The sequence below is a fragment of the Bombus affinis genome, unplaced genomic scaffold (assembly GCF_024516045.1).
Source record: "Bombus affinis isolate iyBomAffi1 unplaced genomic scaffold, iyBomAffi1.2 ctg00000219.1, whole genome shotgun sequence".
NCBI lineage: Eukaryota > Metazoa > Arthropoda > Insecta > Hymenoptera > Apidae > Bombus > Bombus affinis.
In genome coordinates, this window is record NW_026108920.1 from 1 (window position 1) to 144,179 (window position 144,179).

Here is a 144,179-nt window from a genome sequence, read left to right on the forward strand (position 1 = left end):
TTATCCGGACTTTAACAAAACCTTTACCCTAACCACCGACGCAAGTAACGAAGGACTAGGAGCAATACTGTCACAAGACGGTCATCCTTGCTGTTACATTTCAAGGACACTAAACCCACCCGAACGAAACTATACCACGACAGAAAAGGAACTCTTGGCCATCGTATGGGCCGTGAAAAGACTTAGGCAATACTTGTTAGGACGACGCTTCATTATTCGAACCGACCACCAAGCCCTTAAGTGGCTACACAATTGCAAAGACCCCTCTAGTCGACTGATTCGTTGGAGACTTAGACTCGAAGAATACAACTATGAAATCGAATACACAAAGGGTAAGGATAATACAGCTGCAGACGCCTTATCTAGGGTTCACGCGGTAACTCGCAACGAAATAGTTAATCTCGACCTATTAATTGACCACACTAATTCATTCAACGAATGGAAAAACAACAACGAAAACCCGAAACTCTTAGAAATTAAACCGAATGATCAAACATTTTACCAATTAACTCGAAACGATTTAGGAGAATACGACGAGACACTTTGGATCAGAAAACTTTACAAAATTCTTAAAAATACAACAAAAATCGGCATAGGAAATAACGATTTCACTGAATTAGAGAAAACACAGATTAAACTCATGCTAATATATTTCAACGACACATACAAGGAAATTACTTATGCGCCCAACCCCATCTTAAAACTAGACGAAAGCGAAATACTACAAGCAATAAAGGAAAACCATAACGACACCGTAGGACATTTAGGGATACAGAAAACGTATCAACGGATTAAGGATAAGTTCAAAATCCCCGGCCTTTTTGAAAGAGTAGAAAACTTCGTGAAGACATGCGACACATGTCAAAAGGAGAAACTAACACGTATCAGACCCAAAGAGTCCCCACAGATCTCAGACACACCACTTCACCCTAACGACAAAATCGCTATGGACATCATAGGACCGATGACGAAAACCAAACGCGGAAATCAATATATACTTTCAATTCACGACGAACTTACGAAATATCTGATCCTTGTTCCCCTTAAAACGCAACGAACTGAATCTATAATTAACGCGCTCATTGAGCACTATATTTACATATTTTCGGCACCAAAGACGATTCTGACAGATCAAGGACAAAATTTTGTTAGCGATTTAATGACGAAATTTGAAGAGGCCTTTAAAATTAAACACGTCAAAACAACTTCATTTCACCCACAGAGTAACGGATCCCTCGAAAGAACACATGCCTCGGTTAAAGATTTAATTCGTACTGCGTTACACGACAATGACAAAGAATGGGACGAAGTACTTAATTTCATTTGTTTAGGATACAACACTGCAAAACACGAAGGAACAGGATTCTCCCCCTTCGAATTGACTTTTGGGCGAAAAGCGAACCTACCTTCCGCAATATCCAAATTCCCCACATTTACCTATGACGATATGTACTCACTTTGGCAAAAACAGTTAAATAAATATTGGGAAACAGCTCACAAAACACTTATTCAAAATAAGCAACGCTACAAGCGAGACCAAGAAAGAAAGATTGTTAAAACTCAGACCGTGTTTAGGAAAGGAGACTTTGTTTTAATTCACAATGACCATAAAAGAGATAAGTTGGACATTGAATGGTTAGGACCCTATAGAATCAATGATGTGAAAACTCCTTACTACATTATATCTATCGACAATATTAAGAAAAAGATACATGGTAACCGATTGAAAACGTACTTTTTCCAGGATAATGCTGACCCTAGCACTAGTAACAATACCCTTGGTTAGTTGTCTTAAATTCACAGGATAGGAATTACGATTTATAAACAAATCCAACCAATTCTACTACGATCTTAGAGGACCAAGATCAATCTAAACTGGGGGGTATGTCACGACCGGCATACTTCAAATCCGATGGACCGATGATGGAGATAGAGATGTGGCGGCCTTGGCGACAATGTATATCGCCGAAGTGCCTAATGAGTCATCTGTATCCTAACGGTCCTTCCACCGAACGTCCTAGAAGTGTGACAACGGTCACGTACGCCTACAGGGTAGTGGGGATATTAAGGGATGACAAACAAAGAAGAAACAGATGTTACCGAAAGTAAAATTGTAAGAGCTGCAGTCTTGGAAAGTCACGGCTGGAGCTCAGAACAAAATCGCAGTCAGTGTAAATTCAGAAATAAATTCTCTCGTTTTTTTTGTTATCTTAATTTTTTCTTTTCGTTCGAGCCTCCTGCTTTTTATTTTACGTGACACTCGCAAGCGCGAGGAAAATTGATACATATGAAAAAAAACAATGGCTACAAGATATCAAACTGCACAATCCATTCAGCGCACTGCCAGAAGAGGCAGCAACGGACCCAACGGAAAGTCCGACAAACCGTACACCCAAACCACCACCGATATACGTAGACGCAAAAATAATTGACCCCCTCATCGAACTACTAAACAACTTCGCAGGGAAAGACAACTATATCATCAAACAGATAAAAATAGACCAGGTTAAAGTGCAAACCAACACCCCAGAAACATTCAGAAAAATTACAAGATCACTAAAGGAAAAAAATGCAGCATATCACACTTTTCAGCTCAAAACCGACAAAAGCTACAAAGCAGTAATCAGGGGACTACACCCAAAAACAAATACTGGAAAAATAAGTGAAGAACTGGCAAAAATCGGACACCAGGTAAGGTCAATAAATAACATAAACAAATACGATACCAAACAACCACTACCGCTATTCCTAGTTGAACTAGAACCTAAAAACAACAATAAGGAAGTATACGATATAGAAAAATTACTAAACACAATAGTAAAAGTGGAGCCACCCAGACATAAAAAAGAAATCCCACAATGCATAAGATGCCAACAATACGGACACACCAAAAACTATTGTAATAGAACCCCGGCATGCGTTAAATGCGCAAAACATCATCTCACGACACACTGCCCATCCACGGGAAAAATTGAGGAGGTTAAATGCTACAACTGTAACGGAAATCACCCAGCCAGCTATAAAGGATGTGAAGTAAGAAAACAATTACAACGTAAACTGTTCCCGCCCCTACGAAGCAGAACAATCACTAACACACAAGCCCAACAGGACAGCACAAATCCTGAAATAATTCCAAGTACAGAGCAAGCAACAAACACCAAACCTATCAGCACCAACACCATTGGTGGTCTAAGCTATGCTCAAATAACCAGCCAATCAACACATAAACACAACCAATACCACAGCAATAGTAATAACGACACTGCAGAAATCAAAGAACTGCTCAAACAATCCATAAAGAACACCGAAATGCTAACCAGAATGATAAGCGAACAAAACGCAGTACTCAGACAGCAAACCCAACAAATCACAGTCATGCTACAACTAATTACAAACGTGCTAAGCAAAAAATAAAAACGGACACTCTAAAAATAGCAGCCTGGATCTCAAACGGCCTACAACAACGGGCCCTCGAAATTAAAACATTCATATACAGTAACAATATAGACATACTACTTGTCTCAGAAACACACTTCACTACAAAAAGCTACTTGAAAATACCATACTACACCATATATGATACCAAACACCCCTCAGGAAAAGCTCACGGAGGGACAGCAGTGATAGTCAGAAACGATATCAAACATTATCTACACAGCCAAGTTAACAAAGAATATCTACAAGCAACCACTGTTACAGTTCAAACTAGCAGCAACTACTTCCAGTTGTCAGCAGTATATGTGCCTCCGCGACACAAAATAACAACACAAATGTGGGAAGAATACTTCCAGGACCTAGGGGACAAGTACATCGCCGCGGGAGACTACAACTCAAAGCACACGCTTTGGGGGTCAAGAAACATTACACCTCGAGGTAGAACACTGGAAAAATACATTAGAAATAATAACCTCAATATATTATCCACAGGAACACCGACACATTGGCCGACTGACCTGAACAAAAAACCAGATCTTCTGGACTTTGCAGTTACAAGGGGACTAAACACAAATAAACTAAAAATAACACCCAACCTCGAGCTCAGCTCCGATCATACACCCATAATAATTGAATGCAGAAGCAAACCAATTCACTATAGCAAACCAGAAACACTATGCAACAAAACCACCAAATGGCAAACTTTCAAAGAAATAATAGAAAGCAAAATAAACTGCAACATCCCGTTAAAAACTCCTGAACACATAGAACAGGCAGTAGCAACATTGACAGCAACTATTCAGGAAGCAGCAAGGACAACTACTACTCCCGAACCAACCAGCAGACAAACAATAACAATCCCGCAAGAAATACTCGACAAAATCAAAGAAAAAAGAAAAGCAAAAGCAAAATGGCAAAAATACAGAACCCGAGAAAACAAAAAACACTTAAACAAACTTGCAAAGGAAATAAAAAACAAAATAAAGGAGCACAACGATAACGAATTCGCAAAGTTCATAGGGACACTCTCCACACACGAGAACACCAACTACTCACTATGGAAAGCCACGAAAAAAATAAGGAAGCCAATAATACCCGTCCCGGCAATCAGAAAAGCAGATAACACATGGGCAAGAAGCAACGAAGAACAAGCAGAAGAATTCTCCAACCACCTCTGCAACACATTCACACCACACATTATCAACAACAGCAACCTCAAAAGTCATACGGAGGAGGATCCACAAACCACTACTACCACAGCCGATAAGGAATACACCATACCTAAAACATCGGCACAAGAAATTAGAAACATAATTGATAAAACAAAAAACAACAAAGCGCCAGGAATCGACCTAATCAATGGTAAAATCTTGAAAAACCTTCCGCCAAAAGCAATAAGACTAATTACAATAATATTCAATGCAATTCTAAGAATTCAATACTTCCCCAAACCATGGAAATTAGCACAAATCAAAATGTTACATAAACCAGGCAAAGACCCGCACCAAACTGCATCTTACAGACCAATATCACTGCTCCCAGTATTTTCCAAAATACTGGAAAAGATAATATACGACCGCATAAAACCAATAATAGAGACAAAAAAACTAATACCGGATCACCAATTTGGTTTCAGAAACAAACACTCCACGATAGAGCAAATGCACAGGCTTATAAACGAAATAATAGTAGCACTAGAAAACAAGGAATACTGCACAACCCTCTTTATAGACATAGAGAAAGCATTCGATAAAATTAACCATGAAAGTCTACTACAAACAATTAGGAAACAATTCCCGGAGCAAATACACCACTTAATAAAATCCTACCTAAGCAGCAGAACCTTCGTAATAAAAATCAAGGACACACATTCTCCTATAAATCCTACCTAAGCAGCAGAACCTTCGTAATAAAAATCAAGGACACACATTCTCAAGTTAAAGACATCAAGGCCGGGGTACCACAAGGAAGCGTCCTAGGCCCAATACTATACACATTATACACGGCGAACATACCAACAACTACCAACAGCACAGTATTGACATTCGCGGACGACACAGCTATACTAGTCAGGCATACTAACCCAGAAACGGCAGTCAAAATACTACAAGAACATATCGTAAAAATAGAAAATTGGCTACAAGAAAAACAATTAAAAGCAAACCCCAATAAATGCAACCATATTACATTCACGCTTTAAAAAGATACCACCAAACATCCTATTGAACGGTACGCATATAACGCAAACAAAGCATGTCAAATACCTAGGACTCCACTTAGATCAAAAACTTACCTGGAAACTACACATCAAATCAATAGTAGAAAAAATACAGAAAACAAGGAGACAAATGTATTGGCTAACAAGCCGAAAATCCAAACTAAGCACAGAAAATAAAGTAAAAATATATAAAACGATCATAAAACCAATCTGGACGTACGGAATACCATTATGGGGGACGGCAGCAATGAGCCATATAAACAAAATAGAGGTAATACAGGCTAAAATCCTCAGAACAATAGTAAACGGACCTTGGTACATCAGAAACGAAGATATACGAAGGGACCTGGGAATGCCAACGGTCAAGGAAGAAATCAGCAGATACTCCGAGAAATACAAATCAAGAATAGCAACACACATAAACCGGCTAGCTGCGGAAACATACAAAATCACAAATATGGACAGAAGACTAAAAAGGAAGCACCCAGCAGACCTTATAAAGGACATAACCTAACAAACACGAGGATGGTACCCCGCTGGGGGTAGCCACCAACATGCTAATGTAACCGCTAAAAAATTCCACCAAATGTCCAAATTGGACAAATAGTGAATTTAAAAAAATAAATAAAAAAAAAAAAATCACGAAACAGAATTGCCAGTACGTCATTTCTGTGCTCCCGTCCTCGTAAAAACGGTTTCACACGTTAAGAAAAAACGAATAGGCGGTGAAGAAAGAAAAAAGCAGACAGAGAGCGCTTTTAAAAAGCTGACGAAGCGTGTGTCACGTAAAATAAAAGGAAATTTAAAAGAAAGAAGAAAACTTTATTTTTCCTTCGTTTATACACTTATAAGACACTTCTGAGCTCTAGCCGTGACCGTACGAGACTGAGTCTCTTACAATCTTTTTACTTTCGGTGACATCTGTTCCCTCATTATCCCCACTACCCTGTAGGCGTACGTGACCGTTGCTACGCTTCTAGAACATTTGGTGGAAGGACCGTTAGTCCATAAATGAATCCTCAGGTACTCCGGCAATATACATTGTCGCCAAGGTCGCCATGTGTTTCCCTCATCGGTCCATCGGGTTCGAAGTATGCCAACCGGGACACCATCCTGCCCGCGGTGTGTGTGTGTGTGTCCTGGTCTCTGATGTGATTTACGTTACACGTGCGTTGCCACAACGAGACACACGGTGCTATTTGTCGTTTTAAATTGCGCCGCAACTTGTTTTTGAGATCTTTGCTAGAGACATGTGAAAACACGTTGGAAGTATATTTCTTGTTTTTGTGGAATTTAGCTGGAAAATGAAAAATAACGTAAAACATGTACTTACGACTTACAGGGTAATTGAATGTATACACTGTAATAACCAGCGATTTAAGGCTTTAAAAGATCGAAAGAAAAGAAAAGAAGAAAGATAATATGTTGTGGCAGTCTAACTCGATCTAAGGAAATAGAGAGGGAGGGGGGGTGGGGGCAAAGCTTGTTAATCTGGAAAGAATACAAGCATCAATTTCAAGCACTTACAGGGAATCAAGCGGGCTTGTTATGGTCGTAAGGTGGACAATTATCCCGTGTTAGGTTCAATCAGCTTAGTCCTACACAAAATTGATCCAATCATGCGAAAACAAATGTATTCTGATTTTTGTCGCAGATATTTCTGGTCTACGCACTCCAGTGCCAGCACAACTGATATTGAAACGCCTGATTTTCCCATATTCTACAGCGACAACATTACCTGATTTTTTACAACCATGAAGGACTCGAAAATACTTGCAATCTTCATCTGTTTGCAAATTATTTTCGTCACTTTCGTCCCGTCAGGGGCTGGTAAGTTGATACTGATTAATTATACCATCGAAATTCTATATAATGGCTACAAAAAATATTTGCATCATCACCCTCATTTCCTAACGAAGCGCGTTTTTTTACCAAGTTTTATATTTCATTTCATAGTATCAAATCTCTGTAGTTACACGAAATTATTAAATGATAGGAAACTTGATATACACGAATTTAATTAATTAATAAGTTACCGTTAATTAATAAGTACACCGTTAACGCTTGCATGCTGGTCGTTAAAGCACATGCTGCTTATTGCGAATATTGTACACAGCGATTCATTTAACTCGCCTTGAATTAGTTTTAGAAAGACAAACATGGACAGGGATAATTTTTGTCACGAGCCGTTTAATTTATTCGTTCATTAGAACGAATTAATTTACACCTGCTGAGATCGCGATTGATGTGACAAATTCGAAATCTTGTTCCATATAAATATTTTTAAACAACCACGTCGTAAGCTTTGTATATTTTTTAATCGCAACGAAACTGTTCAGAGAAATGCCGAAATTATTAATTAGAAAAGGAGATTTCTACGCATCGTTGTAAAACTGTCAGGGAAAATATTCGTGAAACAGTTACGTTGTTACAAGTTCTACGAGAAGAAATATTGAAAATCACGTTCCACTTATTCAGTTGCACGTGTAAAAGGTATCTTGCGTTCGCGCAAAAAATCTCTGAAGGATACATGCTTTATAATAATTGGAGTGTCGAAGTTGTTACGCGGATCGGCGTACACGTACCTTTTAATGAAACTAGGTTACCCATTCGTTATTCGTTCCTAATTTTCAGCTTCACGATTTTTACGCAATAAAATTTTATACACCTGTTCGGTTTATAAATGATTCAATTCAAATTTAACAGAATTAAAGTTGAAATAATCATTTGTACTTCATTAAAAGGTTCTTTCAGCATCTCGTTTTAATATTTTTATTGGTAATATTTTGTTGATCGTTATATTTAAATGGAGTTTTTCAAAGGAGAGACATTTTAAGGTAGGAAATGGACATACATTTATAATAAGAATTCAGAAGAAAGAATATTTCATACAGAAAGAAATATTCCGTATGTATAAATAACTACGCTATGAATTTTATATGTATCGGATATTCCTTCTGGTTAATGTATCTGATGTTTTTTCACGCGAGATAGCGTATATTTGCATCTATATGTCTCTTCGTTTCTCAGTAGTAAAACTTAGCATTCCTGCGGCTGATAAGTAGTTACGCACTGACAACGAGAAACATAAAATGAGTAAGAAGCATGAGACATTCTATAGGAAAAATAAAGTTGTTTTTATCTTTCATTGCATATTCGTCAGAATATTGTTAATAAATATTTAAGTTAAGATTTCAGTTGAAATAAATACATAGGATACATAGGATACATTTATTTATATATGTATCTATGAACGCATTTGACATAAAATTTTGATAACGACTAAAATTATATATTCTGATATTAAATTAATTTAATGAGAATAAAAAACTAATTTTTTTAAACAAGATTTTGTATAAAGTTATATTTATTAGGAAAAGTTCGTTCATCCCTTTATAATATGATAGGATTAGACTCATTGCTGTGCAAATCATTTCATGGAATAGTATATGTGTGCGTGTGTGTTCTACGTTTTTATTATAAAAATGCTAAATGTACTAGGAGACGTTTTTAAAAATTCATACATTTTTCTTCATCAAACATATCAATCGTTATATTGAAAAGTTAATTATCTTTTATTTGTTTCGAGCTGCACATTGATTGAGACATTCGTGTTGGTTATAATTGCGAATTTAACGCAACGAAGTTGTTTGAATCCCTTGCAAGCATGTAAATATATCGTCGAATTAATAGGTCAATTACTTGAGGTTGGAATTGAAAGAAAGGGAAAGGTGGAGGAGAAGTCTTGCGTTTGAACGCGGGACACTTTTAAAGCCCATAGTTCGCTGAAATTGCCAGAGAATTCAATTAAATGGCAAATTAAACCATTGAACTGAATCTGTTTCTAATCGCGAGCTTAGAAGTACTATCCTTTGAATTTTTATATCAGTCAACTTTCTTTTTGTACGTACGGTAACGAATACAATTCATAAATTAATGAAGTATGTAATTGGATGAAAGTTCTTCTTCCTGGATTCAGTTTAGACTAAGAAAAATTATATAATAACGAAATTATCAACTTAAAATTGATAGAGTGTATAGTTTATTTTTTTTTTTTTTGCGCGAGGAGGGGAAATGCTGTTACGCATACCCAGTGATCCGCATCACTGGGTTATGTGGGACTCGGGCGGATGTTGTTGCCATACCCACTAAAAACCCCTCCTCCTTTTTCCTTTGCTTCGAGGACAGACAACCCCGGTAAAACCTGTCGCCAGTCATCAGGGTTGTCCTTTCATGCCCCGTTGTATCTTCTTCTTCGGGCAGTTATTCTGTATATTCTGTATTGCTCTCGTCATCTTCTCAGCTAGTTCAGAATACTGGGCTGATCTCCTTCTGTGGTTCTTTGTTGTCTTGTATCTCTGCCTTCACTGCTCCGCGTAGTTGTTGTTGCTCTCGTTCTCCTCCTTGCCTCCTTCAAGGCCTTCGCTGTCACCCTCCTGTGAGACATGACGGTCTTGCGAAATTGCCTGAATTTATCTCAGCTCTCGTTCTTGGCGGTCATCGTGGCGATCAGATTGTCCACGTCTATGTTCTCACCAAGAGCGTTCTCCAGCTCAATCCTTCTGTCCGTTCACTTCGGGCACGTGAAGTCGGGAACGTCAACCGTTTCCAGTGCAAATTCAATTTTGAATCGCAATTTCCATGTTTGCGTGGCAAAAGCGTAAAATCGATAACGCACGCAAACATGTCTTCTTTGCTAATGGCGTATTATAAATATAAATATTTGAATAAATATTGCGAATTTCATATTGCTAAAAGATTTATACTATTTGTTCGTAAATAATCGTCGGATCTATATTTAAGTGGAAACTGCTGCATTAGATCTCTTTTCTTACTTAAAATTATTTGGATTGGTAACTTGGATGTAACATGTAATTTATTCTTCCTTTATAAATAGTGTACAGAAGATACCAATTCAGAGAAATGGAAGGAAAGTCTAAAAGCAAAGAAAATCTACAGGAAGATAAAACGTTCGAGCCTTGCCAGGCTATATAAGATGCTAAGTAATCTTCCTAGTCCTGCAGTTCTTTCTATTTTGATCAATAATTATTGGTATATGTTAGGAATGCAATTAGAATTTTTGTCCTCAAGCAAAGTATAATTTCAATTTTGTATGTAAACCAAAATATTAAATATCAAATAACCATCAAATAAAATTATATTGTATGGACTACTGTTTCTTTAAATATTTGAATATTTGGTAAATATTGTTTATTTAAATATTTTAAATTGCATGAAAAAAAATGATGCAAATAGATCATAGGGCATTTTAACTAAAGAGACCAATATCTATTTAACAGTGATTAAATCGTCACCGTTTAACGCTCCATCTCTTTTATTAACTGTGCCTTGTTAAACTACAGAGGATTACAGAGGATGCGTTTTTTTGATAAATAAACGTTCTGACAAATACGGCAGCGAAATCAGATATGTAGATTCTTACAACAGCAGTTATATTGTATGAATTCCGTTTTTCAGAAGCTTTATTTGTGAAACGACAATTCGCCAGAGTACGGATTCACTGTAGTTATAGCTGTAGGATCTCTATCTAGTTGACAGATCTGCTTTACGTAAAGAATTCCTGTCTCTTGTTCTACTTTATCGCGATTCTCTCCTCACCTTATACGCTTTGTCGAGGAAAGTAATATCGCTACATATCTCGGCTCCGGTTACAATAATTAGTTTCCGCCTAAACTGCTAGAACCACGTAGCACGCACTCTACTCTCGTTTATTAAATATTCAGGCCATCTGATCGCATGCGACGAGTTTTATGTTAATCCCGACCAATTACAATATCTTTCTCTCGTTTACAAGGGACGACGAGACTGGCAGTTGCGTGCTTTCCAAAGCAAAAGCCGCGATATCTGCATGATAACCTAACCTCAACCGATTTTGTTGTACTATTCTTAAGTGGACTTCGTTTGTACCACTTTCGTAACAAAAATAGAATATCTAGAACACAGCATTCCGTTATGCGATATTGTCAATTTCTAACATCTGAAACATCAGAGATAATTTTTTCCCTACAGTTGTAAATTTGTGTGAAAAATTACGAACGTAAAGGTGTTTGGCGCATGTACAGTTCCCCCTCCCCCTCCCCCTCCAACCTTCATTTGCGTAGACATGCTAGAAAGATCCACTTTTCCACGGTGAAACTGTGTGTATTGTAATTTCATTTTGACAATGGTCCAACATCCTACTATGCATAAATTTAATATCAATATAAGCAGGTTTTATGCCAAGTATTACATCTAACGTATAAGCACAAACCCTGGTTTTAAATACCTTATAGTAACACCGAAAAGATTATTCAGTTGGATGTCTGGCTCAACATCAATATTTTACTTAGAAGATAATACGTCGAGAGCATGTTGGTGGATGGAATGGGAGATGAATGAAGGCTTACTTCTGTAAAATACGTAAAATGGTAGTCGGAATGAATTTTGGCGCTTGGGGACAGAAAAAAAGCTGACTGATACTGTCATACACCTGAATTTATAAAATTTTGAAAATCGATGTAACCTTTGAACTTTATCGTATTCTGTTTCATAGCACAAATTATTGTTCCCGAAATGTACGTTTAGTGTTATAATATATTTGACCAATGGTTCTCAAATACTAGTTTTGCTAAAGCAATGGTGGAATTGGAGCAATTCTTTCTTCTTTTATTCTTTGAATGACTTGGATTTTCGAGTAGTCTAGTGACGATTGATCCGTACAATTAATCGATTTCTTCTTATTACAGAGCTGCAAGAGATTCCGCGTTGGACGCCGATGTTGCGAGTTCGAATGCCTGGATGAGGTTAGCACTGAATATTGGTCCGGATCTGATGTGGTTATCGTCGATGGTTCACCTAAACTTGAAAAACATAGTGTATTGTGGACGCTGAGCTTAGTGATGGCAATTGTAATATTTTAATTTCTCAATAAAGATTCCGATGGCGCCGTTGACAAAATTCGTACCTTATAAACGTCGACGATTAGCTTCAGCCACCGGGAAAAGAAGTAGTGTACAATGTAGTGTGTTAACGAAGAATCATTTGTAACTGAATAATTATACCTCGAGAAGATTATACCTGAGTAATTATATTTATTCTTATTTTCTTCCCCTTTATTTCATTTGAATAGATTTTTGTATTCAAAGAGCGAGGTATGATTATTTCAGACGGGTTAATTTGTTTTTATATATGTCAAAAGAATGAAAGGAGATGACGATGAATCGGTGACAGGTAGAAAATTGTAATCTGTTGTATTTCCATGGTACTGTATACTTGATTATATTTTGTTCAATATTATTCATATTCTATCATGTAATTTGGGAATATACATACATATACATATATGAAAATATAGTGGTATACTTATCCCCTAATCTTTGTGATTTCTATGAAAATTTTATGATTCATTGTCACTTGTATGAAGGATGGAAATATAAAAAATTGATAAAATTATTAATAATATTTACAAAGAAAAAGTGAGCTGTTGGATATACAGGGTGGTTGGTAACTGGTAAAAAAAAGAAGTCGAAAATACACAAATTTTTCATTTGAGGCTTTGTTTTCGAGAAAATCGACTTTGAATTTTCGCTCGGTACGCGTGCACTTTATCACGTTTCGTTATAACGGATTTTATTGTAGATTGTGTTTCGATTGACGTTATGTTGATAAACCGTTCCAATATGTTGCACGCGTTGCACGCATACCGATCAAAAATTCAAAGTCGATTTTCTCGAAAATAAAGTCTCAGACGAAAAATGTTTATTCTATATTTTCGACTTCTTTTTTCGAGTAGAATCACCAATTTTCCGCTTGTACTATCAATTACCAACCAGCCTGTATGACAAAATTCTATTTTAAACACCAAATTCGCCACGATTGGCTATTTTGTTTACGAAATTAAACGAATTTAATAAATGAAATGGCAAGGAAGGAACTACAAGTGACCGTCAAACTATTTTTATGCTTGAAAAGTAATTCGCAAAGTAATATAAAATAATACTACTGATTTGTGTCTCTTTCAGAATTTTTTCTTAATCTCTTGTTTTTTTTCCTTCAAATTTATTATTTATTATTTATTAGGTGTCACGAAAACCGATTAAATATTAAATATCTTAAATATAGATTGAAATGAAAGCTTGTCAGTTCTCGTTCAATTGTCACTTCAAAGTTGTTAGTTCAAAGGTTCTCGTACATCATAAAGCAAGGGACCAAATCTTTAACTTATTACAAATTAAACCTTTTATTGTAATTACGAAAATTATGAAAGTACCAAGCGAAACAAGTAGGGAACATGAACTGCTCAACGAACCAAAGAACGGCTCAGTGACAAAATTAATACAGTAAGGATCGCAAATATTACAACATTACACTCTTACATCACATAATAGTTCTCTGTACAAAAGATATATAGCGAACCGACTTTTCACAACGATAAGAATCAACAGAACCAATTAAGACCAGGCGAAACTCTCATAAGACAACAATATCAGAGGGATCAAATCAGCGATTTTAATCTATGTTACAAATTATAGTTATCAAGAATAATTGCTCTTTTCACGAAAATTATGCTGATGACACACTCACAATGCATTTTATATTTGGTAATCGGATGTGCTCGTGGCCATCAGGAGTATAAAGACGACGTTTTTAGAAAATGACAGTGCTGTCGGGTTTTAAAAGCTTTTATTTTTTTATTCATCATTACGAAGATTGTGATGGAAGAACGTAATGGGGTAAAATCTGACGATTCCTTAATGAAGAATGCTTAAAGAGATTCTATAGAAAACGGTGATCGTTTCGTTGGGTAGTTCATTCGAATTTTGATCAGGATTATTGAGATAGAAGGGTCGAGAGCTTGGTGGAATATCAACTTTGACGCTTCAACGCTTCATCTCTTTTCAAGCTCACCAGTCACGAACCATGGTTCACTGAATATATCTTTTTGGAAAATCCTTTTTGGATTTTCGTACGAGAAACATGGTATGTTTGACAAGGGATTTTCTTTTGAGGCAATTTAGAGTGACAAAAAGGTCTTTCTGTTAGGTAGCTTGTCGATAAAAATGTTTTATTAATAACGTAAATGGAACGAGTAGTTACGAATTTAAATAGAATATGACCAAATGGAATATATATCTTCTCTTCGACTTTCATAAGCTGAAAGCCCCGTATCTAAATTTTATCTTATTTATTTGAAGCAAAAAGTATGTTCTTTTATCTTCTTTTAGTTGTAACATTCACTATACTATGCTTTGTTTATATGCTAAAGCTCATATTTTATGAGTTAAGGAATAAATTAGATATGGGGAGACTATATTGTTAGATTGTTAAATGTAACTAAATTGAACTCATAGTTTATTAAAAACTGTGGGATAAATACGTATAAATGTTGTAGTCGTTGTAATCTATTATTGTGCTATTATAGGTATACGTGTGTACTATAGAAGGACCACCCTATTAGATACTGACAGCTTTCTTCTAACTTAATCTTTCCATAGAATCTTATAATCTTTTTCCTCTCATTGTCTCCGAATAAGAAGTGTGTAATAAATGTTCGAATTTCGGTGTGTTGAGAAAGCTGCTCGGTTAAGTTTCTGACTACAGAAATGGTCTTTTTGTATCAGAAAGAACGAAAATAAATGTTCGGCAACGAGTTTTTTTTTTTAAGATTTTTATTTTTACGTATCAAGTATAGGGAAGAAGTAGTGATCTCTCTTTTATCGATGAAATCATGTTAGGCGGACGTAGTAAATGGCTTCTGCAGTATCACGGAACTATTCGTATTACTCGATTAACTGAGTTCCCCTGAGTCAGTGGTTCTCAATTCTTGAAGCGTTTATTTATCGATTAGGGAATAGTTCTAAATCTTTTTCGACTTTCTGCAAAGAATTCTCAAACTGAATATTTAAGACAGCATTTAATGAATTCAAATTGAAACACCTTATTTTATTACGTAATATTAAAATAACATACTACAAGGAATGTAAGTAATTTGGTATTTCTCTATGCCAATTTCCTTAAAATTTGCATAAAATTTAAATGTATCTTTTGTTACTAATCTAAAAATTATTACTGTTTCCAATAATATAAGAAATAATACCTTAAAAATCGCTCAATAAATACGCAAAATACTTTGAAGGTAACCGAGCCAAATAAATAAATAAATAAATAAAAAACAAATAAATAAATTTAATAGTAAACACGTAGGTGAAACACTTGCTGAAATTTGCATCACTCGACACGAGCGAACCGTTCGGAAGGAAAACGTGTTTAGCCCCCAAGGCGGTGGAATTGGGATCACTTAATTAACTCCGTTTGAATCTATCTTGAATTAATTCTCGTTTAACGACCTGTGCGTATTCAACATCATAATATTTCCGACCATATCGTTCCCAGAAGATGAAACAGCACGATAAAACAGATGTGAATACCTATCACGAGCGAAACAGAAATGCGAAGATCCTTTGGAACGACAATAATAAAATTGCATGCATAGGAACCATGGATGGAACACAAGACAAAGGTGTAGATGGTATTATAAGCTTTGAAACGAGCGTATAGGACGAGAGAAATTGATCAAAAAATTGAGTTGAGCCCATTGAAGTTAGGAAGAACATACTTTGATGTTTTGTTTAAAGGAGAGATATTGAGCTGTGCAAAAATTGTATAGGTTCTCTGAAGGTAAATAAGATTTTGTTGCTGAGTAAATAAACGAGATTTCAAGTTTCTCTTGAATATTGGAAATTTAAAGGTTTTGATGGTATTTTATCGTTATATTACTTCCAAATTTTAAAGGACCAAATCACATGGCTGATATTTTTAAAGTCTTTCTATATCTTTGAGAAAGTAAGATAAGGTTGATAGATAGTCGTTGTTGGTACTTAACCGAGTATGGTCATATAGTCGATTAAATGAAATTTCTATTATTTCAGATATATATCGTCAAATATATATGTCGGATTAGGGTCAGGATTATGGAGAGGGGCGTTTGATGAATTCTCATTACAATTAGCCATTGCCGTGATACAATAAAGAGTTTACTAGCACAGGCTTATCAACAAGATTAGGCACTCGTAGCACTAGTGATAATGATCTTAGGTTCGAAACGAATCCGCGGTCACGGGATGATAAACGTATGTTCTCGCACAGTTCAAGTCTAACTCTTTGTTAACTAGATGTGAGGTATTCACTGGTTGTAAGGTGGTACTGTCACTCGTCGATGAGATCGTACGAAAGAATGAATCTCCGTCTCGATGATGCCGTCGAGGAAAACTATAATGGGTGTGTCTAAGGACATGAGATCCCCGGATTCGTCAACGAAAGCTTTCGTTCCAAAGGTGAGGGAAATTAGCGCTGTTGTTAATTTGTCGATTTCCATATCGGCGTTTTGAAAGAGATGCTGGTCGCCCTTGAGGGGAGGTTGTTGACGGGGGGCATCGTTCGTGGAAGATAGGTTTCTCCTATCTTCCCGTAGTTGCAACAAAGTCTATTTGAAGGACTTCGCTTGACTAAATCTTAAGATCTATAGCGGGTCCTCACGTTAGCTAAACATACACCACAAAGGCATGCCGACACCCGGCGATCATCTTACCTGGAGGACAAAATCTGCGTGTGGCAGGCCGCGGGATAGAAACTATTGAAGTATTTACTGCCACGTGTCGCTACGACTATTTCTTTTAAGGAGAGGTATAGAGTTACTGTGTGCCTTTGTTAGATAAAACGTTCATCTCTTTGACCGCGGCTACGTTCGGCGATTGATTGTCGCCTCGAGCCCAAGCTCATGATCATAAATCTCGAATAATCGGAGCGGCATTTGTTTAATCTAAGTTACAACGTTACGGTATTCCCGCGAATCCAAGGAGGGGTTCCGGTGTTCTTTCATCTCCGACATAAATTATATATCAATGTTAATTCTTATCTGTGTTGGCGTAGTGAATAAACACATTGATGTTCGGTGTTTCAATTATCAGAATTATAATCGATGTTAAATGTATAGAGTGTCAAAAAATTATTTGTTGTAGCTGTGGAAGATGGAGATCTGTTAGAGAAAATGGATCATGAAATTGATCTTGAGTATAATTTTCAGGCAAAATTTTTTATTGCATCATAAAGTACTTATCACGAGAAACGAAAGTTTCAGAAAACCCCTGAATCGTAAATGATTCGTTCTTTTGAAAAAAGCTGTTTAAAATTTCTTATACTAATCCTTATACTAATTGTGTATACTAATTGTATTTAGTATATTATGTTATAAAGAATGGTTAATATAAGTATCAAAACAAATAGACAACAATTAATTAGATAACATCGTAATCCAGAATGATAAGCGAACAAAACGCAGTACTCAGACAGCAAACCCAACAAATCACAGTCATGCTACAACTAATTACAAACGTGCTAAGCAAAGAATAAAAAACGGACACTCTACAAATAGCAGCCTGGAACTCAAACGGCCTACAACAACGGGCCCTCGAAATTAAAACATTCATATACAGTAACAATATAGACATACTACTTGTCTCAGAAACACACTTCACTACAAACAGCTACTTGAAAATACCATACTACACCATATATGATACCAATCACCCCTCAGGAAAAGCTCACGGAGGGACAGCAGTGATAGTCAGAAACGATATCAAACATTATCTACACAGCCAAGTTAACAAAGAATATTTACAAGGAACTACTGTTACAGTTCAAACTAGCAGCAACTATTTCCAGTTGTCAGCAGTATATGTGCCTCCGCGACACAAAATAACATCACAAATGTGGGACAGTTCCGCCTGGGCAGGCGACCTAAACGGACGTGCGAAACAGTGCTCCAGTGAAAGTGCGGCAAGAGAGAAGAGAAAGGGACAAAGTTAACGCCAAAAATAGACAAAACGTGGAATCATGCAGATTCCACCAATAAAAATAATTAACTCCGGTGAAACATTTTTCATAAATAAAGCTACAGACTCTACATATGTAGAGAAAAATGATGATATTATGGAAACAACACAATCCGACGGGGAGCAAAACATACCAATACACCAGGAAGAAAGCTGGACGGTGGCAACCTCCAGCAAAAAACGGAAGGTAACCACGCTCGTGTCACGACCGGCATACTTCAAATCCGATGGACCGATGATGGAGATAGAGATGTGGCGGCCTTGGCGACAATGTATATCGCCGAAGTGCCTAATGAGTCATCTGTATCCTAACGGTCCTTCCACCGAACGTCCTAGAAGTGTGACAACGGTCACGTACGCCTACAGGGTAGTGGGGATATTAAGGGATGACAAACAAAGAAGAAACAGATGTTACCGAAAGTAAAATTGTAAGAGCTGCAGTCTTGGAAAGTCACGGCTGGAGCTCAGAACAAAATCGCAGTCAGTGTAAATTCAGAAATAAATTCTCTCGTTTTTTTTGTTATCTTAATTTTTTCTTTTCGTTCGAGCCTCCTGCTTTTTATTTTACGTGACATTTTTGGCGATCCTGCCAGGATAGTGAAAAGTGTTTGTTCGGAAACCAAAAGACATTCATCATCTACGGAAGATAGAATTATTTGGGACTACGGTCATCCGCAACAACGAAGTAACTATCACGAACCGAGTGAAGTGACAAAGGAAGGTAAACTGGATTCCTTCGTACGTTACCGTGAAAGAAAATCTAGCTTCAGTAGGCAAGACTCATCTTCGCCCGAAAGCAGGAAGATGTCTAAGACAAACGAATCTCAAACTTCTACCTCAACGGATCCAACGTTGCGAACAATATTGGATAGCATTCAAAAACAGCAAGAGAGTATTGCCCGTTTACAAGAGGATATATTACGTTTGTCTATGCAAAGTGACGAAACAAATAGATACTGGGTAACAGAATTCGGAAGTCTTGGGAGAACCGTCGCAGAGCTACGGACTGGGTTCGGATCCCTTGCGACCGATGATTCTGGTTCCATCATTACTGAAGGCAACGAAAGTGAATCGACGGCGATTAATCGCACCGGGAGTACGGTTAGGGCACGCGAACCGACCGGGTTAACGATTCCAGGCATCCCACCTGCGCACATCGACACCGAACAACCCGAGGTTGAAGAAAGAGGCTATTTTCCACCCGCTTTTTCCACTCTGCGAGTTAAGGATGCAATACGTTGTATTCCAATGCTCAACGGAGACGATGATGTAGGTGTGGAAGAATTTATCAAAGAAGTGAGCAGTATGAAAGATCGTTGCATGGAGCAAGATTTATTGCTAAAAGCAATAAAGGTAGAAAAAATAGTAGGAAAAGCAGCTCAAAGTATCCGCAACATCCCCATTGAGTGCTACAGTGATCTGTACAACGCACTGAGGAACAATGTGGCAGCTCAAGTGACTTCGGAAGAATATCGGGAACAATTAAAAGAGTTGAGACAGGGACGAGAAGAATCAGTGCAGAGTTTTAATATTCGGTTCAGAAGAATACTCAACCGTTTACTGTACGCAGTAACCAACGAGTACCCACAACCACTTCTACGCAAGCTAATGATCGAAGAAACTACAAAGAAGATTGTCCGTGTGTACCTAAAGGGACTCAGGTGCGACATAGGCCGAACATTATTAATCATTGAACCCGTGAATCTTGAAGAAGCTGAAAAGAAAGCAGCCGACTTAGAACGCTATTCACGAGAAGAACGGCAAGCCAATTGGTCAAGTAGTCGCTTGCCTTCCGCTAGTAATCGCCTCAACAATCAATCAATGCAGGTAAGACGATCTAATACACTATCTAGATCGCCTAACGCACTAGTAGCTCAGAAACCTACCACATTTGACCGAGTAGAGAATAGGCCACCCGCTGAACGCGCGCAAATGAAGTGTTTCAAATGCGGAAAGCTGGGACACATGGCCAACAAATGCCAAAATTTTCTACAACCGAGCCAATACGACCGACCACCCGCAAGAATTCAAGCAGTCCAAGAAAGGGACGAAACACGAGAAGTAACATCGAACCAGAGTATAGACGAACCGCGCGAAACATACGAGTCAACATCACCACAGGAAGATTACTCACAATACCTTTGTCAACCCGAACCACAGAGCGAGTATTTCTGGTCGACACAGGAGCAGGGATAAACCTAGTGAAACGTAACAAAACTGTCAACGCGATACAAATAGGGCCTAGACAAAAATTTTCTATGGGACGAGACAAATACGAAACGAACGAATACGTAACGAAACGAATTTTTGGACAAGACCACATCTTTCACATAGTACCGGATAACTTCCCAATCATCGAAGACGGAATCATTGGGCTACCATGTTTAGAGAAGTATAACTATTCAATATCCAATGACAGAATCCGACTAAATGACAAAACCATTTTATTTCAGAAACCAATACAATTAACTCCTGGAGAAAACAGAGTTCAAACAATCTATCTGGAAGGCAAACCAACTAAAGTATGTTTTATCAACACTGGTGAGCAAAACATTGAAATTTCTAATAATATTCAAAATTCCCATGATGTTTCCAACGTATCAAAACTAAAAAGCCTAGTGAGAACAGATCACATTGAAAAGCCAATCCGCGAATCCATAGAAAAGATTATTCTCCACTACGTTGACATCTTTAATTTAGAAACCGACCTTTTGCCCTGTACTAATTTAACCCAGCACACAATTTCATTAACCAAAGATAAAATCATTAACACACGATCGTATAGACCACCGGAATGTCATCGAGACGAAATTTCGCGACAAATAGGAGACATGTTAAAGAAAAATATTATAGAAGAATCAGATTCCCCTTATAACTCTCCGGTATGGGTAGTTCCGAAAAAATTAGACGCCTCAGGAAAACAGAAATGGAGGATAGTCATTGATTTTAGGAAAATAAATGAACTCACGGAACAAGACGCTTATCCTTTACCTGACATAGACGACATTTTGACACAACTAGGAAACGCGAAGTTCTTTTCGGCGCTTGATTTATCCTCAGGATTTCATCAAATTCCAATGAACGAGAAATCCAAAAAATATACCGCTTTTTCGACACCGCAAGGCCACTTTCAGTTCAATCGAATGCCATTCGGTCTTAAAAACGCACCCGCTACTTTTCAAAGATTAATGGACAGAGCCTTAACTGGACTTGTAGGAAAATATTGCCTTGTTTATTTGGACGACATAGTGATATTCGGAAAAACAATTCAAGAACATAATGAAAACCTCGCGATAGTATTTCAGAGGCTCAGAGAATTAGGACTTAAATTGCAACCGGATAAGTGCGAATTCGTAAAACCGGAACTAGAATACTTAGGCCACGTAGTTTCAGCCGAAGGAGTTAAACCAAACTCCAAGAAATTAGACGCTGTAAAAAACTTTCGATTACCCCGCAATGCCACGGACGTTAAATCATTCTTAGGTTTAGCAGGTTATTACCGCAAATTTATTCGGAATTTTTCTAAAATCGCGAAAAGCCTTACAGACTTAACAAAAAAGGACACACCATTCCATTGGACTGACAAACACCAGACTAGCTTTGATACTTTAAAGGACAAACTCTGTAATTCCCCAATACTAGCTTATCCGGACTTTAACAAAACCTTTACCCTAACCACCGACGCAAGTAACGAAGGACTAGGAGCAATACTGTCACAAGACGGTCATCCTTGCTGTTACATTTCAAGGACACTAAACCCACCCGAACGAAACTATACCACGACAGAAAAGGAACTCTTGGCCATCGTATGGGCCGTGAAAAGACTTAGGCAATACTTGTTAGGACGACGCTTCATTATTCGAACCGACCACCAAGCCCTTAAGTGGCTACACAATTGCAAAGACCCCTCTAGTCGACTGATTCGTTGGAGACTTAGACTCGAAGAATACAACTATGAAATCGAATACACAAAGGGTAAGGATAATACAGCTGCAGACGCCTTATCTAGGGTTCACGCGGTAACTCGCAACGAAATAGTTAATCTCGACCTATTAATTGACCACACTAATTCATTCAACGAATGGAAAAACAACAACGAAAACCCGAAACTCTTAGAAATTAAACCGAATGATCAAACATTTTACCAATTAACTCGAAACGATTTAGGAGAATACGACGAGACACTTTGGATCAGAAAACTTTACAAAATTCTTAAAAATACAACAAAAATCGGCATAGGAAATAACGATTTCACTGAATTAGAGAAAACACAGATTAAACTCATGCTAATATATTTCAACGACACATACAAGGAAATTACTTATGCGCCCAACCCCATCTTAAAACTAGACGAAAGCGAAATACTACAAGCAATAAAGGAAAACCATAACGACACCGTAGGACATTTAGGGATACAGAAAACGTATCAACGGATTAAGGATAAGTTCAAAATCCCCGGCCTTTTTGAAAGAGTAGAAAACTTCGTGAAGACATGCGACACATGTCAAAAGGAGAAACTAACACGTATCAGACCCAAAGAGTCCCCACAGATCTCAGACACACCACTTCACCCTAACGACAAAATCGCTATGGACATCATAGGACCGATGACGAAAACCAAACGCGGAAATCAATATATACTTTCAATTCACGACGAACTTACGAAATATCTGATCCTTGTTCCCCTTAAAACGCAACGAACTGAATCTATAATTAACGCGCTCATTGAGCACTATATTTACATATTTTCGGCACCAAAGACGATTCTGACAGATCAAGGACAAAATTTTGTTAGCGATTTAATGACGAAATTTGAAGAGGCCTTTAAAATTAAACACGTCAAAACAACTTCATTTCACCCACAGAGTAACGGATCCCTCGAAAGAACACATGCCTCGGTTAAAGATTTAATTCGTACTGCGTTACACGACAATGACAAAGAATGGGACGAAGTACTTAATTTCATTTGTTTAGGATACAACACTGCAAAACACGAAGGAACAGGATTCTCCCCCTTCGAATTGACTTTTGGGCGAAAAGCGAACCTACCTTCCGCAATATCCAAATTCCCCACATTTACCTATGACGATATGTACTCACTTTGGCAAAAACAGTTAAATAAATATTGGGAAACAGCTCACAAAACACTTATTCAAAATAAGCAACGCTACAAGCGAGACCAAGAAAGAAAGATTGTTAAAACTCAGACCGTGTTTAGGAAAGGAGACTTTGTTTTAATTCACAATGACCATAAAAGAGATAAGTTGGACATTGAATGGTTAGGACCCTATAGAATCAATGATGTGAAAACTCCTTACTACATTATATCTATCGACAATATTAAGAAAAAGATACATGGTAACCGATTGAAAACGTACTTTTTCCAGGATAATGCTGACCCTAGCACTAGTAACAATACCCTTGGTTAGTTGTCTTAAATTCACAGGATAGGAATTACGATTTATAAACAAATCCAACCAATTCTACTACGATCTTAGAGGACCAAGATCAATCTAAACTGGGGGGTATGTCACGACCGGCATACTTCAAATCCGATGGACCGATGATGGAGATAGAGATGTGGCGGCCTTGGCGACAATGTATATCGCCGAAGTGCCTAATGAGTCATCTGTATCCTAACGGTCCTTCCACCGAACGTCCTAGAAGTGTGACAACGGTCACGTACGCCTACAGGGTAGTGGGGATATTAAGGGATGACAAACAAAGAAGAAACAGATGTTACCGAAAGTAAAATTGTAAGAGCTGCAGTCTTGGAAAGTCACGGCTGGAGCTCAGAACAAAATCGCAGTCAGTGTAAATTCAGAAATAAATTCTCTCGTTTTTTTTGTTATCTTAATTTTTTCTTTTCGTTCGAGCCTCCTGCTTTTTATTTTACGTGACACTCGCAAGCGCGAGGAAAATTGATACATATGAAAAAAAACAATGGCTACAAGATATCAAACTGCACAATCCATTCAGCGCACTGCCAGAAGAGGCAGCAACGGACCCAACGGAAAGTCCGACAAACCGTACACCCAAACCACCACCGATATACGTAGACGCAAAAATAATTGACCCCCTCATCGAACTACTAAACAACTTCGCAGGGAAAGACAACTATATCATCAAACAGATAAAAATAGACCAGGTTAAAGTGCAAACCAACACCCCAGAAACATTCAGAAAAATTACAAGATCACTAAAGGAAAAAAATGCAGCATATCACACTTTTCAGCTCAAAACCGACAAAAGCTACAAAGCAGTAATCAGGGGACTACACCCAAAAACAAATACTGGAAAAATAAGTGAAGAACTGGCAAAAATCGGACACCAGGTAAGGTCAATAAATAACATAAACAAATACGATACCAAACAACCACTACCGCTATTCCTAGTTGAACTAGAACCTAAAAACAACAATAAGGAAGTATACGATATAGAAAAATTACTAAACACAATAGTAAAAGTGGAGCCACCCAGACATAAAAAAGAAATCCCACAATGCATAAGATGCCAACAATACGGACACACCAAAAACTATTGTAATAGAACCCCGGCATGCGTTAAATGCGCAAAACATCATCTCACGACACACTGCCCATCCACGGGAAAAATTGAGGAGGTTAAATGCTACAACTGTAACGGAAATCACCCAGCCAGCTATAAAGGATGTGAAGTAAGAAAACAATTACAACGTAAACTGTTCCCGCCCCTACGAAGCAGAACAATCACTAACACACAAGCCCAACAGGACAGCACAAATCCTGAAATAATTCCAAGTACAGAGCAAGCAACAAACACCAAACCTATCAGCACCAACACCATTGGTGGTCTAAGCTATGCTCAAATAACCAGCCAATCAACACATAAACACAACCAATACCACAGCAATAGTAATAACGACACTGCAGAAATCAAAGAACTGCTCAAACAATCCATAAAGAACACCGAAATGCTAACCAGAATGATAAGCGAACAAAACGCAGTACTCAGACAGCAAACCCAACAAATCACAGTCATGCTACAACTAATTACAAACGTGCTAAGCAAAAAATAAAAACGGACACTCTAAAAATAGCAGCCTGGATCTCAAACGGCCTACAACAACGGGCCCTCGAAATTAAAACATTCATATACAGTAACAATATAGACATACTACTTGTCTCAGAAACACACTTCACTACAAAAAGCTACTTGAAAATACCATACTACACCATATATGATACCAAACACCCCTCAGGAAAAGCTCACGGAGGGACAGCAGTGATAGTCAGAAACGATATCAAACATTATCTACACAGCCAAGTTAACAAAGAATATCTACAAGCAACCACTGTTACAGTTCAAACTAGCAGCAACTACTTCCAGTTGTCAGCAGTATATGTGCCTCCGCGACACAAAATAACAACACAAATGTGGGAAGAATACTTCCAGGACCTAGGGGACAAGTACATCGCCGCGGGAGACTACAACTCAAAGCACACGCTTTGGGGGTCAAGAAACATTACACCTCGAGGTAGAACACTGGAAAAATACATTAGAAATAATAACCTCAATATATTATCCACAGGAACACCGACACATTGGCCGACTGACCTGAACAAAAAACCAGATCTTCTGGACTTTGCAGTTACAAGGGGACTAAACACAAATAAACTAAAAATAACACCCAACCTCGAGCTCAGCTCCGATCATACACCCATAATAATTGAATGCAGAAGCAAACCAATTCACTATAGCAAACCAGAAACACTATGCAACAAAACCACCAAATGGCAAACTTTCAAAGAAATAATAGAAAGCAAAATAAACTGCAACATCCCGTTAAAAACTCCTGAACACATAGAACAGGCAGTAGCAACATTGACAGCAACTATTCAGGAAGCAGCAAGGACAACTACTACTCCCGAACCAACCAGCAGACAAACAATAACAATCCCGCAAGAAATACTCGACAAAATCAAAGAAAAAAGAAAAGCAAAAGCAAAATGGCAAAAATACAGAACCCGAGAAAACAAAAAACACTTAAACAAACTTGCAAAGGAAATAAAAAACAAAATAAAGGAGCACAACGATAACGAATTCGCAAAGTTCATAGGGACACTCTCCACACACGAGAACACCAACTACTCACTATGGAAAGCCACGAAAAAAATAAGGAAGCCAATAATACCCGTCCCGGCAATCAGAAAAGCAGATAACACATGGGCAAGAAGCAACGAAGAACAAGCAGAAGAATTCTCCAACCACCTCTGCAACACATTCACACCACACATTATCAACAACAGCAACCTCAAAAGTCATACGGAGGAGGATCCACAAACCACTACTACCACAGCCGATAAGGAATACACCATACCTAAAACATCGGCACAAGAAATTAGAAACATAATTGATAAAACAAAAAACAACAAAGCGCCAGGAATCGACCTAATCAATGGTAAAATCTTGAAAAACCTTCCGCCAAAAGCAATAAGACTAATTACAATAATATTCAATGCAATTCTAAGAATTCAATACTTCCCCAAACCATGGAAATTAGCACAAATCAAAATGTTACATAAACCAGGCAAAGACCCGCACCAAACTGCATCTTACAGACCAATATCACTGCTCCCAGTATTTTCCAAAATACTGGAAAAGATAATATACGACCGCATAAAACCAATAATAGAGACAAAAAAACTAATACCGGATCACCAATTTGGTTTCAGAAACAAACACTCCACGATAGAGCAAATGCACAGGCTTATAAACGAAATAATAGTAGCACTAGAAAACAAGGAATACTGCACAACCCTCTTTATAGACATAGAGAAAGCATTCGATAAAATTAACCATGAAAGTCTACTACAAACAATTAGGAAACAATTCCCGGAGCAAATACACCACTTAATAAAATCCTACCTAAGCAGCAGAACCTTCGTAATAAAAATCAAGGACACACATTCTCCTATAAATCCTACCTAAGCAGCAGAACCTTCGTAATAAAAATCAAGGACACACATTCTCAAGTTAAAGACATCAAGGCCGGGGTACCACAAGGAAGCGTCCTAGGCCCAATACTATACACATTATACACGGCGAACATACCAACAACTACCAACAGCACAGTATTGACATTCGCGGACGACACAGCTATACTAGTCAGGCATACTAACCCAGAAACGGCAGTCAAAATACTACAAGAACATATCGTAAAAATAGAAAATTGGCTACAAGAAAAACAATTAAAAGCAAACCCCAATAAATGCAACCATATTACATTCACGCTTTAAAAAGATACCACCAAACATCCTATTGAACGGTACGCATATAACGCAAACAAAGCATGTCAAATACCTAGGACTCCACTTAGATCAAAAACTTACCTGGAAACTACACATCAAATCAATAGTAGAAAAAATACAGAAAACAAGGAGACAAATGTATTGGCTAACAAGCCGAAAATCCAAACTAAGCACAGAAAATAAAGTAAAAATATATAAAACGATCATAAAACCAATCTGGACGTACGGAATACCATTATGGGGGACGGCAGCAATGAGCCATATAAACAAAATAGAGGTAATACAGGCTAAAATCCTCAGAACAATAGTAAACGGACCTTGGTACATCAGAAACGAAGATATACGAAGGGACCTGGGAATGCCAACGGTCAAGGAAGAAATCAGCAGATACTCCGAGAAATACAAATCAAGAATAGCAACACACATAAACCGGCTAGCTGCGGAAACATACAAAATCACAAATATGGACAGAAGACTAAAAAGGAAGCACCCAGCAGACCTTATAAAGGACATAACCTAACAAACACGAGGATGGTACCCCGCTGGGGGTAGCCACCAACATGCTAATGTAACCGCTAAAAAATTCCACCAAATGTCCAAATTGGACAAATAGTGAATTTAAAAAAATAAATAAAAAAAAAAAAATCACGAAACAGAATTGCCAGTACGTCATTTCTGTGCTCCCGTCCTCGTAAAAACGGTTTCACACGTTAAGAAAAAACGAATAGGCGGTGAAGAAAGAAAAAAGCAGACAGAGAGCGCTTTTAAAAAGCTGACGAAGCGTGTGTCACGTAAAATAAAAGGAAATTTAAAAGAAAGAAGAAAACTTTATTTTTCCTTCGTTTATACACTTATAAGACACTTCTGAGCTCTAGCCGTGACCGTACGAGACTGAGTCTCTTACAATCTTTTTACTTTCGGTGACATCTGTTCCCTCATTATCCCCACTACCCTGTAGGCGTACGTGACCGTTGCTACGCTTCTAGAACATTTGGTGGAAGGACCGTTAGTCCATAAATGAATCCTCAGGTACTCCGGCAATATACATTGTCGCCAAGGTCGCCATGTGTTTCCCTCATCGGTCCATCGGGTTCGAAGTATGCCAACCGGGACACCATCCTGCCCGCGGTGTGTGTGTGTGTGTCCTGGTCTCTGATGTGATTTACGTTACACGTGCGTTGCCACAACGAGACACACGGTGCTATTTGTCGTTTTAAATTGCGCCGCAACTTGTTTTTGAGATCTTTGCTAGAGACATGTGAAAACACGTTGGAAGTATATTTCTTGTTTTTGTGGAATTTAGCTGGAAAATGAAAAATAACGTAAAACATGTACTTACGACTTACAGGGTAATTGAATGTATACACTGTAATAACCAGCGATTTAAGGCTTTAAAAGATCGAAAGAAAAGAAAAGAAGAAAGATAATATGTTGTGGCAGTCTAACTCGATCTAAGGAAATAGAGAGGGAGGGGGGGTGGGGGCAAAGCTTGTTAATCTGGAAAGAATACAAGCATCAATTTCAAGCACTTACAGGGAATCAAGCGGGCTTGTTAAGGTCGTAAGGTGGACAATTATCCCGTGTTAGGTTCAATCAGCTTAGTCCTACACAAAATTGATCCAATCATGCGAAAACAAATGTATTCTGATTTTTGTCGCAGATATTTCTGGTCTACGCACTCCAGTGCCCGCACAACTGATATTGAAACGCCTGATTTTCCCATATTCTACAGCGACAACATTACCTGATTTTTTACAACCATGAAGGACTCGAAAATACTTGCAATCTTCATCTGTTTGCAAATTATTTTCGTCACTTTCGTCCCGTCAGGAGCTGGTAAGTTGATACTGATTAATTATACCATCGAAATTCTATATAATGGCTACAAAAAATATTTGCATCATCACCCTCATTTCCTATCGAAGCGCGTTTTTTTACCAAGTTTTATATTTCATTTCATAGTATCAAATCTCTGTAGTTACACGAAAGTATTAAATGATAGGAAACTTGATATACACGAATTTAATTAATTAATAAGTTACCGTTAATTAATAAGTACACCGTTAACGCTTGCATGCTGGTCGTTAAAGCACATGCTGCGCGAATATTGTACACAGCGATTCATTTAACTCGCCTTGAATTAGTTTTAGAAAGACAAACATGGACAGGGATAATTTTTGTCACGAGCCGTTTAATTTATTCGTTCATTAGAACGAATTAATTTACACCTGCTGAGATCGCGATTGATGTGACAAATTCGAAATCTTGTTCCATATAAATATTTTTAAACAACCACGTCGTAAGCTTTGTATATTTTTTAATCGCAACGAAACTGTTCAGAGAAATGCCGAAATTATTAATTAGAAAAGGAGATTTCTACGCATCGTTGTAAAACTGTCAGGGAAAATATTCGTGAAACAGTTACGTTGTTACAAGTTCTACGAGAAGAAATATTGAAAATCACGTTCCACTTATTCAGTTGCACGTGTAAAAGGTATCTTGCGTTCGCGCAAAAAATCTCTGAAGGATACATGCTTTATAATAATTGGAGTGTCGAAGTTGTTACGCGGATCGGCGTACACGTACCTTTTAATGAAACTAGGTTACCCATTCGTTATTCGTTCCTAATTTTCAGCTTCACGATTTTTACGCAATAAAATTTTATACACCTGTTCGGTTTATAAATGATTCAATTCAAATTTAACAGAATTAAAGTTGAAATAATCATTTGTACTTCATTAAAAGGTTCTTTCAGCATCTCGTTTTAATATTTTTATTGGTAATATTTTGTTGATCGTTATATTTAAATGGAGTTTTTCAAAGGAGAGACATTTTAAGGTAGGAAATGGACATACATTTATAATAAGAATTCAGAAGAAAGAATATTTCATACAGAAAGAAATATTCCGTATGTATAAATAACTACGCTATGAATTTTATATGTATCGGATATTCCTTCTGGTTAATGTATCTGATGTTTTTTCACGCGAGATAGCGTATATTTGCATCTATATGTCTCTTCGTTTCTCAGTAGTAAAACTTAGCATTCCTGCGGCTGATAAGTAGTTACGCACTGACAACGAGAAACATAAAATGAGTAAGAAGCATGAGACATTCTATAGGAAAAATAAAGTTGTTTTTATCTTTCATTGCATATTCGTCAGAATATTGTTAATAAATATTTAAGTTAAGATTTCAGTTGAAATAAATACATAGGATACATAGGATACATTTATTTATATATGTATCTATGAACGCATTTGACATAAAATTTTGATAACGACTAAAATTATATATTCTGATATTAAATTAATTTAATGAAAATAAAAAACTAATTTTTTTAAACAAGATTTTGTATAAAGTTATATTTATTAGGAAAAGTTCGTTCATCCCTTTATAATATGATAGGATTAGACTCATTGCTCTGCAAATCATTTCATGGAATAGTATATGTGTGCGTGTATGTTCTAAGTTTTTATTATAAAAATGCTAAATGTACTAGGAGACGTTTTTAAAAATTCATAGATTTTTCTTCATCAAACATATCAATCGTTATATTGAAAAGTTAATTATCTTTTATTTGTTTCGAGCTGCACATTGATTGAGACATTCCTGTTGGTTATAATTGCGAATTTAACGCAACGAAGTTGTTTGAATCCCTTGCAAGCATGTAAATATATCGTCGAATTAATTGGTCAATTACTTGAGGTTGGAATTGAAAGAAAGGGAAAGGTGGAGGAGAAGTCTTGCGTTTGAATGCGGGACACTTTTAAAGCCCACAGTTCGCTGAAATTGCCAGAGAATTCAATTAAATGGCAAATTAAACCATTGAACTGAATCTGTTTCCAATCGCGAGCTTAGAAATTCTATCCTTTGAATTTTTATATCAGTCAACTTTCTTTTTGTACGTACGGTAACGAATATAATTCATGAATTAATGAAGTATGTAATTGGATGAAAGTTCTTCTTCCTGGATTCAGTTTAGACTAAGAAAAATTATATAATAACGAAATTATCAACTTAAAATTGATAGAGTGTGATAGTTTATTTTTTTTTTTTTTTTTTTTTTTGCGTGAGGAGGGGAAAATGCTGTTACGCATACCCAGTGATCCGCATCACTGGGTTATGTGGGACTCGGGCGGATGTTGTTGCCATACCCACTAAAAACCCCTCCTCCTTTTTCCTTTGCTTCGAGGACAGACAACCCCGGTAAAACCTGTCGGCAGTCATCAGGGTTGTCCTTTCATGCCCCGTTGTATCTTCTTCTTCAGGCAGTTATTCTGTATATTCTGTATTGCTCTCGTCATCTTCTCAGCTAGTTCAGAATACTGGGCTGATCTCCTTCTGTGGTTCTTTGTTGTCTTGTATCTCTGCCTTCACTGCTCCGCGTAGTTGTTGTTGCTCTCGTTCTCCTCCTTGCTTCCTTCAAGGCCTTCGCTGTCACCCTCCTGTGAGGCATGACGGTCTTGCGAAATTACCTGAATTTATCTCAGCTCTCGTTCTTGGCGGTCACCGTGGCGATCAGATTGTCCACGTCTATGTTCTCGCCAAGAGCGTTCTCCAGCTCAATCCTTCTGTACGTTCACTTCGGGCACGTGAAGAGGGCGTGCTCTGCATCGTCGTTAGGGTCTTCACAGTCGAGACAGTTGCTGTCGATGCTCTTGCCAATCCTCTTCCTATAGACCCCAAAACTCCTGTAGAGGTGGCCGTGTGTTCGTTATATATTTATTGGACGTGCGTGATAGTTGTAGTAGTTGGGCCTGGTCCGCTGTAATTGTCACTGGGGGCTGTAGATGTCGCTGCCGTCGTCCGACACTAGTTAGTGCCGAGTGGTGGTATTTGGCTTGTCGAGTGCCGCCACAGTACCCCTTACCAGTGATAGCGTTAGAATCTTAGTGTAATAAACCGTCCAATTGTCCAATTGTTGTCCAATTCGTGCGGATGTTGCTCGAAGTCTTCAATGTGGCGGTGGATACCTGTCAGTACGGTGCGGGCGTTCCGCGTACGGTCGTAGGCCTCTGTTCCATTTTTTAGTATGACGTGCTAGTGGTAATGCCCATGAACTTTTGCGACGGCCACATCACTCCTGGCTTGGTCGGTCATCGTTTCGTACCCAGTCACCTGCATGCGTGAGTCGGCGGTGAGGGGTCGAGTTTTTGTTGAAGGAAGGGCCGTTCCGTGTTCGTCGTAGCGGTAGGGTCCAGCTTGCCACAGGTCTAGATTCGCGATGATGGAAGTTCTCAGTAATGCTATCACGGTCAGACCTCAGTTTTGCTGTCGATCACGTCGGGGTCACCAATGTAGAGGTGGCCGTGTGTGCGTGATATATTTATTGGACGTGCGTGATAGTTGTAGTAGTTGGGCCTGGTCCGCTGTAATTGTCACTGGGAGCTGTAGATGTCGCTGCCGTCGTCCGACACTAGTTAGTGTCGAGTGCCGCCACACTCCCATGCCCGGTTAACAGCTGCATGGTGTGATGATCGATGTCCATCTTCTTTTTGGTAAATAGCAGCGCACTCGGTATTAATTTCCTTGCGCCTCCAGTTCCTCCTTCAGCTCGTTGCCGTCATCCGCGCCGATCCTGGTCTTATGGATCTTGTTCCAGTCGTAAGTCTCTCCGAGCATCTTTATCTTTATGTAGATCGGGAGATTCCCGGTCAACACGCAAAGTGCCGCGTGGGAGACGGTACAGTATGCCGTCGTTGTTATGCACAGGGCCGTTCGTTGTGCCCGTTTCTGCTTCTTCCTGTTCTTATCGGTATTCGCTAAGCTAATTCTTCTTTCTGAACCCATACTGCCTCCGATGGAACGGGTCCGTTCCGATGCATCTCTCGATGATCTTCTTAAAGCATTTTTCCCAGATCTTGCTCATGGCTGGGAGTATGCTTATCGGCCGATACGCGTTAGGGAGACTGGGATCCTTTCCCGGCTACCTTAGCAGTATTACTCTGGCCGTCTTCCAGCAGTCTGTTTCCAGCTTGCTTCCAGCTCCTGCTTCCAGCAGTCCAGGAGTCTTCCATCGACTCCTGCAGCCATCTTGGTGTTCATTCTTCCGGCGCCATCGTCGACATCGCCTTCGCCGATGACGACGCTGAAGCTGATGTCTTCTTCTTCTTCGGTCTCTGCCTCTTCGCGGCCCTCATAATGGGAGGATCCGTGTCCCATGGTGAATAGCCTCTGTAGGACTGCTTTCACCATGTCGATCGGCATGTCGTTGGTTGGTTTCTTGGTTTTGCATCTCTTCATGACTGTGCGATAGAGTTTGCCTTCTTGCTTTTCTGTATGGATGGAAACGCGTTCGAAAAGTAGAACGGAGTAATTAGCGATGCACGATCCCAGGCTGGTGAATATTTTTCCATCGGGAGAAGTCAGGTCGAGCGATACAAGATTTATATGCTCGTTCTGCCAGTTATTTCAAGGTCTGTGACGCGATAGAAAATGAACATAAATGAATAATAAATGTATTACAGCCATAAAGATTGCTTGATGTACGCCACCGTTTTTCCCCTATTTCTCCGATACAATTTTCCTTTTTTTTTTCTTTGCCAAACACTTTACTAATCGGTACGTATTCGAATTATCCTCAATTATTCTCGGTTGTTTCCGTTTCCTTTGGATTTACATAAGTACTCGTTTGATGTACGTGCAGAGTGAGATAATAACTATTAACAGCTATAAAATAAGAAGCGAAAATACGTTGAAACTCGACATCTAGATTCGCGAGACTTTGCAGAGCTTCGAAACTCTCGTGTTTCAAACCTAATAAAAAGTTGTAGAGGGAGAATTACATTGCGAGATCTGTTAAGGAAAATCGTATCGTTGTAATAGGATTATTTCAGCGAGGGAAATTCCGTGTTGCGTGTAACGCGTTGCAAAGCCATGAGCTTTCTTTCGGGTTAATATACATAATCGCCTTATCGAACTTTCCATCTAAACCGTTGCGCTCACACGTGAATTTTGCATTTCAATCTTCTTACTTGCAGTCCAATCCAGTTTAGTGTGACTAAGCTAAATGTTTCAGCCCTTCCAGGTAGAGTATGTATTATAGAGAGACGTACAACTCTACGAAGGGGAGATCAATAAATTGGGTTATCTTTAAATCACTGACAATTATTTCATCGACACGATTTCACCGACAGCGAATCCACCGGCAATGTCTATCAAAGTTTATTTACCGATACACCGAGTGAAATCACCCACAATCATTTCACCAATATTCTCCTTTGTCGATAATTATCATGCTTGCCACTACATGTTATCGTTGATTATATGTCTTTATTTACACATTCGTTTACGCGCATAACGAGATAAACGAAGAAACGAAAATGATATGTTGTTATGATGTATGTATGTTATGATATGTATGTTATGAAATGATATGTATGTTATGATGTTAAATTACTAATTAACACGAGTTATATATCTACCTACATGAGAGCTTCTAAATATCAATTATATTTCATGAAAGCACACAAGCTATTTTGCTATACACAAATAGAATTATAAGGAAATGTTACGTTCTAATGATTTAACGAAATCTATTCCTCTGTACATTTGACATTTCTGTATTATTACTTGTGTACTTTCTGCTCTTGTTTACGTCATCGGAAGTAAAAATACGTTAAGCGAATCAGCTAATCTATTTGAGCGATTCAATGGCTCGGTCTTCTCTTATGCGACTACCAAGCAGAAGATAAGTTCTTCGTTATATAACATTTTATAACATCCAAATTAACTTTTTTTTCTTTTTCTTTTTCTTTTTTTTCCCTTTTTCTATTTCTTTTTTTTCCTTTCTTTTTTTCTTTTCTTTCCCTTTTTCTTTTTCTTTTTTTTCCTTTCTTTTTTTCTTTTTTTTCCCTTTTTCTTTTTTTTTCCTTTCTCTTTTTCTTTTTTTTCCTTTTTCTTTTTTTTTACGTGCAGGACACCAAGCCACTTTGGGGGGGGGGGGAAGTGGCGTGGTAGTGAACATCCAAATTAACTGGGGCACTAATTAGCTGAAGCTTCTAGTCAAACCAGGTATCGGTCTTTGTACGCAAAGGCATTCATTACAATCGTTTATAGTTTGAAGAAACACCGTTACAAATTCGTGATATAAGAGAAAGCGATTCAAAACTCGGATTCATTTGTTGGAACGACGCCGTGGGCAAAAGTACATAATGGAAAACTTTCTTCCAAGACCAATTGATAGCGCTGACGTAATTAAAATGTGACGATATTGCCAGCGACGTTTCTCCAAATAGACGACTAACTTATTTAGGAATTGCCGCAACACGATTGCCGCTGGTAATACGGTTAGTAATCACTTTATTGAATTTTCGCTTGACGTGACATCGTCGAGTTCCTAGAGAGATTCTTCTCCCTTGTAAAACTATGTTTCTGCAACGACTGTATTTGTTGAATTACCGTTCGTGAACAAGTCCTTCTCTTTATTACGTGTAATAGATTCTTCTTTTTAAGTTTTAAATTACATTGGTAATTTTCTATAATTTATTACTCGAATATGGTAATTTGTTCTTAAAAAGTTTGCTTTTTCTACAATTATTTTACTACAAAACCCATCAAAAACATGATGTATGTATATATACCCTCAAATATTATCGGTTTATTCTCAAGCTATAGTTCAATTTCGGAAATTGCCAATTAAAATCATAAAAAAAAACACAGAAAGTTCGTTAAAATATGCGATTTTCCAATCAAGATATAGAATTTATTCGAGTAATATAGATTACAGTAGCGATGGTGACGGCAACGATGAATGGACTGATTCTTCGTGCGAAAATAAATTGGAAGCGCAGAACGATGCATTGTTTCAGGAAATATCGATTTTCAAGCATGGTTTTAAAGTACGTGTGCGCGTGTCTAGGTTTGTTAATTAATGCCGCTCCCAGGTTTTCAATATATAAATGTGACACCTACATATCTTTAAGCTTAAAACAATTGGACTAACAATTTCATTAAATTTAAATCAATATTTATCTTTTTAAACGCAACAATATTTTTAATGACAACTTCACATGTAAATCAAGTGCATACATATTCGATCGTTCTTGAAAACCTGATTCTCTGCGAAGAGAAAAAATCCTTGAATAAAGATTTGATCTACGTTTTATATGCTACGTTTTACATCCACCTCTTTTCAGATATACCCCTCTATTTAAAATCATAGATCGTCACACTCTATAGGTATTTCCCTGAAAAGTTAATGTCGTTTTGTATAAAAGCCAATTCAAAGGGGAAGGAAATTCTGCGAAAAATTCTTTCAGATTTCCCTATGTTTGAGCTCGAATCAAAGCAATCTTGTATAATAGGATAGGATGATAGGATGATTCTGTATTATTCCTTGTGTACTTTCTGTTCCTGTTATTTACAATAGGATGATTATGCGTTTAACTTCTCATAGAATCTCTCTGATTCCGTATGATATCATCAGTGTTTTTGAAATATGTTATTGATGTCGTAACGTCAACCGTTTCCAGTGCAAATTCAATTTTGAATCGCAATTTCCATGTTTGCGTGGCAAAAGCGTAAAATCGATAACGCACGCAAACATGTCTTCTTTGCTAATGGCGTACTATAAATATAAATATTTGAATAAATATTGCGAATTTCATATTGCTAAAAGATTTATACTATTCGTTCGTAAATAATCGTCGGATCTATATTTAAGTTGAAACTGTTGCATTAGATCTCTTTTCTTACTTAAAATTATTTGGATTGGTAACTTGGATGTAACATGTAATTTGTTCTTCCTTTATAAATAGTGTACAGAAGATACCAATTCAAAGAAATGGAAGGAAAGTCTAAAAGCAAAGAAAATCTACAGGAAGATAAAACGTTCGAGCCTTGCCAGGCTATATAGGATGTTAAGTAATTTCATTTTGACAATGGTCCAACATCATACTATGCACAAATTTAATATTAATATAAGCAGGTTTCATGCCATGTATTACATGTAACGTATAAGCACAAGCCCTGGTTTTAAATGCCTTATAGTAACACCGAAAAGATTATTCAGTTGGATGTCTGACTCAACATCAATATTTTACTTAGAAGATAATACGTCGAGAGCATGTTGGTGGGTGGAATGGGAGATGAATGAAGGCTTACTTCTGTAAAATACGTAAAATGGTAGTCGGAATGAATTTTGGCGCTTGGGGACAGAAAAAGAGCTGACTGATACTGTCATACACCTGAATTTATAAAATTTTGAAAATCGATGTAACCTTTGAACTTTATCGTATTCTGTTTCATAGCACAAATTATTGTTCCCGAAATGTACGTTTAGTGTTATAATATATTTGACCAATGGTTCTCAAATACTAGTTTTGCTAAAGCAATGGTGGAATTGGAGCAATTCTTTCTTCTTTTATTCTTTGAATGACCTGGATTTTCGAGTAGTCTAGTGACGCTTGATCCGTACAATTAATCGATTTCTTTTTATTACACAAGTGCAAGAGATTCCGCGTTGGACGCCGATGTTGCGAGTTCGAATGCCTGGATGAGGTTGGCACTGAGTATTGGTCCGGATCTGATGTGGTTATCGTCGATGGTTCACCTAAACTTGAAAAACATAGTGTATTGTGGACGCTGAGCTTAGTGATGGCAATTGTAATATTTTAATTTCTTTTATTCTATATTTTCGACTTCTTTTTTCGAGTAGAATCATCAATTTTCCGCTTGTACTATCAATTACCAACCAGCCTGTATGACAAAATTCTATTTTAAACACCAAACTCGCCACGAGTGGCTATTTTGTTTACGAAATTAAACGAATTTAATAAATGAAATGGCAAGGAAGGAACTACAAGTGACCGTCAAACTATTTTTATGCTTGAAAAGTAATTCGCAAAGTAATATAAAATAATACTACTGATTTGTGTCAGAATTTTTCAGAATTTTTTCTTAATCTCTTGTTTTTTCCCTTCAAATTTATTATTTATTATTTATTCGGTGCTTTTTCCCTTCAAATTTATTATTTATTATTTATTCGGTGTCACGAAAACCGATTAAATATTAAATATCTTAAATATAGATTGAAATGAAAGCTTGTCAGTTCTCGTTCAGTTGTCACTTCAAAGTTGTTAGTTCAAAGGTTCTCGTACATCATAAAGCAAGGGATCAAATCTTTAACTTATTACAAATTAAATCTTTTATTGTAATTGCGAAACTTATGAAAGTACCAAGGGAAACAAGTAGGGAACATGAACTGCTCAACGAACCAAAGAACGGCTCAGTGACAAAATTAATAAAGTAAGGATCACAAATATTACAACATTACACTCTTACATCACATAATAGTTCTCTGTACAAAAGATATATAGCGAATCGACTTTTCACAACGATAAGAATCAACAGAACCAATTAAGACCAGGCGAAACTCTCATAAGACAACAATATCAGAGGGATCAAATCAGCGATTTTAATCTATGTTACAAATTATAGTTATCAAGAATAATTGCTCTTTTCACGAAAATTATGCTGATGACACACTCACAATGCATTTTATATTTGGTAGTCGGATGTGCTCGTGGCCATCAGGAGTATAAAGACGACGTTTTTAGAAAATGACAGCGCTGTCGGGTTTTAAAAGCTTTTATTTTTTTATTCATCATTACGAAGATTGTGATGGAAGAACGTAATGGGGTAAAATCTGACGATTCCTTAATGAAGAATGCTTAAAGAGATTCTATAGAAAACGGTGATCGTTTCGTTGGGTAGTTCATTCGAATTTTGATCAGGATTATTGAGATAGAAGGGTCGAGAGCTTGGTGGAATATCAACTTTGACGCTTCAACGCTTCATCTCTTTTCAAGCTCACCAGTCACGAATCATGGTTCACTGAATATATCTTTTTGGAAAATCTTTTTTGGATTTTCGTACGAGAAACATGGTATGTTTGACAAGGGATTTTCTTTTGAGGTAATTTAGAGTGACAAAAAGGTCTTTCTGTTAGGTAGCTTGTCGATAAAAATGTTTTATTAATAACGTAAATGGAACGAGTAGTTACGAATGTAAATAGAATATGACCAAATGGAATATATATCTTCTCTTCGACTTTCATAAGCTGAAAGCCCCGTATCTAAATTTTATCTTAATTATTTGAAGCAAAAAGTATGTTTTCTGAAACTTTCGTTTCTCGTGATGAGTACTTTATGATGCAATAAAAAATTTTGTCTGAAAATTATACTCAAGATCAATTTCATGATCCGTTTTCTCTATCAGATCTCCATCTTCCACTTCTATAACAAATAATTTTTTGACACTCTATACATTTAACATCGATTATAATTCTGATAATTGAAACACCGAACATCAATGTGTTTATTCACTACGCCAACACAGATAACAATTAACATTGATATATAATATATATTTGACGATATATATCTGAAAGAATAGAAATTTCATTTAATCGACTATATGACCATACTCGGTTAAGTACCAACAACGACTATCTATCAACCTTATCTTACTTCCTCAAAGATATAGAAAGACTTTAAAAATTTCAGCCATGTGATTTGGTCCTTTAAAATTTAGAAGTAATATAACGATAAAATACCATCAAAACCTTTAAATTTCCAATATTCAAGAGAAACTTGAAATCTCGTTTATTTACTCAGCAACAAAATCTTATTTACCTTCAGAGAACCTATACAATTTTTGCACAGCTCAATATCTCTCCTTTAAACAAAACATCAAAGTATGTTGTTCCTAACTTCAAAGGGCTCAACTCAATTTTTTGATCAATTTCTCTCGTCCTATACGCTCGTTTCAAAGCTTATAATACCATCTACACCTTTGCCTTATGTTCCATCCATGGTTCCTATGCATGCAATTTTATTATTATCGTTCCAAAGGACCTTCGCATTTCTGTTTCGCTCGTGATAGGTATTCACATCTGTTTTACCGTGCTGTTTCATCTTCTGGGAACGATATGGTCGGAAATGATATGATGTTGAATACGCACAGGTCGTTAAACGAGAATTAATTCAAGATAGATTCAAACGGAGTTAATTAAGTGATCCCAATTCCACCGCCTTGGGGGCTGAACGCGTTTTCCTTCCGAACGGTTCGCTCGTGTCGAGTGATGCAAATTTCAGCAAGTGTTTCACCTACGTGTTTACTATTAAATTTATTTCTTATCTATCTATATCTTATCTTATGAGAGTTTCGCCTGGTCTTAATTGGTTCTGTTGATTCTTATCGTTGTGAAAAGTCGATTCGCTATATATCTTTTGTATAGAGAACTATTATGTGATGTAAGAGTGTAATGTTGTAATATTTGCGATCCTTACTGTATTAATTTTGTCACTGAGCCGTTCTTTGGTTCGTTGAGCAGTTCATGTTCCCTACTTGTTTCCCTTGGTACTTTCATAATTTTCGTAATTACAATAAAAGATTTAATTTGTAATAAGTTAAAGATTTGATCCCTTGCTTTATGATGTACCAGAACCTTTGAACTAACAACTTTGAAGTGACAACTGAACGAGAACTGACAAGCTTTCATTTCAATCTATATTTAAGATATTTAATATTTAATCGGTTTTCGTGACACCGAATAAATAATAAATAATAAATTTGAAGGGAAAAAAACAAGAGTTTAAGAAAAAATTCTGAAAGAGACACAAATCAGTAGTATTATTTTATATTACTTTGCGAATTACTTTTCAAGCAGAAAAATAGTTTGACGGTCACTTGTAGTTCCTTCCTTGCCATTTCATTTATTAAATTCGTTTAATTTCGTAAACAAAATAGCCACTCGTGGCGAGTTTGGAGTTTAAAATAGAATTTTGTCATACAGGCTGGTTGGTAATTGATAGTACAGGCGGAAAATTGGTGATTCTACTCGAAAAAAGAAGTCGAAAATATAGAATAAAAAAAATTAAAATATTACAATTGCCATCACTAAGCTCAGCGTCCACAATACACTATGTTTTTCAAGTTTAGGTGAATCATCGACGATAACCACATTAGATTCGGACCAATACTCAGTGCCAACCTCATCCAGGCATTCGAACTCGCAACATCGGCGTCCAACGCGGAATCTCTTGCACTTGTGTAATAAAAAGAAATCGATTAATTGTACGGATCAAGCGTCACTAGACTACTCGAAAATCCAGGTCATTCAAAGAATAAAAGAAGAAAGAATTGCTCCAATTCCACCATTGCTTTAGCAAAACTAGTATTTGAGAACCATTGGTCAAATATATTATAACACTAAACGTACATTTCGGGAACAATAATTTGTGCTATGAAACAGAATACGATAAAGTTCAAAGGTTACATCGATTTTCAAAATTTTATAAATTCAGGTGTATGACAGTATCAGTCAGCTCTTTTTCTGTCCCCAAGCGCCAAAATTCATTCCGACTACCATTTTACGTATTTTACAGAAGTAAGCCTTCATTCATCTCCCATTCCATCCACCAACATGCTCTCGACGTATTATCTTCTAAGTAAAATATTGATGTTGAGTCAGACATCCAACTGAATAATCTTTTCGGTGTTACTATAAGGCATTTAAAACCAGGGCTTGTGCTTATACGTTAGATGTAATACTTGGCATGAAACCTGCTTATATTAATATTAAATTTATGCATAGTAGGATGTTGGACCATTGTCAAAATGAAATTACTTAGCATCTTATATAGCCTGGCAAGGCTCGAACGTTTTATCTTCCTGTAGATTTTCTTTGCTTTTAGACTTTCCTTCCATTTCTTTGAATTGGTATCTTCTGTACACTATTTATAAAGGAAGAATAAATTACATGTTACATCCAAGTTACCAATCCAAATAATTTTAAGTAAGAAAAGAGATCTAATGCAATAGTTTTAACTTAAATATAGATCCGACGATTATTTACGAACGAATAGTATAAATCTTTTAGCAATATGAAATTCGCAATATTTATTCAAATATTTGTATTTATAGTACGCCATTAGCAAAGAAGACATGTTTTCGTGCGTTAAATTTAAAGGTTTTGATGGTATTTTATCGTTATATTACTTCTAAATTTTGAAGGACCAAATCACATGGCTGAAATTTTTAAAGTCTTTCTATATCTTTGAGGAAGTAAGATAAGGTTGATAGATAGTCGTTGTTGGTACTTAACCGAGTATGGTCATATAGTCGATTAAATGAAATTTCTATTCTTTCAGATATATATCGTCAAATATATATTATATATCAATGTTAATTGTTATCTGTGTTGGCGTAGTGAAAAAACACATTGATGTTCGGTGTTTCAATTATCACAATTATAATCGATGTTAAATGTATAGAGTGTCAAAAAATTATTTGTTATAGCTGTGGAAGATGGAGATCTGTTAGAGAAAATGGATCATGAAATTGATCTTGAGTATAATTTTCAGACAAAATTTTTTATTGCATCATAAAGTACTCATCACGAGAAACGAAAGTTTCAGAAAACCCCTGGATCGTAAATGATTCGTTCTTTTGAAAAAAGCTGTTTAAAATTTCTTATACTAATCCCTATACTAATTGTGTATACTAATTGTATTTAGTATATTATGTTATAAATAATGGTTAATATAAGTATCAAAATAAATAGACAACAATTAATTAGATAACATCGTAATAACATAATATAATATAATGGGCGTAATCATATACAGTAAAACTTAGAAAATATGCTCTGGATGAATTCGGTGAAAATTATCCTTTGTTCCGTGGTATATATAGGCAAAAACGAATGGTAGACCGCAGCATAATAGTTTCCAACAACATTCTCAATATTAAGGATATCAACATCTTAGATTTAATCAAAGCCGCTGGAATACGCCAGATATTTCATATCTGACTTAAACATGTACAGTGACGAGCGAAAAAAGTAAACACATAAATGTAAAAGACTAATTTCTCAAGTGATCGGTAAAGATTAGGTAACAGTAACTACAAGTTATTATTAACGAAATGTAATAGTTAATTTTCATTAACATTAATAATGTACAAAACATTTTACAAAAATGGATATCTCAAACCATGTTTACAGTTTTGCACATTAATTATACTCGTCGAATCAAGGTTTCAACATAGGTATTTCGTCCACTAGTACTACTTCACGTTTATTATATCCAATAGAATTAACTACTATTTAGGTAAATTATTTTGTGGAATGGTCAAATAATGCTCTTTTCTCATTATACCTTCGACATTCGCTTTTTACATAAAATCAACGAGCTGTGTTTACACTTTTGCTTGTCACGGCGTATCAAGGAAGATTGAAATATAAAGTAATTCGCACAAAAAAGTAGATATTAGTATTGATGTTATTGTATTCCATATTTGACCTTAAAATATGAATAAAATCAGTCTAAGTATTAATGAAATTTCAAACATTTTTTCTAAAAGAACGGAACTTTCCTTTCTAATGAGCACTATATGATGCAATAGAAAAACAATTTGACACTGAAAATTGTGGTCAAGATCAATTTTGCGTTACACTTATTTAACCAATTTTCATCAAATCGAAGGTGTAGAATGGCTTGAAAAAAATACCGCGATAAATACTTTTTTGACACTTTGTACAAAGGTGTATATCATTGTGTATATCGATACACATACTCTGTATGTGCATATCCGTGGTATATATATCCGTTTTTCGAAGCAAAATGTCATCTACCTGATCAAAAGAGCAAAGCAAAAACACTACATAGAGGGTTTGTTACTGTTAACACTCTCTATTTCCGTGCGTAAAGTATCCAACCAGATATCCAGGAACAGCTTTCAGGGAACGAGATTGAATATTTGATCGAATATATTTAATATGGCAATGTTACGTATAACAATATACGTATGGAATTTTAAAAGTCACGAGGGTTGCAACGGACTCAATTTTAATGTACATTAAACATTTTGCTCATTGATGACCTTACCTTAATTTTTTTTTCCTTCCTCGCTTTCTTCTCCTATGCGAGTGACACAGCAAGATTGATAGTAACAAGCGATTTCATTAAAACACAATCTCCTTTTCCATTTGATGAACACGATACGAGACGAGGGAATGATTTAGGAACACGACTTTCGAGCGGTTTTAACAACTATTAAGTTTCATTTATAGCAACGAACACTGCCAAAGACGTAATCAATAAGATTCGCGTAGGTGCCGTAGATGACGTAGATGAAAAAACGTAGATCAAACGTAAATGACGAAATTATACATTAATTTATTTTAACGCGTTAAAATTACGCTAATGACAGTTGCTCCATTCAATTTGTTCACATATTTGAGCCCTATATGGAACAAAGTGAACAGAGCATCTGCAAGCGTGTTAACCGGACAACGACGAATTTTCACATCTACTCCTCGAAGCTTCACATATATCAATGACCACTGCCGTAGTCATGGACAAACGTAGATGACGAAGTTATGTATTGATTCACTTTAACACGTTAAGATTACGCTAGTGACACTTGCGCAGTACTATTTGTTCATATATTTAAGCCCTATATGCAACAAAGTGAACGTAGCATCAGCAAGCGTGTTAATTGGACAACCACGAATTTTCACATATATTGCACGAAGATTCGTATATAACAATGATCACTGCCATAATCATGGTCAAACGTAGATGACGAGATTATGCATTAATTCACTTTAAAAATTACGCTAGTGACAGTTGCGCCGTTCTATTTGTTCATATATTTAAGCCCTATATGCAACAAAGTGAACGTAGCATCTGCAAGCGTGTTAGTTGGACAACGACGAATTTCGTTTCGCAAACACGGACACGTGAAACATTTTGAAGTTACGTGGACGCGAGAGTAATTCGTTCCCTTAAATTGCTCAATTTCCATTTCTTTCGCCATGTATATTCGAGTATTGCATTTGAATGGCAGAGCAGTGGGAAGTAACGGCGCACGTCGTTGATATATCGACAGGAACATGAATTCTTTTTTCATAGGATGAATACTTTTTTCATCGAATTATTAAACCGAATCAAGTTTTCAAATCCAATCATTTAATTTCATCGTTTTACATCGAACGTTTCAATCTTTTTTCTTTTAAATACTTTACCTATATTTCATCTCGTTGAATATTCCATATTTTTAATGCTACTACCACTTATTGGTAATTTCGAATATGTAATTATCGTTCTGAAGTTAGAAATTCGAAATAACATTCGTCAGTATATGATTCTACGTTTTATATAGAGTAATAAAAATGATACAATGAGTTTCGGTAAATAACCAATAAAAATTTTTGTTCCTTTTTCTTTTTCTTCTTTTTTTTGGTTTTATGTATCCAAGGTCGAGAATAAACTATGTGCACGTTTCCTCTCGTTTCTTGTATTTTTATGAGGAATTCAGTCTTTTTACGCCACAAGAGTCTCAACGTTTTCGTTTTCACGCCTACGTTACGCTCGTTAAACACGTTCCAACAAGACCATGAATAAGGATAACAGCTTTAATGTTTTCACATGTGTTTATTTATTATTTTAGACCTTAAATATTTTATTTACAAAATCTTTATTTAAACAAGTTACCATTGTCGCTACAATAAATCAATGAATGAAATCAGTTTAAATTTAAAATATCATTTCATAATTTCTCGTCACTTGTATCTAAAAACAACAAAAAAACGGTGTATCCACATCGGATAAATTAATACGCCCCGACGCAAAATAAAACCAAGACGCACAGCTCTGTGGAATGCCAACGGTCTAGCGCAACGCAAACTTGACCTAGAACTCTTCCTAAAACACCAGCAAATCGACATAATGCTCATAACTGAAACCCACTTCACCGACAAAAACTACCTGAACATAAACGGATACAAGTTCTACCATACCCAACACCCCAGCGGAAAGGCCCACGGCGGCACCGGAATCATAATCAAATCAAACATTAAGCACTACGAACTTCCACCATTCCAGAAAGACTACCTCCAAGCAACAAACGTAGCAATAGAAGACTGTCATGGTACAATCACCACTTCAGCTGTATACTGCCCTCCCAGACACTCCATCGCCAAAGAAGACTTTGACGACTTCCTGGACACGCTGGGCAATAGATTCATAGCTGGAGGAGACTACAACGCCAAACACACCCAATGGGGCAGCAGACTGGTTACAGTAGGAGGCAAAAACCTCCTCAACAGCATAATAATCAACAACCTCAACTACCTTACCACATACGAACCCACACACTGGCCCACCGACACAAACAAAATATCCGATCTCCTTGATTTCCTCACTAAAAAAAAATATCTCGTCAAGACACGTCCAAATCAATTCCTCGGCTGATCTCTCCTCTGATCATTCCCCCGTGATAGTAACAGTCAGTTCAACTATCATCGAGAATACACGTAATGGCTCCATACATAACCAACACACCAACTGGCAGCTCTTTAGAGAAGTCTTTACACACACAACTTCAGCCTCAACTTCACTAAAAACCAATGAAGAAATCGAAGAAGCCACGGAATACCTAAACACGAGCATAATAAACGCTATCCGCTTCTCCACACCGGCAAAAACGTCCATCAGCAATCACGAATACCCCCAGTACATATTAAAAAAAATAGCAGAAAAACGTAGACTAAGAAGGATATGGCAGACCCATAGAACACCGGAGGACAAACGCAAACTAAACAACGCAACTAGAAAACTATCCAAAACTATAAAAAACTACAATAATGACCGTTTTCACAAATATCTCGCCAGCTTGTCCCCCACAGCCGACTCCAACTACTCACTATGGAAGGCCTCCAGGAAACTCACGCGCCTCCCACAAATAATACCTCCAATCCGCCGTCCGCAGTGTGGATGGGCGCGTAGCCCTATAGAAAAAGCCAACCTATTTGCCAAACACTTGACTGAAGTATTCCAACTCCATTCCTCCATAGCTGCAGCGGACGTTACCGAATATCTGCACACTCCCTTCCAAATGTCCCCTCCTATTGAACCCTTCACTTCTTCAGAGATCATAGAAGCAATCAGTCGTCTAAACCCCAAGAAAGCAGCAGGTCACGACCTAATAGGAAATAAAGCAATCAAGGAACTTCCGATAAAAGGGATTGCACTCATCGCATCAATCTTTAACGCTATCCTCCGCCTTCAACACTTTCCCAAGGCTTGGAAAATCTCACTGATCACCCTCATCCCTAAACCCGGTAAACCAATATATGAAACCAGCTCCTATCGCCCAATTAGTCTTTTACCTACCCTGTCTAAACTATTCAAGGGGATGCTCACGAATCGTCTCCTTCCACTCCTAGAAGAATTGAAAACACTCCCAGACCACCAATTCGGCTTCCGAAAACAACACTCAACAGTAGAGCAAATCCACCGCATAACCCACATGATCAGCCAAACCCTTGAAAAGAAAAAATACTGCTCAGCGGTATTCCTAGACATCCAATAGGCATTCGACAAAGTATGGCATCAAGGGCTACTCTACAAGCTCAAAAAGATCCTACCCCATCCATACTACTGTAGCGGCACTCGAGCACGGAACTTTCCAACGGCTTCGCGACACAAAGCGCTATACCTTCAAAGCGTAAGCCCGACGTGCCTAATGTGCCATCGATATCCCTATGGTTCTTCCGCCGAATATTCGGAAGAATGCACGCACGGCAACCGCCGCGGTACATCTAATAAACGCGTGTGTAGTGGGGATATCGAAGGGCAACTAAGAAAAGAATCCATTTGGTTTCGAACAAAAGAGTCATTCTGCCTCCAACCGCGAAGTGCGAAAGGTTCAGCATCATAGCGAAGCAAACACAAGCCGAGATACGCGATTGTAAACTCTTGATGGTTAATCATAAGTGTGAATCGTATAAATTGTTGATCTGTTGATTGTTAATAGAAATAAACTTTTTGTTGAACATCTGAGTATTCCTTCCGCACCTATCACGACACACCACCTCACTACTCCATCTTAAAATCCTACCTAACCAACAGACAATTCATAGTTAAATGTCTAGGCGCCACTTCCGCAACATTCCCAATAGAATCCGGCATACCCCAAGGTAGTGTCCTCGGACCCCTACTGTTCTCCATCTACACTGCCGACTTACCTATATCAAACGAGGTAACAATAGCAACATTTGCCGACGACACAGCACTATTAGCTACCCACGCAGACCCGGCAATTGCCTCATCCACTCTCCAGCGAAGTATCGACACCATGGAAAAGTGGTTCCAAAAATGGGGTTTCAAAATAAACGAAAAAAAATCCTCTCATGTAACCTTCACGCTCCGAAAACAAACCTGCCCCCAGGTCACCATTAACAACACAATAATCCCAAGCAAGGACTCCGTAAGATACCTGGTCATGACCCTGGACAGGAGGCTAACTTGGAAAAAACATATCTCAGAAAAAACAAAGCAACTAAAGGAAAAATTAAGAAAATTCTATTGGTTCACGGGCCAACGCTCCAAACTAAACATACAGAACAAAATAATCCTCTACAAGGCCGCAATAAAACCTGTCTGGACCTACGGAATCCAACTATGGGGAACAGCAAGTAATTCCAACATTGAAATACTCCAACGCTTCCAATCGAAAACGCTAAGATCCCTATCAAATGCACCCTGGTATGTTACCAACGAAACAATCCACCGTAACCTCAAGATACCTACAGTCAAAGATGAAATACACAAGTCCAGAAGCAGATATAACACAAGAGTCAACAACCACCACAACCCACTAGTCACCCAACTACTGGACACGACGGACCGATCTACATTTATCATATTTTATATAAAATTAGAAGGGACCTTTAAAAAATTGCATGCAACAACACACTTACAGCTACTCTTGAATTAGTTTTTCTACATGTCTGATTATGTCTTTATATGTATATGTCAATTCAAATTTATTTTCTTAAAAGTCCCTTAATGAAAAACTAACACTTCATACTAACTTAGAATTTTTGAGTTCTTAGAATATTCTGATTTAGTCACTGGCTGTACAATAAATTCATTTACAGATATTATATTTCCACCAAGAGCTAGTTTTATTATGAGCCTTCCTGCATCATCATCGAATCCTTCTATTTGACCATAATTATTACTTTGTTTTCCAGCTATAATTTTCACAAATGTTCCTTTCTCGAGTTTAACTTCTTCCTCTTCTTTTTTGGAATCTGTATTTTTGGTATCTGTATTTTCATACCTTTTGGTCATAATTCTGGTATGACAGCTGCTACTAATCTGTAATAGTTAGAATAAACGATTGTGAAATAAAAAATGATGTTCTCTGTTTACTTTCCAATAAGTGATGTATTAAACACATATAATTAATTTAATCTAGAGTAAAATTCATACTTTTCATTTCAACCAATTCCCTTTCCTGGTTGCCATCCCATTCCCCGTAACATTGCTACACCAAAAGCATCAATAGGAATTTTTTCATAACCTTCTAACGTAGACTGAAAAATAAAAAACGATATTTATAATATGCAAATGTAATACATCTGTGCATTGCACATCAATATGTTGATAACGTACCTGTTCTTTGCCTCTTAATGATTCATCTTCTACTAAAGGTAAAGTTAAATCATTTGTTTTAATTTCATGTTCATTCTTTGACTTAAGTTCCTCAATGATTTCTTCCGCCGCTTGCTCTTCTAAAGTAACAACTTTATTTTCACTATCTTCAACTGGCTCTTTCTTTATTGATATTATTGGCGATATTTTTCCATTAGATAGCTTTGATTTTGCCTCGTTAACACTAGCGTCTCCTACCTTTTCCTTATCTGCCTTCGGAAGGAAAACGTCTGCATCTATTTTATTAACAATTCTATCATGCCAGGTTTTTGAACCTAGTAATGGAATAATTAGAGGTTCATCTTTTTTTTCTTCCTCACTGAAATAAAAAATTGTTTTCAAATATATATATATTCCGCTATTGGTGATTTTTATAGGTTAGGTTGAGGTTATATGTTTCTTGATTATAAATTTTACTTTTTGAACTCACCCTATTACTTTAATACCTTTCTCATCAAGGCATTCAATGTAATCAACTTTCTTTTTTTCTTGTGGAATAGCATTTTTTCTTAATAGATTTCTTAATAGATTTTGCAAAACCGAAGGAAATCTTCTTTCCTTCTTCTGCCATTTGTTTGTTATTTTAACACTGACTTATAGATCAATACACATGTATATACTAGACATAAAGATTGATGTCACTTGAAACTATGTACATGAATCTAATATCTTATTATACTTTATTAATCTACTCACAATTACTTGCACATTACTAAAATTTCATTCCGACAATATATCAAGCGCCTGAATAAGTGACATTAAAGTAAACATATATGAGAGAGGAAATAAGAAGAACTGACGCCTATGGTTTTCTATGTTACAGAGCTAGTGCTGCACCATACGGCCAAATGCCGAAAGTGGCTAGGATATCCCAGAGAGAGTAGTGCTGCACCATGCAGTCAAATGCCGAAGGTGGCTTATGCTAGTATATACCTGTCTATACGTTTCAATCAGAAAGTCCATATTATGTGTTCATGTGCAAGTTCACATTTCCTTAGGAGCTGTATTTTGATAGATTTAAGCTTCTAATGGAGCATTTTAAACGTATAGAGTATACTATGAAGCAGAGTGCGGATCATTTTATATTCATAGAAAATTTGAATGTATGGAAATGTACAAAATGCTCATGATATGCAAAAATATGCAAAATATTCGAAGTAAACCAATCATCAAAAAGTTTAAAAGGTGAAACAAATTTCTTTAATAACACCTAGATTAATTTTTATTTGTTAACGATCTACATTCTACTACGCTTTTAATTCTACCCTAGTTTATGCACCATAGCGCATGACAGCGCTATTATGTCCTTTACAATTTATTCAAGATCATTCTATTTTCAGATCAGACTCTCTATTTTTCTTTTTGCATCCTGCAAATTACCGTATAGAGATGTAAAACGAAAGCTATTGCTCGTTAAAATTTGACGTACTTTTGTTTTCATGAAAATATACATATGTTGAATTAAATAAACTAAACTATTGATAATCACATTGAAAGTATATATATTTATATATAACTTAGATTTCACAGATTATTTCGATATTGAAGTACTTCTTATGTATTAACGAAGAAGATAAAACATACTAATACAAGCATAATTCAACTGAGCGATTATGATAATGTTAATGCGCATCTCCGAACGTGCAGAGGATAAATGAGCAGGTAAGTTGCTCCCATCACTTTCTCCTTTGTTTCATGCAACTGTAACTCTTAGAATGTAATGTATAAATGTATATAACTATCCTTAACCGCATTGACGAAATGATGATAGACACAATTACTTGTTTGTCAGTTGAAGATCTTTTCTTTCCTCTTACTACATATTTATGTACTCTTAACTTGTCCTTTTAGCAATACTATCGCTCGTTTGTTCTACAGTTTTCAGAATTCTACCTTTTAGCGTTCTACACACGATCGGAGCGTAAATGTGCCCGTAGTCTGCCTGTTCCTATAAGCTACTTTAAACGATCATCTTTGATTGTGTTGGCTCGTAGATCATAGAGGAAGCCATTTACCTATCTTTCGGAACAAGAACTACAGTTAAAAACAGCGACCAATTGAGAACAGTAGTTAAGTCCGCGAGTAGAGGGGTTAGCGTGTTTTAGCGGCGACAACAGCACACGGTATGCAGATACGAAGCCGGGGTAAACCGGGAAGCCGTAGTTCACGGACCGTAGTAAGCGTGGTAACTCTAAACAGTCAACGACATTTGAAAGCCGGCCGCGCTCTGGAATTCAGGTAAATTTACCTCTTTTTCGTCTTAAATTTTCATTGACATTTCTCTGCTTATAGATTATTATACGGTTAGAAATGACATATTTTTGGAGATATCGAGGAATGGTACTTTTAAGTAATTTTGATTTTCATCACTCATAAATTGAACCGAGGAAATTCCATCGATTTATTTACCGGCTGTTAAAAAGTTTTAATGAAATGGGACAAATGGTAATTAGTTGCGAAAATAAGGACAGTTGTGCCAGAGTTACAGTGTTTGCCTTTAATTTCAATTAACTGTACAGCCTGAACGTGGAGATTTTGTTCCTATGTAAATGATGAGATATACGACACACTGGACCGGTTTCTCGATAGTTAACATCTAAATGGTTAAATTAGGGAATGCTTTAACAAAGTTGATTCAAACATTTGATGAAAAACCCATAATTTACCTTTCTTAGAAATAGTCTTATACTCTTACATATCTTTTATACATTTTTCTTATATATAGAAATCTAACATTTATCAAATATGTGACAATTTCTACTGCAATCAAACATCTTATTTACTCTACGTAATGAAGCTAAGTTTAATTAACTTTCCTCAGTATCTTACATCACCAGTCACGCTCTCGATCCCGCTAGCTAGGCAATAAATCATCAAAAGTCGAGTTACAATTACGTTCTTATCACTTCAGAGCCCCTCACCTATCCGTTATCCAATTTCCTCTTCGAAATCCCATCGTGAAACCGACAATTAACTACTGTTCATCAGCATACGTACAGTTGACGGAATCGACATAATGAGACAGCGGAGTTAAATGTTAAAAAGTTTGCATATTTTATAATTTGAATGGCGTAAGGGAAAATAAGATGTTTGATTCGCCTAAGATCGTTTCATCCTGTATGGCACCAACATTTCATAAAATATTATATAACACAATTTGGAAAACAGGGTTGAGAATCATAGTGGTGTAAGTTAGGCCATTGCCAGTTTTCATCAAATAATCTTCTGTGTTTATTACCGTAAAAATAGATTACATCTGTTCAAACCGTGGAAACAGAAATGGTAGAGAATAAAGTTACGACTTAATCGGTTCTGAAACCAAAGGGAAGATATGTTTGAGAGTAAAAATGAATTCAAACATTCGGAATTACAACTTAAACCACTATGACATTGAATTTGTCGTATGAAACCTACGCGTTGGGGAACGTGTTGAGGATGCCCCGAAACGTAGTTACAAATTAAGACAGGTCCGCGAGGCTAACTGTAAAAGAGCGAGCGTAACTGTGCGGAGTCGATGTTAACGAAGAAGATCTTCCTGCCGAAGATTTGTTCCGCTATGTCTAGACGTTCTATCCTTTGTTTCCTCGTTGCATTTTTTTACCTTCATTTTATCGCCACGAACAATGTTGCTCGTCGTGCTCTTAACCATGCAACAGTCGGACAAAAACCCGTTCTACCTCGTATATAGCGTTCTGTTCGACACGGTCCATGAACTTACGGACAGATTTTTCGCGATTAAAAGAACGAGATAAGACAATTTCACGGTGATCTCATTGTTGTATATGTATACGGAAGTCCCAGGGTTGTCGAAGTTTGTGCAGTAATTCTTCTTTCTCTTTCTCTTTTAATTATCGTTTTTTGCAGAAGAATGACCGTGGTGTAGAACATGATTGATGTTGATGGTGTAGTAATGGGCGGTGATGCTTCAAACGTATATAATACACTTGAGTTGTATCAAGCATGTTTTTACAACTTTGAGTCGGTTTTACGTGTTCTTATGTTATTGTAACGATTAAGTTACCATAAATATAGCAGTTTTCCCAATGGATCCACGCGTCGAGAGAAGCCATATCACGTAAAACATACATTTCCGTATAATGTTGTACAAATAACAGCCTAAGAAGAGTAGACACTCTTTATTACGATCATACATGTATATTGAAAATATAGCGATCGTTGCAACGTTATGAAAAATTATTGCAATGAAAAATTTTGACGGTGGATACGTATCGTTAGCAGATGATTCACAAGTTTCGAATCGTCTGACGGTACTGGTGCGTTGAACTTTCAGTGGTTGCGCGCGTACGCGCGTCGAGTCGAATTCTAGTTCGATTTCGCTATGGTAAATGTAGTCGAGTGAACAATCGCGCTACCGGATCTACGCGTAGTCCGGAACTCGGCGCATAATGCCGCGGAAACGGCTGGGAAATTATATTTGTTATGGGGAATCGACGACGCGGTCGGGGACACGATTTCATCTGAGCGCGTAAATTTACCGGACGGAACGGTCATTAAACGTCTACCATGGTGCTTTCATGGTTTCAGTAGGGTTTTGGTGAAAGCTTAGGTTGACATTCACGGTTCATTTAGACTGATAATTCACGATTTCATCTATTCCCTTTTTTTCTCTTTTAAGCCTCCTTTTTCTATGCTTGGCCAGTTCCAGTAAATGTATTTAAAGCTATCACAGGTCATTCAGAAGTTACGTCTCATAAATTAAAGTACATAGAAGAATTGCAATTACATTCTCCTTTTTATTATTTATATTCTATTATTAGAACACGTATCATTTTTCAAAATTTTCCTTGCAATCTACAATTGTTTATGTTATCTTCCTATTGATCATCGACTTTGTCATTTGCATGTCTCATTTTCCTCATGTTCGGCATTTCAATATCAGGGAACGAATTTGTATCTTCTACATGAAATCATCTCTTTAATTTCAGATAGACGAATATGCGGCTGCTTCTGTTCCAAATATCTCCGTTACTGTGCCTGTTGACGGAAATCGGCGCGGCTGGGATCGGTAAAGCATGGCAGATCCTGCCATACGCGACCGATTCCTGGAATCACCCATCATGGCCACGGCTCGACTCTTCCGCGTTCGAAGTTCGCAGCGTGAGCGGGGTTGGTCATCTCAATCCCTTGTTTAATTGTTGATTTTTTTAAATCTTTGTTTATTAATTCCAGGTTTTTTACATATTTTTTTTTTACATGATTTTTTTCCAGAATAAACGCTGAATTCTGATTGTAGGGTGGTACAGGCAAAAGTACCGATACGCGACGGTACGACATAGCCATGCATTATTACATTTTTTTTTTAAGATTATTATTGTAAATATTATTTTTTTGTAAGATTATTATTGTAAGATTATTATTTTACGATTATTATTAAGATTAGTATTGTATTAAATTTAAGCCGCTGTTACGCTGTGCTTATGTGCGATATTTTAATTTATGTCCTGAAAGCCTGGACGCAAAAACAGGACAGTTCGTTAGCGTAGGAGGGAACTTCTTCGTTAGACTGAACTCTGTTGATTGTCTATTGAAAGCGCAAAGCGTAATAAGTTATAGTAATTCTTTTGCACGAGATTAAATAATTCAAGAGCGTTATTTTTTAGTATTGATTATTTATTTTAAACATTGAAATTTACAATAAACGTTTAGAATTTACAACAGAATTTGGCTAATAATTCAGTTGTATGAGAAAAATTTCAAGACAATTTTCGATACATAATCCGACATCGCATTTTCTGCATTCTCTTATTTTTCACACAAACAACACATTTTCTTCTCGATAATTAGATGCGACTGTCCTCGAAACAGATAGACAATTATAACGAGACATTATTGGCATTTGCTTACTGCCGTTACTAAGGAATACATTCATATTTATCTCACATAAATGTAATAGCATTACTTCTACTTGATCGGAAAAATCGACAAACGCGTATATCTGTCTTTAGGCCATGCGGAATACTTGCAAAAACCGCATATATGTGTTCTGAGTCTACACCCATAGCTTTCGTCCGGCGCATATACGCGCCCATACATGCGTTAATAAGATAAGAGGAAATAAAAGACAGATTATCGATAAAATACACTAACACATATGTAATACGTGGAGATATTACCACTCAGATTACACATATTATATATTATAAGGGAAGATGTATACCACGTATACATTTATGTAGAACGAATATTTCAAACTTGTTTATAGCGCGTACGCACACATACATGCACGCACGCGAACAATTTTTCGAACGATAATTATATTAATGATATATATTATGATAACCATTTATATTTTTTAAAATATGTTCTTATGGCATACATATTTATTCCACGCTTTATATCTATCCACATCCGTGACTGTAGGTGACATTGTTTTTAACAATTTTGCTATTATTTCATAATTCTTTAATTCATATTTCAAAGTCGTAACAGATGTTTCTTTTTTTTCAAGTTTTTCCCACATTGGACTTATTTCTAGCAGCCATGCTTGCTTACAAAGCAATTTTATATCCGCGCAAGAATATTTTTCAGTAGATTTTATTATGTGGTTTACAATATCCATATTCTCTAATAACTGGTTGCTAAGGTATAATTTGAACATATCGAGTCGAGTAACTTCATTTGGTAATGATACGTATATTTTCTTTTCGAGGCGTCTGTGTAAAGCTGCATCAATGTCCCTAATAATATATTTACAATAAATATTATTGTTCTGTTATATTAATAATAACGAAGGAATATTCCGAACAACACAATAATTAAGATTAAGATAATGAATAATTATGATATTAAGATATTTTCTACTTAGAAAACATTGAAATAGCGTGATATACATACCAAGGGCAATTAGTTGCAGCTAAAAGAACTACATTAGAATTTTCGTTAGATACTAATACATCCAATCTAGAAAGAAGTTCTGATCTGAATCTCTTTGCAGGTTCAGACAATGTACAGTTTACTCCTTTATTTGTGCCTATCCAGTCAATCTCGTCGATAAAAATAATTGTAGGCGAATAATTATAGGCAAATTCAAATAAAACCTGTTCAGTTTAACAAATGTATTTATTATTTATTAAATACTATATTCAAAATTCCTTAAATTCATTGTTTCATCACGAACTTAATATCATTTCGTTTTCCAAACAACTATTCTATTTATATGTCGAGTTATCGTTTGGATTTCGAGCGCGAGACCATTCTTCGTTAGTATTTGCCATCGTGATATTCAATAAAGGTTGTATTTACGTAAATTAATATTTCTTTACAAAGTTTGGTAGATAATTAGTTTAACGGTTAACTATAATAACAAACAATAAGTAAACAAATGCTTTTGATATTATTCTTGGGTTCTGTAACGAATCCACGGTCAACGGGAAACTTTCTGTACGTTTTAATATATTTTTGACATCACACTGACACGTTCGTTCAGGCACAGGGTATCTCTAAGACTAACTCCAAGACGATGACAGTAAACTCTCCAAGGAGATTGCAAAATAAAAGACAGATACAGTTACATATATCAAATACATATCGATCGGGAATATCAACAAATTCCCAAGCGGAATTCCCAATTCCAAACTAGGCAGTTCCACATAAACCAGCATTGCTCCTGATCAAGACTTGATTGTTTATACAGCGTATCCCTTAACACTGGTACCTCCTCTGTAAAACATTTCGTTCATCCCGTGACCGTGGCTACGTTCGGCGACCAGTTATGTCACCCCGAGCCCAAGTATTGGGAAATCTTCCAAAAGAAAGGCCCGATGTCCCTACATCTCCGACACGGCCATCCTGACAATCACCCGTCCTCGGGTGCATCTAAAATATTCGGATTTCTTAACATTAGACTCAATTTGACATCTTTTACAATTTAACAAAACATTCTAATAAGCCAAGGGTCCACCACAACAACAAAGATTCTTACTAAATATTTGTTAACAAACATAAACAACAATCTGTCATATTACAATGTCTTTCTCCAAAACTGTTATTTAGTTGCATCCTCTGATCCTTCAGTCATTAGACTTCTCAACCTCTCACCAGAACACATCACAGTACTACTCTTATACATGAATATATCAAATTAGATCACAACACCACACTGGGCGTGTGTGAAACACCAAATTATATCACAACACCACACTGGGCGTGTGTGAAACATCAAATTACTTCACAACACCACACTGGGCGTGTGTGAAACACCAAATTACTTCACAACACCACACTGGGCGTGTGTGAAATGTTATGGTCATAAACGTTCCTCCTCAATCACTGTACCTCAACCGTCACTGTCGTTGCCATTATCATCACTACACACATCCAACTCAGCAGGAATGCAACCATCTGGCATTTTCCTTAACTTATCATGACTGTACTTATACGACCGTTTGCCATCCATCGTTTTTAAAATACATCTATCTCCTTCCAAAATCTCTGCTATTATAAATGGACCCCTGTACTTAGGATCTAATTTTGTTTGATTTCTCTCCTCATTTTTACGTAATACAAAGTCTCCAAGGTTAAATTTAACTACTTTAGCCTTAGTTCTATCAAATCTCTCCTTATCATATTTAGCGTTTGACTCTATGTTTTGTATAGCCTGCTGTCTTACATTGGAGATATCTACTTCCTTTTCTACAAAGTCGTCGGGAAGCAATAAACCATAAGGTCTTGCTGTTTTCCCAATTAATAATTCCAAAGGACTTGATTTAGTCACACGATTGGTGGTGCAATTTAAAGCCAATTGTATTTCGCCAATCGCCTCTTGCCAAGATCGACCAGTCGTTTCCACAGTTGTAAACATGTTTTTCAAGGTTCCCATGACACGCTCTACCTGACCATTGGCCCTACTAACACCAGTAGCTATTAAGTGAAGTTTAATATGTTTACCTTGACAACAATCCTGAAATTCTTTACCAGTAAAACATCTACCCTGATCCGCTATAACTCGGCAAGGACTGCCGAATAAAAATATTGCTGACTTAAGCGCCTTTACTGTATTGGAAGAATCTATTTTACGAGTATGATATAAATACACAAATTTTGTAAAAGCATCAATCAAAACAATGATATATTCTTTTAAATCACTTTTTCCACTCAACTTACCCGTTATGTCCATGTGCACCGTATGCCAAGGTATGCTGGTCTTAGGTACAGGGTGGAGTTCGGCTTGTGGTTTGCCCGAACTTGCTTTAGAAACCTGACAACCATGACAGTTCTCTACGAATTTACGAACATATTTCGCCATTCCTTCGAACCAGTAATACTCGTACAACTTCTCAAACGTTTTATCCCAACCTAAGTGCATAATTGATTGATGCACATGGTTGATAACGGACCATCTAAAACCTCTAGGAACTATAGGTAAACAGGGAGTCTTGCCTTTCCTTTGTATCTTACGATAAAGAGTACCAGACCGTAATTCATATGTACTCGCGATGTCTTCTGTGAGTTCGTCATTTTGCAACTTTGTTACAATCTCCAAAATTTGAGGATCACGACGTTGCTCCACTAACAACCATCCTTCAGAAATTTCAGTCAAATTAATCTCTTTTTCTTTAATTTTGATATTTTTAATACGTTCTATATCTATGGGGTTCCGTGAAAAGAAATCTACGTGAGTCATACGCTTACCTTCTCGATATACAATGTCAAAATTGAAGGTTTGTAGATAAGCCCACCACCTGTGTACTCTATCATTTAAATTCACCTTTTTACTTGATGCTTTCAAAGAATTGCCATCAGTTACAACAAGAAATTCTCGTCCATGTAAATAGTGACGAAAATGCTTAACAGCATTCACTACCGCCAACGTCTCTAATTCATATGAATGGTATCTAGATTCCGCAGGGCTAGTTCTTTTGCTAAAATATTCTACTACTCTGTTCTTACCTTCCACCTCTTGCATAAGAATAGCCCCATATCCATCCATACTTGCATCAGTATGTAACTCTATTGGATATTTTGGGTCAAATATAATCAACACTGGCGCATCAGTCAATATAGAAATTACCTTTTGTCTTATGCTTTCTTATGAGTGCATATAAAGGCTTTATTATTTGTGAAAATTTTGGAACAAATTTTCGAAAATAAGAAGCCAGTCCAATAAACTGTCTAAGCTGTGTGACTGTCGTCGGAGGGGGTAAAGAACTCAAGGCTTGTATCTTTCCCGGGTTGGGGCGTACCTCCCCGTTATGAATTACATATCCCAAATACAGTACTGTTGTTTTTAGGAAAGAGCATTTTGCGAAGTTAAAAGAAAATCCAGCTTCCACAAGGGTTTTCAACACGATATCCAATCTTTCTAAAGCTTGCTCTATCGTATCAGCAATAATCAAAACATCGTCCAAATATACAATAACATACGAATAAGCAAGTTCACCTAAGGTTTTGAAAATGGCTCTTTGGAAAACAGACGGAGCATTTTTCAACCCAAACGGCATTGTTACATGCTCGTATTGTCCATCTGGGGTAACAAACGCTGTAAACTCTGTTGAATTAGGATGAATAGGGATTTGGTGGAAACCACTAGCCATATCCAAACTTATAAAGTATTTAGCCTGTCTCAATCTCGCAATCTGATCTGCAATAAGTGGTAGAGGATACCGATCCGCAACCGTATTTTTATTTAACTTCCGGTAGTCTACACATAATCTTTCTGAGTCATCTTTCTTTTTAACAAGTAATATAGGGCTGGCAAAAGGAGAATTACTGGGCCGAATAATTTCTGCTTCCACTAATTTGTTTATTCTTTCACGAACAAGCCTACGCTCTTCCTCACTAAGTCTATAAGGACTTCTTTGTACAGTGACATTAGGATCAATCAAACGTATCTCCATTTGGCCCGTATTCACACGAGCACGTGGAAAACCCGTAATAAATGAATCTTTAAATTTTTCAAGAACAGAAATTAATCGGCTTTTATCTTCTCCTATAACTCCAGTATCAACATCATTAATATTAATCTCATTTTTAGTGTCTTTATTACACACATTAATTACTTTTGTTCTACTAATAGCAACACTATTTTGAGTGATTTTTATGTCAAAACCCCGGCTCAAAATTTCACGACCAATCATTATGTCATATTTTAAATATTTATCGACAAGGACATGGAAAACTATCTCCAACGTAAATTCGTTAATACACACAGCAGACAAAATTTGTAAAGTACTCTTAATGGTAGCATTTCCAATTCCTCGCATCACAACTACATTCATCTCTCTTTTACCGGAAAATTTCAAAGCCACAGATTCTTTAAGCAGCGAACACTCTGCTCCAGAATCAAAATAAAATGGAAACGACTCACCCAGATGAGTTAATCTACCCATTGAAGTTTCCGTAGCACAGAAGTCGACCCGACGCTCATTATTGGAATCATTGCTTCCCTTCGATGTACTACTGTTATTTTTCCCCTTCCGCAACAGCGGACAATAAGGCGCAATATGTCCCTCCTCGCGGCACTTAAAGCATGTCACTTTTGATGATGTAGCTGATCGCCTTTCCTCCGAGTTCTGTATGTTCTTCTGCTTTCCAAATTTTATTCTTCTCTGACAATCCACTACTTTATGACCGTAGTTACCACAGTAATGACATTTGTTTCGGTGGAAATCAGAAATTTTGTATCGTTTTGCCTCAGGAGCCGCAGAGGAGTTATCCGACGAAGACACTGACCTCTTCTTCGCATAGGAGAATGCTCTCATTTCACTTAGAAATTGATCCTCTGTCTTGATATCAGTCGTAAGTGCTATTCGCTCAATACGTTGATCTTGCGAAGCCAATTGAAAAAGAACAGAAGCATTGATCACCTCAGCCATAGTTGAATTTTCCCACCTCGCTTTCAAGAGAGAGCGAAGACGAATTCCAAATGCTCCTGTTGAGGTGGCCGTGAGTGAGTTATAGTTGTTGGGCCTGGTCCGCTGTAATTGTCACTGGGGGCTGTAGATGTCGCTGCCCGGGGTACTGCTGATTTTTCCTCCGTTTTTTGGTGCGTGGGAGTAAAATCGGACTCCGGTCGCCGGGGTTCGAACCCGGGTTCCGAACGTTCGCAACCTAAGACGTTAACCACTGCGCTGCCGTTTTTTTTAACTTTGTTTATTAATTCCAGGATTTTTACATATTTGTTTTTACGTGGTTTTTTTCCAGAATAAACGCTGAATTCTAATTGTAGGGTGGTACAGGCAAAAGTACCGATACGCGACGGTACGACGTAGCCATGCATTATTACATTTTTTTTTTACGCCTATTATTGTAAGTTAAATTTAAGCCGCTGTTGCGCTGTGCTTATGTGCGATGTTTTAGTTTATGTCCTGAAATCCTGGACGCAAAAACAGGACAGTTCGCTAGCCTATTAGGGGGGTTGGGAGGGGATGGACTGGGTGTGGAGGGGAGGGGTGTTCTGTGGGATTAGTATAATATTTGTTTATCTATTTACATATTTACACTTAATTCGGTGAGCGTTGCCGTTCTGTGGTTCTTTATCTTGTTGTTTTTTGTTATGGGTTCCGTATCCACCAATATTTTTTTGTGTTTTTTCTGTGTTTGTCTTCTGTATCCTTTTGGGGGAGGGCCATGTTGTATCTTCACCTAGTGTCTGCAGTACGGCCATCTAGGTTTTCCTCGTATTGTATAGATTTCATCCCTATTTTCCTTTGCATATGATAAATTATGGGGATGTTGTTTTGGTCTTGGAGATAGTTTCTTTCGTCTAGGTATAGAAAGGCTTCGGGGGGGATGTAGCCTGTTAACAGAGTGTTTTTGAAGTATGCGTCGTTTGGGTATAAGCAGCCGAAGATTAGGCTGTTTTTTTTTTATCTTCGCGGCTTGCGCGAAGTGGTTTCTTGTTAGTTTTAGGATGTGACAGTCGATGCGGTGGATGTTGGCTAAGTCGTATATTTTTTTGTTTTTTACGTATTTTCCGTATCCGCTGTGTTCTGATCTGTAAATGCTCAGGCAAGCTCTGATGCATTTTCTTTCAAATATGCGAATTTTTTCCATTACTGACGCTGGTATGTTGTACCATATTGGACAGCAGTAGGTTATAATGGGTCTTATTAGCGTTTGGTAGCACATGATTTTTACTTTGCTATCGAGAAGTCTGGAATAAAACAGCCTTTTTGTATTCCAAAAAGCTTTGCTGGCTTTGGAGAGTTGGATTTCGATGTGTTGCTTGTAGTTTAGTTTTTCATCTATATTTACTCCTAGGTATTTTACGCAATTTTTGTGTGGTATGAGGTTCTCTTCGTTTGCTTTTTCTTTTAGGCGGAATTTCCTGACTTGTTCCCTTTCTGCTGGGCCGATTTTGCTTGTCATGGGTCTAAATAGAATGGTTTCGCATTTGCTTGCGTTAATTTTTAGTTTCCATGTATGATAGTAATCGCTGATTTTGTTAAAGAGTTCTTGCAGTTCTGTTCTTATCGTTTTGGTTTTGCGGCCTGTTACGTAGATGATTAGGTCATCCGCGAAGGCTATGGAGCGTTTATGTGTGGATGTGTTGAGATTAAAGAGGTTTAGTAAGTCGTTGTGTAGATGCTGAAGAGTAGCGGGGAATTTACTGTTCCTTGTTGCAGGCCGTTCTCTATGGAGAATTCTTTGCTTGAAGTGTGCGAGCCGTCGGTCATTATAAAAGTTTTGTTTGTTATCATGTCCCAGACTATTTTGATTAGGTATTCAGGGAAGTTCTTTTTAATCATTTTATAAATGAGCCCTGGGATCCAGACTGTGTCGAAGGCTTTTTCGATGTCTATTAGGCAGGCGGCTACTCGTTGATTTGCGTTAAGTGCCCAGCAGATATCCGACGTAAGTTTGTTTATTGCGTGGATTGTGGAATGTTTGTGGCGGAAGCCCAATTGGTTTTCCGGGATTACCTTATTTTTTGAGCAGAAGGCTGCTAGGGGGTTGTTTATGATCATTTCGTATACTTTGCTTATGTTGGGGAGGGGGCTTATGGGTCGTAGGTTTACAGGTGATGAACCGTCTTTATTTTTTTTTTTGTAATGGCTATGAGTTTGGCTTTTTTCCATTTTTTGGGGAAGTACGTGTTGTTTAGTGCGTTATTAAACAATACTGTGTAGTACCATTTTATTTTGTTTGGTAAGCGTTTGAGCGAGATGTTTGGGATGCCATCGAAGCCGGCGGATTTTTTGTTGTTTAGCGTGGAGAAGATTGTACTTAGTTGATTGAAGTTTGTAAAGTAGTTTATTTCTGGGTCGGGCTGTTTGGGGTCGTCCGATGTGTTTTCGTTTGAGAATGTGCAGACTGTTTTGTTTAGCGCTATGTCTTGTTTTATTTTATTTTTTAGTTTGTTTGTTTCGGCGATGATAATTCTGTTTAATTGTTCTCGGCCCATGTGTTCGTTTTGTGTGTGAGTTTTGGCGAAGTGGGTGCCGATAATGTCTAGTTTTTCCGTTGTTTTTGATATTATGAAGTTGCCCTCTGTGTCTTTGTTGGTGTTGTGTATCTCGATGCCTGCTTCTTGGATGAGGGAGGCTTTTTCTGGTGGCAGTTTGAGGGGCGGGATGGAGTTTTGTTCCTTTGGTCTGAAAATTTGATTTATCTGCGGGAACATGCTAGCAGAGTCTTTTTTGGAGATATTTTTTATTTTATTTGTCCAGTATTGATTTATAGAGTTTGCGAATTCTTGTTTTAGTTGTGATTTTATTTCGTGTAGCAGGTACTTTAGGAATTCTATGTCTTCTCTTTTGTCGTAAGAGTAGTTGTGTCTTAGCTTGTTTAATTTAGATAGTATGTAGCTTTTATCTCGTTGTAGTTTTTTTATTTTATAGTTTATATATGGTTCGCAGGAGTCTTTTTTTTTTAAACGTCGGTACGGATTCTTGTAGGGCAATTTGTATATGTTTTTCTATTTCGTCTATGAACGAGTTGATTTGTCTGTCTGTTAGGTTGACATTGTTGTAGATTTTTAGGTCGCAGTTCTGTTCGAGTAGGTTTTGGAACTTTTCCCAGTCTGTCTTTTTGTAGTTGTACCTGGGTGTTTCGGTCTGTGTTTCGAGTGTTAGGTAGTCAGATGTGTTTTTGCTTATCTGAAATACTATGGCGTTATGGTCGCTGTCGTAGTCTATGGTTTTGAGAGTGTTATTTGGTCGTAAGTTTTGGAATTTTATTCGGGCGTCTGCTAGGCATATGTCTAGGTAGGAGCGTCCTTTTGGGTAAGAGGGTAGCTCGGAGTTGTAGAGGTTTGTTTTGTAGAAAATGCTTTTATTGTCTAGCCAGGTTCTGACGGAGTTTCCTCTCGTGTTGTTTATTTCCTTTTTCCAGCTGGTATGTTTGGCGTTAAGGTCACCGGCTATTATGTAATAGTTTTCCTGTTTGTCGAGCTGTAAAAGTTGGAAGAGATTGTCGAATTCGTCGTTAAATTGTTCCTGGTTTTCGTAGGCTGCGTAGGCTGCGGAGATAAATAAGCTTTCCTTATTGTTTATTTTTATTTTTATGATCGTCGTCTCTAGGGTTTTGAAGTTTGATATTTTGTCGTTTTGGATTATTTTGAACTTCAGGGGGTTTTTTATGAGGATTGCCGTTCCTCCTCCTTGGGTAGCGTTTGGTCTGTCGTGTCTTATTATAGAGTAGTTTTTGTAGTGCCCTTTATGTCTATAGTTCAGTTTGGTCTCTGAGATAAGTACTATGTCGGGGGTTTCTTTCTTAATTAGGGTTAGCATGCTGTATCTTTTTTGGTTTGAGATTAGTGAGTTGGCGTTTATTGAGATGATTTTCAGATGTTTAACTTTTATCTGATTTGTTTTTTGCTGTAATTGGTGGACGGGTGGGTTTTGGCTAATCTTCGTCTATATTTTCGATGATGTTGAAGATGGAGTCGATTCTTTCTTCATGCGTATTTAATGCTTTTTTTATTTCGTTTAGTTGTGTTTGTTGGTCGCTTAGAGCTTTTAGAATGCTTTTTTTGAAGTCTTCAATGACATTTATTATGCTTATTTGGGGTGAGTCTATCGTTGGGTTGGGGTTTTGTTTGACTCGTGCCGCTATATTTGTTACTTGTGGGCTTGTCTCGTTTATACTTGTTCCTTGTTTTACTATGTCCGCGAACTTTAGCTCGGGGACGTACTTACGGCTTATTTTGGCGATTCTTTCGGTTTTTGTTGTTTTTGCTTTGGCGATTTTTTCATTAATCCTTTTACGTAATTCGACGAGTTTTGGGCATCCTTTGTATGATGCAGGATGCCCGAAGTTTTTGCAGTTTATGCAGTAGATTTTTTCTTTGCTTACTGCTGCTTCTTTTTTTATCTTGCACTCGCCTGGCCCGTGCGGTTCAGTGCATTTTACACAGCGGTAGTTTAGGTTACAGTTTTGTGCTGTGTGGCCTATTCGCTGGCATTTGTAGCACTGCGTGATGTCGCTTTTTTTTATTTTTTCCCATGCTATTTTCAGATAGTTAAGTCTGTTTATTTTTAGTAGGTTCCCAATGTTGCTATCGGGGAATACTTGAATTATATAGATTGAGAGCAATATATTGTTCTCCCTTGATTTTCTTGTTGAGAATCGAGACACTTTGGTGAAGTTAACTTCTTCTATTTTCAGGTCTTTTAGGTCTTCTAGAATTTCTGCTTCTGTGTAGCTGTTTCCTAGCCCTTTTAGCAGGTACATGTGAGGTTTTTGAGATTTTGGGGTATATGTGAAATAGGCCGTGTTGGCTGTGGTCAGTATTTTTTTTGCCTTCGCGTGGTCATTTAGGTTTTGAAGATAAAGCACGTGCTTACCTGCATGGATTCTTTTGATATGGAAATTCTTGATTTTGAGGGAATTTTCCATGAGTGCTATTGTGTCTTTCGGGTCTTGTAGTGTTATGTTGATGGGGGGAGGCCTGGCCCTTTTTGCCGATGTGGGGGGGTCAGCCTGGTCTTCAGCGGGGTGGCTGGGTGGCAGGCCCTTATGCGTTTGGTTTTTCAGTGATATTGTAAGTTGTGGTGTTGTTTTTTTCGACGGAGCGGCGGGGGGGGGGGGGGTGCTTGTACGGGCGGCATTGTATTTGTTCGTGGTTATCGGTGACGTGCCCAGGGGAGTGGGCTGTCTGGTTGCTTTTTTCCTTAGTAAGTCGTTTTTTTTTTAATGTTTTCGATAATAGTTTCCTGCGGTTGCGATGCACAGGGGTCTTGAGCTTGGAGGGCTTCGAATCTGTTTTTTATTGGGATTGCCATTGGTTGAGGGCTTCTTTTTTGTTTCATATTTTCGTTTTTTTCGTCGCGCTCTTCTTGTGAATCGCTTTCTTCTTCTTTTAAATTTTCTTGTTTTACGTTTTTTTTTGTTCCTGCTTACCAGGTTTGGAGGCGGATTTAGTTTCCGCGTCTTTTGTGCAGCAGGTCTTATGCTGCTATCTTTAATTATCTGTTGTTTTTCTATCTTCCTTTTGATCCCTTCTTTGTCGGGCTTATGGCGGATTCCGCCTCCTTGGTTTCAATTTCATTCCTTTCTTCTTCTATTTTTATATTGTTTGTAGTGTGGTCGATGTTGTCACTATTTTTTCACTGTTTAGCACTCTTTTTGTTTTTCTTTTTTTTCGCTCTCTCACTGTCTACTGTACACTGTATAGCTTGCCGCGCTCACTGTTAGGGCCTACGCCTGGTTATCCCTTAGGGCCGAGTGGTTCGACTTGCTCGGAGGATTACGGTCAACTGAGACGTTAACCACTGCGCTGCCGTCGTCCGACACTAGTTAGTGTCGAGTGGTGGTATTTGGCTTGTCGAGTGCCGCCACACTCCCAAGGTTTCATCCTTCAGTGGTTTTTCGTTGGACATTTTCATTAACGCCGAAGTTGCTGTTTCTCTACCACCAAAACGCGCAATAAAAAGGTCTTTAAATTTCGTCCAGGTAACTTCTCTACCTACTAGCACTTGTGTAAGCCATTGTGCTGCTGATCCTTCCAGTGCGCTACTTAAAGCAGAAAACAACGCACTGCCCTGTAAAGGATTCTCCTTCATGTACAAATTAACAACTGCACACCATGCAGCTGAGTCGGAACCCGCAATTTCAGGATTAAAGCACGGAAGCGATAAATTTTTAGGTTCTTCTTTCGGTTTTTGCACTAGCGTCTGAATCAACTCTCGCATGACAGTCAAATGCTCTTGCATAGTAATAAACGGCACGTATCCCACTTCTGATGTCGAGTTATCGTTTGGATTTCGAGCGCGAGACGATTCTTCGTTAGTATTTGCCATCGTGATATTCAATAAAGGTTGTATTTACATAAATTAATATTTCTTTATAAAGTTTGGTAGATAATTAGTTTAACGGTTAATTATAATAACAAACAATAAGTAAACAAATGCTTTTGATATTATTCTTGGGTTCTGTAACGAATCCACGGTCAACGGAAAACTTTCTGTACGTTTTAATATATTTTTGACATCACACTGACACGTTCGCTCAGGCACAGGGTATCTCTAAGACTAACTCCAAGACGATGACAGTAAACTCTCCAAGGAGATTGCAAAATAAATGACAGATACAGTTACATATATCAAATACATATCGATCGGGAATATCAACCAATTCCCAAGCGCCGTAACTAGGCAGTTCCACATAAACCAGCATTGCTCCTGATCAAGACTTGATTGTTTATACAGCGTATCCCTTAACACTGGTACCTCCTCTGTAAAACATTTCGTTCATCCCGTGACCGTGGCTACGTTCGGCGACCAGTTATGTCACCCCGAGACCAAGTATTGGGAAATCTTCCAAAAGAAAGGCCCGATGTCCCTACATCTCCGACATATATATGAATGACGACAAATAAAAACAAATCTTTTTAAACCTAGAATCTCTTCTTCATAGACAAAGGAAATCAACTTACACGGATATACTTCTCGGAATCGCCTCTCCATTTGCTCACCAATGAGCTGGCCGTTATGTTAAAAAAGGTGCATTGGCATTCTGTTGCGACTGCCTTCGTCAACATCGTCTTCCCTATTTCGTAATTGATTGTAAACATGTACGGAAATGAAAGAAATACGAGTATCTTACCTGTACCAGGTGGTCCGTATAGCAGAATACCTTTCCAGGGAGAAAATGGGCCATTAAAAAAGATAGGGTACTTAAGGGGATACACGATGGCCTCCTTAATAGCAGATTTACATTCCTCTAGGCCTACAATGTTGTCCCAATATACATTTAATTTTGTCAGTATGATTTCCTGCGACAATACAAAGATGAAATGGCGCATAATCTCCGTATTAATTTCCGTAAGTGTTATGTAATTCGTTATTTAAAGCTTTACTGAAATCCCTGCGTCATTGATATACAGTGGATTGTTTATCGATAGGTATTTTATTTTTAAAAAGCTTCACAATACGTATATTAATCGAAAATAACTTACGCATGAAATGTCTTCAGCAATCTTCCGCAATTCCGGATTGTCTATATAAAGCTTCCGAGCCCGTTGCGATATCTTTGATTGCGTGGATTGTTCCATTGAGACGTTAAATAGCTCTTCTGATGAAGCTCCATCGCTTTCATTGGCGAAAATTGGTGTCACTGTCATTGCGAGATTAATATCATCCGTAGCGTCACCCGTCATCTTCTGTTGTACATTCCTCCTTTTCACAGACTCACTTCTCGTTTGTTTGCTAACAGATTTGACACGTTTTACTACTTCTTCAAAGATTGAATGATATCGTAATCGATACGTTGAATACGTTGAGAACGTTGAATAGTGTTAAATAATTTAAATTCTTACACTTTGTTCGCATTTGTCATTTCCTTCGTCTTTATTTCCTTTTCAGTTATTTTCTTGCACAATATAGGATATTTTTGGAATTTCATCTTGTAATAATTTTCATATTCTGTAAGAATAATTTCCAAATCGACGTTGTCGCAGACTCGATATTTCCGAGGTAGACGAGCTTCCCGGATTAATACATCGCTAATGTCTACATATCTAAAAAATATAATTTTTAATTCATTGAACAAATTTTATGCTATGAGTACACACTATACGATAATCATCAATTAACTGTTTTATTTCTAGGTAAGACAGACAAAAAGAATGTACTGTCTATTTATTATTATATAAATCCTCGGCGATAATTTTTTGCCTTCTGCTTTTTAATTTTTAATTTTTAAAGTTTGAATTTATATATATTTTCATTTATAACTAGTTAATCTACGTTATCGATTGAGTTATTCTATAACTACTGAGTTACCGATGTCGATTTTCAAATTTTGGTTCCTTCCCCTCTTTCCGAACTAATTTCTATTTCGGTTGGTCACCGATATTATTCGAAAAAATTGCAACTAAGAAGATATCTAAATTGCAATGTACTCACCCATTGCGTCCCAAATAATCACATATAAGGTACAATATGTTCCGATTACGTTCCGAAGTACGACTCTCCTCCTAATGCGACATTTATTTTTTTATTATTAACAATAATTATTAATAATATAAAGATTTTCATGCAATTTTCTGTTACATTGCGAGTTTAATCAATTTGTTACACATAATTTTGTTATCTACCATCTTGATACGTGCAAAGATAATTCTTAATGATATATAATACAACGTAAATGATTATAAATAATTAATTATTGACAATAATTATAAGAATTATCGAAAGAAAAAATCATAGATACTCTGTGCGAGTGTAAAATATCACAAAAAATGAACAACAATTGTGAAAAACGCAATATGGCAAATCAATGACAAAACACACTCATGACTGTCATGGAAGTTCCAAAGTCTAAAATCTAGAATATTCCTTACCTGTTTTCGCAATTTATGAGATATCTCATTTGTGGTACCTTGCAGCGATGAATCACCGTTCATTGTGATAGTTTTAAATGTGATAATGATATCCTTGTATTGACTATCGTTTTTCGATAGTTACGAGAATTTTCGTTTATTACTTTGAGACAATCCGTCACTTCCTTTCTCTTATAAAGTTTCCCTTCAACTCCGTTGAAAACTGAGCATCAAACAGGAGACGAACGATTTGTTGTCATGGCGATGTTGGTTCACACATAAGCAGGGTGCGAATATAATGATGGAATAGTCGAGTCCTGTCTACTGTATAGTAAGATGGATGCGACATGGAAATAGAAAGAGAAGGCTGTATATAGGCATTTCCTGTCCTTGTTTAATCAGGCATGCACACTAGTGGACACTGACGGCGCTCGTTTACCGTTGTTACATATTTCCGCTACAAGTACGCGGGCATTAGAGAAGGACGGAACGGTCTCTCTCTTTACCCCTATATCGCGTTTTTAGTTCGCACACGCGCTCTGTACTTATATCTATTACATTCCCACCATAAGCAGCGGCCGTGCTAGTGACTTACAAAAGTTTCGAACTCGCGGACGTTTAATCACGTTCCCTACTCCGAAGGGGTAAGTACAAAGTTGCTCGTCTCAGTACTCTTGTTAGAAGTTTTATCATCTTTTTCATTTCGTGGCTACAAGTTTTTCCAGGAAATTCTTATCGTTTTACAAGGGCTGTGGGGCACAATGACGTCAGCTATCGATCATATACGCGAATTTGTTGTAAATTAATTAGGAGAATATCTGGAGTTCTTTATCGTTGTCAGCTGTAAAATATTACAATTTTTCATTTATAATTGTCATATTTTCGACTCTTCCGTTGCCAAGACCATCTTGAAAGATTTTTGGTATGTTCCATCACCCTTGCTAAAAGTGTGCCCATTGGTTAGATATATTGATTTTAAAAACCAATACGTATATCAAGTTTATTATCTCACAGAAACAAAGAAATTCGTTTTATTAACGAATTTTCGATGTTTCTTCTCAATTTCCTTTAGTATCGAACGAAGAACATTATTTGATCAAACGTTTCATCGTTCAGATTATATTTCGTTTAAAAAGATTGAAATTGATATTGAGATAAAATCAAAAAGTATCCGTTGTTCTCGAACATTCTAGTATTCCTTCGCCGCCCGGGAGAAAGACAGGTATGAAGAAAGAAGATATTTTTTTTATTAACTTTTTAATATTGATATTTCGACAAATATTGACGTGTGCAGTGAGAAGATCCAGTGAAATTTTGAATAATATCGTTTTAATAATTTGTGAAACGAATTAGTTTGGTTTTTTCCATTTTTATTAGTTTCCGTCAATGCTGATTGACACGCCACTCCAGTTTCCATTTCCGTTTCTCGAAATTTCCTACGTCCTTGGTCTTTGGGACTCTTTGCCCAGGTAACTGCATTGCTTCTGGGTACGTCTTACCGTTCGGGTCTCTCGAGCTTTCGGTGTCAGTTGTTACCGTTGAAGGAAGAGAAGCTGGTGACAGATATTATCGAATAAATCGTTTATTCTGGAAAAGTTCGAGTAAGTTCGTTCTGTTTGAATAAATCAAGACATGGATCAATTTTTATCGTATCATCGTGATTCGCCATGTCGTACGTTTGGTTTCGGGATACCATATGTTTTTCATTTGGTACTTTTAATTTGAAATTTTACGTCTATGATCGTGACAGGAAGATACTTTCAGTGAATTATAAATATTTCAAATTATAAATTATAAATATTTGTTATAAATTACAATCATACTACGGGGAAAAGCGAAACATATGTTTTCTTGTGGAACATGTGATAGTAAATTATACGAAGCATAATAATGCTTAATTAAACATCTATACGGTAACATTTACGGACGAATATTGTGGTAATATTATCGCGTCGCTTTAATCTGGCATTTAATGCTTTGATTGCGGTCTTTGAAATGGCATCACAGATGCTGGTATAATATCACACGAAAAAGAAAGGACCAGTGGTTAATGTTGCAAGTGCACCAGTGCGTTGCAGCCATCGGGCGTGGCTTTGACGCCGGTGCCGAGGAGCGGCGCAGAACGTGTTCGATCGATCCGCGAACGCAGCCCGTGCTCATACTGCGACACAGTTCGTTTCAGTTAGTCTCAGTCGCTGTTTGCCCGTCGACAGCGTATAGTCGCGCCGGGTGACGATTATTTTTTCTTTTTTTGTTTCTCGATAATTCTCTCGCAACACTCGTTCTATACGTACACCATCAGTTTATCGCGTGATCATTGTTACCGCTTCCCCTACCTTGTCACGTCCTTCAAAGAAGATTTTCCTTCAGTTTTTTGTTGTTTGGGGAAAATTCATCGCTCGGACACATGGATTTATCGACACGAGGGTTTATCGAGGCATCAGCGTGATGTACTTTTCAAGTTTCATATTTTCTCTATGATACTTTCTAAGGAGAATTTAGAACTCGAAAGATATCAATTTCCAGGAAATATAGGTCTTTATGAGACCATCGATAGGTTTGAATTTAATTAACTCTCTTATAATTGGTATTTCAATTTTTTAATTCCTTAAATTTAGCTTTCTTTATGCTGTTAGACGATATAACGCAGGCATTTTATGATATATCGAATATATTCGTATATATTTTACTTTATACATTCGATAAATTTCCTTGGTTGGCCGGCCTGCAACCCACATACGGCACTTAATAAAAATTTGTTTCGTTAGAGGTCGGTGTTTGTTCGTCTTCGTCATAAAAATGTCATGACGTCATATCATATCACAAGGGTTCTTCTGAAAGCTAGATATTCGATAACAAGATTAATGGTTTTCGGTAGCTTGTAATGTCAAGCTTTGAACTAGCGGGATCGCCTTGCTGTCAAATCGCCATTCAGCAGCGACCATATTCTTTAACTACGTTCAAGACCTATATCACGCTACAGAAATCATCAAAGGAGGATAATTGCAAGTTAGTTGCCTCTTAGAAACGAGACAGTTGGTTGTTACTTGTTATCCGTAGTTGGTAGTTGTTCTCCTTAGTCGCCACATATTATAGAGACGACATTCATAGTCACCAGTTGCCTTCGCTAATAGTTTCTTGTTGTCTGTAGTTAGTTCTCGTCATCGCTATGTATTCCATCAATCACGTAAAATTTAACATATAGGATTTTATTCTTTTTTATTCTTTCTGTAGGAAGATTCTTTAAGTAATATGAATTTAAGTAACTATTTTATGATACAATAAAGTGGAAAAACGATTATTTTACGTAACCTAATTTTTTAAAGAACTTCGAATTTAAAGGATTCAGATAGATATCTTAAACGTAATTAAACCCTCCATATCGTAACAAATTGAAAGAAATTGCGCAAGAAAGTTAATACACTTAATGCATAAAACATATATTTAAAATCCAAATGTAGGCGTTGACGCGTGCGTGCTACATGTTCGAAACGTTCGTTACATCCGCGATAAAATTTGTAACGACGAAGAAGCTTAACATATGGTGTGCTTCAAGACGACAGTAAAAAGTGTTGGCGGATTTTTCGAAATTTCTTCCATTCTTAATAAAAATATATTGTATAAATATAGTAGGATTTTTCAAATTTAAATAGTTATAATGATTTGAAACTTTACAATCGTACGGTTCTGTTTTATCCTTTGAATATACCTGCCATTTTCATATCTCCTTTTAACTAAACTAAATATTTGGAAATCCTATAATTTGTACACTTCTATTTGTGAATAAGATCGATGAAATTAAAGCGTAACTATGCTTTCAATAATGGCTTCGATGTATTGCTCACCATTATGGCGGATTAACGTCTCTAAGTGATCGACCTTAATCACTAAATGGCAGCCGCGATTCAGTGGTAGAGCCTTACACATGACGGACATTGCAAGCGCTTGTAAGACGTCTATTGTGAAACGTTTCCAATAGCATCGATTACGACGACGGTGAAATCCGAATAGAAATATATATCGCGTATCGCTTCAGCCTGACATGTCTTAAAATAGAATCACAATTTTTCGTTCTTTTTAAAAAAAAAAAAAAGTCTATAAAAATTATATGCAAATAAAATAGATAAATGGATAAATGGTTGTACAAATTTATAAAACAGATATTACAAATATACGTAAATAAATTATATATTTATAAATTGTTTGTTTAAATATCTGTTTGTTTAAATAAATAAAAGGGATATTTACGACTTACAATGAACGTAGTCCTGTTTTTAGTTTTAAACAAAGCAAAAACGGATAACAACTTTTTAAAATGTAAAACTCAACGCAACAGTGGTTTTTTTTAATTAATCAATAACGTTCAAAGTTAATTAATTTAGAGTGGTTTGTACATTTTGTATGCTCGCCGTATTTTAACGTTTGATGTGTAACGTTTGATGTAGTACTTGATGCCCGAAAAATCGAAAAATAATTAAATTTGATCGTTTCGTCGAATTTACAAGTGTGTATATTCGTGTGAAATCCTATGTGCTTGTGTATGCTGATGTGAAAGGCGGTAATATATTTTTCTTTTTTCGATTATTGTTGTCAACTTTTGTGTGGAATAAATCAATTCCGTGAATAGAAGTGCAATCAATACAGCTTACTATGAAATGATAGCACAACAACAGTACATATCGCCATTGACGTCAGCTTCATAAAATTTCTCGAGTATCGAGGTCGTTCATTTGGGTTAAGAATTTATTTCCAAAATGCCACAAGCACGAATATCTTATGGAAATTTCCACTGTAATTTTTAATAATCAGATTCCATATTGTATGCTACGATTCGAGGAAAATCCGCAGCTAATTATTATCTTTGCTGCCTTTAAATACCATAAATAGTCGTCCGTAAATTTTAAAAGATTTTCTGTCGCATACTTATATTGTGTATTTTAGTCTTAAGGTGCGGGTCGTGTTCAATTAATCGAAAGTGATGAAACTGTAATGGGTCACGATAGTCAAATATTAAAAATGGTCTCGTTGGCTACATTTAAAATCTTTACGAGATATATATGCATAGTACGTTGCTACTAGCAACGGGTAGCGATGAGCAATAGAGAACAGTACCTTCCTTATCTCGTCGTGATTATGTACATACCAGTAATGCACAGTACTCGTACTGAATATCTTACAACACCTACATAGATTTTCAGATTTGTTTCGAATATTACCAGCATAACCATGATAGTAGAATTCTGTTACAGTATTAATTCTATAGTGCCGTTATGCATAATACAGCCCTAAAATGTTTCTACAAATATACGAATATTTTCGTCAGCTACTATATTCCAACCATGGCTTATTATGAAAGGAAATATATGACGAAATTACTTGTTTTTTTAGACTAAATTAGTTTAATTTGAATAATTTTAGTAATTGTGTAGGATCGAACAACAACTTATCATTAGCTTCACTCGAGACTTGATTGCACGTAGCAACGTAATTGCGTTGGAACTGAGGGTAGAAAACAATGTCAACCGTTAGACGCGTCTGTCTGGCGAATGTGTAACGCGTGAATAATAGATGGCGGCAATCACGTGAACCCTACTTATAGCTGTTTCGGCTTATATCGTAGCATTCAACCTAGGGTAAAACGATAGGGATCATTAGAAGTTGAAAGGCCGGCTGATCAGCCTCATTTTGTTCCATTTTTTAATCAAGCGATGAATCGACAAATTGTACAGATTTCGATGGTTATCACAATTCTCTGTGAATTTTCAAGCACGGTTCGTCGAATTTAGTCAGATTGGCTACAGACTCTTTTACGAGCAGCTTGAAACTCGATCTAGTTTCGAGAAAATGAAAAATTCGTTTTATCTCTTTGCTTCCCTGTTCCTTCCTTCCTCTTTTTTTTGCTTTTTACATTGCGTTAAGACCGGCTAAATAATATTGATTGCCATGGACGTTGGCTGGTTCAAAATCACTGACATCGACGATAACAAAAGTAAGTTTGATGATCGATCATTTATCTGAGCCGATGTTATTCGACTTGAGCTCTGCATATTTGTTAATATTATTCTAGTAGGGATGAGATACTACAAATTTTAAATAACTTCGATTAAAATTATATTATAAAAATTATATTACATTAACGTTTAGAAGTCAATAAAGTGGAAAGAATTACGCGAGATAATGTAAATATAAATTACATTACAAGGAAACAATACGGCTAGGTAATTTGAAACATTCTGGCTAAAATTGCATTCTTTCAAAGTTAGGACGTACAGTATTTACAAAGCAGATTAAGTATCAAATGGGGTACTTAAGAAAATTCATGTTATCATTCTTTAGTAAACATTTTCAGGTTATAGCCTTCTGCAAAAGCTGCTTTTCGTAACGTTAACGTATTCATTATTAATATTAATCATATTGTTCTTATCTCCTAGGGGCATCACAATCCATTTTTATATTTTGTTAAAGCTAAATTTCTATTATATTTTCGCAAAATTTTCTTTCGTTTGATAGAGAAATGATAGATACATAGCATTTTTTGTTTTATGTTATTTTATATTAAATTGGAGAAAGGTGGATCGCACATAATTGAATAAAATAATATAATGCAAAAAATATCGTACATCTATCATTTCTTTATAAAACGAAAGAAACTTTTGGAACAACCTAATATTTCTCTCCAACGACACTTCTACGATGTTAAAATATTTGATAAAAATATTTGATAAAAATATTAAGAAATTCTAATATTGATTTAAACGTATCGATTTATTTACTTTTCGCTGTTGGAAATTGTTAATTATGATTTCCACTTAAAAGTGTATTTCATATTATGAGGATAAATGATCAAATTCATCTCTAATATACACGTTAGAGAGTCATTTATAGCTGCAATCCTGTTTACCGCTCATATTCCTGGAACTCGATAATTCACTAGGCGATTGCTTTAACCGTGCAGAATACATCCATAAATAATTAATCGCTATTAATATTCCATCGACTTTTGAAAATCCCTGATGTGATCTATTTCACGTGATGAGAATACGTGTAAAGTGAGGTTATTGCTTGATTATCTTTAGTCGAATAAATCGAGTGATTCAAATTATAATGCGGAAGAAAGTCAAAACTATGTATATTATTTTTTTCAATTTTTATGTATCATTTGACGGAAGGAAATTTCGTAAGTAAGGTTCACCTTCTTTAATGTCAATGATTTTGACATATGTTATTAAGCTCCAAATTCTAAGCAATCTTCTATATATATATGTCGGGTTGGCGCTACGATTAGAGTTAGGGTTAAGGGCGTAAAACGAATCCCTATTGAGACTAGACGTGATCATTATGCAATAGAGGAGATATTTACCAGTGCAAACATGACCATGATGGAATTGGACAAGTAATCGCGATAATTTGATACTCGAGAGGCTAATGACGATGATCCTAGGCTCAATAACGAATCCACGGTCAACGGGATGACGAACTCTACTCTTCTTTAGCGTCTAAGTTGTACTCAATGTTAATGCATGGGGCAATCACTACGTATCCGAGAGTTACTTGAATCGTCGTCGAGATCGTACCGGAGAGTAACTCTCCGTCTCGACGATGCCGTCGAGGAAAACTATAATGGGTGGGTCTAAGGACATGAGATCCTCGGATTCGTCAAAGAAAGCTTTCGTTCCAAAGGTGAGGGAAATTAGCGCTGTTGCTAATTGGTCGATCTCCATATCGGCGTTTTGAAAGAGATGCTGGCCGCCCTTGAGGGGAGGTTGTTGACGGGGGGCATCGTTCGTGGAAGATAGGTTTCTCCTATCTTCCCGTAGTTGCAACAAAGACTACTTGTCTATATGAAGGACTTTGCTTGACTAAATCTTAAGATTTATTGCGGGTCCTCACGTTAGCTAAACATATACTGCGGAGGTATGTTGAAATCTGGAGATCATCTTACCCGGAATATAGAATCTGCGTGTGGCGAGCCACGGGACAGAAACCATTGGAATATTTACTGCCGCGTGTCGCTACGACTATTTCTTTTAAGGAGAGGTATAGAGTTACTCTGTGCCTTTGTTAGATAAAACGTTCATCCCTTGACCGCGGCTACGTTCGGCGACTGGTTGTCGCCTCGAGCCTAAGCTCACTATCATAAATCTCGAACAATCGGGGTGACATTTGTTTAATCTAAATTACGACATTACGGTATTCCCGAGAATCCAAGGAGAGGTTCCGGTGTTTTTCCATCTCCGACACATATATGTCGGCTGGACGTTAGGATTGGGGGTGGAGGTGTTCGATGAATCTTCGTTGATATTGGCCATTGATGCGGTGTAACAATGGTAGAGTTTATTGGCACAAGTTAGTGGTATTACAGCGTTGGTAATTAATCACAATGTTAGATACTCGCGGCGCTATGACAATAGCTTCGGGTCCGGTAACGAATCCGCGGTCAACGGGATGTCGAACGTGTATACTTCGTGAAAATCTAAGTTATATTCGGGTCGCCACAGAACAAGCACTACGTACCGGAGAATTACTTGTATCGTCGTTAAAATCATACGAAAGAGTGTCTCTCCATCACGGTGACGCTGTCGAGGAAAACTATGATGGGTGTGTCTAAGGGCACGAGATCATCGGATTCGTGGAGAAAAGTCTTCATTCGGAAAGTGAGGGAAATTGGAGTTACTGTTAATTGGTCAATTTCCATGTTGATGGTTGGGGAAGTGTGCTAGCCGCCCTTAAGAGAAAGTCGCCATCGGGCTGCATCGTTCGTGAGAAAAATAGACTTCTCCAATTTTCCCGTAGTTGGAACAAAGGCTGTTTGTCGGTTTGAAGGACTTTCGTTAAATAGATCTTAAGATGTATAGCGGGTCCTCGGGCTAGCCGAACATGTACTGTGGAGACGCATCAACATCTGGTAATCGTCTTACTCGAAGGATAGTCTGCGTGTGGCGAGCCACGGGACAGAAGCCATTGAAACGTTTACCATCGTGCCCTGTCCCAAGCATTTCTTTTAAGGAGAGTTATAGAGTTACTTCATGCCTTGGTTAAACAAAACGTTCATCCCCTTGACCGCGACCACGTTCGGCGACTGGTTGTCGCCTCGAGCCCGAATTCACTATCATAAATCTCGAATAAGTACAGTCGGATCGAATGACAACGGTTTACTTAATACGGATATGGTGAAATCTAAATTACAGTACTAGGTGTCTTCCTAAAGTTCCGAGGGGGAGGCTCCGGTGCTCTTTCATCTCCGACATATATAACATACGTATAATAGCCAAAGTTCAACTCCCAAGTATACGCAAAGCTTTTATTTTCAATTTATGCGATACCACTATGTTTCATGAATTTATTTGCTAACGGTATTGAAACAAATAAGAAGCAGAGGACGAACTATCCGTGAACTGTTTTGCCAGCGAGTACGCTTCCAATATTTTCTGTTTGAGAAAACACGATCTAAGGGGGGAGGGGCAAAGCTTGTTAATCTGAAAAGAATACAAGCATCAATTTCAAGCGCTTATAGGGAATCAAGCGGGCTTGTTAAGGTCGTAAGTTGGACAATTATCCCGTGTTAGGTTCAATCAGCTTAGTCCTACACAAAATTGATCCAATCATGCGAAAACAAATGTATTCTGATTTTTGTCGCAGATATTTCTGGTCTACGCACTCCAGTGCCCACAAAGCAGTTATTGAAACAGCTGATTTTCGCCTATTCTAGAGCGACAACATCCCCTGATCTTTTACAACCATGAAGGACCTGTACTCGAAAATACTTGCAATTCTCATCTGCTTGCAGGTTATTTTTGTCACTTTCTTCCCGTCAGGGGCTGGTAAGTTGATACTGATTAATTATACCATCGAAATTCTATATAATGGCTACAAAAAATATTTGCATCATTATCCTCATTTCCTAACGAAGCGCGTTTTTTTTACCAAGTTTTATATTTCATTTCATAGTATCAAATCTCTGTAGTTACACGAAAGTATTAAATGATAGGAAACTTGATATACACGAATTTAATTAATTAATAAGTTTGTCGATATACAGCCATTATTATTTCATGTGAAATATTACAACGTCAAAAACTTAACGTTCTTGTACGTACAGTATTAATCACAAATTGTAAGAATGTTTACTGATAAGCAAAATAGATAATATGGAAAACGCAGACCTATGGAAAGAGAATTCCTGACATTAGACAGGAATACGCGATTGCACGAAATATTTTATGGTATGTCTAACATGGTGAATATATGCGGCGAAGTACGAAAAATTCATCCTGAGATATGTATACGACCTACGTGGTACGGGACGTGTTATAAATGGTTTCCGCCACTCAGCCGTATTTGAATTTGTGAACACGATCGAACAAATGATGCGACAATTATTAATTGCCGCCTCTGCCTTAGTAACGATTCGCGTTGGAACGAGGTCGAATCGTTCCGATTCCACGCGCGATTAACAAATAATTACAGTGGACATCAATTACTTGGATGACCTTCGTCATTTCAGCGTAGCATCGATGACATCCGGTAATTGGACTCAAAACGATTTGCTTAAAACGATTAATTTGATCAAACCAACCAATTATTTCAATTAATACAATCTGCACTTTAAATTCGCACGTCTTGTGTATACACACCGGGCCAGAGAAAAGTTTTCATTCGTTCGAGTAGAACCTTCGTAGTTCTTGAGGACGCGTGTCGCTTCTCGGTGCTTTAATTCAACGGTGCTTTAATCTCATCGACGAAACATCGATGCAACGAAGAAGCATCGTGATAGCCGCAATGCGGATCCGTTGGACAAAAATTTCCTGGTACGGTCGTTTTCGTAATGTTACTAACCGTTTTAATGTCGGATGTTTCAAGACTCCGTATCGGTTTGTGCTATGCAGCGCGATAGAGCTTCGTTTATTTATTTGCGAGGAGTACCGATCGACGCGATCGCGCTGCCCTTTTTCATCCTGTTTTTTTTTTTTTTCATCGAAATATACCCTTCGCTCAGCTCCCGTTCTTGGCGGTCACCCTGGCGATCAGATTGTCCACGTCTATGTTCTCGCCAAGAGCGTTCTCTAGCCCAATCCTTCTGTCCGTTCACTTCGGGCACGTGAAGAGGGCGTGCTCTGCATCGTCGTTAGGGTCTCCACAGTCGAGACAGTTGCTGTCGCTGCTCTTGCCAATCCTCTTCCTATAGACACCAAAACTCCTGTAGAGGTGGCCGTGTGTGCGTTATATACTTATTGGACGTGCGTGATAGATGTAGTAGTTGGGCCTGGTCCGCTGTAGTTGTCACTGGGGGCTGTAGATGTCGCTGCCGTCGTCCGACACTAGTTAGTGTCGAGTGGTGGTATTTGGCTTGTCGAGTGCCGCCACACTCCCATGCCCGGTTAACAGCTGCATGGTGTGATGATCGATGTCCATCTTCTTTTTGGTAAATAGCAGCGCACTCTGTATTAATTTCCTTGCGCCTCCAGTTCCTCCTTCAGCTCGTTGCCGTCATCCGCGCCGATCTTGGTCTTATGGATCTTGTTCCACTCGTAAGTCTCTCCGAGCATCTTTATCTTTATGTAGATCGGGAGATTCCCGGTCAACACACAAAGTGCCGCGTGGGAGACGGTACGGTATGCCGTCGTTGTTATGCACAGGGCCGTTCGTTGTGCCCGTTTCAGTTTCTTCCTGTTCTTATCGGTATTCGCTAAGCTAATTCTTCTTTCTGAACCCATACTGCCTCCGATGGAACGGGTCCGTTCCGATGCATCTCTCGATGATCTTCTTAAAGCATTTTTCCCAGATCTTGCTCATGACTGGGAGTATGCTTATCGGCCCGTACGCGTTAGGTAGACTGGGATCCTTTCCCGGCTACCTTAGCAGTATTACTCTGGCCGTCTTCCAGCAGTCTGTTTCCAGCTTGCTTCCAGCTCCTGCTTCCATCAGTCCAGGAGTCTTCCATCGACTCCTGCAGCCTTCTCGGTGTCCATTCTTCCGGCGGCATCGACGACATCGCCTTCGCCGATGACGACGCTGAAGCTGATGTCTTTCTCTTCTTCGGTCTCTGTCTCTTCGCGGCCCTCGTAATGGGAGGGTCCGTGTCCCATGGTGAATAGCCTCTGTAGGACTGCTTTTACCATGTCGATCGGCATGTCGTTGGTTGGTTTCTTGCTTTTGCATCTCTTCATGACTGTGCGATAGGGTTTGCCTTCTTGCTTTTCTGTATGGATGGAAACGCGTTCGAAAAGTAGAACGGAGTAATTAGCGATGCACGATCCCAGGCTGGTGAATATTTTTCCATCGGGAGAAGTCAGGTCGAGCGATACAAGATTTATATGCTCGTTCTGCCAGTTATTTCAACGTCTGAAACGCGATAGAAAATGAACATAAATGAATAATAAATGTATTACAGCCATAAAGATTGTTTGATGTACGCCACCGTTTCTCCCCTATTTCTCCGATACAATTTTCCTTTTTTTTCTTTGCCAAACACTTTACTAATCGGTACGTATTCGAATTATCCTTTAATTATTCTCGGTTGTTTCCGTTTCCTTTGGATGTACATAAGTTTGATGTACTCGTTTGATGTACGTGCAGAGTGAGATAATAACTATTAACAGCTATAAAATAAGAAGCGAAGATATGTTGAAACTCGACTTCTAGATTCGCGAGACTTTGCAGAGCTTCGAAACTCTCGTGTTTCAAACCTAATAAAAAGTTGTAGAGGGAGAATTACATTGCGAGATCTGTTAAGGAAAATTGTATCGTTGTAATGGGATTATTTCAACGAGGGAAATTCCGTGTTGCGTGTAACGCGTTGCAAAGCCATGAGCTTTTTTTCGGGTTAATATACATAATCGCCTTATCGAACTTTCCATCTAAACCGTTGCGCTCACACGTGAATTTTGCATTTCAATCTTCTTACTTGCAGTCCAGTCCAGTTTAGTGCGACTAAGCTAAATGTTTCAGCCCTTCCAGGTTGAATATGTTTTATAGAGAGACGTACAACTCTATGAAAGGGAGATCAATAAATTGGGTTATCTTTAAATCACTGACAATTATTTCATCGACACGATTTCACCGACAGGGAATTCATCGGTAATGTCTATCAAAGTTTATTTGCCGATACACCGATTGAAATCACCCGCAGTCATTTCACCAATATTCTCCTTTGTCGATAATTATCATGTTTGCCACTACATGTTATCGTTGATTATATGTCTTTATTTACACATTCGTTTACGCGCATAACGAGATAAACGAAGAAACGAAAATGATATGTTGTCATGATGTATTGTTAAATTACTAATTAACACGAGTTATATATCTACCTACATGAAAGCTTCTAAATATCAATTATAATTCATGAAAGCACACAAGCTATTTTGCTATACACAAATAGAACTATAAGGAAATGTTACGTGCTAATGATTTAACGAAATCTATTCCTCTGTACATTCGACATTTCTGTATTATTACTTGTGTACTTTCTGCTCTTGTTTACGTCATCGGAAGTAAAAATACGTTAAGCGAATCAGCTAATCTATTTGAGCGATTCAATGGCTCGGTCTTCTCTTATGCGACTACCAAGTAGAAGATAAGTTCTTGGTTATATAACATTTTATAACATCCAAATTAACTTTTTTTTCCTTTTTCTTTTTTTTCCCTTTTTCTTTTCCTTTTTTTCCTTTCTCTTTTCCTTTTTCTTTTCTTTTTACGTGGGGAAAATTCACTCGGACACGAAGCCACTTCTTAAGTGGCGTGGTAGTGAACATCCAAATTAACTGTTTTTTTTCTTTTTCTTTTTTTTCCGTTCTCTTTTTCTTTTTTTCCTTTTTCTTTTTTTCCTTTCTCTTTTTCTTTTTTTCCTTTTTCTTTTTCTTTTTTTTTCCTTTTTCTTTTTCTTTTTTTTTTACGTGGGGAAAATCCGCTCGGACACGAAGCCATTCTTAAGTGGCGTGGTAGTGAACATCCAAATTAACTGGGGCACTAATTAGCTGAAGCTTCTAGTCAAACCAGGTATCGGTCTTTGTACGCAAAGGCATTCATTACAATCGTTTATAGTTTGAAGAAACACCGTTACAAATTCGTGATATAAGAGAAAGCGATTCAAAACTCGGATTCATTTGTTGGAACGACGCCGTGGGCAAAAGTACATAATGGAAAACTTTCTTCCAAGACCAATTGATAGCGCTGACGTAATTAAAATGTGACGATATTGCCAGCGACGTTTCTCCAAATAGACGACTAACTTATTTAGGAATTGCCGCAACACGATTGCCGCTGGTAATACGGTTAGTAATCACTTTATTGAATTTTCGCTTGACGTGACATCGTCGAGTTCCTAGAGAGATTCTTCTCCCTTGTAAAACTATGTTTCTGCAACGACTGTATTTGTTGAATTACCGTTCGTGAACAAGTCCTTCTCTTTATTACGTGTAATAGATTCTTCTTTTTAAGTTTTAAATTACATTGGTAATTTTCTATAATTTATTACTCGAATATGGTAATTTGTTCTTAAAAAGTTTGCTTTTTCTACAATTATTTTACTACAAAACCCATCAAAAACATGATGTATGTATATATACCCTCAAATATTATCGGTTTGTTCTCAAGCTATAGTTCAATTTCGGAAATTGCCAATTAAAATCATAAAAAAAAAAAACACGGAAAGTTCGTTAAAATATGCGATTTTCCAATCAAGATATAGAATTTATTCGAGTAATATAGATTACAGTAGCGATGGTGACGTCAACGATGAATGGACTGATTCTTCGTGCGAAAATAAATTGGTAGCGGAGAACGATGCATTGTTTCAGGGAATATCGATTTTCAAGCATGGTTTTAAAGTACGTGTGCGCGTGACTAGGTTTGTTAATTAATGCCACTCCCAGGTTTTCAATATATAAATGTGACACCTACATATCTTTAAGCTTAAAACAATTGGACTAACAATTTCATTAAATTTAAATCAATATTTATCTTTTTAAACGCAGCAATATTTTTAATGACAACTTTACGTGTAAATCAAGTGCATACATATTCGATCGTTCTTGAAAACCTCATTCTCTGCGAAGAGAAAAATCCTTTGAGGTGGCCGTGTTGTGACTTATAGATGTAGTAGTTAGGCCTGTTCCTCTGCAATTGTCACTGGGGGTTGTAGATGTCGCTGCCGGGGTACTGCTGATTTTGCCTCCGTTTTTTGGTGCGTGGGAGTAAAATCGGACTCCGGTCGCCGGGAATCGAACCCGGGTTCCGAATGTTCGCAACCTAAGACGTTAACCACTGCGCTGCCGTCGTCCGACAATAGTTATGGTCGAGTGGTGGTATTTGGCTTGTCGAGTGCCGCCACACCTTGAATAAAGATTTGATCTACGTTTTATATGCTACGTTTTACATCCACCTCTTTTCAGATATACCTCTCTATTTAAAATCATAGATCGTCACACTCTATAGGTATTTCCTTGAAAAGGTTAAAGTCGTTCTGTATAAAAGCCAATTCAAAGGGGAAGGAAATTCTTCGAAAAATTCTTTCAGATTTCCCAATGTTTGAGCTCGAATCAAAGCAATCCTGTATAATAGGATAGGATGATAGGATGATTCTGTATTATTCCTTGTGTACTTTCTGTTCCTGTTATTTACGATAGGATGATTATGCGTTTAACTTCTCATAGAATCTCTCTGATTCCGTATGATGTCATCAGTGTTTTTGAAATATGTTATTGATGTCGTAACGTCAACCGTTTCCAGTGAAAATTCAACTTTGAATCGCAATTTTCATGTTTGCGTGGCAAAAGCGTCAAATCGATAACGCACGCAAACATATCTTCTTTGATAATGGCGTACTATAAATATAAATATTTGAATAAATATTGCGAATTTCATATTGCTAAAAGATTTATACTATTCGTTCGTAAATAATCGTCGGATCTATATTTAAGTTAAAACTATTGCATTAGATCTCTTTTCTTACTTAAAATTATTTGGATTGGTAACTTGGATGTAACATGTAATTTATTCTTCCTTTATAAATAGTGTACAGAAGATACCAATTCAAAGAAATGGAAGGAAAGTCTAAAAGCAAAGAAAATCTACAGGAAGATAAAACGTTCGAGCCTTGCCAGGCTATATAAGATGCTAAGTAATCTTCCTAGTCTTGCAGTTCTTTCTATTTTGATCAATATTTATTGGTATATGTTAGGAATGCAATTAGAATTTTTGTCCTCAAGCAAAGTATAATTTCAATTTTGTATGTAAACCAAAATATTAAATATCAAATAACCATCAAATAAAATTATATTGTATGGACTACTGTTTCTTTAAATATTTGAATATTTGGTAAATATTGTTTATTTAAATATTTTAAATTGCATGAAAAAAAATGATGCAAATAAATCATAGGGCATTTTAACTAAAGAGACCAATATCTATTTAACAGTGATTAAATCGTCACCGTTTAACGCTCCATCTCTTTTATTAACTGTGCCTTGTTAAACTACAGAGGATTACAGAGGATGCGTTTTTTTGATAAATAAACGTTCTGACAAATACGGCAGCAAAATCAGATATGTAGATTCTTACAACAGCAGTTATATTGTATGAATTCCGTTTTTCAGAAGCTTTATTTGTGAAACGACAATTCGCCAGAGTACGGATTCACTGTAGTTATAGCTGTAGGATCTCTATCTAGTTGACAGATCTGCTTTACGTAAAGAATTCCTGCCTCTTGTTCTACTTTATCGCGATTCTCTCCTCACCTTATACGCTTTGTCGAGGAAAGTAATATCGCTACATATCTCGGCTCCGGTTACAATAATTAGTTTCCGCCTAAACTGCTAGAACCACGTAGCACGCACTCTACTCTCGTTTATTAAACATTCAGGCCAACTGATCGCATGCGACGAGTTTTATGTTAATCCCGACCAATTACAATATCTTTCTCTCGTTTACAAGGGACGACGAGACTGGCAGTTGCGTGCTTTCCAAAGCAAAAGCCGCGATATCTGCATGATAACCTAACCTCAACCGATTTTGTTGTACTATTCTTAAGTGGACTTCGTTTGTACCACTTTCGTAACAAAAATAGAATATCTAGAACACAGCATTCCGTTATGCGATATTGTCAATTTCTAACGTCTGAAACATCAGAGATAATTTTTTCCCTACAGTTGTAAATTTGTGTGAAAAATTACGAACGTAACGGTGTTTGGCGCATGTACAGTTCCCCCTCCCCCTCCCACTCCAACCTTCATTTTCGTAGACATGCTAGAAAGATCCACTTTTCCACGGTGAAACTGTGTGTATTGTAATTTCATTTTGACAATGGTCCAACATCCTACTATGCATAAATTTAATATCAATATAAGCAGGTTTCATGCCAAGTATTACATCTAACGTATAAGCACAAACCCTGGTTTTAAATACCTTATAGTAACACCGAAAAGATTATTCAGTTGGATGTCTGGCTCAACATCAATATTTTACTTAGAAGATAATACGTCGAGAGCATGTTGGTGGATGGAATGGGAGATGAATGAAGGCTTACTTCTGTAAAATACGTAAAATGGTAGTCGGAATGAATTTTGGCGCTTGGGGACAGAAAAAGAGCTGACTGATACTGTCATACACCTGAATTTATAAAATTTTGAAAATCGATGTAACCTTTGAACTTTATCGTATTCTGTTTCGTAGCACAAATTATTGTTCCCGAAATGTACGTTTAGTGTTATAATATATTTGACCAATGGTTCTCAAATACTAGTTTTGCTAAAGCAATGGTGGAATTGGAGCAATTCTTTCTTCTTTCATTCTTTGAATGACCTGAATTTTCGAGTAGTCTAGTGACGCTTGATCCGTACAATTAATCGATTTCTTCTTATTACAGAGCTGCAAGAGATTCCGCGTTGGACGCCGATGTTGCGAGTTCGAATGCCTGGATGAGGTTGGCACTGAGTATTGGTCCGGATCTGATGTGGTTATCGTCGATGGTTCACCTAAACTTGAAAAACATAGTGTATTGTGGACGCTGAGCTTAGTGATGGCAATTGTAATATTTTAATTTCTCAATAAAGATTCCGATGGCGCCGTTGACAAAATTCGTACCTTATAAACGTCGACGATTAGCTTCAGCCACCGGGAAAAGAAGTGGTGTACAATGTAGTGTGTTAACGAAGAATCATTTGTAACTGAATAATTATACCTCGAGAAGATTATACCTGAGTAATTATATTTATTCTTATTTTCTTCCCCTTTATTTCATTTGAATAGATTTTTGTATTCAAAGAGCGAGGTATGATTATTTCAGACGGGTTAATTTGTTTTTACATATGTCAGAAGAATGAAAGGAGATGACGATGAATCGGTGACAGGTAGAAAATTGTAATCTGTTGTATTTCCATGGTACTGTATACTTGATTATATTTTGTTCAATATTATTCATATTCTATCATGTAATTTGGGAATATACATACATATACATATATGAAAATATAGTGGTATACTTATCCCCTAATCTTTGTGATTTCTATGAAACTTTTATGATTCATTGTCACTTGTATGAAGGATGGAAATATAAAAAATTGATAAAATTATTAATAATATTTACAAAGAAAAAGTGAGCTGTTGGATATACAGGGTGGTTGGTAACTGGTAAAAGAAAGAAGCGTACGCGTGCACTTTATCACGTTTCGTTATAACGGATTTTATTGTAGATTGTGTTTCGATTGATGTTATGTTGATAAACCCTTCCAATATGTTGCAAGCGTTGCACGCATACCGATCAAAGATTCAAAATCGATTTTCTCGAAAATAAAGTCTCAAACGAAAAATTTTTATTCTATATTTTCGACTTCTTTTTTCGAGTAGAATCACCAATTTTCCGCCTGTACTATCAATTACCAACCAGCCTGTATGACAAAATTCTATTTTAAACACGAAACTCGCCACGAGTGGCTATTTTGTTTACGAAATTAAACGAATTTAATAAATGAAATGGCAAGGAAGGAACTACAAGTGACCGTCAAACTATTTTTATGCTTGAAAAGTAATTCGCAAAGTAATATAAAATAATACTACTGATTTGTGTCAGAATTTTTCAGAATTTTTTCCTAATCTCTTGTTTTTTCCCTTCAAATTTATTATTTATTATTTATTCGGTGCTTTTTCCCTTCAAATTTATTATTTATTATTTATTCGGTGTCACGAAAACCGATTAAATATTAAATATCTTAAATATAGATTGAAATGAAAGCTTGTCATTTCTCGTTCAGTTGTCACTTCAAAGTTGTTAGTTCAAAGGTTCTCGTACATCATAAAGCAAGGGATCAAATCTTTAACTTATTACAAATTAAATCTTTTATTGTAATTGCGAAACTTATGAAAGTACCAAGGGAAACAAGTAGGGAACATGAACTGCTCAACGAACCAAAGAACGGCTCAGTGACAAAATTAATAAAGTAAGGATCACAAATATTACAACATTACACTCTTACATCACATAATAGTTCTCTATACAAAAGATATATAGCGAATCGACTTTTCACAACGATAAGAATCAACAGAACCAATTAAGACCAGGCGAAACTCTCATAAGACAACAATATCAGAGGGATCAAATCAGCGATTTTAATCTATGTTACAAATTATAGTTATCAAGAATAATTGCTCTTTTCACGAAAATTATGCTGATGACACACTCACAATGCATTTTATATTTGGTAGTCGGATGTGCTCGTGGCCATCAGGAGTATAAAGACGACGTTTTTAGAAAATGACAGCGCTGTCGGGTTTTAAAAGCTTTTATTTTTTTATTCATCATTACGAAGATTGTGATGGAAGAACGTAATGGGGTAAAATCTGACGATTCCTTAATGAAGAATGCTTAAAGAGATTCTATAGAAAACGGTGATCGTTTCGTTGGGTAGTTCATTCGAATTTTGATCAGGATTATTGAGATAGAAGGGTCGAGAGCTTGGTGGAATATCAACTTTGACGCTTCAACGCTTCATCTCTTTTCAAGCTCACCAGTCACGAATCATGGTTCACTGAATATATCTTTTTGGAAAATCCTTTTTGGATTTTCGTACGAGAAACATGGTATGTTTGACAAGGGATTTTCTTTTGAGGCAATTTAGGGTGACAAAAAGGTCTTTCTGTTAGGTAGCTTGTCGATAAAAATGTTTTATTAATAACGTAAATGGAACGAGTAGTTACGAATTTAAATAGAATATGACCAAATGGAATATATATCTTCTCTTCGACTTTCATAAGCTGAAAGCCCCGTATCTAAATTTTATCTTAATTATTTGAAGCAAAAAGTATGTTCTTTTATCTTCTTTTAGTTGTAACATTCACTATACTATGCTTTGTTTATATGCTAAAGCTCATATTTTATGAGTTAAGGAATAAATTAGATATGGGGGGACTATATTGTTAGATTGTTAAATGTGACTAAATGGAACTCATAGTTTATTAAAAACTGTGGGATAAATACGTATAAATGTTGTAGTCGTTGTAATCTATTATTGTGCTATTATAGGTATACGTGTGTACTATAGATGGAGCACCCTATTAGGTACTGACAGCTTTCTTCTAACAATCTTTCCATAGAATCTTATAATCTTTTTCCTCTCATTGTCTCCGAATAAGAAGTGTGTAATAAATGTTCGAATTTCGATGTGTTGAGAAAGCTGCTCGGTTAAGTTTCTGACTACAAAAATGGTCTTTTTGTATCAGAAAGAACGAAAATAATTGTTCGGCAACGAGTTTTTTTTTTTTAAGATTTTTATTTTTACGTATCAAGTATAGGGAAAAAGTAGTGATCTCTCTTTTATCGATGAAATCATGTTAGGCGAACGTAGTAAATGGCTTCTGCAGTATCACGGAACTATTCGTATTACTCGATTAACTGAGTTCCCCTGAGTCAGTGGTTCTCAATTCTTGAAGCGTTTATTTATCGATTAGGGAATAGTTCTAAATCTTTTTCGACTTTCTCCAACGAATTCTCAAATTGAATATTTAAGACAGCATTTAATGAATTCAAATTGAACACCTTATTTTATTACGTAAAATTAAAATAACATACTACAAGGAATGTCAGTAATTTGGTATTTCTCTACGCCAATTTCCTTAAAATTTATATAAAATTTAAATGTATCTTTTGTTACTAATCTAAAAATTATTACTGTTTCCAATAATATAAGAAATAGTACCTTAAAAATCGCTCAATAAATACGCAAAATACTTTGAAGGTAACCGAGCCAAAAAAAAAAATAAATAAATAAAAAAGACATAAATAAATTTAATAGTAAACACGTAGGTGAAACACTTGCTGAAATTCGCATCACTCGACACGAGCGAACCGTTCGGAAGGAAAACGCGTTCAGCCCCCAAGGCGGTGGAATTGGGGTCACTTAATTAACTCCGTTTGAATCTATCTTGAATTAACTCTCGTTTAACAACCTGTGAGTATTCAACATCATATCATTTCCGACCATATCGTTCCCAGAAGATGAAACAGCACGGTAAAACAGATGTGAATACCCATCACGAGCGAAACAGAAATGCGAAGATACTTTGGCACGATAATAATAAAATTGCATGCATAGGAACCATGGATGGAACACAAGGCAAAGGTGTAGATGGTATTATAAGCTTTGAAACGAGCGTATAGGACGAGAGAAATTGATCAAAAAATTGAGTTGAGCCCTTTGAAGTTAGGAACAACATACTTTGATGTTTTGTTTAAAGGAGAGATATTGAGCTGTGCAAGAATTGTATAGGTTCTCTGAAGGTAAATAAGATTTTGTTGCTGAGTAAATAAACGAGATTTCAAGTTTCTCTTGAATATTGGAAATTTAAAGGTTTTGATGGTATTTTATCGTTATATTACTTCTAAATTTTAAAGGACCAAATCACATGGCTGAAATTTTTAAAGTCTTTCTATATCTTTGAGGAAGTAAGATAAGGTTGATAGATAGTCGTTGTTGGTACTTAACCGAGTATGGTCATATAGTCGATTAAATGAAATTTCTATTCTTTCAGATATATATCGTCAAATATATATTATATATCAATGTTAATTGTTATCTGTGTTGGCGTAGTGAAAAAACACATTGATGTTCGGTGTTTCAATTATCACAATTATAATCGATGTTAAATGTATAGAGTGTCAAAAAATTATTTGTTATAGCTGTGGAAGATGGAGATCTGTTAGAGAAAATGGATCATGAAATTGATCTTGAGTATAATTTTCAGACAAAATTTTTTATTGCATCATAAAGTACTCATCACGAGAAACGAAAGTTTCAGAAAACCCCTGGATCGTAAATGATTCGTTCTTTTGAAAAAAGCTGTTTAAAATTTCTTATACTAATCCTTATACTAATTGTGTATACTAATTGTATTTAGTATATTATGTTATAAATAATGGTTAATATAAGTATCAAAACAAATAGACAACAATTAATTAGATAACATCGTAATAACATAATATAATATAATGGGCGTAATCATATACAGTAAAACTTAGAAAATATGCTCTGGATGAATTCGGTGAAAATTATCCTTTGTTCCGTGGTATATATAGGCAAAAACGAATGGTAGACCGCAGCATAATAGTTTCCAACAACATTCTCAATATTAAGGATATCAACATCTTAGATTTAATCAAAGCCGCTGGAATACGCCAGATATTTCATATCTGACTTAAACATGTACAGTGACGAGCGAAAAAAGTAAACACATAAATGTAAAAGACTAATTTCTCAAGTGATCGGTAAAGATTAGGTAACAGTAACTACAAGTTATTATTAACGAAATGTAATAGTTAATTTTCATTAACATTAATAATGTACAAAACATTTTACAAAAATGGATATCTCAAACCATGTTTACAGTTTTGCACATTAATTATACTCGTCGAATCAAGGTTTCAACATAGGTATTTCGTCCACTAGTACTACTTCACGTTTATTATATCCAATAGAATTAACTACTATTTAGGTAGATTATTTTGTGGAATGGTCAAATAATGCTCTTTTCTCATTATACCTTCGACATTCGCTTTTTACATAAAATCAACGGGCTGTGTTTACACTTTTGCTTGTCACGGCGTATCAAGGAAGATTGAAATATAAAGTAATTCGCACAAAAAAGTAGATATTAGTATTGATGTTATTGTATTCCATATTTGACCTTAAAATATGAATAAAATCAGTCTAAGTATTAATGAAATTTCAAACATTTTTTCTAAAAGAACGGAACTTTCCTTTCTAATGAGCACTATATGATGCAATAGAAAAACAATTTGACACTGAAAATTGTGGTCAAGATCAATTTTGCGCTACACTTATTTAACCAATTTTCATCAAATCGAAGGTGTAAAATGGCTTGAAAAAAATACCGCGATAAATACTTTTTTGACACTTTGTACAAAGTTGTATATCAATGTGTATATCGATACACATACTCTGTATGTGCATATCCGTGGTATATATATCCGTTTTTCGAAGCAAAATGTCATCTACCTGATCAAAAGAGCAAAGCAAAAACACTACATAGAGGGTTTGTTACTGTTAACACTCTCTATTTCCGTGAGTAAAGTATCCAACCAGATATCCAGGAACAGCTTTCAGGGAACGAGATTGAATATTTGATCGAATATATTTAATATGGCAATGTTACGTATAACAATATACGTATGGAATTTTAAAAGTCACGAGGGTTGCAGCGGACTCAATTTTAATGTACATTAAACATTTTGCTCATTGATGACCTTACCTTAATTTTTTTCTCCTTCCTCGCTTTCTTCTCCTATGCGAGTAACACAGCAAGATTGATAGTAACAAGCGATTTCATTAAAACACAATCTCCTTTTTCATTTGATGAACACGATACGAGACGAGGGAATGATTTAGGAACACGACTTTCGAGCGGTTTCAACAACTATTAAGTTTCATTTATAGCAACGAACACTGCCAAAGACGTAATCAATAAGATTCGCGTAGGTGCCGTAGATGACGTAGATGAAAAAACGTAGATCAAACGTAAATGACGAAATTATACATTAATTTATTTTAACGCGTTAAAATTACGCTAATGACAGTTGCTCCATTCAATTTGTTCACATATTTGAGCCCTATATGGAACAAAGTGAACGGAGCATCTGCAAGCGTGTTAACCGGACAACGACGAATTTTCACATCTACTCCACGAAGCTTCACATATATTAATGACCACTACCGTAGTCATGGTCAAACATAGATGACGAAGTTATGTATTGATTCACTTTAACACGTTCAGATTACGCTAGTGACACTTGCGCAGTACTATTTGTTCATATATTTAAGCCCTATATGCAACAAAGTGAACGTAGCATCAGCAAGCGTGTTAATTGGACAACCACGAATTTCCACATATATTGCACGAAGATTCGTATATAACAATGATCACTGCCATAATCATGGTCAAACGTAGATGACGAGATTATGCATTAATTCACTTTAAAAATTACGCTAGTGACACTTGCGCAGTACTATTTGATCATATATTTAAGCCCTATATGCAACAAAGTGAACGTAGCATCTGCAAGCGTGTTAGTTGGACAACGACGAATTTCGTTTCGCAAGCACGGACACGTGAAACATTTTGAAGTTACGTGGACGCGAGAGTAATTCGTTCCCTTAAATTGCTCAATTTCCATTTCTTTCGCCATATATATTCGAGTATTGCATTTGAATTGCAGAGCAGTCGGAAGTAACGGCGCACGTCGTTGATATATCGACAGGAACATGAATTCTTTTTTCATAGGATGAACACTTTTTTCATCGAATTATTAAACCGAATCAAGTTTTCAAATCCAATCATTTAATTTCATCGTTTTACATCGAACGCTTCAATCTTTTTTCTTTTAAATACCTTACCTATATTTCATCTCGTTGAATATTCCATATTTTTAATGCTACTACCACTTATTGGTAATTCCAATATGTAATTATCGTTCTGAAGTTAGAAATTCGAAATAACATTCGTCAGTATATGATTCTACGTTTTATATAGAGTAATAAAAATGATAGAATGAGTTTCGGTAAATAACCAATAAAAATTTTTGTTCCTTTATCTTTTTCATTTTTTTTTTTTTTTTGGTTTTATGTATCCAAGGTCGAGAATAAACTATGTGCACGTTTCCTCTCGTTTCTTGTATTTTTATGAGGAATTCAGTCTTTTTACGCCACAAGAGTCTCGTCGTTCTCGTTTTCACGCCTACGTTATGCTCGTTAAACACGTTCCAACAAGACCATGAATAAGGATAACAGCTTTAATGTTTTCACATGTGTTTATTTATTATTTTAGACCTTAAATATTTTATTTATAAAATCTTTATTTAAACAAGTTACCATTGTCGCTACAATAAATCAATGAATGAAATCAGTTTAAATTTAAAATATCATTTCATAATTTCTCGTCACTTGTATCTAAAAACAACAAAAAAACGGTGTACCCACATCGTGCGTAGACGGGAAATTAAAACAGTGGAGCTTAATTGAAACACTGATCATATTCCGCGATTGTAAAACGATAATAGAAAATCGTGTTTCTTTTGAAGGGTATGAAATTGTCAGGAGATTATGCCATAAATGAAATTTGAAACTAGCTGGTCAAAGGGATTAAATTCAATTAAACTGAACTGTGTTATATTGTACAAAGGCTAGAGAACTGCTACCAAATATCTGCTAGTTTAAAGGTATCCCTTATAAATTATAATTATATTTCAAATTCAATCTCCTAGTAATAAGTAAATTAATATTTTACCTAATATCTGTGATATAGATAACAAAAGTAAATTCTTTACATTATTCGTTAGTTTGCAATATAATTAGAATATTATCTTTATTTTCTGGTGTCTTTGTTATTCTTAAAAGATACACTGCTTATTTACAAATTTAACACTGCATATGCTATTAATAAATCATTTTATATTTAATTTTGCAACCTTCAGTCATTGTTAAAAATTGTTGACAATACTGTCGGTTAATAGAAATTTCTAAAATCCCCTTGTTTCTACTCGATTAAAGGGTATAAAGGGTATTATACCCTCGATATAAGGGTATGTTAGCTGCAGTGTTAGCTACAAATCACCTGTGTCACTCCATTAAACTTATACACAATAGTATTGATTCTCGTTTTAATTTAAAATAAAATATGTTATTGTAGGAATGAAGCAGAATGTTCAAATAATTGAAACACCTTTTTGTCCTATAATTAGTGCCTTTCATTTTAAAAATTAAAAAATTTTTAATCAACGATATTTGGAAGTTTCGATCTAAAATGACCAGGAATTGAAACAGAAAATATTTTGATGCCAATAAATACGTATTCTTCACACATAAAACAAATATGAAAACAAAAATCGATGTATATGAATGAATTTTGAAATGGGGAGGAATTATATGTGTCGGAGATGAAAGAATACTGGAACCTTCCCTTCGGAACTTTGGGAAGACCCCTAGTATTGTAATTTAGATTTCACCATAGCCGAATTAAGAAACTGTTGTCATTCGATTCGACTGTACTTATTTGAGATTTATGATAGTGAGCTCGGGCTCGAGGCGACAACCAGTCGCCGAACGTAGTCGCGGTCAAGGGATGAACGTTTTGTCTAACAAAGGCATGAAGTAACCCTATAGCTCTCCTTAAAAGAAATACTTAGGACGGGGCACGACGGTAAGCATTTCAACGATTTCTGTCCCGTGGCTCGCCACACGCAGACTCTATTCTTTGAGTAAGATGATTACCAGATGTCGACGCGTCTCCACAGTACATGTTCAGCTAGCCCGAGGACCTGCTATAAATCTTAAGGTCTGTTTAACTAAAGTCCTTCAAACCGACAAACAGTCCTCGTCCCAGCTACGAGAAAATAGGAGAAATCTATTTTTCTCACCAACGACGCTTCCTCTTCTCGAACTTTCTCCTAAGGGCGGCTAGCACCCTTCCCTAACCACCAACATGGAAATTGACCAATTAACAGTAACGCCAATTTCCCTCACTTTCCGAATGAAGGCTTTTCTCCACGAATCCGATGATTTCGTGCCCTTGGGCACACCCATCATAGTTTTCCTCGACAGCGTTACCGTGATGGAGAACCACTCTCCGGTACGATCTCAAAGACGATTCAAGTAACTCTCAGATACGTAGTGATTGCCTCGTGCATTAACATTGAGTACAACTTAGACGCTGAGGAAAAGTAGAGTCTGTCATCCCCTTGACCGCGGATTCGTTAGTGAGCCTAGGATCATTGTCATTAGCTTCTCGAGTACCTAATTATCCTATTACTTGTCCAATTCCATCATAGTCATATTTGCACTAGTAAATATCTCCTCTATTGCATAATGATCACGTCTAGCGCCAATAGGGATTCGTTTCACGCCCTCAACCCTAACTCAAATCTTAACGCCGCCCCGACATCAGAAGTGGGATCAGTGCCGATTATAACAGTGCTAGAACTTACGATCATCGTGCTCAAGTCGCAAGTCGTGCGCAATTCAGTCGCTAGTGCAAATCGAGTGTGAGACCTAACAATTATCGCTACCACGTTTTAACCCTTAAAATCGCGTGCTCCGACTCCGCTGCATGGGGCGCAGCTGCCAACCTGATTATGGAAGGAAACTATAATTTCAATAACGAGTGGCGAGTCGACTTCTACGTACTGGAAGCACCAACGGATAGATCAAGTCATCTGGGTGAGTCGTTTCCATTTTACTCCGATTCGGGAGCCGAGCGTTCACTAATTAAAGTGTCCGCGGCCTCGAGATTTTCTGGCAAAGGAATGACTGACATATTAGTAATGCGAGGAGTAGGGAATACCTGTATTAAACATACGCCTCCCATTTGTTCATTGTGTGTATTAATGATTTTTACATCGAAGATAGTTTCTCATGTCCTTGCTGATAGTTATTTGAAATATGATGTCGCGATTAGTTGCGGAACTCTAAGTCTGGTTTTTGACGTAACATTACACAAAATAGCCTCGCTATGTGTAAAACAAAAATGATTGGTGTCTGTAATGAAACCACTGCAAACGAGATCGTCGTTAATGAAGTTGACGCTGATGTACATGGTAATAATAAAAGTCGATCAATTTCTCTTCTCGACAAATTCAAAGATTCATTCGTTACGGGTTTCCTACGTATTCGCGTAAATGCAGGCCGGTTAGAAATACGATTAACTGATCCTAACACCACCGTAGGAGGAAGTCCTCATAGACTTAGCGAGGAGGAGCGAAGAGCGGTACGTGAGAAAACAAGCGTTCTAATTAAAGCAAAAATTATAAGGCCTAGTAATTCGCCATTAGCGAGCCGTAACTCGTGAAGAAAAAAAACGGCTCAGATAGATTACGAGTGGATCCCCGAGATCTAAATCAAAGTATCGTCGCGGATCGGTACCCTTTACTCCTTATTGCGGATCAAGTCGCGAGATCGCAAGAGGCGAGATATTTTATTAGCCGGGACATGGCCAGCGGGTTTCACCAAATTTCTATTTATCCTAATCCAACGAAGTTTACAGCGTTTGTTACCCCGACAGACAATATGAGTAGATAACGATGCCGTTTGGACTGAAAAATTGCACCGTCCGTCTTTCGGAGGGTCATTCGCAAGGCCTTAGGTGACCTCGCTCATTCGTATGTTGTTATTTATTTCAATGACGTCCTAATTATTGCCAACTCGATAGATCGAGCTTTGGAAAGATTGAACACCGTATTAGATACCCTCGTAAAAGCCGGATTCTCTTTTAATTTTGCGAAACGTTCTTTTCTAAAGACATCGGTGCTCCATTTGCGATATGTAATTCATAACGGAGAAGTTCGTCCTAACCCGGGTAAAATACACACCTTAAGTTCTTCACCTGTGCCAACGACCGTTACACAACTCAGGCAGTTCATAGGGTTAGCTCCGTACTTCCGAAAATTCATCCCTAAATTCTCACAGACGATGAAATCCCTGTATGCGCTCATCTCAGATAACAGAAATATAACTTGGACAGATAGACACGAGAAAATAAGACAACAGGTAGTTTCCGCCCTGACCGACGCGCCGGTGCTAACGATATTCAACCCCAATTACCCGATAGAACTACATACTGACGCTAGCTCGGAGAGTTACGGGGTGATTTTGACGCATCAAGCCGAAGGTAAGAACAAGGTAATAGGGTATTACAGTAAAAGAACCAGCCCCGCGGAATCCAGATATCACTCCTATGAACACAATACATTAGCTATCGTAAACGCCATAAAACATTTCTGTCACTATCTATAGGGACGGGAATTTCTTGTCGTCACGGATCGCAACTCGTTGAAAGCATCGAGTAATAAAGTACATTTAAATGACAGGGACCATAGGTGATGGGCTTACTTGCAGACTTTTATTTTTGACATTATGTATCGGGAAAGTAAACGGACGGCTCACAAATTTCTTGTCGCGAAACCCCACAGGCGTTGACCCTATTAAATTCGACAAAATCAAAGAGAAAATAGTTGACTGGCCGAAATTTCGGAAGATTGGCTATTAGCGGGACAACGTTGTGATTCTCAAACCTTGGAAATCGTCAAGGGATTGCAAAACGATGGACTCGCGGAAGACATCGCGAATACATACGAATTACGGTTCGGTACTCTGCACCGTAGGATACAAAGAAAAGGCAGGATTCTCTGTGTACCTACAGTCCCAAGATGTTTTAGATAGTCTGTTATTAACCATGTGTACCAGTCAGTTATGCACTTAGGTTGGGAGAAAACGCTGGAGAAACTATACGAGTATTACTGGTTCGAAGGGATGGCGAAGTACGTTCGCCGATTCATTGAGAACTGTCATGCTTGTCATGTTTCGAAAGCTAGTTTAGGTAAGATACAAGCCGAACTGCATTCTATACCTAAGACCAGCATACCCTGGCATACGGTCCACATGGACATAACAGGCAAGTTGAGTGGTAAAAGCAATTCAAAGGAGTACGTCATTGTTTTGATCGACGTCTTCACTAAATTCGTATACCTGCATCATACTCGTAAGATAGATTCCCTTAACACCATTAAAGCGCTTAAATCCGCTATATTTTTATTCGGGAGTCCCTGCCGGATAATAGCAGATCGGGGGAAGATGTTTTAAGGGTAAAAGAATTTCGAGAATTCTGCGAAAGCAAACGAATTAAAGTTCACTTGATAGCGATCGGTGCTAGTAGGGCCAATGGACAGGTAGAGCGTGTTATGGGTACATTGGAAAATATGTTCACGGTAGTAGAGACGACCGGGCGGCCGTGGCAAGACGCGATTGGGGAAATACAGTTGGCTTTGAATTGCACCACCAACCGCGTGACAAACTCGAGCTCATTAGAACTACTAATAGGTAGAACGGCAAGACTTCACGATCTGTTGTTACCCGATAACATCAAAAGTATCGATATCTCCAATATAAGACGACAGGCAATAAAGTGGATGGAAACTAGTGCTAGGTATGATGAGGATGGATTTGACAAAGCTAAAGCTTAAGCGGTTAGGTTTAATCTCGGTGATTTCGTATTACGCAAGAATGAGGAAAGGAATCAAACCAAACTAGATCCAAAATTTAGAGGTCCATTTGTAATAGCAGAAGTCTTGGAAGGGGACAGGTATATCTTAAGGACATTAGACGGTAAGCGACCGTACAAGTACAGTCACGACAGGTTAAGGAAAATGCCAGATGGTTGCACCCCTGCCGAGTTGGATGTCTGTAGTGAAGGCAATAACAGTGACCATGACGATATGAGCACTTCGACCTCGGAAGATCAGTAGCACTATGCCAGTAACACCCGGCAGAGCGAGTTCGCACGTGTTTCGGGGAAATAATGTGATAAAGCTCAGAGAGAACGTGTGATGTAGTTCAAACGCTTTTGTGGTAATAGTGTGATGAGGCTCAGTGAGAACATGCAATGTGACTCGTATGCATCTCGGGGCGACAGTGTGATGAGGCTCAGTGAGAACATGCGATGTGACTCGTATGCATCTCGGGGCGACAGTGTGATGAGGCTCAGTGAGAACATGCGATGTGACTCGCATGCATCTCGGGGCGACAGTGTGATGAGGCTCAGTGAGAACATGCGATGTGACTCGTATGCATCTCGGGGCGACAGTGTGATGAGGCTCAGTGAGAACATGCGATGTGACTCGCATGCATCTCGGGGCGACAGTATGATAAGGCTCAGTGAGAACATGCGATGTGATTCGCATGCATCTCGGGGCGACAGTATGATAAGGCTCAGTGAGAACATGCGGTGTGGTTCGCATGCATCTCGGGGCGACAGTATGATAAGGGCTCAGTGAGAACATGCGGTGTGGTTCGTATGCATCTCGGGGCAACAATATGGTAAAGCTCGGTGAAACCGTGGAACAAAGCTCTATGTGCTCACACGATCTAGAAGACCGAGATCCTTTGGAGTGCGAAATCGAAAATGGTCCATCATGCCGATACGATCCGACTAATAACCTGCAGAATGCAACTATCACCTTGAGTACTAACTATAACGCTACTAATTTTCATTATCTTTTATTTCTTTGCTGCCAAACCCCCGAACAGGATTTGTTGCTACACTGGACCCTTGCCTTATTCGAACATCTAGTTAAATTGTGAATAATGTCAATTGTATCGAGTCTAATGTTAGGAAACTCAATATTTTAGTTACACACGAGGACGTGTGATAGTCAGAATGGCCGTGTCGGAGATGAAAGAATACTGGAACCTTCCCTTCGGAACTTTGGGAAGACCCCTAGTATTGTAATTTAGATTTCACCATAGCCGAATTAAGAAACTGTTGTCATTCGATTCGACTGTACTTATTTGAGATTTATGATAGTGAGCTCGGGCTCGAGGCGACAACCAGTCGCCGAACGTAGTCGCGGTCAAGGGATGAACGTTTTGTCTAACAAAGGCATGAAGTAACCCTATAGCTCTCCTTAAAAGAAATACTTAGGACGGGGCACGACGGTAAGCATTTCAACGATTTCTGTCCCGTGGCTCGCCACACGCAGACTCTATTCTTTGAGTAAGATGATTACCAGATGTCGACGCGTCTCCACAGTACATGTTCAGCTAGCCCGAGGACCTGCTATAAATCTTAAGGTCTGTTTAACTAAAGTCCTTCAAACCGACAAACAGTCCTCGTCCCAGCTACGAGAAAATAGGAGAAATCTATTTTTCTCACCAACGACGCTTCCTCTTCTCGAACTTTCTCCTAAGGGCGGCTAGCACCCTTCCCTAACCACCAACATGGAAATTGACCAATTAACAGTAACGCCAATTTCCCTCACTTTCCGAATGAAGGCTTTTCTCCACGAATCCGATGATTTCGTGCCCTTGGGCACACCCATCATAGTTTTCCTCGACAGCGTTACCGTGATGGAGAACCACTCTCCGGTACGATCTCAAAGACGATTCAAGTAACTCTCAGATACGTAGTGATTGCCTCGTGCATTAACATTGAGTACAACTTAGACGCTGAGGAAAAGTAGAGTCTGTCATCCCCTTGACCGCGGATTCGTTAGTGAGCCTAGGATCATTGTCATTAGCTTCTCGAGTACCCAATTATCCTATTACTTGTCCAATTCCATCATAGTCATATTTGCACTAGTAAATATCTCCTCTATTGCATAATGATCACGTCTAGCGCCAATAGGGATTCGTTTCACGCCCTCAACCCTAACTCAAATCTTAACGCCGCCCCGACATATGATTATACCCATTCTCTGTTGCGTTTAATTGTTTCAATTGATGTTTCATGAGAATTTTCATCGAATTTTTTAGAGATTTTTTTTTTTTATTAGAATATTTACAATCAGTTCTCGTTGAGAATTTTCAGTAATTAATTTAATTTGGCGTGATACAATGACATGGACCATAATAGTTTTATATTGTTGGTTCTAGTAGAAACTAAGGATTTAATCTAGAGGGTATTTTCTTTTTAGTCTGCGGATCTGGTCCGTCGTGTCCAGTAGTTGGGTGACTAGTGGGTTGTGGTGGTTGTTGACTCTTGTGTTATATCTGCTTCTGGACTTGTGTATTTCATCCTTGACTGTAGGTATCTTGATGTCACGGTGGATTGTTTCGTTGGTAACATACCAGGGTGCATTTGATAGGGATCTTAGCGTTTTCGATTGGAAGCGTTGGAGTATTTCAATGTTGCAAATTACTTGCTGTTCTCCATAGTTGGATTCCGTAGGTTCAGACAGGTTTTATTACGGCCTTGTACAGAGTTATTTTGTTCTGTATGTTTAGTTTGGAGCGTCGGCCCGTGAGCCAATAGAATGTTCTTAGTTTTTCCTTTAATTGCTTTGTTTTTTCCAAGTTAGCCTCCTGTCCAGGGTCATGCCCAGGTATCTTACAGAGTCCTTGCTTGGCATTATTGTGTTGTTAATGGTGACCTGGGGGCAGGTTTCATTTCGGAGCGTGAAGATTACATGAGAGGATTTTTTTTCGTTTATTTTGAAGCCTCATTTTTGGAACCACTTTTCCATGGAGTCGAGACTTCGCCGGAGAGTGGATGAGACAATTGCCGGGTCTGCGTGGGTAGCTAATAGTGCTGTGTCGTCGGCAAATGTTGCTATTGTTACCTCGTTTGATATAGGTAAGTCGGCAGTGTAGATGGAGAACAGTAGGGGTCCGAGGACACTACCTTGGGGTATGCCGGATTCTAATGGGAATGTTGCGGAAGTGGCGCCTAGGCATTTAACTATGAATTGTCTGTTGGTTAGGTAGGATTTTAAGATGGAGTAGTATGGGTGGGGTAGGATTTTTTTAAGCTTGTAGAGTAGCCCTTCATGCCATACTTTGTCGAATGCCTGTTGGATGTCTAGGAATACCGCTGAGCAGTATTTTTTCTTTTCAAGGGTTTGGCTGATCATGTGGGTTATGCGGTGGATTTGCTCTACTGTTGATTGTTGCTTTCGGAATCCGAATTGGTGATCTGGGAGTGTTTTCCATTCTTCTAGGAGTGGAAGGAAACGATTCGTGAGCATCCTCTCGAATAGTTTAGACAGGGTTGGGCGATAAGACTGATTGGGCGATAGAAGCTGGTTTCATATATTGGTTTACCGGGTTTAGGGATGAGGGTGATCAGTGAGATTTTACACGCCTTAGGAAAGTGTTCAAGGCGGAGGATAGCGTTAAAGATTGATGCGATGAGTGCAATCCCTTTTATGGGAAGTTCCTTGATAGCTTTATTTCCTATTAGGTCGTGACCTGCTGCTTTCTTGGGGTTTAGGCGACTGATTGCTTCTATGATCTCTGCAGAAGTGAAGGGTTCAATAGGAGGGGACATTTGGAAGGGAGTGTGCAGATATTCGGTAACGTCCGCTGCAGCTATGGAGGAATGGGGTTGGAATAGTTCAGTCAAGTGTTTGGCAAATAGGTTGGCTTTTTCTATAGGGCTACGCGCCCATCCACCCTGCGGACGGCGGATTGGAGGTATTATTTTTGGGAGGCGCGTGAGTTTCCTGGAGGCGTTCCATAGTGAGTAGTTGGAGTCGGCTGTGGGGGACAAGCTGGCGAGATATTTGTGAAAACGGTCATTATTGTAGTTTTTTATAGTTTTGGATAGTTTTCTAGTTGCGTTGTTTAGTTTGCGTTTGTGCTCCGTTGTTCTATGGGTCTGCCATATCCTTCTTAGTCTACGTTTTTCTGCTATTTTTTTAATATGTACTGGGGGTATTCGTGTTTGCTGATGGACGTTTTTGCCGGTGTGGAGAAGCGGATAGCGTTTATTATGCTCGTGTTTAGGTATTCCGTGGCTGCTTCGATTTCTTCATTGGTTTTTAGTGAAGTTGAGGCTGAAGTTGTGTTGGTAAAGACTTCTCTAAAGAGCTGCCAGTTGGTGTGTTGGTTATGAATGGAGCCATTAGGTGGATTCTCGATGATAGTTGAACTGATTATTACTATCACGGGGGAATGATCAGAGGAGAGATCAGCCGAGGAATTGATTTGGACGTGTCTTGACGAGATATTTTTAGTTATGAGGAAATCAAGGAGATCGGGTATTTTCTTTGTGTCGGTGGGCCAGTGTGTGGGTTCGTATGTGGTAAGGTAGTTGAGGTTGTTGGTTATTATGCTGTTGAGGAGGTTCTTGCCTCTTACTGTAACCAGTCTGCTGCCCCATTGGGTATCTTTGGCGTTGTAGTCTCATCCAGCTATGAATCTATTGCCCAGGGTGTCCAGGAAGTCGTCAAAGTCTTCTTTGGCGATGGAGTGTCTGGGAGGGCAGTATACAGCTGAAGTGGTGATTGTACCATGACAGTCTTCTATTGCTACGTTTGTTGCTTGGAGGTAGTCTTTTTGAAATGGTGGAAGTTCGTAGTGCTTAATGTTTGATTTGATTATGATTCCGGTGCCGCCGTGGGCCTTTCCCCTGGGGTGTTGAGTGTGGTAGAAGTTGTATCCGTTTATGTTCAGGTAGTTTTTATCGGTGAAATGGGTTTCGGATATGAGCATCACATCGATTTGCTGTTGTTTTAAGAATAGTTCTAGTTCAAATTTGTGCTGAGCTAGACCGTTGGCGTTCCGCAAAGCTATTCGCATTGGTTTTATTTTGCTTCTGTGCGTATGAATTTGTCCATGAAGAGTGTGAGTAGTGACAGCAAGTTGTTAATTTGCTCTGTTTGCTTCTCGATAAGTTTTTCGAGTCTGGTGAAGTTGTCTGTGTTTTGTGGGGTGGGAATTCTATTTTCTGTGTGTACACTGTGGGTTTTCGCGTTGTTTACGTTTCCTTGTGTTGCCTGCGCGTAGGATACTGATGGTGAGGTGAGTTTTTGGGGTCTAGGTTCTTGTATGGTTATGTCCTTGGGTCTCAGTTTTGGATACTTAATATTATGTAGTGTTTTATATGCTGAGCATCCTTTGTAGTTCGCAGGATGCTCTCCTTGACAGTGGATGCACTTAGCGGGGGTTTCGGGGGATTTAGTGTATTGGTCAGTGGGGTGATTACCTGCACATTTTACGCACCGGAAGTTATGGTTGCAGTATTTCTGCGTGTGGTCGTACCTTTGGCACCTTTTACATTGTACTATTTCTTTCTTTACAAGAGGTGGTTCGAACTTAACTATGGAGTTTATCAGCCGGTTGACGTTGTAGATTTCTTTGTTGTTCCCTTTTTGTTTTAAATCTATGAAGAATAGTAATAGTGGGTTTTTTGAGATTCTATGTTTAATGTTGCTTATGTTTGTTACCTCATGGCCAAGATTTTGAAGTTCGTACTTTAGTTCATCTAGGTCGACTGAGTGGTGGATGTTGCGTAGCACCACACGAAAAGGTCTTTCTTGTTTAAGCTGATATGTATGGAATTTAGCGTTTAACGTTTTTAGCAACTTAGTTAACTTTCTACAGGCGTCTGGGTGGGTCGGCAGAATTTTCACGTGGTTGTTGTTAATTTTTAACTTGTAGTCCTCTTTGCTGATGTCTTTTTCAATGGTCCTTATCATTGACTGTATGTCGATTACGTCGTCAATGAATATTGGTGGAGGAGGGGGAATTTTTTGAGTATGGAGATTATTTACCTTTTCGGTTGTATTCATGGAGTCTTCCGTAGACTCCAGTATTGAGAATCTATTGAAGGTGGTCACCTGGCTGGCTGGTGGTTTAGTTTGACTCTTATTCACATTTGTCTTGGTTGGTTCCAGCTTGCGTTTTTTCGAGTGATGGTCGTTTACCAGGATAGATGTGTTGCCCCCTTGCCACGGGGGAGGAAAAACGGCGGAGTTATAATTTAGCTCCGGAGAGCCTGTTTGGAATGATAGAGCCATCATCGAGCTAGTTAATTCAGTGTGGAAGAACTAGTCGAGAGGCTGAGTGAACACTTGGCTAGGTTTGTTGGATTCGCTTTCGACAGATGTGCGTCACGTGTTGTTTTGTGAACTTCGCAGGGCACTGGACACACGTCTGCACGCTTCGGCACTCACCAGCAAACTGCAAGGCAAGAATAGCAACACTTCCAAACCGGCTAGCAGCGGAAACGTTCAAAATCATTTACATGGTTAGGAGGCTAAAAAGGAAGCACTCAGCAGGCCTCACAAAGGATATGACCTAGCAAACGCGAGGATGGTACCCCGCTGGGGGTAGCCACCTACATGTTAATATAACTGCTAAAAAATTCTACCAAATGTCCAAATTGGACAAATTGTGAATACAAATAATAAATAAAAAAAGACTTCCGTTATTATTGGAAATGACATTGTCAAGCCATAAATCGCTCTCCTTCTAATACCATAAACTCCAATGAAGTTAATGTGTATTAGCATTAGTTAATAACAATTTGTGTTATTGGATAATAAAAATAGATCGTAGATTATTATGTAAAATCTGAGCAGACAAATAAATTATACCACGACTCAAAAAGTAGAATTGTTGAATCGTTAGAACCGTCACACTGTGCTTAGGGTCTAAATAAATTTCATAAAAGTGCCAATATTTGTTAAAGCATTAAATCTATTATAATTCAGTTCTAAATATAAATTATTGTTCAGGTTAATTTTTCTTGTAATGCATTTCTTTATTTGAATTTAAATTTCTTTCCTTATTTCTTTAGTTTTTCGAATTGTTTGAAATTAAAACGCGAACAGAGTGCTTCAGCACTTCACCGGCTGCAACCTCGCCAAATTCCCCAAAATCTTGGAGATGCCTCGCAACACTATATTAATGGGAAACTCGAAATCTAGTACCTTCTTATTTTTTTTTTCTGAACAATCTTGTTATATGCATTCATTTTTTTCTATTTATTCAAATTATATTATATATTACTTTAAAATAGAACATTGGCATAATCTTTCTCTAAACTACCAAAATATTCAAATATTTCTTATATATCTTTGCATATTTGTAGTACAAATTGTTATAAGGCATTATCTCCTTGTACGTGACAGTATGTGCTGTAAATAAAAATGTAATGTACAAAGAACGAAATACACTATACCGATAATTTTTATTACATGTGTAACTGGGATACATCCAATTTTCATTTAAGTTCATGTAGTTGACATTAACACAGTGAAATAACTCATTGCGGTTTGAATAATCTGAAAGTATAAACAGTAGTCCAATTACAAATAATTTTTTGATTATTTAAAATGTGCCGTAATAAGAAGATTTTACCGAGAGAAATGTTTCCATTGACATGACCGAAAGTTTGAAAGCTGTTATTTTGTTAAATACCATAGTCCTTGTGAGTAAAAACATATATAAATTATGACACCTTTTGGGAAATATATACCAAACTACCTCGCATCTAAATGAATCAGTCTTGAATTAACCCTTTGGAATATGAATGGTGAAAAAAATATCAAAGAAATATGAAATATTCTTACGCCGCGGCGTACACTTCTTCACTGTGATTTAATAACGTTTGCCCTGGAAAGCAAAGGATGAATATGTGTATAGCTTGTGCCAATGCGAGTGCTCCAAATCGCATCACATTCCTTGTATTGCCTAAATTCAAGACTGTCTAGAAATAGTGAAGTATTTATGTATTCGAATTGAGAAAGGATCTTCTAGTTTAGTTTGTATGTCCAAATACCTACTTCAACTCCACCAATACTAAGACTGACGACGTTACAAAACATCTGAGCTAATATGGATTTAGTGAAAAATGATTCAACGAGGTTTGAGTATCTACGAAAAATATAATATTCAATAGTCTCTCACTCGAAAGAAATGAACACTGTGACTATATATTAACACAATAAGATTACTAACCTTATTGCATTTTGATGTCTTCTTATGCAAAACAATAATTTTTTAAAAATTTTCTTCTGTTCGTCTGGTGATAACTCGACGTTTTTATACTTTTCGAGTAAGTTATAATCCTTTAAGTTTATTAAGCTACTTGTATCGAAAATGTGAATAGTTTTCAATTCATAACTGGAAAATATTGTTTTCGGAATCAACTGTTGCAAAATTATTAAATCAATAAAGACGAACTTTACCTGACTATTGCAAACAAAGCACTGGCATGGTGGACGTATAGCAAGTACGTGCTATCGCAAGATGCGATTACATGAGGAACTATAAACATTGATATGTACAAAGGTATAAATAGGTAATAGAAATATTCTTGTATGTCTATGCCATAATCGATTTCGATCGGTAAGCTTCTCTCTTCAGAATGATTGATGAGTTCATTTATCAATGATACTGTTGGTATCAGTACAAAAGCTGTGATTGTTATATAAATGTACGCTAGAATGGAAATGCTCTTAAAGAATGACGAAAAAATTTCTTTCATTTTGAAATCTAATGCACTTACAGACATAATAAAGTATAATTTTGCTTCCTTGTCTGGCATAATATTGAAGAATCATATTTTCTGGACGATTCATGTAGTAGTTATGATCATTTTTAATGAATAAGAGTATATCTTTGAACTGTAATAAGAAAAAGAAGAAATATTATTCGATAAAAATAAGAAGAGAGGAGTTTGTTCTAAATTACAAGAATTTTGCAGAAATATCTTTGAAAGTTCCTTCGTGCTTTCATCATTACGTGTAAATGTTAATGGCAGTGTCACGATCGGCATCCTTCAAATCCGATGGACCGATGATGGAGATAAAGATGTGGCGGCCTTGGCGATAATGTATATCGCAGAAGTGCCTAATGAGTCATCGATATCCCAACGGTCTTTCCACCGAATGTTCTAGAAGCGTGGCAACGGTCACATACGCCTACAGTGTAATGGGGATATTGAGGGTGACAAACAAAAAAGAAACAGATCCCACCGAAAGTCAAATTGTAAGAACTTGAAAAGTTACGGCTGGAGCTCAGAACCAAATCGCAGTCAGTGTAAACTCAGAGTTCAAAAAATAAATTCTCTTGTTTTTTTGTTACATTTTATTTTTCTTTTCGTCTGAGCTACCCCTTTTTTTATTTTACGTGACATTTTTGTCGATCCTGCCAGGATAGTGAAAAGTGTTTGTTCGGAAACCAAAAGACATTCATCATCTACGAAAGATAGAATTATTTGGGATTACGGTCATCCGCAACAACGAAGTAACTATCATGAACCGAGTGAAGTGACAAAGAAAGGTAAACTGGATTCCTTCGTACGTTACCGCGAAAGAAAATCTACCTTCGGTGGCCAAGCTACTCATCTTCGTCCGAAAACAGCAAGAACAGTTTGATAATGTCTAAGACAAACGAATCCCATACTTCTATCTCAATGGATCCAATGTTGCGAACAATATTGGATAGCATTCAAAAACAGCAGGAGAGTATTGCCCGTTTACAAGAAGATATGTTACGTTTGTCTATGCAAAGTGACGAAACAAACAGATACTGGGTAGCAGAATTCGGGAGTCTTGGGAAAACCGTCGCGGAGTTACGGACTGCATTCAGATCCCTTTCGACCGATGATTTTGGTTCCATCATCACCGAAGACAATGGAAGTACATCGACGGCGATCGATCGAACCGGGAGTATGGTTAAGGCACACAAACCGTCAGGGTTAGCAGCTCCAGGTATCCCACCTGTGCACCTCGACACCGAACAACCCGAGGTTGAAGGGAGAGGCTATTTTCCAGCCACTCTTCCCATTCTAGGAGTTAAGGATGGGATACGTTGCATCCCAACGCTCAACGGAGACGATGACGTAAGAGTCGAAGAGTTCATTAAAAAAGTGAGAAGTATGAAGGAACGTTGCATAGAGCAAGATTTATTGCTAAAAGCAATAAAGGTGGAAAAAATCGTAGGAAAGGCGGCCCAAAGTATCGGCAACATCCCCATTGAGTGTTACAGTGATCTCTGCAACGCACTGAAAAACAATGAGGCAGCTCAAGTGATTTCGGATGAGTATCGGGAACAATTAAAAGAGTTGAAACAGGGGCGCGAAGAATTAGTGCAGAGTTTCAATATTCGGTTCAGAAGAATACTCAACCGTTTGCTGTACGTAGTAACCACCAATTACCCGCAATCACTTACACGCAAGATAATGATCGAGGAAATTACAAAGAAGACTGTCCATGTGTACGTAAAGGGACTCAGGCGCGACATAGGCCGAATATTAGTGAACCCCTGAATCTTGAAGAAGCTGAAAAGAAAGCATCCGACTTAGAACGCTACTTACGAGAAGAACGGCAACCCAATTGGTCAAGTAATCGCTTATCTTCCGCTAGTAATCGCCCCAACAGTCAATCAATGCAGGTAAGACGATCTAATACACTATCTAGATCGCCTAACACGTCAGTAGCTCAGAAACCTACCACATTTTACCAAGTAGAGAATATGCCACCCGCTGAACGCGCGCAAATGAAGTGCTTCAAATGCAGAAAATTGGGACACATTGCCAACAAGTGTCAAAATTTTTTACAACCGAGCCAGCACGACCGACCACCCGCAAGAATTCAAGTAGTCCAGGAAAGGGACGAAACACGAGAAACAACATCGGACCAGAATATAGACGAATCAGGAAGACTACTCACAATACCTTTGTCAACCCGAACCATAGACCGAGTATTTCTGGTCGACACAAGAGCAGGGATAAACCTTATTGAGATATGTATAATTTTTGTGCTGGACTAGGTCGAATGCGTAGTGGAGATGTTTGTATGTGGAGATATGTGTGTGCGCGGCGACTGAGAAACAGACGAATGTAAACAGTTCGGTCGGTTAACAGTCTACAAAAAGGTCGACAATGGAAGAAAGTGCTGAGACGCGTGCAAGTGTGTATCGATGAATATTCTAGAAATCGTTTATAAAATAAATATATGTCTACGTTAATAGTAATGCCCAGTGTAAATTTAATATCTCCATAACAATATTTCGGCCATCAAGATCCACAATTCTCAACAAACCTGGTGAAACGTAATAAAATTGTCAACGCGATACAAATAGGGCCTAAACAAAAATTTTCTATGGGATGAGACAAATACGAAACGAACGAATACGTAATGAAACGAATTTTTGGACAAGATCACATCTTTCATATAGTAGCAGACAACTTCCCTATCATCGAAGACGGAATCATTGGGCTACCATGTTTAGAGAAGTATAACTATTCAATATCCAATGACAAAATCCGATTAAACGACAAAACCAGTTTATTTCAGAAACCAATACACTTAACTCCTGGAGAAAACAGAGTTCAAACAATCTATCTGGAGGGCAAACGAACTAAAGTATGTTTTATCAGCACTGGTGAGCGAAACATTGAAATTTCTAATAATATCCAAAATTCTCATGATGTTTCCAACGTATCAAAACTAAAAAGCCTAGTGAGAACAGATCACATAGAAAAATCAATCCGTGAATCCATAAAAAAGATTATTCTCCACTACGTTGACATCTTTAATTTAGAAACCGACCTTTTGCCCTGTACTAATTTAACCCAGCTCACAATTTCATTAACCAAAGATAAAATGATTAACACACTATCGTATAGACCACCGGAATGTCATCGAGACGAAATTTCGCGACAAATAGGAGACATGTTAAAGAAAAATATTATAGAAGAATCCGAGTCCCCTTATAACTCTCCGGTATGGGTAGTTCGGAAAAAATTAGACGCCTCAGAAAAACAGAAATGGAGGATAGTCATTGATTTTAGGAAACTAGGAACTCACGGAACAAGACGCTTACCCTTTACCTGACATAGATGACATTTTGGCACAACTAGGAAACGCGAAATTCTTTTCGGCACTTGATTTATCCTCAGGATTCCATCAAATTCCAATGAACGAGAAATCCAAAAACTATACCGCTTTTTCGACACCGCAAGGGCACTTTCAATTTAATCGAATGCCATTCGGTCTTAAAAACGCACTCGCTACTTTTAAAGGTTTAATGGACAGAGCCTTAGCTAGACTTGTAGGAAAATATTGCCTTGTTTATTTGGACGACATTAGTGATATTCGGAAAAACGATTCAAGAACATAACGAAAACCTCGCGATAGTATTTCAGAGACTCAGAGAATTAGGACTTAAATTGCAACCGGATAAGTGTGAATTCGTAAAACCGGAACTAGAATACTTAGGCCATGTAGTTTCAGCCGAAGGAGTTAAACCAAACTTCAAGAAATTAGACGCTGTAAAAAACTTTCGATTAATTCATTCGGAATTTTTCTAAAATCGCGAAAAGCCTTACAGACTTAACAAAAAAGGACACACCATTCCATTGGACTAACAAACACCAGACTAGCTTTGATACTTTAAAGGACAAACTCTGTAATTCCCCAATATTAGCAATACCGAGACTTTAACAAAACCTTTACCCTAACCACCGACGCAAGTAACGAAGGACTAGGAGCAATACTGTCACAAGACGGTCATCCTTGCTGTTATATTTCAAGGACACTAAACCCACCCGAACGAAACTATATCTTTTCTGTCGAAAAGGAACTCTTGGCCATCGTATGGGCCGTGAAAAGACTTAGGCAATACTTGTTAGGACGACGCTTCATTATTCGAACCGACCACCAAGCCCTTGCTGTGGCTACACAATTGCAAAGACCCCTCTAGTCGACTGATTCGTTGGAGATTTAGACTCGAAGAATAGGACTATGAAATCGAATACACAAAGGGTAAAGATAACACAGCTGGAGACGCCTTATCTAGGGTTCACGCGGTAACTCGCGACGAAATAGTTAATCTCGACCTATTAATTGACCATACTAATTCATTCGACGCATGGAAAGACAACAACGAGAATCCGAAACTCTTGGAAATTAAATCGAATGAAACATTTTGCCAACTAACTCGAAACGATTTAGGAGAACACGACGAAACACTTTGGATCAGAAAACTTTACAAAATTCTTAAAAATACAACAAAAATCGGTATAGGAAATAACGATTTCACTGAATTAGAGAAAACGCAGATTAAATTCATGCTAATATATTTTAACGATACATACAAGGAAATTACTTATGCGCCTAACCCCATCTTAAAACTAGACGAAAGCGAAATACTACAAGCAATAAACCATAACGACACCGTAGGACATTTAGAGATACAGAAAACGTATCAACGGATTAAAGATAAGTTCAAAATCCCCGGCCTTTTTGGAAGAGTAGAAAACTTCGTGAAAACATGCGACACATGTCAAAAGGACAAACTAACACGTATCAGACCCAAAGAGTCCTCACAGATCTCAGACACACCACTTAACTCTAACGACAAAATCGCTATGGACATCATAGAACCGATGACGAAAACCAAACGCGGAAATCAATATATACTTTTAATTCACGATGAACTTACGAAATATCTGATACTTGTCCCCCTTAAAACGCAACGAACTGAATCTATAATTAACGCGTTCATTGAACACTATATTTACATATATTCGGCACCAAAGACGATTCTAACAGACCAAGGACAAAATTTTGGTAGCGATTTAATGACGAAATTTGAAGAGGCCTTTAAAATCAAACACGTCAAGACAACTTCATTTCACCCACAGAATAACGGATTCCTCGAAAGAACACATGCCTCAGTTAAAGATTTAATTCGTACTGCATTACACGACAATGACAAAGAATGGGACGAAGTACTTAATTTCATTTGTTTAGGATACAACACCGCAAAACATAAAGGAACAGGATTCTCCCCCTTCGAATTGACCTTTGAGCGAAAAGCGAACTTACCTTCCGCAATATCTAAATTCCCCACATTTACCTATGACGATATGTACTCACTTTGGCAAAAACAGTTAAATAAATAAACAAACAGCTGGGAAACAGCTCACAAAACACTTATTCAAAATAAGCAACGGTACAAACGAGACCAAGAAAGAAAGATTGTTAAAACTCAAACCGTGTTTAGGAAAGAAGACTTTGTTTTAATTCACAATGACCATAAAAGCGATAAGTTGGACATTGAATGGTTAGGACCCCACAGAATCAACGATGTGAAAACTCCTTACTATATTATATCTGTTGACAATATCAAGAAAAAGATACATGGTAACCGATTGAAAACGTATTTTTTTCAGGATAATGCTGACCCTAGCACCAGTAACAATACCCTTGGTTAGTTGTCTTAAATTCACAGGATAGGAATTATGGTTTATAAACAAATCCAATCAATTCTACTACGATCTTAGAGAGATGATGGAGATAAAGATGTGGCGGCCTTAGCGACAATGTATATCGCAGAAGTGCCTAATGAGTCATCGATATCCCAACAGTCCTTCCACTGAATATTCTAGAAGCGTGGCAACGGTCACATACGCCTACAGTGTAATGGGGATATTGAGGGGTGACAAACAAAAAAGAAACAGATCCCACCGAAAGTCAAATTGTAAGAACTTGAAAAGTTACGGCTGGAGCTCAGAACCAAATCGCAGTCAGTGTAAACTCAGAGTTCAAAAAATAAATTCTCTTGTTTTTTTTTGTTACATTTTATTTTTCTTTTCGTCTGAGCTACCCCTTTTTTTATTTTACGTGACAGCAGCGTGGAGCAAGTTCTTCTTTAGCTTGAGAAAATTATTCTTTATTATGCAACAGGATCTGAACTAAATTAATTAATCGTATTTAACTTTGAATATTTGTAGATTAAACGAGCTAAAGAACCGCCCGTACCTTTTCCGTATTAAAAATCAGGTTAAAGTAAGATGCCACTTGAAGAAAGATTGTTACCATCGGTGGTATGCATTCGATGATGGAATCCACACTGATACTCCACACATTGACTAATCCTCTAACCTGGAAAAGATATATAAAATATAAGATTACAAAAATAATTAAATGAAGGCATCTTTAAGACATTGATGCTTGAAAAAAGTAAAAAATTCTATTCCATGCCAAATTGTCACATTTTCTATAAAAGTTTAAACTGTTCATTGATATATAAATGTAGTATCTTAAATTGGGTCTTAGAGTAAGGGCAAGTAAGGATGTTTTAGTTGTTAACAAGGTGATATAGTTTGTGTATTTAGTAACGATGAATATAATGATAAAGAGTGACAGATTATTCAGTGATAAACAATGTCAACGTATTCGTTCGGCTTAGCGGTTTTATACATCCGACCTCTCGACGTGTGCTCTTAGAATCTTCAAAAAGGACTACTTTGACCTTAGATCATTTCTTGATCTTCTCGGGGAGACGACTCCCACTACGCTCGGATCACGCCACCGTTCACGCCTATGATCACGTATGCCGCATTCTTTTGAAACAACAGAGCGAAATCGACGTTTATGGAAGTCGCTGCTTGGGTACAATTATGCGCTCGTCGATACATTGTATGCTCCTTGTCAGGCAGAAGGGGCGATCCGCTTGCGACATTGTAGGATCGCGAGCGACGGCCAGAAACGCGACACATATTAAAGCCTCGAAGCATAACAAGGCGTACATCTCCCTCTTTTTTTTGATACTACATAAATAATTCATTAAACGCATGAAACTATCCTCTTGATCTCTTATTAATCAATCATATGAGATTCAGACATTGATCATCTTAACTGGTTAAGCAATCACAAGCAGATGCGAGAGTTCTGCTTGACCAACCGAGCTAGACAGACCTGAAAAAGTGTGCTTCAGTGAAAGTGCGACAGGCAGTGAATTTAGTTGAACGAAAAGACAACAAACACTGGCAAATGTTCAAGCTACAAAATACAACAGCAAATACCACCATTCAAAATAACAAAAATGGTGAAATATATTACATAAATAAAGCTACAAAAGAAATGGAATCGATTCAAAATCAAGAAGAAAACAGCTACGACGACGAACTATTACATCAAGATGAACACTAGAAGACAGCAACAGCGCACAAAAAGCGTAAAATATTATAATACCAAGCGCCATGAAAACTTTACATATAGGGAAGCAACAATGGCTACAAGACATCCCACTCCAAAATTCATTCAGTTCAGTAATAGAAGAAATAGATACGGACCCAAAAGAAAAGGTCACAACTCATATCGTTAAACCATCACCAATCTACATAAATGTCCAAATAATAGATCCAATAATCGAATTATTGAACAACACTGTTGAAAAAGAAAACTACAGTATAAAGCAATTAAAACTAGAACAAGTAAAAGTACAAACAAATCTTCAGAAAAGTGACGCAAGCATTAAAGAAGAAAAACGCTGGGTATCATACATACCAGAGAAAAACTACAAAATAGTGATTAGAGGATTACATCCAAGGACAAACACAAAAAATATGTGCGAAGAATTAGCGAACCATTAATGCCAGATCACCAATTTGGATTTAGAAACAAACACTCCACGATAGAGCAAATGCACAGTTTCGTCAACGAAATTTTACTAGCAATAGAAAAGAAACAATACTGTACATTCCTCTTCACGAACATTAAGAAAAAAACATTTGATAAAGTGAACCATAAAAGTCTCTTACAAACAATCAAAGAACACTTCCCGGAACAAACAAAACAACGACCGGCATACCAACAACTACCAACAGCAAAATGCTGACATTCGCGGACGACACCGCTATCACATTACTACAAGAGCACATCACAAAAATAGAAAAATGGCTACAAGATCAACAAATAAAAGCAAACCTCGGTAAACGCAACCATATTACATTTACACTAAGGAAACGGAAACCACCAAGTATCCAATTGAATGAAACGCACATAACATAAACAAAATAAGTTAAATACCTAGGACTCCACTTAGACACACAACTTACATGAAAACAAGATATTAAATCAATTATAGACAAAATACGGACAAAAAGAACACAGATGTACTGGCCAACTAGTCGAAACTTTAAACTCAGCATAGAAAATAAACTAAAAATTTACAAAGCGATAATAAAACCAATTTGTACGTACGGAATAAGTACACACTATGGAAAAGAACAGTAATGAGCCACATAAATAAACTAGAGCTGTTACAATCGAAGATACTGAGAACAATAGTCAACGTCCCATGATATGTCAGAAACGAGGATATACGCAAAGACTTAAAGAACTTCAACGGTCAAAGAAGAAATCGGCAGGTACGCTGAAAAATACAAGGAAAGAACGCCAACACATCCAAACAAGCTGACTGCTGAAGCGAATAAAACTCTCATAGAAAGAAGACTAAAAGAGAACACCCCACTGACCTCATTAATGAAATAAAATAGTCGAACTCGAAGATGGTTTCCCGCTGGGGGTAGTTATCTATTTGTTATTTAGTAATTAAGTTAGAAAAATTTTCCTAATGTCCAGCTGGACAAATTATAAAGTACAAATTAAATAATAATAAAAAAACAGCAAGTGGATTCGTTTTGTGACCACTCATTCAGACACTACTATATTTCAAGAGAAATATTTGCTTTTATACGTATTATTGCAATTATTATGGTTTATCAGTTGATTGAACTTAAACAATTTAGAAATCATCTGTAGATTGAAATAATATTTCGTTCCCTTTACCACGTAATGTAGTATTAGCTGGATTTCATCATTTAACAGAGTACCTTATGTTAGTAAAACACTTAAAATTTATTGAAATTGTAAAGAAAGATATATGGTATTGACCTTTTATCAGATGTAGACAATAATATCGATAATAATAGTACAGTGGCAATGAATTGCCAGATAGTGGGTATGATATCGTACAGTGAAGCAATTTATAACTGTAGTGAAAAGATCGATAGTTAGTGACTTTGATAATGATAAACTTTCTTCTAATGAAAGTGAATAGTCAGAAAATGATTATAATTTTTATGTATATGAAATAAATTAAGATTATATAATAAAGTTTCGATAGTGATGACGGATTTAATGCATTTTATTCAAAAAGTATATCGGAATTGTACTGACATATAGACTATTGTAGCACAATAGACTGAATAAAAAATGCAGACAAGTAGAAATCAATAGAAAAAATACGGTCGTCAAAGTGTTCACATTGCGTGCTGTACACCAAAGAAATGCACCCGTCGAAGGCTAGAGGTACAGACTAAAACTCTAACAAAAACGGACCTTACTCTAAAATGAAAATCCTTCTAATGCGAGGAATCATTTTCTTATAGCCGGCTTTTAGCAGTACGTTTGATGACAATCGATTGCATACAAATTAAATAAAACGGTCTCTGTAAAATGACACAACGACAATTGCACAAAATATGAAAACGAAGAAAGAATAAATAAGCGATAGATGTCTAATTAGCTACCATTTTCACGGATGAATTTATCATTAAAGGAATAGAACCTCGACGAAAACATTTCAAAGAACGTAAAAATCTCGTCTCTTGGATATAATGAATGTGGAAAGACGGATTGTTGGAATAGTTCAAATTACTAACTAACTTGGTAATGATTTAATAAGCCAATCTTCAATCGATTTCCTTCTTGAGTTTTTATTAACTCATGTTCGTCTGCTTCCTGCGATTATGAGTCGAAATAGTGAGAGAAATGCGATAACCAACATGGATTTCTTTGAGCAACCTGCCTTCCGATTGAACAAACGTCTTTTGTCCACCATTGGTGTATGGCCATTTCAGAGGACTCTAACGAAATTGTCGAGGCAAGGCATCGTTTTATTTTTGAATATTACTCTCTTCATAGCTGAGGTAATTCTATAAAAAACGAATTATTTCTTTTACAACTATATATAAATAGATTGATGCTACTATAATAAATGTCTGTAATGGCACTACATTCAAATAAACAGGATGAAATCGTAAAAAGGACAGTAGCATGAAATTTATATTTAATCAGATATCTAGTGATAATAATACGCAATAGGATATTATGGTCCATTGTATTGCAGTTTTGTCGACTATTCAAAAAATTCTATATAATATGTATTCCATGCCAAATTATCATAAATCGTAACTATATAATTATGAATTTGTATTGTATACTACTGATAGTGGACATTCATTGTTTATGCAACATAATATTTAGTGTTAAATTGACCAAGTGTATAAAAATTCTTAGTATTTTGTAACAGGATTTACTTCTTCACTTTGTGGCTGCAAAAAGCGCAGCCTGTTACGGTAACTCGAAGATGGTATTCCGCTGGGGGTAGCCACATGTTATTTAGCAATTAAGCTAGAAAAATTTACCGAATGTCCAGCTGGACAAATTGTAAAGTACAAATTAAATAATTAAAAAGAAAAATGTTACGGTAAGTATACCATATGGCTGCTGCGAAAACTTCACGACTCTTCAACGTTTAACAGACCAAGGCTTAAGGACTGTTGGAGTAAAGCGAAATTGATCTGATGGGCAGAACGCTAATAGAAATATGGCAATTGTGCTGGAAACATAAGATTTTCCTAAGATACGATTTTTGGAAGCTAAGACCGAGGTAACACGTATGGAGAAAATTTGTTCAGTATGATGACCCTGACAACATATTTCAAAGTATTAAATAATAATTATCAAAAGTTGTTCAGAGTGTTGTTGACCTTGACAATATATTTAGATATCATCGAAATCGGTGAGGTACATCATATCCATAAGATATTTCTACAGCACGGTTTTCTCCAAACACTATTACTATTGTATTATTCACTGCAATTGCCAATTGCACTTTTAGAGGTTATCCACAATTAGGAGATTAATATTAGTATTGAACACGTTGTTCGATGGATGAAGGAAAGGATACAACAAGTTTTAAAATCTACCGATGAGGTTTTATGCAGATTGATCGCATAGCGCGTGGTTTAGCGAGTTCAGACGAGAATATATTTTGTATTTCTCCAAAACTAGCAGGTATTCATTATGTTGAAAAGATACAATAGAAATTACTGGGAAACGGAAGGGCGTAGAAAATGTTAGGACAAAGGTTTTGTCTTTATTTTTTTATTTATTTCTTTACATTTTCAATTTGTCCATTTGGACATTATTATCATACAGGTGACTACCCCCAGCGGGATACCATCCTCGCGTTTGCTAGGTTATATCCTTTGTGAGGTCTGCGGAGTGTTTCCTTTTTAGTCTTCTTTCCATATTTAAAGTGTTGATCGTTTCCGCTGCTAGCTGTGTCGTCTGCGAATGTCAGTATTTTGTTATTGATAGTTGTTGGTATGTTAGCCGTGTATAATGTGCATAGTATTGGGCCTAGGACGCTTCCTTGCGGAACCCCTGCCTTGATGTGTTTAACTTCAGAGTGTGTGTCCTTGATTTTTATTACGAAGGTTCTGCTGCTTAAGTAAGATTTTATTAATTGGTGTATTTGTTCCGGGAATTGTTTGCTAATTGTATGTAAATGTGTTGCAAAGGTGGTTGGAGAATTTTTCTTCTTGTTCTTCGTTGCTTCTTGCCCATGTGTTATCTGCTTTTCTGATTGCTGGGACTGGCTTTATTGGCTTCTTTATTTTTTTCGAGGAGTAGTTGGAGTTCACGTGTGCAGAGAGTGTCCCTATGAACTTTGTGAATTCGTTATTGTTGTGCTCTTTTATTTTGTTTTTCAATTCGTTAGGTGTTTTTTGTTTTCTCCAGTTCTATGTTTTTGCCATTTTGCTTTCGCATTTCTTTTTTCTCTAATTTTTTCGAGTATTTCTTGCAGAATTATTTTTGATTGTCTGTTGGTTGGTTCAAGTGTAGTGGTTGTCCTTGCTGCCTCTTGAATAGTTTATGTCAATGTTGTTTCTACCTGTTCAATGTGTTCGAGAGTTTTCAATGGGATGTTGCAGTTTATTTTGCTCTCAATCATTTCTTTAAAAGTTTGCCATTTGGTGGTTTTATTGCATGGTGTCTCTCGATTGCTATACAGTATTGGTTTGTTTCTATATTCAATTATTATGGGTTGGTTGTTATTTTTAGTTTATTCGTGTTTAGTCCCTTTCTAACTGCAAAATCGAGTAGGTCAGGTTTATTGTTCAGGTCTGTCGACCAGTATGTCGGTCTACCTATGAGTAATATATTGAGGTTATTATTTCTAATGTATTTTTCCGGGGTTCTACCTCGAGGTGTAGTAATTCTTGATCCCCATAGCGTGTGCTTTGAGTTATAGTCCCCCGTTGCGATGTACTTGTCCCCTAAGTGTTCGAAGTATTCTTCCTACATTTTTTTTTAATTATTAGAATATTTACGATCAATTCTCGTTGAGAATTTTCAGTAACTTTATTTGGCGTGATTCAATGACATGGTTTATAATAGTTTATATTGTTGGTTCTAGTAGGATCTAAGGATTTAATCTAAAGGGTATTTTCTTTTTAGTCTGCGGATCTGGTCCGTCGTGTTAAGTAGTTGGGTGACTAACGGGTTGTGGTGGTTATTGACTCTTGTGTTGTATCTGCTTCTGGATTTGTATATTTCATCTTTGACTGTAGGTATCTTGAGGTCACGGTTGATTGTTTCGTTGGTAACATACCAGCGTGCATTTATTAGGGATCTTAGCCTTTTCGATTGAAATCGTTGGAGTATTTCGATGTTGGAATTACTTGCTGTTCCCCATAGTTGAATTCCGTAGGTCCAGACAGATTTTATTACGGTCTTATAGAGCGTAATTTTATTCTGTGTGCTTAGGTTGGAGCGACGGCTAATGAGCCAATAAAATTTTTTGAGTTTGTTCCTGAGTTGCTTCGAGTTTTCTATGATGCGTTGTTTCCATGTTAATCTCCTGTCCAGAGTCATGCCCAGGTATCTGACTGTGTCCTTGTTAGGAACTGTTATATTGTTAATGGACACCTGTGGGCAGGTTTGTTTTCGCAGCGTGAAGGTTACATGTGTGGATTCTTTTTCATTAATTTTGAAGCCCCTTTGTGAAACCACTTTTCCACAGAGTCGAGACCTCGCTGGAGAGTGGATGAGGCTATTGTCGGGTTGGCGTGGGACGCTAATAGCGCTGTGTCGTCGGCAAATGTTGCTATGGTTATTCCTGTTGATATTGGTAAGTCGGTAGTGTAGATGGAGAATAGAAGGGGCCCGAGGACACTGCCTTGGGGTATGCCCGCTTCTATCGGGAAAGTTGTGGTAATGGCGTCTGCGTATTTAACCATGAATTGTCTTTTGATTCGGTAGGATTTTAGGATGGAGTTGTAAGTGTGTGGTAGGATTTCTTTAAGTTTGTGAAGAAGCCCTTCGTGCCATACTTTGTCGAATGCCTGTTGAATGTCAAGGAATACTGCTGAACAATATTTTTTCCTTTCTAGGATTTGGCTGATATTGTGTGTTATGCGATGGATTTGCGCTATTGCAGAAAGTTCCCTCCGAAAACCGAATTGATGATCTGGCAGTGTTTTCAGATCCTCTAGGAGTGGAAGGAGTCGATTCGTTAGCAACTTGTCGAATAGTTTTGACAAAGTAGGTAGAAGACTAATTGGGCGATAGGATCTAGTTTCGTATAATGGTTTTTCGGGTTTATGGATAAGAGTAATCAGTGATATTTTCCAGGCCTTAGGATAGTATTCAAGGCAAAGAATTGCCTTAAAAATTGATTGATTGGGTTTCAGATATAAGTACAATCCCTTTTATGGGAAGTTCCTTGATTGCTTTATTGTATATTAGGTCATGGTCCGATGCTTCCCTGGGATTGAGACGATGGATTAATTCTGTAACCACTACAGAAGTGAAAGGTTTAATAGGGGGAGATATTTGGAAGGGAGACTGCAGATATTCTGTTATTTCCGGAGCGGTATTGGGGGAATGAGGTTCAAATACGTTGGATAGGTATATAGGGAACGGGTTGGCTTTTTCTATAGAACTTCGTGTCCATCCGCCTTGCGGACAGCGAATTAGCGAATAATTATTTGCTAGAAGCCTTCCATAATGAGTAGCCGGAGTCGGCAATAGGGGGCATATTGACGAGATATTTATGAAAACAGTCATTTTTTTATTTTTTAATGATTTTGGTTAACTTCCTGGTTGCGTTGTTTTCGTTTGTCGTCCGGTGTTCTATGCGTCTGCCATACTCTTCTTAGTCTTCGTTTTTCTGTGATTTTGTTTAATATGTAATGGGGACATTCGTGTTTGTTGATAGAAGTCTTAGTAGGTGTGGAGGAGCGGATAGCGTTTATTATGCTCGTGTTTAAGTATTCAGTGGCTCTTTCGATATCTTCCTTTGTTTTTAATGAAATTGAGGCAGAAGTTGATTGATTAAAGACTTCTCTACAGAGCTGCCAGTTGGTGAATTGGTTGTGAATAAAGCTGAGGTGATAAGGTGTCAATTAATTTTCACAAACACCGGAGTATACCTAACTACGTAGTTTATTAGAATATACCCAATGCGTACACTAGTCGTACAATACACTTGCTGTCTCGTTTCGCGGTCTCTAATAGATCAGCGCAAAGAAGTATCGGTTAATTGTTGCTGCTCGTGTCTCTCGGTAACTAAGAAGCCGTCGCTACCCTGTTCGCTATATTTATATCCGCCGGAGTTGACGAAGGGCGTTGGGATTTGAATTTCCAAGATGTTCTCGAAACGTCCCAACGGGCGCCAAGGGCGTCGACCTTGTTTACAATTGTTGGCTTTTTTGGGTAGCTTACTCGAGGCCTATGATCACGGCAAAAACGACGGATTTGGACTAACGATCGGAACCGCCTAAGGTCGATGGATCTATAATTAGCTCGTGTTTGAGTAAACACGGTTTCTTGTGTAGCGGATTTACTGGGCAAAAACCATAATGACTTTTGTCGACAAGTACCGCTACAAAGCCATTAGGTGGGTTCTCGATTATTGCTGAACCGACTGTTGCTATTACGGGGGAGTGGTCGGAAGAGAGTTCAGTCGAGGAGTTGATTTGGACGTATCTGGGCGAGATATTTTTGGTTATGAAGAAGTCGAGTAAATCGGGGATTTTGTTAGTGTCAGTGGGCCAGTATGTGGGTTCATATGTGGTGAGGTAGTTGAGATTGTTGGTGGTTATGCTTTCCAGGAGGTTTTTGCCTCTTGCTGTGACAATTCTGCTGCCCCATTGGGTATGTTTGGCGTTATAGTCTCCTCCAGCTATGAATCTATTGCCTAGGGCGTCAAATAGGCTGTCGAAGTTCTCTTTTGCAATCGATTGTCTGGGAGAGCAGTATACTGCTGAGGTGGTGATTGTACCATTGCGGTCTTCTATTGCTACGCTTGTGGCTTGAAGGTAGTCTTTCTGGAATGATGGAAGCTCGTAGTGCTTTTGCTGAATTTAATGATGATTCCGGTGCCGCCGTGTGCCTTTCCACTGGGGTGTTGGGTGTGGTAGAAGTTCTAGCCGTGTATTTTGAGGTAGTTTTTGTCGGTGACGTGGGTTTCGGATATGAGCATTACGTCGATTTGCTGTTGTTCTAAGAACAGTTCTAGTTCAAATTTGTGCTGAACTAGACCGTTGGCGTTCCACAGAGCTATTCGCATTGGCTTTATTTTGCTTCTGTGCGTATAGATTTGTCCATGAAGAATGTGAGTAGTGACAGCAAGTTGTTAATTTGCTCAGTTTGCTTCTCGATAATTTTTTCGAGTCTGGTGAAGTCTGTGTTTTGTGGGGTGGGAACACTATTTTCTGAGTGTTCACTGTAGATTTTCGAGTTGTTTTATAGGCTGAGCATCCTTTGTAATTCGCAGGATGCTCTCCTTGACAGTGGATGCACTTCGCGGGGGTTTCTGGGGATTTAGTGCATTGGTCAATGGGGTGACTACCTGCACATTTTACGCACTGGAAGTTATGAATTCAGTATTTCTGCGTGTGGTCGTACCTTTGGCACCTTTTGCATTGTACTATCTCTTTCTTTACAAGAGGTGGTTCGAACTTAACTATGGAGTTCATCAGCCGGTTGACGGTGTAGATTTCTTTGTTATTTGCTTTTTGTTTTAAATCTATGAAAAATAAGGATAGTGGGTTTTTTGTGATTTTATGCCTAATGTTGCTGATGTTAGTTACTTCGTGGCCGTGATTTAACAGTTCGAACTTTAGTTCGTCTAGGTCGACTGATTGGTGGATATTGCGTAGCACCACTCGAAATGGTCTTTCTGGCTTGAGCTGGTATGTGTGGAAGTTGGCATTCAGGTTTTTTAACAACTTCGTTAATTTCCTGTATGCGTCAGTGTTGGCCGGCAGGACTTTTATGCTGTTGTTGCTGATTTTCAATTTATATTCGTCCTTGCCGATTTCTTTTTGGATTGTCTTTGTCATTGATTGAGTGTCAATGACATTATCGATAAAGATTGGTGGTCGAGGGGGGTTTTTTGTGTAGGTTGTGTATTTACCTCTGTGGTTGTATCCATAGTGACTTCAGCCTCCAGTATCGCGAACCTGTTGTGGGTGGTCACTTGGTTGGCTGGCGGGTTGGTTTGCCTTTTGCTCACATTGGTCCTGCTAGCTTCGAGTTTACGTTTTTTCGTAAGAGGGTTGTTTACAAAGAGGGGTGTATTGCCCCTTTGCCACAGGGGAGGAAGAGCGGCGTTGTTGTAACCAAGCTCCGTAGAGCCTATTTGGGATGATTGGGCCATCGTCGATCTAGTTAATTCAATATGAAATAACTAGTCGAGAGGCTGAGTGAACACTTGGCTAGGTTTGTTGGATTCGCTTTCGACAGATGGGCGTCATGTGTTGTTTTGTGAACTTCACAGGGCACTGGACACACGTCTGCACGCTTCAGCACTCGCCAGCAAACTGAAAATCAAAAGATTGAATTTGAATTGGGGAGGCATGGTGAGGTACTCTAGTGATTGTGACACGTAAAAACAATCCTACGTTCCTGTGTCTACCCATCGTAAGGTATTCTCTTATAACGCTTTGTTCAATACAAACGAGTCCATCGAAGATAATGACCGGGTTAGAGCTAGCTTTGGCAGATAGTATCATTTTTGCATTATCCGAAAGGGGAAAGTAACCCATATTCTTTGTGAATGACAATAAGTTCGCCAAATATTGATACTTTGGCTGCTATTATGATTTTGTGTTCGAATTGTAGACTGCTCGAGCTTTTCAATAAACTGATCATAGACATTCGTTTCTCCAGAATTACATGGACCAAAAATTATGTAACGTATGTTGTTTGACATCAACGAACAATACCTTCTGAGCTGACTATAGTCATCGGTGGCCTCGTCAAACATGCAATTTGCGGTAACATGAATACCTACAGGTTGTTTTATGAATTGCATGATCGATCATATTGTGTACAGTTTTAGCGTTTAAAACTATTTATGCAGTGGGTGAGTTTAATTTTAATGTGATTTCTATACTCAATGATTGTTGGAGTCTATTGACTTCCAAAGAATTGAAGTATATACTCAAGGAATCGTTACTCGATCATTTCCATTGTGATGTACGTACCGCGTGAGAGAAGTTGCCCCATCATAAAAGCCGGCCAGAAAGTGCAAAATTATCGCAGATACATCATATACTACAATCTGCAAGCAAATCAACAACTAAAGAACGCATGAAAGCGGACCTCCACCCACGTTATTTATGTCGTTATTTATGCGCACAAGAAAAGAAACAGATCTTTTGAACAGGACGATAGATGTCTTACCCCTAGAGTTACATATATTTGTCGGAGATGAAAGAACACCGGAACTCCTCCTTGGATTCGCGGGAATACCGTAACTCTGTAACTTAGCATAAATAAATGTTGCTCCGATTGTTCGAGATTTGTGATCATGAGCTTGGGCTCGGGGCGACAATCGGTCGCCGAACGTAGCCGCGGTCAAGGGATGAACGTTTTATCTAACAAGGGCACAGAGTAACTCTATACCTCTCCTTTAAAGAAGTGGCCGTAGTGACACATGGCAGTAAATATTTCAAAGGTTTCTGTTCCGTGGCTCGCCACACGCAGATCCTATCCTTCGAGTAAGATGATCTCCAGATGTCGATATACCTCCGCAGTATGTTTAGCTAACGTGAGGACCCGCAATAAATTTTAAGATTTAGTCAAGCAAAGTTCTTCATTTAGACAAACAGTCCTTGTCGCAACTACGGGAAGATAGGAGAAGCCTATCTTCCACGAACGATGCCCCGTCAACAACCCCCCCCCTTAAGATCGGAGATCGGAGATAAGGAGATCGACCAATTAGCAACAGCGCTAATTTCCCTCACTTTTGGAACGAAAGCCTTCTTTGACGAATCCGAGGATCTCATGTCCTTAGACCCACCCCATATAGTTTTCCTCGACGACATCGTCGAGACGGAGAGTCATTCCTTCGTGTGGACTCATTGACGAGTGACAGTACTATCTTACAACCAGTGAATACCTCACGTCTAGTTAACAAAGAGTTAGACTTGAACTGTGCGATAACATACGTTTATCATCCCGTGACCGCGGATTCGTTCGAACCTAAGGTCATTATCACTAGTGCTACGAGTGCTTAATCTTGTTAATAAGCCAGTGCTAATAAACTCTCCGTTGTATCACAACAATGGCTAATTCTAATGAAAATCCATCAAACGCCCATCTCCTTAATCCTGACTCTAATCCGACATATTTATATGTTACTAGTTTTGTACGCCCGGTTCGCGACTACGAAGTTTGCTCGTTCGAGGAGATTCAGTCATGAATCCGGTGGATAAGGCTAGCAGGGAGTTCGATATCGTGTATTTACAATGCAAAGATATTGAAAAATGTCTATCGCGAAGGACGCGTCGTTAGGTAAAAGATACGTAATGTATGGAGCGCCATAGAAGATAAAACGTCCTTGCTTCTCGTATTACCAGCCATTGAGTGGCGGTGTAGCCGGAATGATGAAGGCCATGAACGATGCGAAGGCGGCACGAAAACAACAATAATAATATTCGCGCGATGGAAGGTCGTTGACTCTATCTATTTTCCGCAGGGAGGACGGCCGGTAGTGCAGGGATTTTTTAACTCTACTGCACCTCCGTTTGCGTGAGTCTATGGAGTCTGGCAAACCCACATTCCTGAAGTCAGGGGGGACCCCATGGTGAGTCCCCTATGGACATCGCAGCGTAGGAACACTGGGAGTGTAAGGCGTTTTAACTCGGCTACACTTCCGCTCCGCGGTCCTTGGGTAGTACCGAACCCATCAGGGGTAAGTCCCGAGACCGTATCATTAGCCGAAGTCGGGTGCCTTTGGCCTTCGCTTACACGAGTCCCATCTGGAACTGTCGAGCAACGGTAAGCAAGAACTCCGGCTGACAGCGACGTAGTCGTCCATCCATACCGATAGTATCACCAATGACTTAAGTTGGAACCACAGGGGTCGAACTAAGCCCGGGGCGAGTGCCGACTCCCTCGCTCGGCCAAATTGAGTTAGACTCGTGGGGGTAGTGGTTGAAGGATAAGTGCTGGCCAGATGACCGATAAGGGATTACCTCGGTTTCCCCGATGGCCGTCGGCGAGTGAACAGCGTCCTAACTGCTTCGGAGCTGTCCTGAAGAGACGGTAGGGCTAGGAAAGAAGTCCTGTTCGACCTGAGACGAGTGAAAGCCCGTGCAAGCCTAGCTGATACAGATAGCAATATCTGGGTACCGAGTGCGCTGATTGGGTGTGATCCCAACCCCTATGGCTCTAGGTAGCTCTTAGCTCTTACTAAGTGCTGGAAGCTCGGTGAACAGTCGGAAAGACAATGTTAATGAGATATCTGCCTGGTTCAGGTCTGAGTACCACCTTCGCTATCTTCCATTTTGCAAACATTCTTCGCTAACACATTCAGGAGATTGGTTCCCTTGCGGTCATTTACATGGCATCCCCATGCGGTGGCCTTGGGGTTAAAATTTCGCGTGATCATCCTTGCTGGTCATCCTTGCTTGGTCGCTTGAATTAGAATGTCCAACTTCTGGACGCAGCTGTTAAACTGTTCCATATTCAAATTGGGGGAGCAATAACCCAATGCAAAACCAAGGTGGTCTCGTCTGGTTGTTTTCCTTTGAAGAGCGTCACCCACAATGACGCATCGCCCTTGTCGTCGTTGTACCAGTATGTATGCTGCCTATAAGGCCCCAATACGAATGTAACGTCTACTTCCGCTTCGCAGGCCTACTGATACATCAGTTTCTGTGCAAGCCTGCACCTATTCAAGTTAATTATTAAAATCTTTATCTTCTGCTAGGATTATCTCTTCATACTTTCTTTCATTATAGGGCACGCCAGGGATCCGGTAATGTGCCTCAGATTATTTCTATTCTCCTTTAGACAGATGGCACACTTTGGTTTCTTCGTGCCCTGGTTTATGGTTTGGTCCCTGTCCCTACGTCTTCTGCACAATTCTTTACCAGGGCTCATTACCGTACACCTGGCCGCATTATGCCCCAGCATGTGACATCTATAGCATCTCACTATGTTGAGCAGAATCCCCGCCAACGCAATCGTCAATCCTGTTTTAATTCTGATCATCGATCTGTCCCTGGGAACGGTGCTCGCAGGCAGCACAACCATCACCTGCTGGGTTCCCCACGGCGTCATCCTTGGGGATTTCACTTCTATCCATCTCTCTTCCTTTATGTTCAGTTTAGTGGATATGTCTTCTACCAATTCTTCCTTTGTGGCGATAAGGTCGACATTCCTGATTCCCAGTGTCTCTCTATTCGTCAAGGGAACAATTTCCGTCCGCTGACGCATCGCCTTTTTCAGGTTTTCCGCAACCTCCCCAGCCATTGCCTCGTTATTTAGTTCAATAAGGATGTGTCCAGCCCTCGTCTTCCTGACGCTGGTTGTCTCCTTTAGGGCATTCTTCGCCCCACTCACCTCCCTATAGGAGTCTATCCAATTGGTATCCTGCCCCACTTTAAGGATAGCCTCGCTCCTTCTCCTTGGAGTTCTTTCTCTTTTTTCCCTGACTAGGGTCCTTCCTTCTTGCGTTTCCGCTCATGCCGTGCTTTCAATTCGGCTCGTAAACCTCCTACGCCTATTAACGAGCGTCCGTTCGTCCTCGTTATCCTTGCCACAAGCTTCGGCGTAGGTTACCGCCACCTGCCTTCTCGGCTTTTTCATGTGGCATGCGTTCCTTTCCTCTAATGGTGATACCACCTTTCGCTTAGCCTCAGTCTGATTGGCTACCGATACCTTGCTACGCATAGCCGTGCATAGCCACCGTTCTCCTGTCGCGACGTCCAACGTTCGTCTCGGCGTTCGCATCAATCCACCTTCTGACCCTTTTTATCTCTTATCACGCTCTCTGTCGTTCAACTTTTCGAGTATAGGATCACTCTTGTTCAAAAGTGTGATCCTTTATTGTTAGAACCTCCAGACTTTTCATGAGTCTTCTGACGTCGCGAAGACCTGATGACAGACCTCTACCGTCGTCAGCGGAAGAGCCTTCCTCCAATTTTCTGTTTCCTCCTCTTCTGGTTCCCAACGCCTTCTTCTTCACTAGAACCTTCTCCATTTCTAGTAGTAGCAGCTAGCTAGTATCTGGGGTCAGATAGCTACACTGGTCGATTAACTCCGCTTGAGAGTCAACTTCCATTTCGCTGTCTTGCCCCACTTTCCTCTTTGGTAACTCCTTGGCACTCTCTTTGCCGATCGGAATCAACGATGCTTCTTTGAGTCTCTCTGTATCGCTATCGATGGCATGATTCTCGATCACTCTTATCGAGAGGCGATCCTGGGACCGACCGTCTTCTCGTTCCTTGCCCAGTCGCGTGATGACCGTCGCGGCGAGCTTGGGGAGGTACCACTCGCCGAACCGACGGAGTCTGGGAGCTCCGAAACCCTCTGGACCGTACTGTATGTGATAGTGTGACATCGGGGAAGGACGTGGCGTGAGGAGTAATTGTTTATTAGCGGAGTCAAGATACGTTAACGTTGTCAAGGAGTGTTGTGAGCGTTACCAAGGGATGTTAACGGAAAAGGTGAGCATGGAAAACGTTGTAACGAGAGTTGAGAGAGTCAGAGTTGAATTTATCGTTGTCGTGTGAAGATCGTTGTGTTGTTGTGTCGTTGAAGTAGTGAGTGACGAATACGTGAAACGGGGTATTATATTCGACTTCGTGTGAGTGCAAACGATTTTATATTAATCATACTATTACCTACAAACTAATAATATAACATTCCTACATTCATATATAATTTTAGAATAGTCCAGGGACGTGGCCATGTTTCTCATAATGCAGTTATTCATGTTCAGTTACGTCGTCGAGGTTGTCATATTGTCGTTATTCCATTTCCATTGGCCGTATAATCTGCCCAGGGTCGTATATCTTTTGGTAATCCGTTGTAAGTATTATATTGGCGTCGATGTGGCATCATATGCGTGTGCATTCCTTAATTCTACCAGCTCGCTTATCACTTCATCATGTATACAATTGCATAAAACTAACATAATTATTTACATCTCTATTATGTAACTGACATCTTCATCTTGAAGTTAATATTAAATGTTGTTGTAATACCAATTAACATTAACTTCTATACTTATACTTGCACTTACTTAAATATATTTCTATTATACATTCATCCAGGCGTTTCTCTATCAGATAACCTCAACATATAACACAGCTCCCAACTTTACATAAAAACGATAAACTTTATTTCCGCGACAGAGATGGTGAGGTTGCAACTTCAGACTGTCCGTATGAATTAGAGGTGATGAATAAACTTCGGAACGAAAAGATAATTGTTGAAGTGGTCGCCACTTCTAGGAAAACTCCACATCTGGTCTTTTTAGCTTTCTCAAGCGCTGAAGCCTTGCGGGAATCATCGAGGATGTCGAGATGCCAATGCAGGCATTCAAGGAAAAGACACCACCCACCGAAAAGGAATCGCCAAGGAAAAAATCTTGAAAGGTGACAAGATCACCAGATATATGAGAAAGTCTCCAGTGGAGGAGAGCGCGTGCAGGACAACGAGAAGCCTGGCCAGAAGCCAGCCGATGGCAACGAGGGATGAGGCAGCCAGCACCTCGGAGCTAGAAACACCGGCGAAAATGTCGGACAGCGTCAGCGAAGCGGCAGCATCAAGGGAATGTCTCAGGAGGAAGGCCATGGCGAACAGAGCAGCGGCTGAGAACAAAAGCAATGACGAAGACAGTATCGTCATCAAAATCAGCGAATGGAAGGCGATGACGGAAATCATTACAGAAGTCTTCCGCGAAATCCAAGGAATAGGTAACAGACTTTACCTCATGAGCAAAAAGGATGCCGGCATAAAGAAAAGGAGGGACGCTATCAGCAAAAAAGCTATCAAGCTCCACTCGATGCTGGACGAGATAAGGCTCAAGAAGAACGCTAGGATAGTCACGGCCACCAGGATGACCACCCCTCCGGGGAGGAGCGAGAAGAAGGAAGGAAAAAGGAAGGAGATATCGTTCGTCGAAGGGAAAGGAGACACCAAGAGAAAGAGACCAACGACCGTGGAGGCCTCCTACGCAGGAGCTTGTGCCGGCAAAAGCGACTACGGACTGCACGGACAGCGATGTAAAGGAAGACTGGATCCCTGTCCGCGGAAGAAGAGGAAAAAGAACGGACATCCCGACGGTGGACAGGAAGGCGAACGCAGGAAGGGCGGCATTGGACAAGCCAAAGAGGCCGGAGGGACCGAAGAGGGTACGTAACAGGCCCGAAGCCATCCTCGTCAAAGAAGGACAAGACAAGGAGTGGATCCAGGTCTACAAAGAGTTGATGGGGGCAAGGGAGACCCTAAAAGAGAGCTGCGGAATTAGAAGGACCAGAACAGGAGACATTCTGATCGAGCTGAAAGCAGGTAGCAACGCCAAAAAGACCGCGGCGGATATGAACACGGCGCTAAGAGGCAAGGTGAGAGTGCGACCAATGCGCGACAAGACCTCCGTGGAGATCAGGGATATAGAACCGCTCGTAGGCAACGAAGAACTAGCCAGGCAGATAGTAATGCAACTATGCATAAGCGACATCACCGAGGTCGAAGTAAAAACCCTAAGAATAGCGCCGTGGGGCACGCAATCGGCAATAGTGACGATGCCGAAAGCCTATCTGGCAAAAGAGGGGGCGAGCCGGAAGATCAGAACCGGCTTGACGATAGCCTCGATAAAGGCACTACCCAATGTGGTAAAGTGCTTCAGATGTCACATGTTCGGGCATATCGCGAACAAATGCACGTCGATAAGCCCTGGAAAGGAGATTTGCAGGAAGTGTGGAGCCAAAGACCACACGATAGCTGCCTGCGTCAACGCACCCTGCTGCTCCATCTGCAGCAAGGAGAAAGGAGTGAAATTTGACCACGTAACCGGATCCCTAGCTTGTCCAGAATATAGAAGGCGGTTGAAAGCGAATAAATGAGGATACTGCAGATAAACCTCAACAGATGCAAGCTGGCGCAGGACATGATGCACCAAAGCGCGATCGAAATTAGGCCGGATATAATAATAATATCCGAGCCGAACAGACAGCTACCGCACTGGTTTAATGACACCAAAGGAGAGGCCTCGATATGGATCACACTCCTCAATGGCAAACTGCCTGATGAAACAACAGAGGTCAAGAGCGACGGGATAGTGGTCGTCCGCGTCGGCGACGTCTTCTGCTTCAGCGGATACTGTTCGTCCAACATAAGTAAACTAGCATACTCCAAATACATAGACACGCTGTCAACTATGATGAAGAGCGTTGCTAGAAGACACGACAAGGTCGTCGTGGCCGGAGACTTCAACGCAAAGTCAACCTGTTGGGCAGGATCGACCACAGACAAGAGAGGGAGAGTCTTAATGGAGGCACTAAGCGGCCACCGGGTGTTTCCAGTGAAGCTCAAGGAAAAGTACACCTTCTTCATGAACGGGAAGATGAGCTTCCCCGACATAATAAGCGTATCTAACAAGGTCAGCGAGATACACGCCGGAAGCGCGGTCTTGGACAAATACTCGGCCTCGGACCATCTGTAGGTGCTCCACAGGTTTAAGGCGAGGAAGACCCGGACCGTATCGAAGTTCTACAGGTACGTGACCAAGGACATGTCGCCGGAGGAGTTCCTGAGCAGATTCGACAACACACTGAAGAAGGAGGACCTCAACGCGGCTATCGGAGCGGATGGGGCCGAGCACTTGCAAAAGAGCATCGAAGGTACGTGCGAAGGGATGCTAAGGAAGTCGAACTGTGCGGCGAGCCGCAAGTACGCGAACTACTGGTGGAACCCGATGATCGCGGAACTTAGAGCGCAGACGCACAAAGCGCTCAGGAAGGTGACGAGAGAAAGGAAGAAGAATGCCGGCAACACCTAGCCCCTCGTCAACGCTTACAAGGAGATCCGAAGGCAGTTAAAAAAGGAGATCGCCCGCAGCAAAAAAACAGCTTGGGCAGAATACTGCAAGATACTGGAGAGCGACCCTTAGGGCAAACCCTATCGCACGGTCATGAAGAGATGTAAAAGCAAGGGACCAACCAACGACATGCCGATCGACATGGTGAAGGCAGTCCTACAGAGGCTATTCACCTTGGGACACGGACCCCCCATCATGAGGGCCGCGAAGAGGCAGAGACCGAAGAAGAAGGAGATATTAGTCTCAGCGTCGCCATCGGCGAAGGCGATGTCGTCGATGCCGCCGGAAGAATGAACACCAAGAAGGCTGCAGGAGTCGATGGCGTGCCGGGCGAGATCGCGAAGCTGATAGCGAGTCGGAGGAGCGAACTCGTGACAAGGGCGTTCAACGGCATCACCGAATCAGGAAGGATCCCAGACTGCTGGAAGACGGCCAGAGTAATAGTGCTAAGGAAACCGGGAAAGGATCCCAGTCTCCCTAACGCGTATCGGCCGATAAGCATACTCCCAACCATGAGCAAGATCTGGGAAAAATGCTTTAAGAAGATCATCGAGAGATGCATCGGAATGGACCCGTTCCATCGAAGGCAATATGGCTTCAGAAAGAAGAGGAGTACGGTAGATGCCATCACGCAGGTGATGAAGTTTGCCAACATCTGCAAACAGAGGATGGTAATATGCGTGAAGATCACCCTGGACATTAGCAATGCCTTCAATTCGCTCAGCTGGAAGAGCATATACGAGGAATTTGACAAGACGAAGCTGCCATGGAAGGTCAAGAGGCTAATCGGCAGTTACCTATCTGGAAGGAAGATCATCGTGAGCAACCAGCACGGTACGGAGGAGCACGAGGTGGCGGCGGGAGTTCCGCAGGGATCCATCCTCGGACCATTCCTGTGGAACTTGGTATACGACCGGTTGCTCGAGAGACTCGACAACATGCCAATGGTCAGAGCAACCGCCTTCGCGGACGACCTGGCCATCACGTGATCCGTCGGGAGGAACGAAGAGGCCTCCGCCAAGGTCAACACGATGTTAAGGATCGCCAACGATTGGTGCACGAGTGTCGGGCTCACACTGGCGAGAGAAAAGACGGAAGTCATGCTCATCACAAGGTTGCGAGTGCCGAGAGTGGTGAAACTCAGGTTGGGCTCCTTGGACATCGAAACGGTCGATCGCATCAAGTATCTCGGAGTCGTCATCGACTGCAGTCGGAGGTTCGGTGTGCATATCGAGATGTTGTGTAATAGAGCGGACAAGTTAATAGGAGCACTCAGGGGAATACTATCCAACATCAACGGGCCGCCCAGCTTGGCTCGTAGGCTCTACTACAATGTGTGGGAGTCCATCGTAATTTACGGAGCACCGGTGTGGGCTAGAGCAGCGAATACCGATAAGAACAGGAAAAAGCTGAAACGAGCACAACGAACGGCCCTGTGCATAACAACGACGGCATACCGTACCGTCTCCCATGCGGCACTTTGCGTGTTGACCGGGAATCTCCCGATTTACATAAAGATAAAGATGCCCGGAGAGACTTACGAGAGGAACAAGATCCATGAGTCCAGGATTGGCGCGGATGACGGCTGCAAGCTGAAGGAGGAACTGGAGGCGATTAGCAAGAAGGCCCAAGAGGAGTGGCAGAAGGAGTGGAACAACTACAAAAAGGAGAATGTCACAAGGAAATTAATACCGAGTGCGCTGCTATTTACCAAAAAGAAGATGGGCATCGATCACCACACCATGCAGCTACTAACCGGGCATGGGAGCTTCGGTGTCTATAGGAAAAGGATTGGCAAGGACAGCGACAGCAACTGTCTCGACTGTGGAGACCCTAACGACGATGCAGAGCACGCCTTCTTCGCGTGCCCGAAGTGGACGGACAGAAGGATCGAGCTGGAGAACGCTCTTGGCGAAAAGATAGACGTGGACAATCTGATCGCCACGGTGACCGCCAAGAATGAGAGCTGGAATAAATTCAGGCAATTCTGCAAGTCCGTCATGTGTCACAGGAGGGTGACAGCGAGGGCCTGGGAAGGGGCAAGGAGGAGAACGAGAGAAACAACAACTACGCGGAGCAATGGAGGCAAGAGTACAAAACAACGAAAAACCGTAGAAGGAGATCAGCCCAGTATTCTGAACTGGCTGAGAAGAGGACATGAGCAGTAACTGCCCGAAGAAGTAGATACAACGGGGCACGAAAGGACAACCCTGATGACTGCCGACAGGTTTTACCGGGGTTGTCTGTCCTCAAAGCAGAGGAGGAAGGAGGAGGGGTTTTTAGTGGGTATGGCAACGACATCCGACCGACTCCCACATAACTCAGTGATGCGGGTCACTGGGCATGCGTAATAGCATTTTCCCCTCCTCACGCGAAAAAAAAAATAATCTACAGTTGCAGGGACGATTAAATCGTTACGTTGAGTTTCTGAACGAACTTTAGCTTGAATTTTTATAATCCTTTTAACACAAGTGATACAATAAAGGAAAGTTAAGAAACAAAATTCTCCGTGCTACAGTTTCATTAACAACTTATAAATCGAGTTAATTTTAACGTAAACAAGAATGTTCAAAAAGCATACAAAATTTCTTTAAATATATTCCTAACAATTCGTTGTAAACCTAATATCATTCTTACGGTTTGTTAATTAGTTTTGAACACAGTCATTTGTAGTTTTATAATAAATTACTATGATAATTAGAAATTTATCAATGTGTTCCTTATATTCTGATATTAAAAATTGAGATATGATTGAATATACGATAGTTGAAATAATTTCAAGATAATATAAAACAAACACTATATTCGGGTATTTTTTAATCATGCCAAAATATATTTAGGTTGGCAGGAAAAACTAGCCAACATACCTAATGTAAGCGTTTTAATACAATTTGTTACACTTGTCCTTTCTCTGTGCCAGTGACAACATTGCACCGAAACGCGCTATACTTAATGTGTTTTGCCACAAACTTGTGGAAATATCGATTTTCTTAAAATTTCGAGATACATTTAAGGTATTGGTTCACAGAACTCGTAATTCCCCAATTAATTGTATAAGAACAGAAAATAGTAGGATCGTTTGCTTGCAGCAAACGTGCATCATACGTTCCTCCAGTTTCATTAACAATCACAGGATTCTACCTAAAGATGAATAGAAATCTGTTAGCAATACTATTAAAATCTATAGTCGTTAAGCAGAAATTTTCATTATTAAAATTGACAGGTATTCGAGGCTGTCGTTTCTCTTCTCTGCATAAGTTGTTGTCCGTAAGGATTAATTAAAGAAACAATGTTGCGCCATATCGTTTAAGATGCAGTTTCTATTTAGCTACGGTAATAAAATTTCTCCGCTAAAATGAACGTCTTTTTGTAGCGAAAATTCGAGTTAACCATTTTATAATATGTCTTTTGTAACTCATAACGTCAAATTCATAACATCAAAATTTATCAACAAATCTTAAGTAATATCACATCATTACAACTCTACAGTACGTTGAGACGACTACTATCGATATCTTTTTTTCTTTTTTTTTAACAGAAATGTTGGAAACTAAATAAGTTACATATAATTTTCTTAGAGAAAATTGCAACTAAAAAGGTAAGTTCCGCAAAATCGTCGTACTGTTTGCTAGCCATTTCAAGGTAAATCGCTAATTAATGAGCTTGTAACTTATAAATCATCGCTTAAACTCTCGGTGAGCTGTATTACTTGGTATAATATCGGTAATTACACAAGTATAATATCCACGATTTGTCAGGAAACCACGATTTCTTGAACAAATTCAAAATTGAAAGCGAATGATTAGTCAAAGATAGAAATACAAAATAAATAACTTAAGAAACCTCGAAAATATGAAACTAGTTAAATGTATCACGATCCAAAAATCAGAAATACCAAGCAGATTGTTATAAAAAATAATTGAATCTTTTAGATAACGTCTTTTAGATAAAAGCAAAGAAAAAAGTGAATAATTATTGCTATTATTGGTACGACGATATTATATATTCTTATAAATTAATCGCGTATGACATTTATAATTCAGATTTCATAATATGTATTATATTTTAATGTTCAACTATCTGAAATTTTATGTTGCTCAGATATTTCTCGTAGCCAGAGATGGAGAGTTGAGGTGGAAATAATTGCCATGTTCTACAACAGAATTATATCTAAAATATGATAGAGATCATAAAGTATTTAATAGATTTTGTGAGAAAATGGTAAAAAAATTGACGTTCGTCTTTGTGAAAGATGTATCCTGCTGACATTGGTTAGTGATTTCTGACATCACGATAACATGACACTTCATGTTCGAATGAAGATGAAAACAAGAAAAATATCAAATATTCACGTTTAAATTTCCTACAAATGCATAAACACTGCAGTTTAAATAATCAGTTTGTTTGAAATCAGTACCCCGTTATCTTACCGTTTATTCATAGGCGCGCACACGAAATTGAAGTAACATCTTACAATGGATGAACTTGCAAACCTCGTAGTTGGGTTGGCAACGTTTCTCCCTCGATATCCAATAATTATCGGTATTGTAGGCTAACAATAAGTTATCCCGTTTGCGCGTAATTAGGGGCCACTGCTCTTAGCACGTGTGGCGTCGCGAGGGTTGCACTCGCATACATTGCCACAGCATCCTCGATATAATTCGCCTGCTATTGGTAACACCATGCTGAAGTGAATGCTAAATGCGTCGTTTAGGTCGAACCATCGACGTAGAGCGTAAAGAGACAATGAAGGAATATAACTCGGACCGATGCTATGCGATGCGACGCGACATTTCACGATCAAACATTCCGCAATTTTATGAACGCTATGTACTGATCGTTTCACCGGCATGTTGTGACGCCACGCTACGCCACGCCAACGTTTCAAGAACGTAATACAGTTGTATGAATGGTCTGTGATATTATTAAAAAGTGGGTTATTCGGAGAGAATCTCTTCTCTTTTTTTTACATTTTTTGTTTAATTTCGACGCAAATGTGCAGTAGATGCATATACAACAATAACATCTGGAATACCATGGTGTCTGAATGTTAATGCGAGTCACGATCTTGATTGCCTTTACAATTAGTAATTAAAGCAGTTAAACCAGTCAGAACCTGGATTATGCATACGAATATAATATAGAATAAGGGAAGCAAAGACAAAAAATATCCGGGTTGTCCGGAAAGTTCGTCCCGATTTTCAAAGAAAATTCAAACATAGCACATTTAAATTTCGATCTACATCTGAATTATATAAGTGCCATTTTGTTCCACAACCCTTCTCCATCTTTTGCACAACTTAAATATCCCATTCCTCCAAACTTCTCGGGTATTTCGACGAAAATCTTTTCAATATGATTCTTAATGTCGACCAAAAAGTTAAAGTTTCAGCCAATAAGGGAATTTTGTAATGACCTAAATAAGTGAAAATCTGAGGTTGCAATGTTTGGCGAATACGGGTGGGGTACACATCCCAACCAAGATCTAACAATTTTTGTCAAGTAGTCAAAGACACATGAGGCCGCATATTTTCCTGATTCGCTAATTCTTGATGTTTTTGTTCAATTACTATCTTTAATTCGTTTAATTGCGAGCAATGCTTTTCAGAATTTATCATCTGGCTGTTTGGTAGGAGCTCATAATAAAAATGTAATATGTAATATGTAAAATGTAATCGTAAATAATCCATTTTTCATTCCCCGTCACTACTTGCTTCAAAAGTGATGTCTCTTTATTGCGTTTATAGAGCGAGTCACAAATGGAAATGCGAATCATCAGATTCTTTTCCGTTAAATCGTGGGAAATCTATATATCAAAACATTTTACATAGTCAAGCTTCACAAAATGCTCGTGGATAATAGATTTCGGTATTTGTAACATTTCTTCTAATTCATGCGTCGTGGATTATTCTCGATCAATGTTTTGTTTTGATTTTCATCAATGGTGGAGGGCCTACCCGGGCGTACCCGATCTTCCCAGTTGAAATCACCAGCTTTAAACTTGACAAACTACTCCTCCCGTATAACCCCAAAATCTCTACACTGGCGTCACTTTAGGCGACCACCTCTAAACATCCTCCAAACAATCGACACATCGCCACCCTGGTAAAGAATTTCCAAAGACAATATCCTCACCATCATTTCCGTTGTCCTTGGATAGTATATAAACCCCGAATGTTGACGACCAAGTCAGTCTGAACTGTGAGCCGATACTTGAACATTGTAAGTGGTAGACAAGGATCTTGAACTCTCGAGAAATAAAGTTTTTTGTATCATCAAGAGAGTTTCTTTTTTTACGTGACACTCGCACAGTTCTTTCAGCTATAGTACTGTTATCATAAACAGCGCGAAGAAAAGCATCAAATGCCTATAATACACTTTGTTTCCTTTCATATTTAAGAGTCTATAAAACTGACAAAAATTAATATATCTTAACCAAACTTTTTTAAAAAAATGCCTGAAATATCACCTTTTAGAATATATACACATGTCATTTGTTTCCAATCTTCTGATATACTCAGACTTGCTCTAATGCTACCTACCGAAAATCGGAACGAACTTTCCGAACAGCCCAATATTTTAGAAAATAGATATTTAGTTGCAGGTATGTGTTTCAGTCTGTACAGTGATACTATTATGGAAATAATACAAGTTATAAAATGACATTACATAATAAAATAATACTAGCGGTACAACGTTTGTAATAAATCGAGGATGCGGATATCTCGAAATTGTCTACGAACGTGTTTATGTATATAAAAATAAACCAATTTCGTGAGTAAATCGTTAACGTGATCCGTATAATTGAGACTTCTATCGATTCCGTAAGTCGTTGAACAAAATATTACTTAACAATTTCTAGAAAGTGACACGTCCCTCGTAGGCAGTTTCGAGTGAGTCCGTCACGAAGCAACGGTTCTCGATGAACTAAGGAAACTAAAATACGAAGTGTATCAGGTTCAAGGAAAATATAATTGTATACTCCACGTTATACCGGCGAAATGGTTGAAACGTCAGCTATATTATATCTCATGAGACTTCTGGTTCAAGGCGTTTCCTGCAAATGGTTTTCGAATTATAATGTTCTTTCCGTCTTCTCTGCGCCACGATATTCCAGGTGGAGGCACGCCTCTTGCACGACACGTTAGCTTCACCTGTACATGTTATGGGACCAAAATTATAAAGAGACTTCGTTATTACCGGCCGCGGAATAAGGCCGGATCAGGTATAAATGTTTGGAAAAATTAAAGTCGCAGGCTCGTGTGTGAAAACTATTCGAGCGAACAGTTGAACTGAATTTGTTGAAATGTTGTTCGATATTTCGTAAGGTAGATTGATTATTCGATAGATCAGCCGAGTATTCAACGGGTAGGAATGGTTAAAAATGCTATATGCTTTACAATCACTGTTCTCATATAATTTACGAAAAATTACATTTTTTTTTCTCTTCGGCTCCCTCTGATTCTTACATTTTCATTTGAGATTTTATTCTACAAAAATTCACACAGATAAATACACAGTGTACGTTATAATTTATACAGAGAAATTTCGAAAATTTATAATTAAAGGGAAAACGAAGGCGATAATCTAATTCTAAAATAACAAATTTTCGGGGGACGGAGAACGTCTCGGCTGATTTCAAAATTTTCATGACGTCAGCTATTATGAAATGAAAATTTATAAAACTTTTGTATGAAATTATATGGCGCAATTCTTAATTATTGTTGAAAATCGTTTCTTTGCAAACTTAATAATAATAATAATCATATGGAATATTCATATGGAATATTGTTCATTACCGAGTGATAAATTTTATCGTTACGTTTCACAATCTAATAATTGTTTTATTTCATTAGGTAAAACGCGTTTTGAAGTATTTTAAATTCTGTGTCGATAAAATTGCAGGCTTGTCATTCAAGATGAACCGTGTTGAAGAAAACTATAAGTGTAGTATCTAAATGGGTCTTTAGAGGAAAGGACAAGTAATGATGTTTTGATTTAATAAATAATATTCAAAACAACGAAATGATTACAATGCTGTCGTACGTCTTATTCTCATACTCGACTTTCGACTTCCCGATTCACACTCTCCGGCTTCTACATTCGCTCGCTCTCGCTT

At 38.1% G+C, this 144,179-nt stretch overlaps 2 protein-coding genes and 10 long non-coding RNA genes across 17 annotated transcripts; 3 read left to right on the forward strand and 9 right to left on the reverse strand.

Annotated features, from left to right (window-relative positions):
• Positions 1 to 1,667: 1,667 nt before the first annotated feature.
• Positions 1,668 to 2,253, reverse strand: LOC126927807 (uncharacterized). The gene is made up of 2 exons (XR_007715910.1): positions 2,101 to 2,253; positions 1,668 to 2,017 (listed from the first exon to the last, which is right to left on the reverse strand). It is a non-coding gene; the product is annotated as an uncharacterized LOC126927807 (long non-coding RNA).
• A 4,201-nt stretch (positions 2,254 to 6,454) lies between these two features.
• On the reverse strand, positions 6,455 to 7,516 carry LOC126927809 (uncharacterized). The gene is made up of 2 exons (XR_007715912.1): positions 7,181 to 7,516; positions 6,455 to 6,950 (listed from the first exon to the last, which is right to left on the reverse strand). It is a non-coding gene; the product is annotated as an uncharacterized LOC126927809 (long non-coding RNA).
• A 16,337-nt stretch (positions 7,517 to 23,853) lies between these two features.
• LOC126927810 (uncharacterized) lies at positions 23,854 to 24,439 on the reverse strand. The gene is made up of 2 exons (XR_007715913.1): positions 24,287 to 24,439; positions 23,854 to 24,203 (listed from the first exon to the last, which is right to left on the reverse strand). It is a non-coding gene; the product is annotated as an uncharacterized LOC126927810 (long non-coding RNA).
• A 4,201-nt stretch (positions 24,440 to 28,640) lies between these two features.
• On the reverse strand, positions 28,641 to 29,611 carry LOC126927805 (uncharacterized). Its single transcript, XR_007715908.1, has 2 exons — positions 29,367 to 29,611; positions 28,641 to 29,136 (listed from the first exon to the last, which is right to left on the reverse strand). It is a non-coding gene; the product is annotated as an uncharacterized LOC126927805 (long non-coding RNA).
• Positions 29,612 to 49,791: 20,180 nt separating this feature from the next.
• LOC126927795 (uncharacterized) lies at positions 49,792 to 51,264 on the reverse strand. The gene is made up of 4 exons (XR_007715892.1): positions 50,778 to 51,264; positions 50,309 to 50,666; positions 50,126 to 50,229; positions 49,792 to 50,011 (listed from the first exon to the last, which is right to left on the reverse strand). It is a non-coding gene; the product is annotated as an uncharacterized LOC126927795 (long non-coding RNA).
• Positions 51,265 to 51,401: 137 nt separating this feature from the next.
• Positions 51,402 to 68,582, forward strand: LOC126927796 (uncharacterized). 5 transcript variants are annotated; one of them, XR_007715898.1, is made up of 5 exons: positions 51,539 to 52,009; positions 52,226 to 52,585; positions 55,294 to 55,474; positions 57,303 to 57,599; positions 68,568 to 68,582. It is a non-coding gene; the product is annotated as an uncharacterized LOC126927796 (long non-coding RNA). The 5 variants fall into 5 exon arrangements; XR_007715894.1 differs by lacking the exons at positions 57,303 to 57,599; positions 68,568 to 68,582 and adding an exon at positions 51,402 to 51,532 and having other exon boundaries at positions 51,688 to 52,009; positions 55,294 to 55,603; XR_007715896.1 differs by lacking the exons at positions 57,303 to 57,599; positions 68,568 to 68,582 and adding an exon at positions 52,640 to 52,792 and having other exon boundaries at positions 55,294 to 55,603.
• On the reverse strand, positions 56,621 to 69,951 carry LOC126927791 (katanin p60 ATPase-containing subunit A-like 2). Of its 2 annotated transcripts, XM_050743810.1 has the most exons (5): positions 69,708 to 69,951; positions 69,356 to 69,524; positions 69,186 to 69,298; positions 57,203 to 57,405; positions 56,621 to 57,045 (listed from the first exon to the last, which is right to left on the reverse strand). In XM_050743810.1, exons 1-5 carry the CDS (start codon positions 69,906 to 69,908, stop codon positions 56,661 to 56,663), a joined length of 1,071 nt encoding a protein of 356 aa, XP_050599767.1. In that variant the 5' UTR covers positions 69,909 to 69,951; the 3' UTR covers positions 56,621 to 56,660. The 2 variants fall into 2 exon arrangements, with proteins under 2 accessions (XP_050599767.1, XP_050599766.1); XM_050743809.1 differs by having other exon boundaries at positions 69,186 to 69,524.
• Positions 69,952 to 70,079: 128 nt separating this feature from the next.
• LOC126927797 (uncharacterized) lies at positions 70,080 to 70,857 on the reverse strand. Its single transcript, XR_007715899.1, has 2 exons — positions 70,657 to 70,857; positions 70,080 to 70,268 (listed from the first exon to the last, which is right to left on the reverse strand). It is a non-coding gene; the product is annotated as an uncharacterized LOC126927797 (long non-coding RNA).
• Positions 70,858 to 71,121: 264 nt separating this feature from the next.
• Positions 71,122 to 80,936, forward strand: LOC126927802 (uncharacterized). Its single transcript, XR_007715903.1, has 2 exons — positions 71,122 to 72,673; positions 80,712 to 80,936. It is a non-coding gene; the product is annotated as an uncharacterized LOC126927802 (long non-coding RNA).
• Positions 80,937 to 82,071: 1,135 nt separating this feature from the next.
• LOC126927808 (uncharacterized) lies at positions 82,072 to 89,562 on the forward strand. The gene is made up of 2 exons (XR_007715911.1): positions 82,072 to 82,494; positions 88,936 to 89,562. It is a non-coding gene; the product is annotated as an uncharacterized LOC126927808 (long non-coding RNA).
• On the reverse strand, positions 84,450 to 86,898 carry LOC126927806 (uncharacterized). The gene is made up of 2 exons (XR_007715909.1): positions 84,837 to 86,898; positions 84,450 to 84,750 (listed from the first exon to the last, which is right to left on the reverse strand). It is a non-coding gene; the product is annotated as an uncharacterized LOC126927806 (long non-coding RNA).
• A 19,469-nt stretch (positions 89,563 to 109,031) lies between the features above and the next one.
• On the reverse strand, positions 109,032 to 116,763 carry LOC126927792 (odorant receptor 13a-like). Its single transcript, XM_050743811.1, has 8 exons — positions 116,620 to 116,763; positions 110,355 to 110,472; positions 110,035 to 110,287; positions 109,805 to 109,969; positions 109,630 to 109,720; positions 109,417 to 109,553; positions 109,205 to 109,337; positions 109,032 to 109,128 (listed from the first exon to the last, which is right to left on the reverse strand). Exons 1-8 carry the CDS (start codon positions 116,677 to 116,679, stop codon positions 109,078 to 109,080), a joined length of 1,008 nt encoding a protein of 335 aa, XP_050599768.1. The 5' UTR covers positions 116,680 to 116,763; the 3' UTR covers positions 109,032 to 109,077.
• Between the last annotated feature and the right edge of the window lie 27,416 nt (positions 116,764 to 144,179).

Coding starts and splice junctions, on each gene's coding strand:
- LOC126927792 (XM_050743811.1), bottom strand. CDS start 116,679: ATGGTAACAATCTTTCTTCAAGTGGCATCTTACTTTAACCTGATTTTT. Junction 109,721..109,804: donor AGACATCAAAATGCAATAAG/GTTAGTAATCTT, acceptor TATTTTTCGTAG/ATACTCAAACCTCGTTGAAT. Junction 109,338..109,416: donor GAAGAAGTGTACGCCGCGGC/GTAAGAATATTT, acceptor TGATTCATTTAG/ATGCGAGGTAGTTTGGTATA.
- LOC126927791 (XM_050743809.1), bottom strand. CDS start 69,908: ATGACGGGTGACGCTACGGATGATATTAATCTCGCAATGACAGTGACA. Junction 69,525..69,707: donor TTGCTGAAGACATTTCATGC/GTAAGTTATTTT, acceptor GTATTGTCGCAG/GAAATCATACTGACAAAATT. Junction 57,046..57,202: donor GCTGCAACTAATTGCCCTTG/GTATGTATATCA, acceptor ATATATTATTAG/GGACATTGATGCAGCTTTAC.